The sequence below is a fragment of the Cervus elaphus genome, chromosome 18 (genome assembly GCF_910594005.1).
Source record: "Cervus elaphus chromosome 18, mCerEla1.1, whole genome shotgun sequence".
In the NCBI taxonomy this organism is placed as follows: Eukaryota; Metazoa; Chordata; class Mammalia; order Artiodactyla; family Cervidae; genus Cervus; species Cervus elaphus.
Window position 1 is genome coordinate 5607530 of NC_057832.1, and position 141964 is coordinate 5749493.

Below are 141964 nucleotides of genomic sequence, written 5' to 3' on the forward strand. Positions count from 1 at the left end.
AGCTCTTTCGTGTTGCTACAGTGACCTCAGGATCCCTCTAGCCTTGAAACAGTGTTCTTGGGGTTTCTCTGGAGTGCCATCAAGGAAATCAAGGCTCCTTTCATGTGTGATGTGCAACACGGAATTGCTCTGCACGCAGTGCAGGGTAATCGGGCCTCATCACGCGGCGAGGGGGAAGACTCATGGTTTTTCTCGAGTTGCGGCGGGAACCTGGGGTATATTCTCGAGTTACGACGCGGATGGCCCTTCCACACACGTGTTTCTTCAGCGACGTCAGGACTCCTGCCTAGTTGCGAGGGACAACTCGGGATTCTCCTAGAGGCTTTGCAGGGCAATTGGGACGCCTCTCCAGCTGAGACGGGAGACCAAGGGTCCCTTTCCACGTGCCACAGGAATCCTGGGTCTCCTATCAAGTTTCACGAGGAGTCAGGCATCGTCTCCTTTGGAGGCACTGATCTCCTCATACCTGTGGAGTTTTCAAAGGATTTGAGGCCTCCTGTCGCGATGAGGTGGGGAACTAGGTCTTTCTCTGTGGTCTCCACAGGGGATTCAGACACCCTTTCGTCTTGGGAGATGCAAGACGAGCCTGCATTCAAGTCACTGCAGGGATATCCGGCCTTATTTCGAGTCAGGGCATCGCGGTGTCCATTCCACTTGAGGCCACAAACTCAGGGTCCCTCTCACATACCTAGAGCTGAGAGAAGCCTCCTCTTGAGGTGCTTGTGGTAAGGTGGTATTCCTCAGGAGTCGAAGCCAGGGACTAACCTCTCATCTCGAGTTGATTTTTGGCCCACGGAGCTCTTTCGTGTTGCTACAGTGACCTCAGGATCCCTCTAGCCTTGAAACAGTGTTCTTGGGGTTTCTCTGGAGTGCCATCAAGGAAATCAAGGCTCCTTTCATGTGTGATGTGCAAGACAGAATTGCTCTGCACGCAGTGCAGGGGAATCGGGCCTCATCTCGCGGCGAGGGGGAAGTCTCATGGTTTTTCTCGAGTTGCGGTGGGAACCTGGGGTATATTCTCGAGTTACGACGGGGATGGCCCTTCCACCCACGTGTTTCTTCAGCGACGTCAGGACTCCTGTCTAGTTGCGAGGGACAACTCTGGATTCTCCTCGAGGCTTGCCAGGGCAATTGGGACGCCTCTCCAGCTGAGGCGGGAGACCAAGTGTCCCTTTTCAAGTGCCACAGGAATCCTGGGACTCCTATCAAGTTTCAAGAGGAGTCAGGCATCGTCTCCTTTGGAGGCACTGATCTCCGCGTACCTCTGGAGTTTTCAAAGGATGTGAGGCCTCCGGTCGCGATGAGGTGGGGAACTAGGTCTTTCTCTGTGGTCTCCACAGGGGATTCAGACATCCTTTCTTCTTGGGAGATGCAAGACGAGCCTGCATTCAAGTCACTGCAGGGATATCCGGCATTATTTCGAGTGAGGGCATCGCGGTGTCCATTCCACTTGAGGCCGCAAACTCAACCTTCCTCTCACATACCTAGAGCTGAGAGAAGCCTCCTCTTGAGGTGCTTGTGGTAAGGTGGTATTCCTCAGGAGTCGAAGCCAGGGACTAACCTCTCATCTCGTGTTGATTCTTGGTCCACGGAGCTCTTTCGTGTTGCTACAGTGACCTCAGGATCCCTCTATCCTTGAAACAGTGTTCTTGGGGTTTCTCTGGGGTGCCATCAAGGAAATCAAGGCTCCTTTCATGTGTGATGTGCAACACGGAATTGCTCTGCACGCAGTGCCGGGAAATCGGGCCTCATCTCGCATCGAGGGGGAAGTCTCATGGTTTTTCTCGAGTTGCGGCGGGAACCTGGGGTATATTCTCGAGTTACGACGGGGATGGCCCTTCCACCCACGTGTTTGTTCAGCCACGTCAGGACTCCTGCCTAGTTGCGAGGGACAACTCGGGATTCTCCTCGAGGCTTGGCAGGGCAATTGGAACGCCTCTCCAGCTGAGACGGGAGACCAAGGGTCCCTTTCCACGTGCCACAGGAATCCTGGGACTCCTATCAAGTTTCACGAGGAGTCAGGCATCGTCTCCTTTGGAGGCACTGATCTCCGCATACCTCTGGAGTTTTCAAAGGATTTGAGGCCTCCTGTCGCGATGAAGTGGGTAACTAGGTCTTTCTCTGTGGTCTCCACAGGGGATTCAGACACCCTTTCGTCTTGGGAGATGCAAGACGAGCTTGCATTCCAGTCACTGCAGGGATATCCGGCCTTATTTCGAGTCAGGGCATCGCGGTGTCCATTCCACTTGAGGCCTCAAAACTCAGGGTCCCTCTCACATACCTAGAGCTGAGAGAAGCCTCCTCTTGAGGTGCTTGTGTTAAGGTGGTATTCCTCTGGAGTCGAAGCCAGGGACTAACCTCTCATCTCGATTTGATTTTTGGTCCACGGAGCTCTTTCGTGTTGCTACAGTGACCTCAGGACCCTCTCGCCTTGAAACAGTGTTCTTGGGGTTTCTCTGGAGTGCCATGAAGGAAATCAAGGCTCCTTTCATGTGTGATGTGCAACACAGAAGTGCTCTGCACGCAGTGCAGGGGAATCGGGCCTCATCTCGCGGCGAGGGGCAAGTCTCATGGTTTTTCTCGAGTTGCGGCGGGAACCTGGGGTATATTCTCGAGTTATGACGGGGATGGCCCTTCTACACACATGTTTGTTCAGCCACGTCAGGACTCTTGCCTAGTTGTGAGACACAACTCGGGATTCTCCTCGAGGCTTGGCAAGGCAATTGGGACGCCTCTCCAGCTGATGCGGGAGACCAAGGGTCCCTTTCCACGTGCCACAGGAATCCTGGGACTCCTATCAAGTTTCACGAGGAGTCAGGCATCGTCTCCTTTGGAGGCACTGATCTCCGCGTACCTCTGGAGTTTTCAAAGGATGTGAGGCCTCCGGTCGCGATGAGGTGGGGAACTAGGTCTTTCTCTGTGGTCTCCACAGGGGATTCAGACATCCTTTCATCTTGGGAGATGCAAGACGAGCCTGCATTCAAGTCACTGCAGGGATATCCGGCCTTATTTCGAGTGAGGGCATCGCGGTGTCCATTCCACTTCAGGCCGCAAACTCAACATCCCTCTCACATACCTAGAGCTGAGAGAAGCCTCCTCTTGAGGTGCTTGTGGTAAGGTGGTATTCCTCTGGAGTCGAAGCCAGGACTAAAGTCTCATCTCGAGTTGATTTTTGGCCCACGGGGCTCTTTCGTGTTTCTACAGTGACCTCAGGATCCCTCTAGCCTTGAAACAGTGTTCTTGGGGTTTCTCTGGAGTGCCATGAGGGAAATCAAGGCTCCTTTCATGTGTGATGTGCAACACGGAATTGCTCTGCACGCAGTGCAGGGGAATCGGGCCTCATCTCGCGGCGAGGGGGAAGTCTCATGGTTTTTCTCGAGTTGCGGCGGGAACCTGGGGTATATTCTCGAGTTACGACGGGGATGGCCCTTCCACACACGTGTGTGTTCAGCCATGTCAGGACTCCTGCCTAGTTGCGAGACACAACTCGGGATTCTCCTCGAGGCTTTGCAGGGCAATTGGGACGCCTCTCCAGCTGAGACGGGAGACCAAAGGTCCCTTTCCACGTGCCACAGGAATCCTGGGTCTCCTATCAAGTTTCACGAGGAGTCAGGCATCGTCTCCTTTGGAGGCACTGATCTCCGCATACCTCTGGAGTTGTCAAAGGATTTGAGGCCTCCTGTCGCGATGAGGTGGGGAACTAGGTCTTTCTCTGTGGTCTCCACAGGGGATTCAGACACCCTTTTTTCTTGGGACATGCAAGACGAGCCTGCATTCCAGTCACTGCAGGGATATCTGGCCTTATTTCGAGTCAGGGCATCGCGGTGTCCATTCCACTTTAGGCCGCAAACTCAGGGTCCCTCTCACATACCTAGAGCTGAGAGAAGCCTCCTCTTGAGGTGCTTGTGGTAAGGTGGTATTCCTCTGGAGACGAATCCAGGGACTAACCTCTCTTTTCGAGTTGATTTTTGGTCCACAGAGTTCTTTCGTGTTGCTACAGTGACCTCAGGATCCCTCTATCCTTGAAACAGTGTTCTTGGGGTTTCTCTGGAGTGCCATCAAGGAAATCAAGGCTCCTTTCATGTGTGATGTGCAAGACGGAATTGCTCTGCACGCAGTACAGGGGAATCGGGCCTCATCTCGCGGCGAGGGGGAATTCTCATGGTTTTTCTCGAGTTGCGGTGGGAACCTGGGGTATATTCTCGAGTTACGACGGGGATGGCCCTTCCACCCACGTGTTTGTTCAGCCACGTCAGGACTCCTGCCTAGTTGCGAGGGACAACTCGGGATTCTCCTCGAGGCTTGGCAGGGCAATTGGAACGCCTCTCCAGCTGAGGCGGGAGACCAAGGGTCTCTTTCCACGTGACACAAGAATCCTGGGACTCCTATCAAGTTTCACGAGGAGTCAGGCATCGTCTCCTTTGGAAGGACTGATCTCCGCTTACCTCTGGAGTTTTCAAAGGATGTGAGGCCTCCGGTCGCGATGAGGTGGGGAACTAGATCTTTCTCTGTGGTCTCCACAGGGGATTCAGACATCCTTTCTTCTTGGGAGATGCAAGACGAGCCTGCATTCAAGTCACTGCAGGGATATCCGGCCTTATTTCGAGTCAGGGCATCGCGGTGTCCATTCCACTTGAGGCTGCAAACTCAGGATCCCTCTCACATACCTAGAGCTGAGAGAAGCCTCCTCTTGAGGTGCTTGTGGTAAGGTGGTATTCCTCAGGAGTCGAAGCCAGGGACTAACCTCTCATCTCGTGTTGATTCTTGGTCCACGGAGCTCTTTCGTGTTGCTACAGTGACCTCAGGATCCCTCTATCCTTGAAACAGTGTTCTTGGGGTTTCTCTGGGGTGCCATCAAGGAAATCAAGGCTCCTTTCATGTGTGATGTGCAACACGGAATTGCTCTGCACGCAGTGCCGGGAAATCGGGCCTCATCTCGCATCGAGGGGGAAGTCTCATGGTTTTTCTCGAGTTGCGGCGGGAACCTGGGGTATATTCTCGAGTTACGACGGGGATGGCCCTTCCACCCACGTGTTTGTTCAGCCACGTCAGGACTCCTGCCTAGTTGCGAGGGACAACTCGGGATTCTCCTCGAGGCTTGGCAGGGCAATTGGAACGCCTCTCCAGCTGAGACGGGAGACCAAGGGTCCCTTTCCACGTGCCACAGGAATCCTGGGACTCCTATCAAGTTTCACGAGGAGTCAGGCATCGTCTCCTTTGGAGGCACTGATCTCCGCATACCTCTGGAGTTTTCAAAGGATTTGAGGCCTCCTGTCGCGATGAAGTGGGTAACTAGTTCTTTCTCTGTGGTCTCCACAGGGGATTCAGACACCCTTTCGTCTTGGGAGATGCAAGACGAGCTTGCATTCCAGTCACTGCAGGGATATCCGGCCTTATTTCGAGTCAGGGCATCGCGGTGTCCATTCCACTTGAGGCCTCAAAACTCAGGGTCCCTCTCACATACCTAGAGCTGAGAGAAGCCTCCTCTTGAGGTGCTTGTGTTAAGGTGGTATTCCTCTGGAGTCGAAGCCAGGGACTAACCTCTCATCTCGATTTGATTTTTGGTCCACGGAGCTCTTTCGTGTTGCTACAGTGACCTCAGGATCCCTCTCGCCTTGAAACAGTGTTCTTGGGGTTTCTCTGGAGTGCCATGAAGGAAATCAAGGCTCCTTTCATGTGTGATGTGCAACACAGAAGTGCTCTGCACGCAGTGCAGGGGAATCGGGCCTCATCTCGCGGCGAGGGGCAAGTCTCATGGTTTTTCTCGAGTTGCGGCGGGAACCTGGGGTATATTCTCGAGTTATGACGGGGATGGCCCTTCTACACACATGTTTGTTCAGCCACGTCAGGACTCTTGCCTAGTTGTGAGACACAACTCGGGATTCTCCTCGAGGCTTGGCAAGGCAATTGGGACGCCTCTCCAGCTGATGCGGGAGACCAAGGGTCCCTTTCCACGTGCCACAGGAATCCTGGGACTCCTATCAAGTTTCACGAGGAGTCAGGCATCGTCTCCTTTGGAGGCACTGATCTCCGCGTACCTCTGGAGTTTTCAAAGGATGTGAGGCCTCCGGTCGCGATGAGGTGGGGAACTAGGTCTTTCTCTGTGGTCTCCACAGGGGATTCAGACATCCTTTCATCTTGGGAGATGCAAGACGAGCCTGCATTCAAGTCACTGCAGGGATATCCGGCCTTATTTCGAGTCAGGGCATCGCGGTGTCCATTCCACTTGAGGCCGCAAACTCAGGATCCCTCTCACATACCTAGAGCTGAGAGAAGCCTCCTCTTGAGGTGCTTGTGGTAAGGTGGTATTCCTCTGGAGTCGAAGCCAGGACTAAAGTCTCATCTCGAGTTGATTTTTGGCCCACGGAGCTCTTTCGTGTTGCTACAGTGACCTCAGGATCCCTCTAGCCTTGAAACAGTGTTCTTGGGGTTTCTCTGGAGTGCCATGAGGGAAATCAAGGCTCCTTTCATGTGTGATGTGCAACACGGAATTGCTCTGCACGCAGTGCAGGGGAATCGGGCCTCATCTCGCGGCGAGGGGGAAGTCTCATGGTTTTTCTCGAGTTGCGGCGGGAACCTGGGGTATATTCTCGAGTTACGACGGGGATGGCCCTTCCACCCACGTGTGTGTTCAGCCATGTCAGGACTCCTGCCTAGTTGCGAGACACAACTCGGGATTCTCCTCGAGGCTTTGCAGGGCAATTGGGACGCCTCTCCAGCTGAGACGGGAGACCAAAGGTCCCTTTCCACGTGCCACAGGAATCCTGGGTCTCCTATCAAGTTTCACGAGGAGTCAGGCATCGTCTCCTTTGGAGGCACTGATCTCCGCATACCTCTGGAGTTGTCAAAGGATTTGAGGCCTCCTGTCGCGATGAGGTGGGGAACTAGGTCTTTCTCTGTGGTCTCCACAGGGGATTCAGACACCCTTTTTTCTTGGGACATGCAAGACGAGCCTGCATTCCAGTCACTGCAGGGATATCTGGCCTTATTTCGAGTCAGGGCATCGCGGTGTCCATTCCACTTTAGGCCGCAAACTCAGGGTCCCTCTCACATACCTAGAGCTGAGAGAAGCCTCCTCTTGAGGTGCTTGTGGTAAGGTGGTATTCCTCTGGAGACGAATCCAGGGACTAACCTCTCTTTTCGAGTTGATTTTTGGTCCACAGAGTTCTTTCGTGTTGCTACAGTGACCTCAGGATCCCTCTATCCTTGAAACAGTGTTCTTGGGGTTTCTCTGGAGTGCCATCAAGGAAATCAAGGCTCCTTTCATGTGTGATGTGCAAGACGGAATTGCTCTGCACGCAGTACAGGGGAATCGGGCCTCATCTCGCGGCGAGGGGGAAGTCTCATGGTTTTTCTCGAGTTGCGGTGGGAACCTGGGGTATATTCTCGAGTTACGACGGGGATGGCCCTTCCACCCACGTGTTTGTTCAGCCACGTCAGGACTCCTGTCTAGTTGCGAGGGACAACTCTGGATTCTCCTCGAGGCTTGGCAGGGCAATTGGGACGCCTCTCCAGCTGAGGCGGGAGACCAAGTGTCCCTTTTCAAGTGCCACAGGAATCCTGGGACTCCTATCAAGTTTCAAGAGGAGTCAGGCATCGTCTCCTTTGGAGGCACTGATCTCCGCTTACCTCTGGAGTTTTCAAAGGATGTGAGGCCTCCGGTCGCGATGAGGTGGGGAACTAGATCTTTCTCTGTGGTCTCCACAGGGGATTCAGACATCCTTTCTTCTTGGGAGATGCAAGACGAGCCTGCATTCAAGTCACTGCAGGGATATCCGGCATTATTTCGAGTCAGGGCATCGCGGTGTCCATTCCACTTGAGGCCGCAAACTCAACATCCCTCTCACATACCTAGAGCTGAGAGAAGCCTCCTCTTGAGGTGCTTGTGGTAAGGTGGTATTCCTCAGGAGTCGAAGCCAGGGACTAACCTCTCATCTCGTGTTGATTCTTGGTCCACGGAGCTCTTTCGTGTTGCTACAGTGACCTCAGGATCCCTCTATCCTTGAAACAGTGTTCTTGGGGTTTCTCTGGGGTGCCATCAAGGAAATCAAGGCTCCTTTCATGTGTGATGTGCAACACGGAATTGCTCTGCACGCAGTGCCGGGAAATCGGGCCTCATCTCGCATCGAGGGGGAAGTCTCATGGTTTTTCTCGAGTTGCGGCGGGAACCTGGGGTATATTCTCGAGTTACGACGGGGATGGCCCTTCCACCCACGTGTTTGTTCAGCCACGTCAGGACTCCTGCCTAGTTGCGAGGGACAACTCGGGATTCTCCTCGAGGCTTGGCAGGGCAATTGGAACGCCTCTCCAGCTGAGACGGGAGACCAAGGGTCCCTTTCCACGTGCCACAGGAATCCTGGGACTCCTATCAAGTTTCACGAGGAGTCAGGCATCGTCTCCTTTGGAGGCACTGATCTCCGCATACCTCTGGAGTTTTCAAAGGATTTGAGGCCTCCTGTCGCGATGAAGTGGGTAACTAGTTCTTTCTCTGTGGTCTCCACAGGGGATTCAGACACCCTTTCGTCTTGGGAGATGCAAGACGAGCTTGCATTCCAGTCACTGCAGGGATATCCGGCCTTATTTCGAGTCAGGGCATCGCGGTGTCCATTCCACTTGAGGCCTCAAAACTCAGGGTCCCTCTCACATACCTAGAGCTGAGAGAAGCCTCCTCTTGAGGTGCTTGTGTTAAGGTGGTATTCCTCTGGAGTCGAAGCCAGGGACTAACCTCTCATCTCGATTTGATTTTTGGTCCACGGAGCTCTTTCGTGTTGCTACAGTGACCTCACGATCCCTCTCGCCTTGAAACAGTGTTCTTGGGGTTTCTCTGGAGTGCCATGAAGGAAATCAAGGCTCCTTTCATGTGTGATGTGCAACACAGAAGTGCTCTGCACGCAGTGCAGGGGAATCGGGCCTCATCTCGCGGCGAGGGGCAAGTCTCATGGTTTTTCTCGAGTTGCGGCGGGAACCTGGGGTATATTCTCGAGTTATGACGGGGATGGCCCTTCTACACACATGTTTGTTCAGCCACGTCAGGACTCTTGCCTAGTTGTGAGACACAACTCGGGATTCTCCTCGAGGCTTGGCAAGGCAATTGGGACGCCTCTCCAGCTGATGCGGGAGACCAAGGGTCCCTTTCCACGTGCCACAGGAATCCTGGGACTCCTATCAAGTTTCACGAGGAGTCAGGCATCGTCTCCTTTGGAGGCACTGATCTCCGCGTACCTCTGGAGTTTTCAAAGGATGTGAGGCCTCCGGTCGCGATGAGGTGCGGAACTAGGTCTTTCTCTGTGGTCTCCACAGGGGATTCAGACATCCTTTCATCTTGGGAGATGCAAGACGAGCCTGCATTCAAGTCACTGCAGGGATATCCGGCCTTATTTCGAGTGAGGGCATCGCGGTGTCCATTCCACTTCAGGCCGCAAACTCAACATCCCTCTCACATACCTAGAGCTGAGAGAAGCCTCCTCTTGAGGTGCTTGTGGTAAGGTGGTATTCCTCTGGAGTCGAAGCCAGGACTAAAGTCTCATCTCGAGTTGATTTTTGGCCCACGGAGCTCTTTCGTGTTGCTACAGTGACCTCAGGATCCCTCTAGCCTTGAAACAGTGTTCTTGGGGTTTCTCTGGAGTGCCATGAGGGAAATCAAGGCTCCTTTCATGTGTGATGTGCAACACGGAATTGCTCTGCACGCAGTGCAGGGGAATCGGGCCTCATCTCGCGGCGAGGGGGAAGTCTCATGGTTTTTCTCGAGTTGCGGCGGGAACCTGGGGTATATTCTCGAGTTACGACGGGGAATACCCTTCCACACACGTGTGTGTTCAGCCATGTCAGGACTCCTACCTAGTTGCGAGACACAACTCGGGATTCTCCTCGAGGCTTTGCAGGGCAATTGGGACGCCTCTCCAGCTGAGACGGGAGACCAAAGGTCCCTTTCCACGTGCCACAGGAATCCTGGGTCTCCTATCAAGTTTCACGAGGAGTCAGGCATCGTCTCCTTTGGAGGCACTGATCTCCGCATACCTCTGGAGTTGTCAAAGGATTTGAGGCCTCCTGTCGCGATGAGGTGGGGAACTAGGTCTTTCTCTGTGGTCTCCACAGGGGATTCAGACACCCTTTTTTCTTGGGACATGCAAGACGAGCCTGCATTCCAGTCACTGCAGGGATATCTGGCCTTATTTCGAGTCAGGGCATCGCGGTGTCCATTCCACTTTAGGCCGCAAACTCACGGTCCCTCTCACATACCTAGAGCTGAGAGAAGCCTCCTCTTGAGGTGCTTGTGGTAAGGTGGTATTCCTCTGGAGACGAATCCAGGGACTAACCTCTCTTTTCGAGTTGATTTTTGGTCCACAGAGTTCTTTCGTGTTGCTACAGTGACCTCAGGATCCCTCTATCCTTGAAACAGTGTTCTTGGGGTTTCTCTGGAGTGCCATCAAGGAAATCAAGGCTCCTTTCATGTGTGATGTGCAAGACGGAATTGCTCTGCACGCAGTACAGGGGAATCGGGCCTCATCTCGCGGCGAGGGGGAAGTCTCATGGTTTTCCTCGAGTTGCGGTGGGAACCTGGGGTATATTCTCGAGTTACGACGGGGATGGCCCTTCCACCCACGTGTTTGTTCAGCCACGTCAGGACTCCTGCCTAGTTGCGAGGGACAACTCGGGATTCTCCTCGAGGCTTGGCAGGGCAATTGGAACGCCTCTCCAGCTGAGGCGGGAGACCAAGGGTCTCTTTCCACGTGACACAAGAATCCTGGGACTCCTATCAAGTTTCACGAGGAGTCAGGCATCGTCTCCTTTGGAAGGACTGATCTCGGCTTACCTCTGGAGTTTTCAAAGGATGTGAGGCCTCCGGTCGCGATGAGGTGGGGAACTAGATCTTTCTCTGTGGTCTCCACAGGGGATTCAGACATCCTTTCTTCTTGGGAGATGCAAGACGAGCCTGCATTCAAGTCACTGCAGGGATATCCGGCCTTATTTCGAGTCAGGGCATCGCGGTGTCCATTCCACTTGAGGCTGCAAACTCAGGATCCCTCTCACATACCTAGAGCTGAGAGAAGCCTCCTCTTGAGGTGCTTGTGGAAAGGTGGTATTCCTCAGGAGTCGAAGCCAGGGACTAACCTCTCATCTCGTGTTGATTCTTGGTCCACGGAGCTCTTTCGTGTTGCTACAGTGACCTCAGGATCCCTCTAGCCTTGAAACAGTGTTCTTGGGGTTTCTCTGGAGTGCCATCAAGGAAATCAAGGCTCCTTTCATGTGTGATGTGCAACACGGAATTGCTCTGCACGCAGTGCAGGGTAATCGGGCCTCATCACGCGGCGAGGGGGAAGACTCATGGTTTTTCTCGAGTTGCGGCGGGAACCTGGGGTATATTCTCGAGTTACGACGCGGATGGCCCTTCCACACACGTGTTTCTTCAGCGACGTCAGGACTCCTGCCTAGTTGCGAGGGACAATTCGGGATTCTCCTAGAGGCTTTCAGGGCAATTGGGACGCCTCTCCAGCTGAGACGGGAGACCAAGGGTCCCTTTCCACGTGCCACAGGAATCCTGGGTCTCCTATCAAGTTTCACGAGGAGTCAGGCATCGTCTCCTTTGGAGGCACTGATCTCCTCATACCTGTGGAGTTTTCAAGGATTTGAGGCCTCCTGTCGCGATGAGGTGGGGAACTAGGTCTTTCTCTGTGGTCTCCACAGGGGATTCAGACACCCTTTCGTCTTGGGAGATGCAAGACGAGCCTGCATTCAAGTCACTGCAGGGATATCCGGCCTTATTTCGAGTCAGGGCATCGCGGTGTCCATTCCACTTGAGGCCACAAACTCAGGGTCCCTCTCACATACCTAGAGCTGAGAGAAGCCTCCTCTTGAGGTGCTTGTGGTAAGGTGGTATTCCTCAGGAGTCGAAGCCAGGGACTAACCTCTCATCTCGAGTTGATTTTTGGCCCACGGAGCTCTTTCGTGTTGCTACAGTGACCTCAGGATCCCTCTAGCCTTGAAACAGTGTTCTTGGGGTTTCTCTGGAGTGCCATCAAGGAAATCAAGGCTCCTTTCATGTGTGATGTGCAACACAGAATTGCTCTGCACGCAGTGCAGGGGAATCGGGCCTCATCTCGCGGCGAGGGGGAAGTCTCATGGTTTTTCTCGAGTTGCGGTGGGAACCTGGGGTATATTCTCGAGTTACGACGGGGATGGCCCTTCCACCCACGTGTTTCTTCAGCGACGTCAGGACTCCTGTCTAGTTGCGAGGGACAACTCTGGATTCTCCTCGAGGCTTCCCAGGGCAATTGGGACGCCTCTCCAGCTGAGGCGGGAGACCAAGTGTCCCTTTTCAAGTGCCACAGGAATCCTGGGACTCCTATCAAGTTTCACGAGGAGTCAGGCATCGTCTCCTTTGGAGGCACTGATCTCCGCGTACCTCTGGAGTTTTCAAAGGATGTGAGGCCTCCGGTCGCGATGAGGTGGGGAACTAGGTCTTTCTCTGTGGTCTCCACAGGGGATTCAGACATCCTTTCTTCTTGGGAGATGCAAGACGAGCCTGCATTCAAGTCACTGCAGGGATATCCGGCATTATTTCGAGTGAGGGCATCGCGGTGTCCATTCCACTTGAGGCCGCAAACTCAACATCCCTCTCACATACCTAGAGCTGAGAGAAGCCTCCTCTTGAGGTGCTTGTGGTAAGGTGGTATTCCTCAGGAGTCGAAGCCAGGGACTAACCTCTCATCTCGTGTTGATTCTTGGTCCACGGAGCTCTTTCGTGTTGCTACAGTGACCTCAAAATACCTCTAGCCTTGAAACAGTGTTCTTGGGGTTTCTCTGGGGTGCCATCAAGGAAATCAAGGCTCCTTTCATGTGTGATGTGCAACACGGAATTGCTCTGCACGCAGTGCCGGGAAATCGGGCCTCATCTCGCATCGAGGGGGAAGTCTCATGGTTTTTCTCGAGTTGCGGCGGGAACCTGGGGTATATTCTCGAGTTACGACGGGGATGGCCCTTCCACCCACGTGTTTGTTCAGCCACGTCAGGACTCCTGCCTAGTTGCGAGGGACAACTCGGGATTCTCCTCGAGGCTTGGCAGGGCAATTGGAACGCCTCTCCAGCTGAGACGGGAGACCAAGGGTCCCTTTCCACGTGCCACAGGAATCCTGGGACTCCTATCAAGTTTCACGAGGAGTCAGGCATCGTCTCCTTTGGAGGCACTGATCTCCGCATACCTCTGGAGTTTTCAAAGGATTTGAGGCCTCCTGTCGCGATGAAGTGGGTAACTAGGTCTTTCTCTGTGGTCTCCACAGGGGATTCAGACACCCTTTCGTCTTGGGAGATGCAAGACGAGCTTGCATTCCAGTCACTGCAGGGATATCCGGCCTTATTTCGAGTCAGGGCATCGCGGTGTCCATTCCACTTGAGGCCTCAAAACTCAGGGTCCCTCTCACATACCTAGAGCTGAGAGAAGCCTCCTCTTGAGGTGCTTGTGTTAAGGTGGTATTCCTCTGGAGTCGAAGCCAGGGACTAACCTCTCATCTCGATTTGATTTTTGGTCCACGGAGCTCTTTCGTGTTGCTACAGTGACCTCAGGATCCCTCTCGCCTTGAAACAGTGTTCTTGGGGTTTCTCTGGAGTGCCATGAAGGAAATCAAGGCTCCTTTCATGTGTGATGTGCAACACAGAAGTGCTCTGCACGCAGTGCAGGGGAATCGGGCCTCATCTCGCGGCGAGGGGCAAGTCTCATGGTTTTTCTCGAGTTGCGGCGGGAACCTGGGGTATATTCTCGAGTTATGACGGGGATGGCCCTTCCACACACATGTTTGTTCAGCCACGTCAGGACTCTTGCCTAGTTGTGAGACACAACTCGGGATTCTCCTCGAGGCTTGGCAAGGCAATTGGGACGCCTCTCCAGCTGATGCGGGAGACCAAGGGTCCCTTTCCACGTGCCACAGGAATCCTGGGACTCCTATCAAGTTTCACGAGGAGTCAGGCATCGTCTCCTTTGGAGGCACTGATCTCCGCGTACCTCTGGAGTTTTCAAAGGATGTGAGGCCTCCGGTCGCGATGAGGTGGGGAACTAGGTCTTTCTCTGTGGTCTCCACAGGGGATTCAGACATCCTTTCATCTTGGGAGATGCAAGACGAGCCTGCATTCAAGTCACTGCAGGGATATCCAGCCTTATTTCGCGTCAGGGCATCGCGGTGTCCATTCCACTTGAGGCCGCAAACTCAGGGTCCCTCTCACATACCTAGAGCTGAGAGAAGCCTCCTCTTGAGGTGCTTGTGGTAAGGTGGTATTCCTCTGGAGTCGAAGCCAGGGACTAACCTCTCATCTCGAGTTGATTTTTGGCCCACGGAGCTCTTTCGTGTTGCTACAGTGACCTCAGGATCCCTCTAGCCTTGAAACAGTGTTCTTGGGGTTTCTCTGGAGTGCCATCAAGGAAATCAAGGCTCCTTTCATGTGTGATGTGCAACACGGAATTGCTCTGCATGCAGTGCAGGGGAATCGGGCCTCATCTCGCGGCGAGGGGGAAGTCTCATGGTTTTTCTCGAGTTGCGGCGGGAACCTGGGGTATATTCTCGAGTTACGACGGGGATGGCCCTTCCACACACGTGTTTGTTCAGCCACGTCAGGACTCGTGCCTAGTTGCGAGGGACAATTCGGGATTCTCCTCGAGGCGTGGCAGGGCAATTGGAACGCCTCTTCAGCTGAGGCGGGAGACCGAGAGTCCCTTTCCACGTGCCACAAGAATCCTGGGACTCCTATCAAGTTTCACGAGGAGTCAGGTATCGTCTCCTTTGGAGGCACTGATCTCCGCGTACCTCTGGAGTTTTCAAAGGATGTGAGGCCTCCGGTCGCGATGAGGTGGGGAACTAGGTCTTTCTCTGTGGTCTCCACAGGGGATTCAGACATCCTTTCATCTTGGGAGATGCAAGACGAGCCTGCATTCAAGTCACTGCAGGGATATTCGGCCTTATTTCGAGTCAGGGCATCGCGGTGTCCATTCCACTTGAGGCCACAAATTCAGGGTCCCTCTCACATACCTAGAGCTGAGAGAAGCCTCCTCTTGAGGTGCTTGTGGTAAGGTGGTATTCCTCTGGAATCGAAGCCAGGGACTAACCTCTCATCTCGAGTTGATTTTTGGCCCACGGAGCTCTTTCGTGTTGCTACAGTGACCTCAGGATCCCTCTAGCCTTGAAACAGTGTTCTTGGGGTTTCTCTGGAGTGCCATCAAGGAAATCAAGGCTCCTTTCATGTGTGATGTGCAACACGGAATTGCTCTGCACGCAGTGCAGGGGAATCGGGCCTCATCTCGCAGCGAGGGGGAAGTCTCATGGTTTTTCTCGAGTTGCGGCGGGAACCTGGGGTATATTCTCGAGTTACGACGGGGATGGCCCTTCCACCCACGTGTTTCTTCAGCGACGTCAGGACTCCTACCTAGTTGCAAGGGACAACTCTGGATTCTCCTCGAGGTTTGGCAGGGCAATTGGGACGCCTCTCCAGCTGAGGCGGGAGACCAAGGGTCCCTTTCCAAGTGCCACAGGAATCCTGGGACTCCTATCAAGTTTCACGAGGAGTCAGGCATCGTCTCCTTTGGAGGCACTGATCTCCGCATACCTCTGGAATTTTCAAAGGATGTGAGGCTATCGGTCGCGATGAGGTGGGGAACTAAGTCTTTTCTGTGCTTTCCACAGGGGATTCAGACCTCCTTTCGTCCTGGGAGAGGCAAGACGAGCCTGCATTGAAGTCACTGCAGGGATATCCGGCCTTATTTCGAGTCAGGGCATCGCGGTGTCCATTCCACTTGAGGCCGCAAACTCAGGGTCCCTCTCACATACCTAGAGCTGAGAGAAGCCTCCTCTTGAGGTGCTTGTGGTAAGGTGGTATTCCTCTGGAGACGAATCCAGGGACTAACCTCTCTTTTCGAGTTGATTTTTGGTCCACAGATTTCTTTCGTGTTGCTACAGTGACCTCAGGATCCCTCTATACTTGAAACAGTGTTCTTGGGGTTTCTCTGGAGTGCCATCAAGGAAATCAAGGCTCCTTTCATGTGTGATGTGCAAGACGGAATAGCTCTGCACGCAGTACAGGGGAATCAGGCCTCATCTCGCGGCGAGGGGGAAGTCTCATGGTTTTTCTCGAGTTGCGGCGGGAACCTGGGGTATATTCTCGAGTTACGACGGGGATGGCCCTTCCACCCACGTGTTTGTTCAGCCACGTCAGGACTCCTGCCTAGTTGCGAGGGACAACTCGGGATTCTCCTCGAGGCTTGGCAGGGCAATTGGAACGCCTCTCCAGCTGAGGCGGGAGACCAAGGGTCCCTTTCCACGTGCCACAAGAATCCTGGGACTCCTATCAAGTTTCACGAGGAGTCAGGCATCGTCTCCTTTGGAGGCACTGATCTCCACGTACCTCTGGAGTTTTCAAAGGATGTGAGGCCTCCGGTCGCGATGAGGTGGGGAACTAGGTCTTTCTCTGTGGTCTCCACAGGGGATTCAGACATCCTTTCATCTTGGGAGATGCAAGACGAGCCTGCATTCAAGTCACTGCAGGGATATCCAGCCTTATTTCGCGTCAGGGCATCGCGGTGTCCATTCCACTTGAGGCCGCAAACTCAGGGTCCCTCTCACATACCTAGAGCTGAGAGAAGCCTCCTCTTGAGGTGCTTGTGGTAAGGTGGTATTCCTCTGGAGTCGAAGCCAGGACTCAAGTCTCATCTCGAGTTGATTTTTGGCCCACGGAGCTCTTTCGTGTTGCTACAGTGACCTCAGGATCCCTCTATCCTTGAAACAGTGTTCTTGGGGTTTCTCTGGAGTGCCATCAAGGAAATCAAGGCTCCTTTCATGTGTGATATGCAACACGGAATTGCTCTGCACGCAGTGCAGGGGAATCGGGCCTCATCTCGTGGCGAGGGGGAAGTCTCATGGTTTTTCTCGAGTTGCGGCGGGAACCTGGGGTATATTCTCGAGTTACGACGGGGATGGCCCTTCCACCCACGTGTTTCTTCAGCGACGTCAGGACTCCTGCCTACTTGCGAGGGACAACTCGGGATTCTCCTCGAGGCTTTGCAGGGCTATTGGGACGCCTCTCCAGCTGAGACGGGAGACCAAGGGTCCCTTTCCACGTGCCACAGGAATCCTGGGTCTCCTATCAAGTTTCACGAGGAGTCAGGCATCGTCTCCTTTGGAGGCACTGATCTCCGCATACCTCTGGAGTTTTCAAAGGATTTGAGGCCTCCTGTCGCGATGAGGTGGGGAACTAGGTCTTTCTCTGTGGTCTCCACAGGGGATTCAGATACCCTTTCGTCTTGGGAGATGCAAGACGAGCCTGCATTCCAGTCACTGCAGGGATATCCGGCCTTATTTCGAGTCAGGGCATCGCGGTGTCCATTCCACTTGAGGCCGCAAACTCAGGGTCCCTCTCACATACCTAGAGCTGAGAGAAGCCTCCTCTTTAGGTGCTTGTGGTAAGGTGGTATTCCTCTGGAGTCGAAGCCAGGGACTAACCTCTCATCTCGAGTTGATTTTTGGCCCACGGAGCTCTTTCGTGTTGCTACAGTGACCTCAGGATCCCTCTAGCCTTGAAACAGTGTTCTTGGGGTATCTCTGGAGTGCCATGAAGGAAATCAAGGCTCCTTTCATGTGTGATGTGCAACACAGAATTGCTCTGCACGCAGTGCAGGGGAATCGGGCCTCATCTCGCGGCGAGGGGCAAGTCTCATGGTTTTTCTAGAGTTGCGGCGGGAACTTGGGGGATATTCTCGAGTTACGACGGGAATGGCCCTACCACACACTTGTTAGTTCAGCCACGTCAGGACTCCTGCAAAGTTGCGAGACACAACTCGGGATTCTCCTCGAGGCTTGGCAAGGCAATTGGGACGCCTCTCCAGCTGAGGCGGGAGACCAAGGGTCCCTTTCCACGTGCCACAGGAATCCTGGGACTCCTATCAAGTTTCACGAGGAGTCAGGAATCGTCTCCTTTGGAGGCACTGATCTCCGCGTACCTCTGGAGTTTTCAAAGGATGTGAGGCCTCCGGTCGCGATGAGGTGGGGAACTAGGTCTTTCTCTGTGGTCTCCACAGGGGATTCAGACATCCTTTCATCTTGGGAGATGCAAGACGAGCCTGCATTGAAGTCACTGCAGGGATATCCAGCCTTATTTCGCGTCAGGGCATCGCGGTGTCCATTCCACTTGAGGCCGCAAACTCAGGGTCCCTCTCACATACCTAGAGCTGAGAGAAGCCTCCTCTTGAGGTGCTTGTGGTAATGTGGTATTCCTCTGGAGTCGAAGCCAGGGACTAACCTCTCATCTCGAGTTGATTTTTGGCCCAAGGAGCTCTTTCGTGTTGCTACAGTGACCTCAGGATCCCTCTAGCCTTGAAACAGTGTTCTTGGGGTTTCTCTGGAGTGCAATCAAGGAAATCAAGGCTCCTTTCATGTGTGATGTGCAACAGGGAATTGCTCTGCACGCAGTGCAGGGGAATCGGGCCTCATCTTGTGGCGAGGGGGAAGTCTCATGGTTTTTCTCGAGTTGCGGCGGGAACCTGGGGTATATTCTCGAGTTATGACGGGGATGGCCCTTCCACCCACGTGTTTGTTCAGCCACGTCAGGACTCCTGCCTAGTTGCGAGGGACAACTCGGGATTCTCCTCGAGGCTTGGCAGGGCAATTGGGAAGCCTCTCCAGCTGAGGCGGGAGACCAAGTGTCCCTTTCCAAGTGCCACAGGAAACCTGGGACTCCTATTTAGTTTCACGAGGAGTCAGGCATCATCTCCTTTGGAGGCACTGATCTCCGCGTACCTCTGGAGTTTTCAAAGGATTTGAGGCCTCCTGTCGCGATGAGGTGGGGAACTAGGTCTTTCTCTGTGGTCTCCACAGGGGATTCAGACATCCTTTCGTCCTGGGAGATGCAAGACGAGCCTGCATTGAAGTCACTGCAGGGATATCCGGCCTTATTTCGAGTCAGGGCATCGCGGTGTCCATTCCACTTGAGGCCGCAAACTCAGGGTCCCTCTCACATACCTAGAGCTGAGAGAAGCCTCCTCTTGAGGTGCTTGTGGTAAGGTGGTATTCCTCTGGAGACGAATCCAGGGACTAACCTCTCTTTTCGAGTTGATTTTTGGTCCACAGAGTTCTTTCGTGTTGCTACAGTGACCTCAGGATCCCTCTATCCTTGAAACAGTGTTCTTGGGGTTTCTCTGGAGTGCCATCAAGGAAATCAAGGCTCCTTTCATGTGTGATGTGCAACACGGAATTGCTCTGCACACAGTACAGGGGAATCGGGCCTCATCTCGCATCGAGGGGGAAGTCTCATGGTTTTTCTCGAGTTGCGGCGGGAACCTGGGGTATATTCTCGAGTTACGACGGGGATGGCCCTTCCACCCAAGTGTTTGTTCAGCCACGTCAGGACTCCTGCCTAGTTGCGAGGGACAACTCGGGATTCTCCTCGAGGCTTGGCAGGGCAATTGGAACGCCTCTCCAGCTGAGGCGGGAGACCAAGGGTCCCTTTCCACGTGCCACAAGAATCCTGGGACTCCTATCAATTTTCACGAGGAGTCAGGCATCGTCTCCTTTGGAGGCACTGATCTCCGCGTACCTCTGGAGTTTTCAAAGGATGTGAGGCCTCCGGTCGCGATGAGGTGGGGAACTAGGTGTTTCTCTGTGGTCTCCACAGGGGATTCAGACATCCTTTCTTCTTGGGAGATGCAAGACGAGCCTGCATTCAAGTCACTGCAGGGATACCCAGCCTTATTTCGGGTCAGGGCATCGCGGTGTCCATTCCACTTGAGGCCGCAAACTCAGGGTCCCTCTCACATACCTAGAGCTGAGAGAAGCCTCCTCTTGAGGTGCTTGTGGTAAGGTGGTATTCCTCTGGAGTCGAAGCCAGGGAGTAACCTCTCATCTCGAGTTGATTTTTGGCCCACGGAGCTCTTTCGTGTTGCTACAGTGACCTCAGGATCCCTCTAGCCTTGAAACAGTGTTCTTGGGGGTTCTCTGGAGTGCCATCAAGGAAATCAAGGCTCCTTTCATGTGTGATGTGCAACACGGAATTGCTCTGCACGCAGTGCAGGGGAATCGGGCCTCATCTCGCGGCCAGGGGGAAGTCTCATGGTTTTTCTCGAGTTGCGGCGGGAACCTGGGGTATATTCTCGAGTTACGACGGGGATGGCCCTTTCACACACGTGTGTGTTCAGCCATGTCAGGACTCCTGCCTAGTTGCGAGGGACAACTCGGGATTCTCCTCGAGGCTTTGCAGGGCAATTGGGACGCCTCTCCAGCTGAGACGGGAGACCAAGGGTCCCTTTCCACGTGCCACAGGAATCCTGGGTCTCCTATCAAGTTTCACGAGGAGTCAGGCATCGTCTCCTTTGGAGGCACTGATCTCCGCATACCTCTGGAGTTTTCAAAGGATTTGAGGCCTCCTGTCGCGATGAAGTGGGGAACTAGGTCTTTCTCTGTGGTCTCCACAGGGGATTCAGACACCCTTTCGTCTTGGGAGATGCAAGACGAGCCTGCATTCAAGTCACTGCAGGGATATCCGGCCTTATTTCGAGTCAGGGCATCGCGGTGTCCATTCCACTTGAGGCCGCAAACTCAGGGTCCCTCTCACATACGTAGAGCTGAGAGAAGCCTCCTCTTGAGGTGCTTATGGTAAGGTGGTATTCCTCTGGAGTCGAAGCCAGGGACTAACCTCTCATCTCGAGTTGATTTTTGGTCCACGGAGCTCTTTCGTGTTGCTACAGTGACCTCAGGATCCCTCTAGCCTTGAAACAGTGTTCTTGGGGTTTCTCTGGAGTGCCATCAAGGAAATCAAGGCTCCTTTCATGTGTGATGTGCAACACAGAATTGCTCTGCACGCAGTGCAGGGGAATCGGGCCTCATCTCGCGGCGAGGGGCAAGTCTCATGGTTTTTCTCGAGTTGCGGTGGGAACCTGGGGTATATTCTCGAGTTACGACGGGGATGGCCCTTCCACCCACGTGTTTGTTCAGCCACGTCAGGACTCCTGCCTAGTTGCGAGGGACAACTCGGGATTCTCCTCGAGGCTTGGCAGGGCAATTGGAACGCCTCTCCAGCTGAGGCGGGAGACCAAGGGTCCCTTTCCACGTGCCACAAGAATCCTGGGACTCCTATCAATTTTCACGAGGAGTCAGGCATCGTCTCCTTTGGAGGCACTGATCTCCGCATACCTCTGGCGTTTTCAAAGGATGTGTGGCCTCCGGTCGCGATGAAGTGTGGAACTAGGTCTTTCTCTGTGGTCTCCACAGGGGATTCAGACACCCTTTCGTCTTGGGAGATGCAAGACGAGCCTGCATTCCAGTCACTGCAGGGATATCCGGCCTTATTTCGAGTCAGGGCATCGCGGTGTCCATTCCACTTTAGGACGCAAACTCAGGGTCCCTCTCACATACCTAGAGCTGAGAGAAGCCTCCTCTTGAGGTGCTTGTGGTAAGGTGGTATTCCTCTGGAGTCGAAGCCAGGGACTAACCTCTCTTTTCGAGTTGATTTTTGGTCCACAGAGTTCTTTCGTGTTGCTACAGTGACCTCAGGATCCCTCTATCCTTGAAACAGTGTTCTTGGGGTTTCTCTGGAGTGCCATCAAGGAAATCAAGGCTCCTTTCATGTGTGATGTGCAAGACGGAATTGCTCTGCACGCAGTACAGGGGAATCGGGCTTCATCTCCCATCGAGGGGGAAGTCTCATGGTTTTTCTCGAGTTGCGGCGGGAACCTGGGGTATATTCTCGAGTTACGACGGGGATGGCCCTTCCACCCACGTGTTTGTTCAACCACGTCAGGACTCCTGCCTAGTTGCGAGGGACAACTCGGGATTCTCCTCGAGGCTTGGCAGGGCAATTGGAACGCCTCTCCAGCTGAGGCGGGAGACCAAGGGTCTCTTTCCACGTGACACAAGAATCCTGGGACTCCTATCAAGTTTCACGAGGAGTCAGGCATCGTCTCCTTTGGAAGGACTGATCTCCGCTTACCTCTGGAGTTTTCAAAGGATGTGAGGCCTCCGGTCGCGATGAGGTGGGGAACTAGGTCTTTCTCTGTGGTCTCCACAGGGGATTCAGACATCCTTTCTTCTTGGGAGATGCAAGACGAGCCTGCATTCAAGTCACTGCAGGGATATCCGGCCTTATTTCGAGTCAGGGCATCGCGGTGTCCATTCCACTTGAGGCTGCAAACTCAGGATCCCTCTCACATACCTAGAGCTGAGAGAAGCCTCCTCTTGAGGTGCTTGTGGAAAGGTGGTATTCCTCTGGAGTCGAAGCCAGGGACTAACCTCTCATCTCGTGTTGATTCTTGGTCCACGGAGCTCTTTCGTGTTGCTACAGTGACCTCAGGATCCCTCTAGCCTTGAAACAGTGTTCTTGGGGTTTCTCTGGAGTGCCATCAAGGAAATCAAGGCTCCTTTCATGTGTGATGTGCAACACGGAACTTCTCTGCACGCAGTGCAGGGGAATCGGGCCTCATCACGCGGCGAGGGGGAAGACTCATGGTTTTTCTCGAGTTGCGGCGGGAACCTGGGGTATATTCTCGAGTTACGACGCGGATGGCCCTTCCACACACATGTTTGTTCAGCCACGTCAGGACTCCTGCCTAGTTGCGAGGGACAACTCGGGATTCTCCTCGAGGCTTTGCAGGGCAATTGGGACGCCTCTCCAGCTGAGACGGGAGACCAAGGGTCCCTTTCCACGTGCCACAGGAATCCTGGGTCTCCTATCAAGTTTCACGAGGAGTCAGGCATCGTCTCCTTTGGAGGCACTGATCTCCTCATACCTCTGGAGTTTTCAAAGGATTTGAGGCCTCCTGTCGCGATGAGGTGGGGAACTAGGTCTTTCTCTGTGGTCTCCACAGGGGATTCAGACACCCTTTCGTCTTGGGAGATGCAAGACGAGCCTGCATTCAAGTCACTGCAGGGATATCCGGCCTTATTTCGAGTCAGGGCATCGCGGTGTCCATTCCACTTGAGGCCACAAACTCAGGGTCCCTCTCACATACCTAGAGCTGAGAGAAGCCTCCTCTTGAGGTGCTTGTGGTAAGGTGGTATTCCTCAGGAGTCGAAGCCAGGGACTAACCTCTCATCTCGAGTTGATTTTTGGCCCACGGAGCTCTTTCGTGTTGCTACAGTGACCTCAGGATCCCTCTAGCCTTGAAACAGTGTTCTTGGGGTTTCTCTGGAGTGCCATCAAGGAAATCAAGGCTCCTTTCATGTGTGATGTGCAAGACAGAATTGCTCTGCACGCAGTGCAGGGGAATCGGGCCTCATCTCGCGGCGAGGGGGAAGTCTCATGGTTTTTCTCGAGTTGCGGCGGGAACCTGGGCTATATTCTCGAGTTACGACGGGGATGGCCCTTCCACCCACGTGTTTCTTCAGCGACGTCAGGACTCCTGTCTAGTTGCGAGGGACAACTCTGGATTCTCCTCGAGGCTTGCCAGGGCAATTGGGACGCCTCTCCAGCTGAGGCGGGAGACCAAGGGTCCCTTTTCAAGTGCCACAGGAATCCTGGGACTCCTATCAATTTTCACGAGGAGTCAGGCATCGTCTCCTTTGGAGGCACTGATCTCCGCGTACCTCTGGAGTTTTCAAAGGATGTGAGGCCTCCGGTCGCGATGAGGTGGGGAACTAGGTCTTTCTCTGTGGTCTCCACAGGGGATTCAGACATCCTTTCTTCTTGGGAGATGCAAGACGAGCCTGCATTCAAGTCACTGCAGGGATATCCGGCCTTATTTCGAGTGAGGGCATCGCGGTGTCCATTCCACTTGAGGCCGCAAACTCAACATCCCTCTCACATACCTAGAGCTGAGAGAAGCCTCCTCTTGAGGTGCTTGTGGTAAGGTGGTATTCCTCTGGAGTCGAAGCCAGGACTAAAGTCTCATCTCGAGTTGATTTTTGGCCCACGGAGCTCTTTCGTGTTGCTACAGTGACCTCAGGATCCCTCTATCCTTGAAACAGTGTTCTTGGGGTTTCTCTGGAGTGCCATCAAGGAAATCAAGGCTCCTTTCATGTGTGATGTGCATCACGGAATTGCTCTGCACGCAGTGCAGGGGAATCGGGCCTCATCTCGCGGCGAGGGGGAAGTCTCATGGTTTTTCTCGAGTTGCGGCGGGAACCTGGGGTATATTCTCGAGTTACGACGGGGATGGCCCTTCCACACACGTGTGTGTTCAGCCATGTCAGGACTCCTGCCTAGTTGCGAGGGACAACTCGGGATTCTCCTCGAGGCTTTGCAGGGCAATTGGGACGCCTCTCCAGCTGAGACGGGAGACCAAGGGTCCCTTTCCACGTGCCACAGGAATCCTGGGTCTCCTATCAAGTTTCACGAGGAGTCAGGCATCGTCTCCTTTGGAGGCACTGATCTCCGCATACCTCTGGAGTTTTCAAAGGATTTGAGGCCTCCTGTCGCGATGAAGTGGGGAACTAGGTCTTTCTCTGTGGTCTCCACAGGGGATTCAGACACCCTTTCGTCTTGGGAGATGCAAGACGAGCCTGCATTCCAGTCACTGCAGGGATATCCGGCCTTATTTCGAGTCAGGGCATCGCGGTGTCCATTCCACTTGAGGCCGCAAACTCAGGGTCCCTCTCACATACGTAGAGCTGAGAGAAGCCTCCTCTTGAGGTGCTTATGGTAAGGTGGTATTCCTCTGGAGTCGAAGCCAGGGACTAACCTCTCATCTCGAGTTGATTTTTGGTCCACGGAGCTCTTTCGTGTTGCTACAGTGACCTCAGGATCCCTCTAGCCTTGAAACAGTGTTCTTGGGGTTTCTCTGGAGTGCCATCAAGGAAATCAAGGCTCCTTTCATGTGTGATGTGCAACACAGAATTGCTCTGCACGCAGTGCAGGGGAATCGGGCCTCATCTCGCGGCGAGGGGTAAGTCTCATGGTTTTTCTCGAGTTGCGGTGGGAACCTGGGGTATATTCTCGAGTTACGACGGGGATGGCCCTTCCACCCACGTGTTTGTTCAGCCACGTCAGGACTCCTGCCTAGTTGCGAGGGACAACTCGGGATTCTCCTCGAGGCTTGGCAGGGCAATTGGAACGCCTCTCCAGCTGAGGCGGGAGACCAAGGGTCCCTTTCCACGTGCCACAAGAATCCTGGGACTCCTATCAATTTTCACGAGGAGTCAGGCATCGTCTCCTTTGGAGGCACTGATCTCCGCATACCTCTGGCGTTTTCAAAGGATGTGTGGCCTCCGGTCGCGATGAAGTGTGGAACTAGGTCTTTCTCTGTGGTCTCCACAGGGGATTCAGACACCCTTTCGTCTTGGGAGATGCAAGACGAGCCTGCATTCCAGTCACTGCAGGGATATCCGGCCTTATTTCGAGTCAGGGCATCGCGGTGTCCATTCCACTTTAGGACGCAAACTCAGGGTCCCTCTCACATACCTAGAGCTGAGAGAAGCCTCCTCTTGAGGTGCTTGTGGTAAGGTGGTATTCCTCTGGAGTCGAAGCCAGGGACTAACCTCTCTTTTCGAGTTGATTTTTGGTCCACAGAGTTCTTTCGTGTTGCTACAGTGACCTCAGGATCCCTCTATCCTTGAAACAGTGTTCTTGGGGTTTCTCTGGAGTGCCATCAAGGAAATCAAGGCTCCTTTCATGTGTGATGTGCAAGACGGAATTGCTCTGCACGCAGTACAGGGGAATCGGGCTTCATCTCCCATCGAGGGGGAAGTCTCATGGTTTTTCTCGAGTTGCGGCGGGAACCTGGGGTATATTCTCGAGTTACGACGGGGATGGCCCTTCCACCCACGTGTTTGTTCAACCACGTCAGGACTCCTGCCTAGTTGCGAGGGACAACTCGGGATTCTCCTCGAGGCTTGGCAGGGCAATTGGAACGCCTCTCCAGCTGAGGCGGGAGACCAAGGGTCTCTTTCCACGTGACACAAGAATCCTGGGACTCCTATCAAGTTTCACGAGGAGTCAGGCATCGTCTCCTTTGGAAGGACTGATCTCCGCTTACCTCTGGAGTTTTCAAAGGATGTGAGGCCTCCGGTCGCGATGAGGTGGGGAACTAGGTCTTTCTCTGTGGTCTCCACAGGGGATTCAGACATCCTTTCTTCTTGGGAGATGCAAGACGAGCCTGCATTCAAGTCACTGCAGGGATATCCGGCCTTATTTCGAGTCAGGGCATCGCGGTGTCCATTCCACTTGAGGCTGCAAACTCAGGATCCCTCTCACATACCTAGAGCTGAGAGAAGCCTCCTCTTGAGGTGCTTGTGGAAAGGTGGTATTCCTCTGGAGTCGAAGCCAGGGACTAACCTCTCATCTCGTGTTGATTCTTGGTCCACGGAGCTCTTTCGTGTTGCTACAGTGACCTCAGGATCCCTCTAGCCTTGAAACAGTGTTCTTGGGGTTTCTCTGGAGTGCCATCAAGGAAATCAAGGCTCCTTTCATGTGTGATGTGCAACACGGAACTTCTCTGCACGCAGTGCAGGGGAATCGGGCCTCATCACGCGGCGAGGGGGAAGACTCATGGTTTTTCTCGAGTTGCGGCGGGAACCTGGGGTATATTCTCGAGTTACGACGCGGATGGCCCTTCCACACACATGTTTGTTCAGCCACGTCAGGACTCCTGCCTAGTTGCGAGGGACAACTCGGGATTCTCCTCGAGGCTTTGCAGGGCAATTGGGACGCCTCTCCAGCTGAGACGGGAGACCAAGGGTCCCTTTCCACGTGCCACAGGAATCCTGGGTCTCCTATCAAGTTTCACGAGGAGTCAGGCATCGTCTCCTTTGGAGGCACTGATCTCCTCATACCTCTGGAGTTTTCAAAGGATTTGAGGCCTCCTGTCGCGATGAGGTGGGGAACTAGGTCTTTCTCTGTGGTCTCCACAGGGGATTCAGACACCCTTTCTTCTTGGGAGATGCAAGACGAGCCTGCATTCAAGTCACTGCAGGGATATCCGGCCTTATTTCGAGTCAGGGCATCGCGGTGTCCATTCCACTTGAGGCCACAAACTCAGGGTCCCTCTCACATACCTAGAGCTGAGAGAAGCCTCCTCTTGAGGTGCTTGTGGTAAGGTGGTATTCCTCAGGAGTCGAAGCCAGGGACTAACCTCTCATCTCGAGTTGATTTTTGGCCCACGGAGCTCTTTCGTGTTGCTACAGTGACCTCAGGATCCCTCTAGCCTTGAAACAGTGTTCTTGGGGTTTCTCTGGAGTGCCATCAAGGAAATCAAGGCTCCTTTCATGTGTGATGTGCAAGACAGAATTGCTCTGCACGCAGTGCAGGGAAATCGGGCCTCATCTCGCGGCGAGGGGGAAGTCTCATGGTTTTTCTCGAGTTGCGGCGGGAACCTGGGCTATATTCTCGAGTTACGACGGGGATGGCCCTTCCACCCACGTGTTTCTTCAGCGACGTCAGGACTCCTGTCTAGTTGCGAGGGACAACTCTGGATTCTCCTCGAGGCTTGCCAGGGCAATTGGGACGCCTCTCCAGCTGAGGCGGGAGACCAAGGGTCCCTTTTCAAGTGCCACAGGAATCCTGGGACTCCTATCAATTTTCACGAGGAGTCAGGCATCGTCTCCTTTGGAGGCACTGATCTCCGCGTACCTCTGGAGTTTTCAAAGGATGTGAGGCCTCCGGTCGCGATGAGGTGGGGAACTAGGTCTTTCTCTGTGGTCTCCACAGGGGATTCAGACATCCTTTCTTCTTGGGAGATGCAAGACGAGCCTGCATTCAAGTCACTGCAGGGATATCCGGCCTTATTTCGAGTGAGGGCATCGCGGTGTCCATTCCACTTGAGGCCGCAAACTCAACATCCCTCTCACATACCTAGAGCTGAGAGAAGCCTCCTCTTGAGGTGCTTGTGGTAAGGTGGTATTCCTCTGGAGTCGAAGCCAGGACTAAAGTCTCATCTCGAGTTGATTTTTGGCCCACGGAGCTCTTTCGTGTTGCTACAGTGACCTCAGGATCCCTCTATCCTTGAAACAGTGTTCTTGGGGTTTCTCTGGAGTGCCATCAAGGAAATCAAGGCTCCTTTCATGTGTGATGTGCATCACGGAATTGCTCTGCACGCAGTGCAGGGGAATCTGGCCTCATCTCGCGGCGAGGGGGAAGTCTCATGGTTTTTCTCGAGTTGCGGCGGGAACCTGGGGTATATTCTCGAGTTACGACGGGGATGGCCCTTCCACACACGTGTGTGTTCAGCCATGTCAGGACTCCTGCCTAGTTGCGAGACACAACTCGGGATTCTCCTCGAGGCTTTGCAGGGCAATTGGGACGCCTCTCCAGCTGAGACGGGAGACCAAAGGTCCCTTTCCACGTGCCACAAGAATCCTGGGTCTCCTATCAAGTTTCACGAGGAGTCAGGCATCGTCTCCTTTGGAGGCACTGATCTCCGCATACCTCTGGAGTTGTCAAAGGATTTGAGGCCTCCTGTCGCGATGAGGTGGGGAACTAGGTCTTTCTCTGTGGTCTCCACAGGGGATTCAGACACCCTTTCTTCTTGGGACATGCAAGACGAGCCTGCATTGAAGTCACTGCAGGGATATCTGGCCTTATTTCGAGTCAGGGCATCGCGGTGTCCATTCCACTTTAGGCCGCAAACTCAGGGTCCCTCTCACATACCTAGAGCTGAGAGAAGCCTCCTCTTGAGGTGCTTGTGGTAAGGTGGTATTCCTCTGGAGACGAATCCAGGGACTAACCTCTCTTTTCGAGTTGATTTTTGGTCCACAGAGTTCTTTCGTGTTGCTACAGTGACCTCAGGATCCCTCTATCCTTGAAACAGTGTTCTTGGGGTTTCTCTGGAGTGCCATCAAGGAAATCAAGGCTCCTTTCATGTGTGATGTGCAAGACGGAATTGCTCTGCACGCAGTACAGGGGAATCGGGCCTCATCTCGCGGCGAGGGGGAATTCTCATGGTTTTTCTCGAGTTGCGGTGGGAACCTGGGGTATATTCTCGAGTTACGACGGGGATGGCCCTTCCACCCACGTGTTTGTTCAGCCACGTCAGGACTCCTGCCTAGTTGCGAGGGACAACTCGGGATTCTCCTCGAGGCTTGGCAGGGCAATTGGAACGCCTCTCCAGCTGAGGCGGGAGACCAAGGGTCCCTTTCCACGTGCCACAAGAATCCTGGGACTCCTATCAATTTTCACGAGGAGTCAGGCATCGTCTCCTTTGGAGGCACTGATCTCCGCATACCTCTGGCGTTTTCAAAGGATGTGTGGCCTCCGGTCGCGATGAAGTGTGGAACTAGGTCTTTCTCTGTGGTCTCCACAGGGGATTCAGACACCCTTTCGTCTTGGGAGATGCAAGACGAGCCTGCATTCCAGTCACTGCAGGGATATCCGGCCTTATTTCGCGTCAGGGCATCGCGGTGTCCATTCCACTTGAGGCCGCAAACTCAGGGTCCCTCTCACATACCTAGAGCTGAGAGAAGCCTCCTCTTGAGGTGCTTGTGGTAAGGTGGTATTCCTCTGGAGTCGAAGCCAGGGACTAACCTCTCATCTCGAGTTGATTTTTGGCCCACGGAGCTCTTTCGTGTTGCTACAGTGACCTCAGGATCCCTCTAGCCTTGAAACAGTGTTCTTGGGGTTTCTCTGGAGTGCCATCAAGGAAATCAAGGCTCCTTTCATGTGTGATGTGCAACACGGAATTGCTCTGCATGCAGTGCAGGGGAATCGGGCCTCATCTCGCGGCGAGGGGGAAGTCTCATGGTTTTTCTCGAGTTGCGGCGGGAACCTGGGGTATATTCTCGAGTTACGACGGGGATGGCCCTTCCACACACGTGTTTGTTCAGCCACGTCAGGACTCCTGCCTAGTTGCGAGGGACAATTCGGGATTCTCCTCGAGGCGTGGCAGGGCAATTGGAACGCCTCTCCAGCTGAGGCGGGAGACCGAGGGTCCCTTTCCACGTGCCACAAGAATCCTGGGACTCCTATCAAGTTTCACGAGGAGTCAGGTATCGTCTCCTTTGGAGGCACTGATCTCCGCGTACCTCTGGAGTTTTCAAAGGATGTGAGGCCTCCGGTCGCGATGAGGTGGGGAACTAGGTCTTTCTCTGTGGTCTCCACAGGGGATTCAGACATCCTTTCATCTTGGGAGATGCAAGACGAGCCTGCATTGAAGTCACTGCAGGGATATCCAGCCTTATTTCGCGTCAGGGCATCGCGGTGTCCATTCCACTTGAGGCCGCAAACTCAGGGTCCCTCTCACATACCTAGAGCTGAGAGAAGCCTCCTCCTGAGGTGCTTGTGGTAAGGTGGTATTCCTCTGGAGTCGAAGCCAGGGACTAACCTCTCATCTCGAGTTGATTTTTGGCCCAAGGAGCTCTTTCGTGTTGCTACAGTGACCTCAGGATCCCTCTAGCCTTGAAACAGTGTTCTTGGGGTTTCTCTGGAGTGCAATCAAGGAAATCAAGGCTCCTTTCATGTGTGATGTGCAACACGGAATTGCTCTGCACGCAGTGCAGGGGAATCGGGCCTCATCTTGTGGCGAGGGGGAAGTCTCATGGTTTTTCTCGAGTTGCGGCGGGAACCTGGGGTATATTCTCGAGTAACGACGGGGATGGCCCTTCCACCCACGTGTTTGTTCAGCCACGTCAGGACTCCTGCCTAGTTGCCAGGGACAACTCGGGATTCTCCTCGAGGCTTGGCAGGGCAATTGGGAAGCCTCTCCAGGTGAGGCGGGAGACCAAGTGTCCCTTTCCAAGTGCCACAGGAAACCTGGGACTCCTATCTAGTTTCACGAGGAGTCAGGCATCATCTCCTTTGGAGGCACTGATCTCCGCGTACCTCTGGAGTTTTCAAAGGATGTGAGGCTATCGGTCGCGATGAGGTGGGGAACTAGGTCTTTCTCTGTGGTCTCCACAGGGGATGCAGACATCCTTTCGTCCTGGGAGATGCAAGACGAGCCTGCATTGAAGTCACTGCAGGGATATCCGGCCTTATTTCGAGTCAGGGCATCGCGGTGTCCATTCCACTTGAGGCCGCAAACTCAGGGTCCCTCTCACATACCTAGAGCTGAGAGAAGCCTCCTCTTGAGGTGCTTGTGGTAAGGTGGTATTCCTCTGGAGACGAATCCAGGGACTAACCTCTCTTTTCGAGTTGATTTTTGGTCCACAGAGTTCTTTCGTGTTGCTACAGTGACCTCAGGATCCCTCTATCCTTGAAACAGTGTTCTTGGGGTTTCTCTGGAGTGCCATCAAGGAAATCAAGGCTCCTTTCATGTGTGATGTGCAACACGGAATTGCTCTGCACGCAGTACAGGGGAATCGGGCCTCATCTCGCATCGAGGGGGAAGTCTCATGGTTTTTCTCGAGTTGCGGCGGGAACCTGGGGTATATTCTCGAGTTACGACGGGGATGGCCCTTCCACCCACGTGTTTGTTCAGCCACGTCAGGACTCCTACCTAGTTGCGAGGGACAACTCGGGATTCTCCTCGAGGCTTGGCAGGGCAATTGGAACGCCTCTCCAGCTGAGGCGGGAGACCAAGGGTCCCTTACCACGTGCCACAAGAATCCTGGGACTCCTATCAATTTTCACGAGGAGTCAGGCATCGTCTCCTTTGGAGGCACTGATCTCCGCGTACCTCTGGAGTTTTCAAAGGATGTGAGGCCTCCGGTCACGATGAGGTGGGGAACTAGGTGTTTCTCTGTGGTCTCCACAGGGGATTCAGACATCCTTTCTTCTTGGGAGATGCAAGACGAGCCTGCATTCCAGTCACTGCAGGGATATCCAGCCTTATTTCGCGTCAGGGCATCGCGGTGTCCATTCCACTTGAGGCCGCAAACTCAGGGTCCCTCTCACATACCTAGAGCTGAGAGAAGCCTCCTCTTGAGGTGCTTGTGGTAAGGTGGTATTCCTCTGGAGTCGAAGCCAGGGAGTAACCTCTCATCTCGAGTTGATTTTTGGCCCACGGAGCTCTTTCGTGTTGCTACAGTGACCTCAGGATCCCTCTAGCCTTGAAACAGTGTTCTTGGGGTTTCTCTGGAGTGCCATCAAGGAAATCAAGGCTCCTTTCATGTGTGATGTGCAACACGGAATTGCTCTGCACGCAGTGCAGGGGAATCGGGCCTCATCTCGCGGCGAGGGGGAAGTCTCATGGTTTTTCTCGAGTTGCGGCGGGAATCTGGGGTATATTCTCGAGTTACGACGGGGATGGCCCTTCCACACACGTGTGTGTTCAGCCATGTCAGGACTCCGGCCTAGTTGCGAGGGACAACTCGGGATTCTCCTCGAGGCTTTGCAGGGCAATTGAGACGCCTCTCCAGCTGAGACGGGAGACCAAGGGTCCCTTTCCACGTGCCACAGGAATCCTGGGTCTCCTATCAAGTTTCACGAGGAGTCAGGCATCGTCTCCTTTGGAGGCACTGATCTCCGCATACCTCTGGAGTTTTCAAAGGATTTGAGGCCTCCTGTCGCGATGAAGTGGGGAACTAGGTCTTTCTCTGTGGTCTCCACAGGGGATTCAGACACCCTTTCGTCTTGGGAGATGCAAGACGAGCCTGCATTCCAGTCACTGCAGGGATATCCGGCCTTATTTCGAGTCAGGGCATCGCGGTGTCCATTCCACTTGAGGCCGCAAACTCAGGGTCCCTCTCACATATGTAGAGCTGAGAGAAGCCTCCTCTTGAGGTGCTTGTGGTAAGGTGGTATTCCTCTGGAGTCGAAGCCAGGGACTAACCTCTCATCTCGAGTTGATTTTTGGTCCACGGAGCTCTTTCGTGTTGCTACAGTGACCTCAGGATCCCTCTAGCCTTGAAACAGTGTTCTTGGGGTTTCTCTGGAGTGCCATCAAGGAAATCAAGGCTCCTTTCATGTGTGATGTGCAACACAGAATTGCTCTGCACGCAGTGCAGGGGAATCGGGCCTCATCTCGCGGCGAGGGGCAAGTCTCATGGTTTTTCTCGAGTTGCGGCGGGAACCTGGGGTATATTCGCGAGTTACGACGGGGATGGCCCTTCCACACACGTGTTTGTTCAGCCACGTGAGGACTCTTGCCTAGTTGCGAGACACAACTCGGGATTCTCCTCGAGGCTTGGCAAGGCAATTGGGACGCCTCTCCAGCTGAGGCCGGAGACCAAGGGTCCCTTTCCACGTGCCACAGGAATCCTGGGACTCCTATCAAGTTTCACGAGGAGTCAGGCATCGTCTCCTTTGGAGGCACTGATCTCCGCGTACCTCTGGAGTTTTCAAAGGATGTGAGGCCTCCAGTCGCGATGAGGTGGGGAACTAGGTCTTTCTCTGTGGTCTCCACAGGGGATTCAGACATCCTTTCATCTTGGGAGATGCAAGACGAGCCTGCATTCAAGTCACTGCAGGGATATCCAGCCTTATTTCGCGTCAGGGCATCGCGGTGTCCATTCCACTTGAGGCCGCAAACTCAGGGTCCCTCTCACATACCTAGAGCTGAGAGAAGCCTCCTCTTGAGGTGCTTGTGGTAAGGTGGTATTCCTCTGGAGTCGAAGCCAGGACTAACCTCTCATCTCGAGTTGATTTTTGGCCCACGGAGCTCTTTCGTGTTGCTACAGTGACCTCAGGATCCCTCTAGCCTTGAAACAGTGTTCTTGGGGTTTCTCTGGAGTGCCATCAAGGAAATCAAGGCTCCTTTCATGTGTGATGTGCAACACGGAATTGCTCTGCACGCAGTGCAGGGGAATCGGGCCTCATCTCGCGGCGAGGGGGAAGTCTCATGGTTTTTCTCGAGTTGCGGCGGGAACCTGGGGTATATTCTCGAGTTACGACGGGGATGGCCCTTCCACACACGTGTGTGTTCAGACATGTCAGGACTCCTGCCTAGTTGCGAGACACAACTCGGGATTCTCCTCGAGGCTTTGCAGGGCAATTGGGACGCCTCTCCAGCTGAGACGGGAGACCAAAGGTCCCTTTCCACGTGCCACAGGAATCCTGGGTCTCCTATCAAGTTTCACGAGGAGTCAGGCATCGTCTCCTTTGGAGGCACTGATCTCCGCATACCTCTGGAGTTGTCAAAGGATTTGAGGCCTCCTGTCGCGATGAGGTGGGGAACTAGGTCTTTCTCTGTGGTCTCCACAGGGGATTCAGACACCCTTTCTTCTTGGGACATGCAAGACGAGCCTGCATTCCAGTCACTGCAGGGATATCTGGCCTTATTTCGAGTCAGGGCATCGCGGTGTCCATTCCACTTGAGGCCGCAAACTCAGGGTCCCTCTCACATACCTAGAGCTGAGAGAAGCCTCCTCTTGAGGTGCTTGTGGTAAGGTGGTATTCCTCTGGAGACGAGTCCAGGGACTAACCTCTCTTTTCGAGTTGATTTTTGGTCCACAGAGTTCTTTCGTGTTGCTACAGTGACCTCAGGATCCCTCTATCCTTGAAACAGTGTTCTTGGGGTTTCTCTGGAGTGCCATCAAGGAAATCAAGGCTCCTTTCATGTGTGATGTGCAAGACGGAATTGCTCTGCACGCAGTACAGGGGAATCGGGCCTCATCTCGCGGCGAGGGGGAATTCTCATGGTTTTTCTCGAGTTGCGGTGGGAACCTGGGGTATATTCTCGAGTTACGACGGGGATGGCCCTTCCACCCACGTGTTTGTTCAGCCACGTCAGGACTCCTGCCTAGTTGCGAGGGACAACTCGGGATTCTCCTCGAGGCTTGGCAGGGCAATTGGAACGCCTCTCCAGCTGAGGCGGGAGACCAAGTGTCCCTTTCCACGTGCCACAAGAATCCTGGGACTCCTATCAATTTTCACGAAGAGTCAGGCATCGTCTCCTTTGGAGGCACTGATCTCCGCGTACCTCTGGAGTTTTCAAAGGATGTGTGGCCTCCGGTCGCGATGAGGTGGGGAACTAGGTCTTTCTCTGTGGTCTCCACAGGGGATTCAGACACCCTTTCGTCTTGGGAGATGCAAGACGAGCCTGCATTCCAGTCACTGCAGGGATATCCGGCCTTATTTCGAGTCAGGGCATCGCGGTGTCCATTCCACTTTAGGCCGCAAACTCAGGGTCCCTCTCACATACCTAGAGCTGAGAGAAGCCTCCTCTTGAGGTGCTTGTGGTAAGGTGGTATTCCTCTGGAGTCGAAGCCAGGGACTAACCTCTCTTTTCGAGTTGATTTTTGGTCCACAGAGTTCTTTCGTGTTGCTACAGTGACCTCAGGATCCCTCTATCCTTGAAACAGTGTTCTTGGGGTTTCTCTGGAGTGCCATCAAGGAAATCAAGGCTCCTTTCATGTGTGATGTGCAAGACGGAATTGCTCTGCACGCAGTACAGGGGAATCGGGCCTCATCTCGCATCGAGGGGGAAGTCTCATGGTTTTTCTCGAATTGCGGCGGGAACCTGGGGTATATTCTCGAGTTACGACGGGGATGGCCCTTCCACCCACGTGTTTGTTCAGCCACGTCAGGACTCCTGCCTAGTTGCGAGGGACAACTCGGGATTCTCCTCGAGGCTTGGCAGGGCAATTGGAACGCCTCTCCAGCTGAGGCGGGAGACCAAGGGTCTCTTTCCACGTGCCACAAGAATCCTGGGACTCCTATCAAGTTTCACGAGGAGTCAGGCATCGTCTCCTTTGGAAGGACTGATCTCCGCTTACCTCTGGAGTTTTCAAAGGATGTGAGGCCTCCGGTCGCGATGAGGTGGGGAACTAGGTGTTTCTCTGTGGTCTCCACAGGGAATTCAGACATCCTTTCTTCTTGGGAGATGCAAGACGAGCCTGCATTCAAGTCACTGCAGGGATATCCGGCCTTATTTCGAGTCAGGGCATCGCGGTGTCCATTCCACTTGAGGCTGCAAACTCAGGATCCCTCTCACATACCTAGAGCTGAGAGAAGCCTCCTCTTGAGGTGCTTGTGGAAAGGTGGTATTCCTCAGGAGTCGAAGCCAGGGACTAACCTCTCATCTCGTGTTGATTCTTGGTCCACGGAGCTCTTTCGTGTTGCTACAGTGACCTCAGGATCCCTCTAGCCTTGAAACAGTGTTCTTGGGGTTTCTCTGGAGTGCCATCAAGGAAATCAAGGCTCCTTTCATGTGTGATGTGCAACACGGAATTGCTCTGCACGCAGTGCAGGGGAATCGGGCCTCATCACGCGGCGAGGGGTAAGACTCATGGTTTTTCTTGAGTTGCGGCGGGAACCTGGGGTATATTCTCGAGTTACGACGCGGATGGCCCTTCCACACACGTGTTTCTTCAGCGACGTCAGGACTCCTGCCTAGTTGCGAGGGACAACTCGGGATTCTCCTCGAGGCTTTGCAGGGCAATTGGGACGCCTCTCCAGCTGAGACGGGAGACCAAGGGTCCCTTTCCACGTGCCACAGGAATCCTGGGTCTCCTATCAAGTTTCACGAGGAGTCAGGCATCGTCTCCTTTGGAGGCACTGATCTCCTCATACCTCTGGAGTTTTCAAAGGATTTGAGGCCTCCTGTCGCGATGAGGTGGGGAACTAGGTCTTTCTCTGTGGTCTCCACAGGGGATTCAGACACCCTTTCGTCTTGGGAGATGCAAGACGAGCCTGCATTCCAGTCACTGCAGGGATATCCGGCCTTATTTCGAGTCAGGGCATCGCGGTGTCCATTCCACTTGAGGTCGCAAACTCAGGGTCCCTCTCACATACCTAGAGCTGAGAGAAGCATCCTCTTGAGGTGCTCGTGGTAAGGTGGTATTCCTCTGGAGTCGAAGCCAGGGACTAACCTCTCATCTCGAGTTGATTTTTGGTCCACGGAGCTCTTTCGTGTTGCTACAGTGACCTCAGGATCCCTCTAGCCTTGAAACAGTGTTCTTGGGGTTTCTCTGGAGTGCCATGAAGGAAATCAAGGCTCCTTTCATGTGTGATGTGCAACACAGAATTGCTCTGCACGCAGTGCAGGGGAATCGGGTCTCATCTCGCGGCGAGGGGGAAGTCTCATGGTTTTTCTCGAGTTGCGGCGGGAACCTGGGGTATATTCGCGAGTTACGACGGGGATGGCCCTTCCACACACGTGTTTGTTCAGCCATGTCAGGACTCTTGCCTAGTTGCGAGACACAACTCGGGATTCTCCTCGAGGCTTGGCAAGGCAATTGGGACGCCTCTCCAGCTGAGGCGGGAGACCAAGGGTCCCTTTCCACGTGCCACAGGAATCCTGGGACTCCTATCAAGTTTCACGAGGAGTCAGGCATCGTCTCCTTTGGAGGCACTGATCTCCGCGTACCTCTGGAGTTTTCAAAGGATGTGAGGCCTCCAGTCGCGATGAGGTGGGGAACTAGGTCTTTCTCTGTGGTCTCCACAGGGGATTCAGACATCCTTTCATCTTGGGAGATGCAAGACGAGCCTGCATTCAAGTCACTGCAGGGATATCCAGCCTTATTTCGCGTCAGGGCATCGCGGTGTCCATTCCACTTGAGGCCGCAAACTCAGGGTCCCTCTCACATACCTAGAGCTGAGAGAAGCCTCCTCTTGAGGTGCTTGTGGTAAGGTGGTATTCCTCTGGAGTCGAAGCCAGGACTAACCTCTCATCTCGAGTTGATTTTTGGCCCACGGAGCTCTTTCGTGTTGCTACAGTGACCTCAGGATCCCTCTAGCCTTGAAACAGTGTTCTTGGGGTTTCTCTGGAGTGCCATCAAGGAAATCAAGGCACCTTTCATGTGTGATGTGCAACACGGAATTGCTCTGCACGCAGTGCAGGGGAATCGGGCCTCATCTCGCGGCAAGGGGGAAGTCTCATGGTTTTTCTCGAGTTGCGGCGGGAACCTGGGGTATATTCTCGAGTTACGACGGGGATGGCCCTTCCACCCACGTGTTTGTTCAGCCATGTCAGGACTCCTGCCTAGTTGCGAGACACAACTCGGGATTCTCCTCGAGGCTTTGCAGGGCAATTGGGACGCCTCTCCAGCTGAGGCGGGAGACCAAGTGTCCCTTTCCACGTGCCACAGGAATCCTGGGTCTCCTATCAAGTTTCACGAGGAGTCAGGCATCGTCTCCTTTGGAGGCACTGATCTCCGCATACCTCTGGAGTTTTCAAAGGATTTGAGGCCTCCTGTCGCGATGAGGTAGGGAACTAGGTCTTTCTCTGTGGTCTCCACAGGGGATTCAGACACCCTTTCGTCTTGGGAGATGCAAGACGAGCCTGCATTCCAGTCACTGCAGGGATATCTGGCCTTATTTCGAGTCAGGACATCGCGGTGTCCATTCCACTTGAGGCCGCAAACTCAGGGTCCCTCTCACATACCTAGAGCTGAGAGAAGCCTCCTCTTGAGGTGCTTGTGGTAAGGTGGTATTTCTCTGGAGTCGAAGCCAGGGACTAACCTCTCATCTCGAGTTGATTTTTGGCCCACGGAGCTCTTTCGTGTTGCTACAGTGACCTCAGGATCCCTCTAGCCTTGAAACACTGTTCTTGGGGTTTCTCTGGAGTGCCATGAAGGAAATCAAGGCTCCTTTCATGTGTGATGTGCAACACAGAATTGCTCTGCACGCAGTGCAGGGGAATCGGGCCTCATCTCGCGGCGATGGGGAAGTCTCATGGTTTTTCTCGAGTTGCGGCGGGAACCTGCGGTATATTCTCGAGTTACGACGGGGATGGCCCTTCCACACACGTGTTTGTTCAGCCACGTCAGGACTCTTGCCTAGTTGCGAGACACAACTCGGGATTCTCCTCGAGGCTTGACAAGGCAATTGGGACGCCTCCCCAGCTGAGGCGGGAGACCAAGGGTCCCTTTCCACGTGCCACAGGAATCCTGGGACTCCTATCAAGTTTCACGAGGAGTCAGGCATCGTCTCCTTTGGAGGCACTGATCTCCGCGTACCTCTGGAGTTTTCAAAGGATGTGAGGCCTCCGGTCGCGATGAGGTGGGGAACTAGGTCTTTCTCTGTGGTCTCCACAGGGGATTCAGACATCCTTTCATCTTGGGAGATGCAAGACGAGCCTGCATTCAAGTCACTGCAGGGATATCCAGCCTTATTTCACGTCAGGGCATCGCGGTGTCCATTCCACTTGAGGCCGCAAACTCAGGGTCCCTCTCACATACCTGGAGCTGAGAGAAGCCTCCTCTTGAGGTGCTTGTGGTAAGGTGGTATTCCTCTGGAGTCGAAGCCAGGGACTAACCTCTCATCTCGAGTTGATTTTTGGCCCACGGAGCTCTTTCGTGTTGCTACAGTGACCTCAGAATCCCTCTATCCTTGAAACAGTGTTCTTGGGGTTTCTCTGGAGTGCCATCAAGGAAATCAAGGCTCCTTTCATGTGTGATGTGCAACACGGAATTGCTCTGCACGCAGTACAGGGGAATCGGGCCTCATCTCGCGGCGAGGGGGAAGTCTCATGGTTTTTCTCGAGTTGCGGCGGGAACCTGGGGTATATTCTCGAGTTACGACGGGGATGGCCCTTCCACCCACGTGTTTCTTCAGCGACGTCAGGACTCCTGCCTAGTTGCGAGGGACAACTCTGGATTCTCCTCGAGGCTTGGCAGGGCAATTGGGACGCCTCTCCAGCTGAGGCGGGAGACCAAGTGTCCCTTTCCAAGTGCCACAGGAATCCTGGGACTCCTATCAAGTTTCACGAGGAGTCAGGCATCGTCTCCTTTGGAGGCACTGATCTCCGCGTACCTCTGGAGTTTTCAAAGGATGTGAGGCTATCGGTCGCGATGAGGTGGGGAACTAAGTCTTTCTCTCTGCTTTCCACAGGGGATTCAGACATCCTTTCGTCCTGGGAGATGCAAGACGAGCCTGCATTGAAGTCACTGCAGGGATATCCGGCCTTATTTCGAGTCAGGGCATCGCGGTGTCCATTCCACTTGAGGCCGCAAACTCAGGGTCCCTCTCACATACCTAGAGCTGAGAGAAGCCTCCTCTTGAGGTGCTTGTGGTAAGGTGGTATACCTCTGGAGACGAATCCAGGGACTAACCTCTCTTTTCGAGTTGATTTTTGGTCCACAGAGTTCTTTCGTGTTGCTACAGTGACCTCAGGATCCCTCTATCCTTGAAACAGTGTTCTTGGGGTTTCTCTGGAGTGCCATCAAGGAAATCAAGGCTCCTTTCATGTGTGATGTGCAACACGGAATTGCTCTGCACGCAGTACAGGGGAATCGGGCCTCATCTCGCATCGAGGGGGAAGTCTCATGGTTTTTCTCGAGTTGCGGCGGGAACCTGGGGTATATTCTCGAGTTACGACGGGGATGGCCCTTCCACCCAAGTGTTTGTTCAGCCACGTCAGGACTCCTGCCTAGTTGCGAGGGACAACTCGGGATTCTCCTCGAGGCTTGGCAGGGCAATTGGAACGCCTCTCCAGCTGAGGCGGGAGACCAAGGGTCCCTTTCCACGTGCCACAAGAATCCTGGGACTCCTATCAAGTTTCACGAGGAGTCAGGCATCGTCTCCTTTGGAGGCACTGATCTCCGCGTACCTCTGGAATTTTCAAAGGATGTGAGGCCTCCGGTCGCGATGAGGTGGGGAACTAGATGTTTCTCTGTGGTCTCCACAGGGGATTCAGACATCCTTTCTTCTTGGGAGATGCAAGACGAGCCTGCATTCAAGTCACTGCAGGGATATCCAGCCTTATTTCGAGTCAGGGCATCGCGGTGTCCATTCCACTTGAGACCGCAAACTCAGGGTCCCTCTCACATACCTAGAGCTGAGAGAAGCCTCCTCTTGAGGTGCTTGTGGTAATGTGGTATTCCTCTGGAGTCGAAGCCAGGGACTAACCTCTCATCTCGAGTTGATTTTTGGCCCACGGAGCTCTTTCGTGTTTCTACAGAGACCTCAGGATCCCTCTAGCCTTGAAACAGTGTTCTTGGGGTTTCTCTGGAGTGCCATCAAGGAAATCAAGGCTCCTTTCATGTGTGATGTGCAACACGGAATTGCTCTGCACCCAGTGCAGGGGAATCGGGCCTCATCTCGCGGCGAGGGGGAAGTCTCATGGTTTTTCTCGAGTTGCGGCGGGAACCTGGCGTATATTCTCGAGTTACGACGGGGATGGCCCTTCCACCCACGTGTTTCTTCTGCGACGTCAGGACTCCTGCCTAGTTGCGAGGGACAACTCTGGATTCTCCTCGAGGCTTGGCAGGGCAATTGGGACGCCTCTCCAGCTGAGGCGGGAGACCAAGGGTCCCTTTCCAAGTGCCACAGGAATCCTGGGACTCCTATCAAGTTTCACGAGGAGTCAGGCATCGTCTCCTTTGGAGGCACTGATCTCCGCGTACCTCTGGAGTTTTCAAAGGATGTGAGGCTATCGGTCGCGATGAGGTTGGGAACTAAGTCTTTCTCTGTGCTTTCCACAGGGGATTCAGACATCCCTTCGTCCTGGGAGATGCAAGACGAGCCTGCATTGAAGTCACTGCAGGGATATCCGGCCTTATTTCGAGTCAGGGCATCGCGGTGTCCATTCCACTTGAGGCCGCAAACTCAGGGTCCCTCTCACATACCTAGAGCTGAGAGAAGCCTCCTCTTGAGGTGCTTGTGGTAAGGTGGTATACCTCTGGAGACGAATCCAGGGACTAACCTCTCTTTTCGAGTTGATTTTTGGTCCACAGAGTTCTTTCGTGTTGCTACAGTGACCTCAGGATCCCTCTATCCTTGAAACAGTGTTCTTGGGGTTTCTCTGGAGTGCCATCAAGGAAATCAAGGCTCCTTTCATGTGTGATGTGCAACACGGAATTGCTCTGCACGCAGTACAGGGGAATCGGGCCTCATCTCGCATCGAGGGGGAAGTCTCATGGTTTTTCTCGAGTTGCGGCGGGAACCTGGGGTATATTCTCGAGTTACGACGGGGATGGCCCTTCCACCCAAGTGTTTGTTCAGCCACGTCAGGACTCCTGCCTAGTTGCGAGGGACAACTCGGGATTCTCCTCGAGGCTTGGCAGGGCAATTGGAACGCCTCTCCAGCTGAGGCGGGAGACCAAGGGTCCCTTTCCACGTGCCACAAGAATCCTGGGACTCCTATCAAGTTTCACGAGGAGTCAGGCATCGTCTCCTTTGGAGGCACTGATCTCCGCGTACCTCTGGAATTTTCAAAGGATGTGAGGCCTCCGGTCGCGATGAGGTGGGGAACTAGATGTTTCTCTGTGGTCTCCACAGGGGATTCAGACATCCTTTCTTCTTGGGAGATGCAAGACGAGCCTGCATTCAAGTCACTGCAGGGATATCCAGCCTTATTTCGAGTCAGGGCATCGCGGTGTCCATTCCACTTGAGACCGCAAACTCAGGGTCCCTCTCACATACCTAGAGCTGAGAGAAGCCTCCTCTTGAGGTGCTTGTGGTAATGTGGTATTCCTCTGGAGTCGAAGCCAGGGACTAACCTCTCATCTCGAGTTGATTTTTGGCCCACGGAGCTCTTTCGTGTTTCTACAGAGACCTCAGGATCCCTCTAGCCTTGAAACAGTGTTCTTGGGGTTTCTCTGGAGTGCCATCAAGGAAATCAAGGCTCCTTTCATGTGTGATGTGCAACACGGAATTGCTCTGCACCCAGTGCAGGGGAATCGGGCCTCATCTCGCGGCGAGGGGGAAGTCTCATGGTTTTTCTCGAGTTGCGGCGGGAACCTGGGGTATATTCTCGAGTTACGACGGGGATGGCCCTTCCACCCACGTGTTTCTTCTGCGACGTCAGGACTCCTGCCTAGTTGCGAGGGACAACTCTGGATTCTCCTCGAGGCTTGGCAGGGCAATTGGGACGCCTCTCCAGCTGAGGCGGGAGACCAAGGGTCCCTTTCCAAGTGCCACAGGAATCCTGGGACTCCTATCAAGTTTCACGAGGAGTCAGGCATCGTCTCCTTTGGAGGCACTGATCTCCGCGTACCTCTGGAGTTTTCAAAGGATGTGAGGCTATCGGTCGCGATGAGGTTGGGAACTAAGTCTTTCTCTGTGCTTTCCACAGGGGATTCAGACATCCTTTCGTCCTGGGAGATGCAAAACGAGCCTGCATTGAAGTCACTGCAGGGATATCCGGCCTTATTTCGAGTCAGGGCATCACGGTGTCCATTCCACTTGAGGCCGCAAACTCAGGGTCCCTCTCACATACCTAGAGCTGAGAGAAGCGTCCTCTTGAGGGGCTTGTGGTAAGGTGGTATTCCTCTGGAGACGAATCCAGGGACTAACCTCTCTTTTCGAGTTGATTTTTGGTCCACAGAGTTCTTTCATGTTGCTACAGTGACCTCAGGATCCCTCTATCCTTGAAACAGTGTTCTTGGGGTTTCTCTGGAGTGCCATCAAGGAAATCAAGGCTCCTTTCATGTGTGATGTGCAAGACGGAATTGCTTTGCACGCAGTACAGGGGAATCGGGCCTCATCTCGCATCGAGGGGGAAGTCTCATGGTTTTTCTCGAGTTGCGGCGGGAACCTGGGGTATATTCTCGAGTTACGACGGGGATGGCCCTTCCACCCACGTGTTTGTTCAGCCACGTCAGGACTCCTGCCTAGTTGCGAGGGACAACTCGGGATTCTCCTCGAGGCTTGGCAGGGCAATTGGAACGCCTCTCCAGCTGAGGCGGGAGACCAAGGGTCCCTTTCCACGTGCCACAAGAATCCTGGGACTCCTATCAAGTTTCACGAGGAGTCAGGCATCGTCTCCTTTGGAGGCACTGATCTCTGAGTACCTCTGGAGTTTTCAAAGGATGTGAGGCCTCCGGTCGCGATGAGGTGGGGAACTAGGTCTTTCTCTGTGGTCTCCACAGGGGATTCAGATATCCTTTCTTCATGGGAGATGCAAGACGAGCCTGCATTCAAGTCACTGCAGGGATATCCGGCCTTATTTCGAGTCAGGGCATCGTGGTGTCCATTCCACTTGAGGCCGCAAACTCAGGATCCCTCTCACATACCTAGAGCTGAGAGAAGCCTCCTCTTGAGGTGCTTGTGGTACGGTGGTATTCCTCAGGATTCGAAGCCAGGGACTAACCTCTCATCTCGAGTTGATTTTTGGTCCACGGAGCTCTTTCGTGTTGCTACAGTGACCTCAGGATCCCTCTAGCCTTGAAACAGTGTTCTTGGGGTTTCTCTGGAGTGCCATGAAGGAAATCAAGGCTCCTTTCATGTGTGATGTGCAACACGGAATTGCTCTGCACGCAGTGCAGGGGAATCGGGCCTCATCTCGCGGCGAGGGGGAAGTCTCATGGTTTTTCTCGAGTTGCGGCGGGAACCTGGGGTATATTCTCGAGTTACGACGGGGATGGCCCTTCCACCCACGTGTTTCTTCAGCGACGTCAGGACTCCTGCCTAGTTGCGAGGGACAACTCTGGATTCTCCTCGAGGCTTGGCAGGGCAATTGGGACGCCTCTCCAGCTGAGGCGGGAGACCAAGGGTCCCTTTCCAAGTGCCACAGGAATCCTGGGACTCCTATCAAGTTTCACGAGGAGTCAGGCATCGTCTCCTTTGGAGGCACTGATCTCCGCGTACCTCTGGAGTTTTCAAAGGATGTGAGGCTATCGGTCGCGATGAGGTGGGGAACTAAGTCTTTCTCTGTGCTTTCCACAGGGGATTCAGACATCCTTTCGTCCTGGGAGATGCAAGACGAGCCTGCATTGAAGTCACTGCAGGGATATCCGGCCTTATTTCGAGTCAGGGCATCGCGGTGTCCATTCCACTTGAGGCCGCAAACTCAGGGTCCCTCTCACATACCTAGAGCTGAGAGAAGCCTCCTCTTGAGGTGCTTGTGGTAAGGTGGTATACCTCTGGAGACGAATCCAGGGACTAACCTCTCTTTTCGAGTTGATTTTTGGTCCACAGAGTTCTTTCGTGTTGCTACAGTGACCTCAGGATCCCTCTATCCTTGAAACAGTGTTCTTGGGGTTTCTCTGGAGTGCCATCAAGGAAATCAAGGCTCCTTTCATGTGTGATGTGCAAGACGGAATTGCTCTGCACGCAGTACAGGGGAATCGGGCCTCATCTCGCATCGAGGGGGAAGTCTCATGGTTTTTCTCGAGTTGCGGCGGGAACCTCGGGTATATTCTCGAGTTACGACGGGGATGGCCCTTCCACCCAAGTGTTTGTTCAGCCACGTCAGGACTCCTGCCTAGTTGCGAGGGACAACTCGGGATTCTCCTCGAGGCTTGGCAGGGCAATTGGAACGCCTCTCCAGCTGAGGCAGGAGACCAAGGGTCCCTTTCCACGTGCCACAAGAATCCTGGGACTCTTATCAAGTTTCACGAGGAGTCAGGCATCGTCTCCTTTGGAGGCACTGATCTCCGCGTACCTCTGGAGTTTTCAAAGGATGTGAGGCCTCCGGTCGCGATGAGGTGGGGAACTAGATGTTTCTCTGTGGTCTCCACAGGGGATTCAGATATCCTTTCTTCATGGGAGATGCAAGACGAGCCTGCATTCAAGTCACTGCAGGGATATCCGGCCTTATTTCGAGTCAGGGCATCGTGGTGTCCATTCCACTTGAGGCCGCAAACTCAGGATCCCTCTCACATACCTAGAGCTGAGAGAAGCCTCCTCTTGAGCTGCTTGTGGTACGGTGGTATTCCTCAGGAGTCGAAGCCAGGGACTAACCTCTCATCTCGTGTTGATTCTTGGTCCACGGAGCTCTTTCGTGTTGCTACAGTGACCTCAGGATCCCTCTAGCCTTGAAACAGTGTTCTTGGGGTTTCTCTGGAGTGCCATCAAGGAAATCAAGGCTCCTTTCATGTGTGATGTGCAACACGGAATTGCTCTGCACGCAGTGCAGGGGAATCGGGCCTCATCTCGCGGCGAGGGGGAAGTCTCATGGTTTTAATCGAGTTGCGGAGGGAACCTGGGGTATATTCTCGAGTTACGACGGGGATGGCCCTTCCACCCACGTGTTTCTTCAGCGACGTCAGGACTCCTGCCTAGTTGCGAGGGACAACTCTGGATTCTCCTCGAGGCTTGGCAGGGCAATTGGGACGCCTCTCCAGCTGAGGCGGGAGACCAAGGGTCCCTTTCCAAGTGCCACAGGAATCCTGGGACTCCTATCAAGTTTCACGAGGAGTCAGGCATCGTCTCCTTTGGAGGCACTGATCTCCGCGTACCTCTGGAGTTTTCAAAGGATGTGAGGCTATCGGTCGCGATGAGGTGGGGAACTAAGTCTTTCTCTCTGCTTTCCACAGGGGATTCAGACATCCTTTCGTCCTGGGAGATGCAAGACGAGCCTGCATTGAAGTCACTGCAGGGATATCCGGCCTTATTTCGAGTCAGGGCATCGCGGTGTCCATTCCACTTGAGGCCGCAAACTCAGGGTCCCTCTCACATACCTAGAGCTGAGAGAAGCCTCCTCTTGAGGTGCTTGTGGTAAGGTGGTATACCTCTGGAGACGAATCCAGGGACTAACCTCTCTTTTCGAGTTGATTTTTGGTCCACAGAGTTCTTTCGTGTTGCTACAGTGACCTCAGGATCCCTCTATCCTTGAAACAGTGTTCTTGGGGTTTCTCTGGAGTGCCATCAAGGAAATCAAGGCTCCTTTCATGTGTGATGTGCAAGACGGAATTGCTCTGCACGCAGTACAGGGGAATCGGGCCTCATCTCGCATCGAGGGGGAAGTCTCATGGTTTTTCTCGAGTTGCGGCGGGAACCTGGGGTATATTCTCGAGTTACGACGGGGATGGCCCTTCCACCCAAGTGTTTGTTCAGCCACGTCAGGACTCCTGCCTAGTTGCGAGGGACAACTCGGGATTCTCCTCGAGGCTTGGCAGGGCAATTGGAACGCCTCTCCAGCTGAGGCGGGAGACCAAGGGTCCCTTTCCACGTGCCACAAGAATCCTGGGACTCCTATCAAGTTTCACGAGGAGTCAGGCATCGTCTCCTTTGGAGGCACTGATCTCCGCGTACCTCTGGAATTTTCAAAGGATGTGAGGCCTCCGGTCGCGATGAGGTGGGGAACTAGATGTTTCTCTGTGGTCTCCACAGGGGATTCAGACATCCTTTCTTCTTGGGAGATGCAAGACGAGCCTGCATTCAAGTCACTGCAGGGATATCCAGCCTTATTTCGAGTCAGGGCATCGCGGTGTCCATTCCACTTGAGACCGCAAACTCAGGGTCCCTCTCACATACCTAGAGCTGAGAGAAGCCTCCTCTTGAGGTGCTTGTGGTAATGTGGTATTCCTCTGGAGTCGAAGCCAGGGACTAACCTCTCATCTCGAGTTGATTTTTGGCCCACGGAGCTCTTTCGTGTTTCTACAGAGACCTCAGGATCCCTCTAGCCTTGAAACAGTGTTCTTGGGGTTTCTCTGGAGTGCCATCAAGGAAATCAAGGCTCCTTTCATGTGTGATGTGCAACACGGAATTGCTCTGCACCCAGTGCAGGGGAATCGGGCCTCATCTCGCGGCGAGGGGGAAGTCTCATGGTTTTTCTCGAGTTGCGGCGGGAACCTGGCGTATATTCTCGAGTTACGACGGGGATGGCCCTTCCACCCACGTGTTTCTTCTGCGACGTCAGGACTCCTGCCTAGTTGCGAGGGACAACTCTGGATTCTCCTCGAGGCTTGGCAGGGCAATTGGGACGCCTCTCCAGCTGAGGCGGGAGACCAAGGGTCCCTTTCCAAGTGCCACAGGAATCCTGGGACTCCTATCAAGTTTCACGAGGAGTCAGGCATCGTCTCCTTTGGAGGCACTGATCTCCGCGTACCTCTGGAGTTTTCAAAGGATGTGAGGCTATCGGTCGCGATGAGGTTGGGAACTAAGTCTTTCTCTGTGCTTTCCACAGGGGATTCAGACATCCTTTCGTCCTGGGAGATGCAAAACGAGCCTGCATTGAAGTCACTGCAGGGATATCCGGCCTTATTTCGAGTCAGGGCATCACGGTGTCCATTCCACTTGAGGCCGCAAACTCAGGGTCCCTCTCACATACCTAGAGCTGAGAGAAGCGTCCTCTTGAGGGGCTTGTGGTAAGGTGGTATTCCTCTGGAGACGAATCCAGGGACTAACCTCTCTTTTCGAGTTGATTTTTGGTCCACAGAGTTCTTTCATGTTGCTACAGTGACCTCAGGATCCCTCTATCCTTGAAACAGTGTTCTTGGGGTTTCTCTGGAGTGCCATCAAGGAAATCAAGGCTCCTTTCATGTGTGATGTGCAAGACGGAATTGCTTTGCACGCAGTACAGGGGAATCGGGCCTCATCTCGCATCGAGGGGGAAGTCTCATGGTTTTTCTCGAGTTGCGGCGGGAACCTGGGGTATATTCTCGAGTTACGACGGGGATGGCCCTTCCACCCACGTGTTTGTTCAGCCACGTCAGGACTCCTGCCTAGTTGCGAGGGACAACTCGGGATTCTCCTCGAGGCTTGGCAGGGCAATTGGAACGCCTCTCCAGCTGAGGCGGGAGACCAAGGGTCCCTTTCCACGTGCCACAAGAATCCTGGGACTCCTATCAAGTTTCACGAGGAGTCAGGCATCGTCTCCTTTGGAGGCACTGATCTCTGAGTACCTCTGGAGTTTTCAAAGGATGTGAGGCCTCCGGTCGCGATGAGGTGGGGAACTAGGTCTTTCTCTGTGGTCTCCACAGGGGATTCAGATATCCTTTCTTCATGGGAGATGCAAGACGAGCCTGCATTCAAGTCACTGCAGGGATATCCGGCCTTATTTCGAGTCAGGGCATCGTGGTGTCCATTCCACTTGAGGCCGCAAACTCAGGATCCCTCTCACATACCTAGAGCTGAGAGAAGCCTCCTCTTGAGGTGCTTGTGGTACGGTGGTATTCCTCAGGATTCGAAGCCAGGGACTAACCTCTCATCTCGAGTTGATTTTTGGTCCACGGAGCTCTTTCGTGTTGCTACAGTGACCTCAGGATCCCTCTAGCCTTGAAACAGTGTTCTTGGGGTTTCTCTGGAGTGCCATGAAGGAAATCAAGGCTCCTTTCATGTGTGATGTGCAACACGGAATTGCTCTGCACGCAGTGCAGGGGAATCGGGCCTCATCTCGCGGCGAGGGGGAAGTCTCATGGTTTTTCTCGAGTTGCGGCGGGAACCTGGGGTATATTCTCGAGTTACGACGGGGATGGCCCTTCCACCCACGTGTTTCTTCAGCGACGTCAGGACTCCTGCCTAGTTGCGAGGGACAACTCTGGATTCTCCTCGAGGCTTGGCAGGGCAATTGGGACGCCTCTCCAGCTGAGGCGGGAGACCAAGGGTCCCTTTCCAAGTGCCACAGGAATCCTGGGACTCCTATCAAGTTTCACGAGGAGTCAGGCATCGTCTCCTTTGGAGGCACTGATCTCCGCGTACCTCTGGAGTTTTCAAAGGATGTGAGGCTATCGGTCGCGATGAGGTGGGGAACTAAGTCTTTCTCTGTGCTTTCCACAGGGGATTCAGACATCCTTTCGTCCTGGGAGATGCAAGACGAGCCTGCATTGAAGTCACTGCAGGGATATCCGGCCTTATTTCGAGTCAGGGCATCGCGGTGTCCACTCCACTTGAGGCCGCAAACTCAGGGTCCCTCTCACATACCTAGAGCTGAGAGAAGCCTCCTCTTGAGGTGCTTGTGGTAAGGTGGTATACCTCTGGAGACGAATCCAGGGACTAACCTCTCTTTTCGAGTTGATTTTTGGTCCACAGAGTTCTTTCGTGTTGCTACAGTGACCTCAGGATCCCTCTATCCTTGAAACAGTGTTCTTGGGGTTTCTCTGGAGTGCCATCAAGGAAATCAAGGCTCCTTTCATGTGTGATGTGCAAGACGGAATTGCTCTGCACGCAGTACAGGGGAATCGGGCCTCATCTCGCATCGAGGGGGAAGTCTCATGGTTTTTCTCGAGTTGCGGCGGGAACCTCGGGTATATTCTCGAGTTACGACGGGGATGGCCCTTCCACCCAAGTGTTTGTTCAGCCACGTCAGGACTCCTGCCTAGTTGCGAGGGACAACTCGGGATTCTCCTCGAGGCTTGGCAGGGCAATTGGAACGCCTCTCCAGCTGAGGCAGGAGACCAAGGGTCCCTTTCCACGTGCCACAAGAATCCTGGGACTCCTATCAAGTTTCACGAGGAGTCAGGCATCGTCTCCTTTGGAGGCACTGATCTCCGCGTACCTCTGGAGTTTTCAAAGGATGTGAGGCCTCCGGTCGCGATGAGGTGGGGAACTAGATGTTTCTCTGTGGTCTCCACAGGGGATTCAGATATCCTTTCTTCATGGGAGATGCAAGACGAGCCTGCATTCAAGTCACTGCAGGGATATCCGGCCTTATTTCGAGTCAGGGCATCGTGGTGTCCATTCCACTTGAGGCCGCAAACTCAGGATCCCTCTCACATACCTAGAGCTGAGAGAAGCCTCCTCTTGAGGTGCTTGTGGTACGGTGGTATTCCTCAGGAGTCGAAGCCAGGGACTAACCTCTCATCTCGTGTTGATTCTTGGTCCACGGAGCTCTTTCGTGTTGCTACAGTGACCTCAGGATCCCTCTAGCCTTGAAACAGTGTTCTTGGGGTTTCTCTGGAGTGCCATCAAGGAAATCAAGGCTCCTTTCATGTGTGATGTGCAACACGGAATTGCTCTGCACGCAGTGCAGGGGAATCGGGCCTCATCTCGCGGCGAGGGGGAAGTCTCATGGTTTTAATCGAGTTGCGGCGGGAACCTGGGGTATATTCTCGAGTTACGACGGGGATGGCCCTTCCACCCACGTGTTTCTTCAGCGACGTCAGGACTCCTGCCTAGTTGCGAGGGACAACTCTGGATTCTCCTCGAGGCTTGGCAGGGCAATTGGGACGCCTCTCCAGCTGAGGCGGGAGACCAAGGGTCCCTTTCCAAGTGCCACAGGAATCCTCGGACTCCTATCAAGTTTCACGAGGAGTCAGGCATCGTCTCCTTTGGAGGCACTGATCTCCGCGTACCTCTGGAGTTTTCAAAGGATGTGAGGCTATCGGTCGCGATGAGGTGGGGAACTAAGTCTTTCTCTGTGCTTTCCACAGGGGATTCAGACATCCTTTCGTCCTGGGAGATGCAAGACGAGCCTGCATTGAAGTCACTGCAGGGATATCCGGCCTTATTTCGAGTCAGGGCATCACGGTGTCCATTCCACTTGAGGCCGCAAACTCAGGGTCCCTCTCACATACCTAGAGCTGAGAGAAGCCTCCTCTTGAGGGGCTTGTGGTAAGGTGGTATTCCTCTGGAGACGAATCCAGGGACTAACCTCTCTTTTCGAGTTGATTTTTGGTCCACAGAGTTCTTTCATGTTGCTACAGTGACCTCAGGATCCCTCTATCCTTGAAACAGTGTTCTTGGGGTTTCTCTGGAGTGCCATCAAGGAAATCAAGGCTCCTTTCATGTGTGATGTGCAAGACGGAATTGCTTTGCACGCAGTACAGGGGAATCGGGCCTCATCTCGCATCGAGGGGGAAGTCTCATGGTTTTTCTCGAGTTGCGGCGGGAACCTGGGGTATATTCTCGAGTTACGACGGGGATGGCCCTTCCACCCACGTGTTTGTTCAGCCACGTCAGGACTCCTGCCTAGTTGCGAGGGACAACTCGGGATTCTCCTCGAGGCTTGGCAGGGCAATTGGAACGCCTCTCCAGCTGAGGCGGGAGACCAAGGGTCCCTTTCCACGTGCCACAAGAATCCTGGGACTCCTATCAAGTTTCACGAGGAGTCAAGCATCGTCTCCTTTGGAGGCACTGATCTCTGAGTACCTCTGGAGTTTTCAAAGGATGTGAGGCCTCCGGTCGCGATGAGGTGGGGAACTAGGTCTTTCTCTGTGGTCTCCACAGGGGATTCAGATATCCTTTCTTCATGGGAGATGCAAGACGAGCCTGCATTCAAGTCACTGCAGGGATATCCGGCCTTATTTCGAGTCAGGGCATCGTGGTGTCCATTCCACTTGAGGCCACAAACTCAGGATCCCTCTCACATACCTAGAGCTGAGAGAAGCCTCCTCTTGAGGTGCTTGTGGTACGGTGGTATTCCTCAGGAGTCGAAGCCAGGGACTAACCTCTCATCTCGTGTTGATTCTTGGTCCACGGAGCTCTTTCGTGTTGCTACAGTGACCTCAGGATCCCTCTAGCCTTGAAACAGTGTTCTTGGGGTTTCTCTGGAGTGCCATCAAGGAAATCAAGGCTCCTTTCATGTGTGATGTGCAACACGGAATTGCTCTGCACGCAGTGCAGGGGAATCGGGCCTCATCTCGCGGCGAGGGGGAAGTCTCATGGTTTTAATCGAGTTGCGGCGGGAACCTGGGGTATATTCTCGAGTTACGACGGGGATGGCCCTTCCACCCACGTGTTTGTTCAGCGACGTCAGGACTCCTGCCTAGTTGCGAGGGACAACTCTGGATTCTCCTCGAGGCTTGGCAGGGCAATTGGGACGCCTCTCCAGCTGAGGCGGGAGACCAAGGGTCCCTTTCCACGTGCCACAGGAATCCTGGGTCTCCTATCAAGTTTCACGAGGAGTCAGGCATCGTCTCCTTTGGAGGCACTGATCTCCGCATACCTCTGGAGTTTTCAAAGGATTTGAGGCCTCCTGTCGCGATGATGTGGGGAACTAGGTCTTTCTCTGTGGTCTCCACATGGGATTCAGACACCCTTTCTTCTTGGGAGATGCAAGACGAGCCTGCATTCCAGTCACTGCAGGGATATCCGGCCTTATTTCGAGTCAGGGCATCGCGGTGTCCATTCCACTTGAGGCCGCAAACTCAGGGTCCCTCTCACATACCTAGAGCTGAGAGAAGCCTCCTTTTGAGGTGCTTGTGGTAAGGTGGTATTCCTCTGGAGGCGAAGCCAGGGACTAACCTCTCATCTCGAGTTGATTTTTGGCCCACGGAGCTCTTTCGTGTTGCTACAGTGACCTCAGGAGACCTCTAGCCTTGAAACAGTGTTCTTGGGGTTTCTCTGGAGTGCCATCAAGGAAATCAAGGTTCCTTTCATGTGTGATGTGCAACACGGAATTGCTCTGCACGCAGTGCAGGGGAATCGGGCCTCATCTCGCGGCGAGGGGGAAGTCTCATGGTTTTTCTCGAGTTGAGGCGGGAACCTGGGGTATATTCTCGAGTTACGACGGGGATGGCCCTTCCACACACGTGTTTCTTCAGCGACGTCAGGACTCCTGCCTAGTTGCGAGGGGCAACTCTGGATTCTCCTCGAGGCTTTGCAGGGCAATTGGGACGCCTCTCCAGCTGAGACGGGAGACCAAGGGTCCCTTTCCACGTGCCACAGGAATCCTGGGTCTCCTATCAAGTTTCACGAGGAGTCAGGCATCGTCTACTTTGGAGGCACTGATCTCCGCATACCTCTGGGGTTTTCAAAGGATTTGAGGCCTCCTGTCGCGATGAGGTGGGGAACTAGGTCTTTCTCTGTGGTCTCCACAGGGGATTCAGACACCCTTTCTTCTTGGGAGATGCAAGACGAGCCTGCATTCCAGTCACTGCAGGGATATCCGGCCTTATTTCGAGTCAGGGCATCGCGGTGTCCATTCCACTGGAGGCCGCAAACTCAGGATCCCTCTCACATACCTAGAGCTGAGAGAAGCCTCCTCTTGAGGTGCTTGTGGTAAGGTGGTATTCCTCAGGAGTCGAAGCCAGGGACTAACCTCTCATCTCGTGTTGATTCTTGGTCCACGGAGCTCTTTCGTGTTGCTACAGTGACCTCAGGATCACTCTAGCCTTGAAACAGTGTTCTTGGGGTTTCTCTGGAGTGCCATCAAGGAAATCAAGGCTCCTTTCATGTGTGATGTGCAACACGGAATTGCTCTGCATGCAGTGCAGGGGAATCGGGCCTCATCTCGCGGCGAGGGGGAAGTCTCATGGTTTTTCTCGAGTTGCGGCGGGAACCTGGGGTATATTCTCGAGTTACGACGGGGATGGCCCTTCCACACACGTGTTTGTTCAGCCACGTCAGGACTCTTGCCTAGTTGCGAGACACAACTCGGGATTCTCCTCGAGGCTTGGCAAGGCAATTGGGACGCCTCTCCAGCTGAGGCGGGAGACCAAGGGTCCCTTTCCACGTGCCACAGGAATCCTGGGACTCCTATCAAGTTTCACGAGGAGTCAGGCATCGTCTCCTTTGGAGGCACTGATCTCCGCGTACCTCTGGAGTTTTCAAAGGATGTGAGGCCTCCGGTCGTGATGAGGTGGGGAACTAGGTCTTTCTCTGTGGTCTCCACAGGGGATTCAGACATCCTTTCGTCCTGGGAGATGCAAGACGAGCCTGCATTCAAGTCACTGCAGGGATATCCAGCCTTATTTCGCGTCAGGGCATCGCGGTGTCCATTCCACTTGAGGCCGCAAACTCAGGGTCCCTCTCACATACCTAGAGCTGAGAGAAGCCTCCTCTTGAGGTGCTTGTGGTAAGGTGGTATTCCTCTGGAGGCGAAGCCAGGGACTAACCTCTCATCTCGAGTTGATTTTTGGCCCACGGAGCTCTTTCGTGTTGCTACAGTGACCTCAGGATCCCTCTAGCCTTGAAACAGTGTTCTTGGGGTTTCTCTGGAGTGCCATCAAGGAAATCAAGGCTCCTTTCATGTGTGATGTGCAACACGGAATTGCTCTGCACGCAGTGCAGGGGAATCAGGCCTCATCTCGCGGCCAGGGGGAAGTCTCATGGTTTTTCTCGAGTTGCGGCGGGAACCTGGGGTATATTCTCGAGTTACGACGGGGATGGCCCTTCCACACACGTGTTTCTTCAGCGACGTCAGGACTCCTGCCTAGTTGCGAGGGACAACTCTGGATTCTCCTCGAGGCTTTGCAGGGCAATTGGGACGCCTCTCCAGCTGAGACGGGAGACCAAGGGTCCCTTTCCACGTGCCACAGGAATCCTGGGACTCCTATCAAGTTTCACGAGGAGTCAGGCATCGTCTCCTTTGGAGGCACTGATCTCCGCATACCTCTGGGGTTTTCAAAGGATTTGAGGCCTCCTGTCGCGATGAGGTGGGGAACTAGGTCTTTCTCTGTGGTCTCCACAGGGGATTCAGACACCCTTTCTTCTTGGGAGATGCAAGACAAGCCTGCATTCCAGTCACTGCAGGGATATCCGGCCTTATTTCGAGTCAGGGCATCGCGGTGTCCATTCCACTGGAGGCCGCAAACTCAGGATCCCTCTCACATACCTAGAGCTGAGAGAAGCCTCCTCTTGAGGTGCTTGTGGTAAGGTGGTATTCCTCAGGAGTCGAAGCCAGGGACTAACCTCTCATCTCGTGTTGATTCTTGGTCCACGGAGCTCTTTCGTGTTGCTACAGTGACCTCAGGATCCCTCTATCCTTGAAACAGTGTTCTTGGGGTTTCTCTGGAGTGCCATCAAGGAAATCAAGGCTCCTTTCATGTGTGATGTGCAACACGGAATTGCTCTGCACGCAGTGCAGGGGAATCGGGCCTCATCTCGCGGCGAGGGGGAAGTCTCATGGTTTTTCTCGAGTTGCGGCGGGAACCTGGGGTATATTCTCGAGTTACGACGGGGATGGCCCTTCCACACACGTGTTTGTTCAGCCATGTCAGGACTCCTGCCTAGTTGCGAGACACAACTCGGGATTCTCCTCGAGGCTTTGCAGGGCAATTGGGACGCCTCTCCAGCTGAGACGGGAGACCAAAGGTCCCTTTCCACGTGCCACAGGAATCCTGGGTCTCCTATCAAGTTTCACGAGGAGTCAGGCATCGTCTCCTTTGGAGGCACTGATCTCCGCATACCTCTGGAGTTTTCAAAGGATTTGAGGCCTCCTGTCGCGATGAGGTGGGGAACTAGGTCTTTCTCTGTGGTCTCCACAGGGGATTCAGACACCCTTTCTTCTTGGGAGATGCAAGACGAGCCTGCATTCCAGTCACTGTAGGGATATCTGGCCTTATTTCGAGTCAGGACATCGCGGTGTCCATTCCACTTGAGGCCGCAAACTCTGGGTCCCTCTCACATACCTAGAGCTGAGAGAAGCCTCCTCTTGAGGTGCTTGTGGTAAGGTGGTATTCCTCTGGAGTCGAAGCCAGGGACTAACCTCTCATCTCGAGTTGATTTTTGGTCCACAGAGCTCTTTCGTGTTGCTACAGTGACCTCAGGATCCCTCTAGCCTTGAAACAGTGTTCTTGGGGTTTCTCTGGAGTGCCATCAAGGAAATCAAGGCTCCTTTCATGTGTGATGTGCAACACAGAATTGCTCTGCACGCAGTGCAGGGGAATCGGGCCTCATCTCGCGGCGATGGGGAAGTCTCATGGTTTTTCTCGAGTTGCGGCGGGAACCTGGGGTATATTCTCGAGTTACGACGGGGATGGCCCTTCCACCCACGTGTTTGTTCAGCCACGTCAGGACTCCTGCCTAGTTGCGAGGGACAACTCGGGATTCTCCTCGAGGCTTGGCAGGGCAATTGGAACGCCTCTCCAGCTGAGGCGGGAGACCAAGGGTCCCTTTCCACGTGCCACAAGAATCCTGGGACTCCTATCAAGTTTCACGAGGAGTCAGGCATCGTCTCCTTTGGAGGCACTGATCTCCGCGTACCTCTGGAGTTTTCAAAGGATGTGAGGCCTCCGGTCGCGATGAGGTGGGGAACTAGATGTTTCTCTGTGGTCTCCACAGGGGATTCAGACATCCTTTCTTCTTGGGAGATGCAAGACGAGCCTGCATTCAAGTCACTGCAGGGATATCCGGCCTTATTTCGAGTCAGGGCATCGTGGTGTCCATTCCACTTGAGGCCGCAAACTCAGGATCCCTCTCACATACCTAGAGCTGAGAGAAGCCTCCTCTTGAGGTGCTTGTGGTACGGTGGTATTCCTCAGGAGTCGAAGCCAGGGACTAACCTCTCATCTCGTGTTGATTCTTAGTCCACGGAGCTCTTTCGTGTTGCTACAGTGACCTCAGGATCCCTCTAGCCTTGAAACAGTGTTCTTGGGGTTTCTCTGGAGTGCCATCAAGGAAATCAAGGCTCCTTTCATGTGTGATGTGCAACACGGAATTGCTCTGCACGCAGTGCAGGGGAATCGGGCCTCATCTCGCGGCGAGGGGGAAGTCTCATGGTTTTTCTCGAGTTGCGGCGGGAACCTGGGGTATATTCTCGAGTTCCGACGGGGATGGCCCTTCCACACACGTGTGTGTTCAGCCATGTGAGGACTCCTGCCTAGTTGCGAGGGACAACTCGGGATTCTCCTCGAGGCTTTGCAGGGCAATTGGGACGCCTCTCCAGCTGAGACGGGAGACCAAGGGTCCCTTTCCACGTGCCACAGGAATCCTGGGTCTCCTATCAAGTTTCACGAGGAGTCAGGCATCGTCTCCTTTGGAGGCACTGATCTCCGCGTACCTCTGGAGTTTTCAAAGGATTTGAGGCCTCCTATCGCGATGAGGTCGGGAACTAGGTCTTTCTCTGTGGTCTCCACAGGGGATTCAGACACCCTTTCGTCTTGGGAGATGCAAGACGAGCCTGCATTCCAGTCACTGCAGCGATATCCGGCCTTATTTCGAGTCAGGGCATCGCGGTGTCCATTCCACTTGAGGCCGCAAACTCAGGGTCCCTCTCACATACCTAGAGCTGAGAGAAGCCTCCTCTTGAGGTGCTTGTGGTAAGGTGGTATTCCTCTGGAGTCGAAGCCAGGGACTAACCTCTCATCTCGAGTTGATTTTTGGTCCACGGAGCTCTTTCGTGTTGCTACAGTGACCTCAGGATCCCTCTATCCTTGAAACAGTGTTCTTGGGGTTTCTCTGGAGTGCCATCAAGGAAATCAAGGCTCCTTTCATGTGTGATGTGCAACACAGAATTGCTCTGCACACAGTGCAGGGGAATCGGGCCTCATCTCGCGGCGAGGGGGAAGTCTCATGGTTTTTCTCGAGTTGCGGCGGGAACCTGGGGTATATTCTCGAGTTACGACGGGGATGGCCCTTCCACACACGTGTTTGTTCAGCCACGTCAGGACTCTTGCCTAGTTGCGAGACACAACTCGGGATTCTCCTCGAGGCTTGGCAAGGCAATTGGGACGCCTCTCCAGCTGAGGCGGGAGACCAAGGGTCCCTTTTCACGTGCCACAGGAATCCTGGGACTCCTATCAAGTTTCACGAGGAGTCAGGCATCGTCTCCTTTGGAGGCACTGATCTCCGCATACCTCTGGAGTTTTCAAAGATGTGAGGCCTCCGGTCGCGATGAGGTGGCGAACTAGGTCTTTCTCTGTGGTCTCCCCAGGGGATTCAGACATCCTTTCATCTTGGGAGATGCAAGACGAGCCTGCATTCAAGTCACTGCAGGGATATCCAGCCTTATTTCGCGTCATGGCATCGCGGTGTCCATTCCACTTGAGGCCGCAAACTCAGGGTCCCTCTCACATACCTAGAGCTGAGAGAAGCCTCCTCTTGAGGTGCTTGTGGTAAGGTGGTATTCCTCTGGAGTCGAAGCCAGGGACTAACCTCTCATCTCGAGTTGATTTTTGGCCCACGGAGCTCTTTCGTGTTGCTACAGTGACCTCAGGATCCCTCTAGCCTTGAAACAGTGTTCTTGGGGTTTCTCTGGAGTGCCATCAAGGAAATCAAGGCTCCTTTCATGTGTGATGTGCAACACGGAATTGCTCTGCACGCAGTGCAGGGGAATCGGGCCTCATCTCGCGGCGAGGGGGAAGTCTCATGGTTTTTCTCGAGTTGCGGCGGGAACCTGGGGTATATTCTCGAGTTACGACGGGGATGGCCCTTCCACCCACGTGTTTTTTCAGCGACGTCAGGACTCCTGCCTAGTTGCGAGGGACAACTCTGGATTCTCCTCGAGGCTTGGCAGGGCAATTGGGACGCCTCTCCAGCTGAGGCGGGAGACCAACGGTCCCTTTCCAAGTGCCACAGGAATCCTGGGACTCCTATCAAGTTTCACGAGGAGTCAGGCATCGTCTCCTTTGGAGGCACTGATCTCCGCGTACCTCTGGAGTTTTCAAAGGGTGTGAGGCTATCGGTCGCGATGAGGTGGGGAACTAAGTCTTTCTCTGTGCTTTCCACAGGGGATTCAGACATCCTTTCATCCTGGGAGATGCAAGACGAGCCTGCATTGAAGTCACTGCAGGGATATCCGGCCTTATTTCGAGTCAGGGCATCGCGGTGTCCATTCCACTTGAGGCCGCAAACTCAGGGTCCCTCTCACATACCTAGAGCTGAGAGAAGCCTCCTCTTGAGGTGCTTGTGGTAAGGTGGTATTCCTCTGGAGACGAATCCAGGGACTAACCTCTCTTTTCGAGTTGATTTTTGGTCCACAGAGTTCTTTCGTGTTGCTACAGTGACCTCAGGATCCCTCTATCCTTGAAACAGTGTTCTTGGGGTTTCTCTGGAGTGCCATGAAGGAAATCAAGGCTCCTTTCATGTGTGATGTGCAAGACGGAATTGCTCTGCACGCAGTACAGGGGAATCGGGCCTCATCTCCCATCGAGGGGGAAGTCTCATGGTTTTTCTCGAGTTGCGGCGGGAACCTGGGGTATATTCTCGAGTTACGACGGGGATGGCCCTTCCACCCACGTGTTTGTTCAGCCACGTCAGGACTCCTGCCTAGTTGCGAGGGACAACTCGGGATTCTCCTCGAGGCTTGGCAGGGCAATTGGGACGCCTCTCCAGCTGAGGCGGGAGACCAAGTGTCCCTTTCCACGTGCCACAAGAATCCTGGGACTCCTATCAAGTTTCACGAGGAGTCAGGCATCGTCTCCTTTGGAGGCACTGATCTCCGCGTACCTCTGGAGTTTTCAAAGGATGTGAGGCCTCCGGTCGCGATGAGGTGGGGAACTAGGTGTTTCTCTGTGGTCTCCACAGGGGATTCAGATATCCTTTCTTCTTGGGAGATGCAAGACGAGCCTGCATTCAAGTCACTGCAGGGATATCCGGCCTTATTTCGAGTCAGGGCATCGCGGTGTCCATTCCACTTGAGGCCGCAAACTCAGGGTCCCTCTCACATACCTAGAGCTGAGAGAAGCCTCCTCTTGAGTTGCTTGTGGTAAGGTGGTATTCCTCTGGAGTCGAAGCCAGGGAATAACCTCTCATCTCGAGTTGATTTTTGGTCCACGGAGCTCTTTCGTGTTGCTACAGTGACCTCAGGATCCCTCTAGCCTTGAAACAGTGTTCTTGGGGTTTCTCTGGAGTGCCATGAAGGAAATCAAGGCTCCTTTCATGTGTGATGTGCAACACGGAATTGCTCTGCACGCAGTGCAGGGGAATCGGGCCTCATCTCGCGGCGAGGGGGAAGTCTCATGGTTTTTCTCGAGTTGCGGCGGGAACCTGGGGTATATTCTCGAGTTCCGACGGGGATGGCCCTTCCACACACGTGTGTGTTCAGCCATGTGAGGACTCCTGCCTAGTTGTGAGGGACAACTCGGGATTCTCCTCGAGGCTTTGCAGGGCAATTGGGACGCCTCTCCAGCTGAGACGGGAGACCAAGGGTCCCTTTCCACGTGCCACAGGAATCCTGGGTCTCCTATCAAGTTTCACGAGGAGTCAGGCATCGTCTCCTTTGGAGGCACTGATCTCCGCATACCTCTGGAGTTTTCAAAGGATTTGAGGCCTCCTGTCGCGATGAGGTCGGGAACTAGGTCTTTCTCTGTGGTCTCCACAGGGGATTCAGACACCCTTTCGTCTTGGGAGATGCAAGACGAGCCTGCATTCCAGTCACTGCAGGGATATCCGGCCTTATTTCGAGTCAGGGCATCGCGGTGTCCATTCCACTTGAGGCCGCAAACTCAGGGTCCCTCTCACATACCTAGAGCTGAGAGAAGCCTCCTCTTGAGGTGCTTGTGGTAAGGTGGTATTCCTCTGGAGTCGAAGCCAGGGACTAACCTCTCATCTCGAGTTGATTTTTGGTCCACGGAGCTCTTTCGTGTTGCTACAGTGACCTCAGGATCCCTCTAGCCTTGAAACAGTGTTCTTGGGGTTTCTCTGGAGTGCCATCAAGGAAATCAAGGCTCCTTTCATGTGTGATGTGCAACACAGAATTGCTCTGCACACAGTGCAGGGGAATCGGGCCTCATCTCGCGGCGAGGGGGAAGTCTCATGGTTTTTCTCGAGTTGCGGCGGGAACCTGGGGTATATTCTCGAGTTACGACGGGGATGGCCCTTCCACACACGTGTTTGTTCAGCCACGTCAGGACTCTTGCCTAGTTGCGAGACACAACTCGGGATTCTCCTCGAGGCTTGGCAAGGCAATTGGGACGCCTCTCCAGCTGAGGCGGGAGACCAAGGGTCCCTTTCCACGTGCCACAGGAATCCTGGGACTCCTATCAAGTTTCACGAGGAGTCAGGCATCGTCTCCTTTGGAGGCACTGATCTCCGCGTACCTCTGGAGTTTTCAAAGGATGTGAGGCCTCCGGTCGCGATGAGGTGGGGAACTAGGTCTTTCTCTGTGGTCTCCACAGGGGATTCAGAAATCCTTTCATCTTGGGAGATGCAAGACGAGCCTGCATTCAAGTCACTGCAGGGATATCCAGCCTTATTTCGCGTCAGGGCATCGCGGTGTCCATTCCACTTGAGGCCGCAAACTCAGGGTCCCTCTCACATACCTAGAGCTGAGAGAAGCCTCCTCTTGAGGTGCTTGTGGTAAGGTGGTATTCCTCTGGAGTCGAAGCCAGGGACTAACCTCTCATCTCGAGTTGATTTTTGGCCCACGGAGCTCTTTCGTGTTGCTACAGTGACCTCAGGATCCCTCTAGCCTTGAAACAGTGTTCTTGGGGTTTCTCTGGAGTGCCATCAAGGAAATCAAGGCTCCTTTCATGTGTGATGTGCAACACGGAATTGCTCTGCACGCAGTGCAGGGGAATCGGGCCTCATCTCGCGGCGAGGGGGAAGTCTCATGGTTTTTCTCGAGTTGCGGCGGGAACCTGGGGTATATTCTCGAGTTACGACGGGGATGGCCCTTCCACCCACGTGTTTTTTCAGCGACGTCAGGACTCGTGCCTAGTTGCGAGGGACAACTCTGGATTCTCCTCGAGGCTTGGCAGGGCAATTGGGACGCCTCTCCAGCTGAGGCGGGAGACCAAGTGTCCCTTTCCAAGTGCCACAGGAATCCTGGGACTCCTATCAAGTTTCACGAGGAGTCAGGCATCGTCTCCTTTGGAGGCACTGATCTCCGCGTACCTCTGGAGTTTTCAAAGGATGTGAGGCTATCGGTCGCGATGAGGTGGGGAACTAAGTCTTTCTCTGTGCTTTCCACAGGGGATTCAGACATCCTTTCCTCCTGGGAGATGCAAGACGAGCCTGCATTGAAGTCACTGCAGGGATATCTGGCCTTATTTCGAGTCAGGGCATCGCGGTGTCCATTCCACTTGAGGCCGCAAACTCAGGGTCCCTCTCACATACCTAGAGCTGAGAGAAGCCTCCTCTTGAGGTGCTTGTGGTAAGGTGGTATTCCTCTGGAGACGAATCCAGGGACTAACCTCTCTTTTCGAGTTGATTTTTGGTCCACAGAGTTCTTTCGTGTTGCTACAGTGACCTCAGGATCCCTCTATCCTTGAAACAGTGTTCTTGGGGTTTCTCTGGAGTGCCATCAAGGAAATCAAGGCTCCTTTCATGTGTGATGTGCAAGACGGAATTGCTCTGCACGCAGTACAGGGGAATCGGGCCTCATCTCACATCGAGGGGGAAGTCTCATGGTTTTTCTCGAGTTGCGGCGGGAACCTGGGGTATATTCTCGAGTTACGACGGGGATGGCCCTTCCACACACGTGTTTGTTCAGCCACGTCAGGACTCCTGCCTAGTTGCGAGGGACAACTCGGGATTCTCCTCGAGGCTTGGCAGGGCAATTGGGATGCCTCTCCAGCTGAGGCGGGAGACCAAGGGTCCCTTTCCACGTGCCACAAGAATCCTGGGACTCCTATCAAGTTTCACGAGGAGTCAGGCATCGTCTCCTTTGGAGGCACTGATCTCCGCGTACCTCTGGAGTTTTCAAAGGATGTGAGGCCTCCGGTCGTGATGAGGTGAGGAACTAGGTCTTTCTCTGTGGTCTCCACAGGGGATTCAGACATCCTTTCATCTTGGGAGATGCAAGACGAGCCTGCATTGAAGTCACTGCAGGGATATCCGGCCTTATTTTGAGTCAGGGCATCGCGGTGTCCATTCCACTTGAGGCCGCAAACTCAGGGTCCCTCTCACATACCTAGAGCTGAGAGAAGCCTCCTCTTGAGGTGCTTGTGGTAAGGTGGTATTCCTCTGGAGTCGAAGCCAGGGACTAACCTCTCATCTCGTGTTGATTCTTGGTCCACGGAGCTCTTTCGTGTTGCTACAGTGACCTCAGGATCCCTCTAGCCTTGAAACAGTGTTCTTGGGGTTTCTCTGGAGTGCCATGAAGGAAATCAAGGCTCCTTTCATGTGTGATGTGCAAGACGGAATTGCTCTGTACGCAGTGCAGGGGAATCAGGCCTCATCTCGCGGGGAGGGGGAAGTCTCATAGTTTTTCTCGAGTTGCGGCGGGAACCTGGGGTATATTCTTGAGTTACGACGGGGATGGCCCTTCCACACACGTGTGTGTTCAGCCATGTCAGGACTCCTGCCTAGTTGCGAGGGACAACTCTGGATTCTCCTCGAGGCTTTGCAGGGCAATTGGGACGCCTCTCCAGCTGAGACGGGAGACCAAGGGTCCCTTTCCACGTGCCACAGGAATCCTGGGTCTCCTATCAAGTTTCACGAGGAGTCAGGCATCGTCTCCTTTGGAGGCACTGATCTCCGCATACCTCTGGAGTTTTCAAAGGATTTGAGGCCTCCTGTCGCGATGATGTGGGGAACTAGGTCTTTCTCTGTGGTCTCCACATGGGATTCAGACACCCTTTCTTCTTGGGAGATGCAAGACGAGCCTGCATTCCAGTCACTGCAGGGATATCCGGCCTTATTTCGAGTCAGGGCATCGCGGTGTCCATTCCACTTGAGGCCGCAAACTCAGGGTCCCTCTCACATACCTAGAGCTGAGAGAAGCCTCCTCTTGAGGTGCTTGTGGTAAGGTGGTATTCCTCTGGAGTCGAAGCCAGGGACTAACCTCTCATCTCGAGTTGGTTTTTGGTCCACGGAGCTCTTTCGTGTTGCTACAGTGACCTCAGGATCCCTCTAGCCTTGAAACAGTGTTCTTGGGGTTTCTCTGGAGTGCCATCAAGGAAATCAAGGCTCCTTTCATGTGTGATGTGCAACACAGAATTGCTCTGCACGCAGTGCAGGGGAATCGGGCCTCATCTCGCGGCGAGGGGGAAGTCTCATGGTTTTTCTCGAGTTGCGGCGGGAACCTGGGGTATAGTCTCGAGTTACGACGGGGATGGCCCTTCCACACACGTGTTTGTTCAGCCACGTCAGGACTCTTGCCTAGTTGCGAGACACAACTCGGGATTCTCCTCGAGGCTTGGCAAGGCAATTGGGACGCCTCTCCAGCTGAGGCGGGAGACCAAGGGTCCCTTTCCACGTGCCACAGGAATCCTGGGACTCCTATCAAGTTTCACGAGGAGTCAGGCATCGTCTCCTTTGGAGGCACTGATCTCCGCGTACCTCTGGAGTTTTCAAAGGATGTGAGGCCTCCGGTCGTGATGAGGTGGGGAACTAGGTCTTTCTCTGTGGTCTCCACAGGGGATTCAGACACCCTTTCTTCTTGGGAGATGCAAGACGAGCCTGCATTCCAGTCACTGCAGGGATATCCGGCCTTATTTCGAGTCAGGGTATCGCGGTGTCCATTCCACTTGAGGCCGCAAACTCAGGGTCCCTCTCACATACCTAGAGCTGAGAGAAGCCTCCTCTTGAGGTGCTTGTGGTAAGGTGGTATTCCTCTGGAGACGAAGCCAGGGACTAACCTCTCATCTCGAGTTGATTTTTGGTCCACGGAGCTCTTTCGTGTTGCTACAGTGACCTCAGGATCCCTCTAGCCTTGAAACAGTGTTCTTGGGGTTTCTCTGGAGTGCCATGAAGGAAATCAAGGCTCCTTTCATGTGTGATGTGCTACACAGAATTGCTCTGCACGCAGTGCAGGGGAATCGGGCCTCATCTCGCGGCGAGGGGGAAGTCTCATGGTTTTTCTCGAGTTGCGGCGGGAACCTGGGGTATATTCTCGAGTTACGACGGGGATGGCCCTTCCACACACGTGTTTGTTCAGCCACGTCAGGACTCTTGCCTAGTTGCGAGACACAACTCGGGATTCTCCTCGAGGCTTGGCAAGGCAATTGGGACGCCTCTCCAGCTGAGGCGGGAGACCAAGGGTCCCTTTCCACGTGCCACAGGAATCCTGGGACTCTTATCAAGTTTCACGAGGAGTCAGGCATCGTCTCCTTTGGAGGCACTGATCTCCGCGTACCTCTGGAGTTTTCAAAGGATGTGAGGCCTCCGGTCGCGATGAGGTGGGGAACTAGGTCTTTCTCTGTGGTCTCCACAGGGGATTCAGACATCCTTTCATCTTGGGAGATGCAAGACGAGCCTGCATTCATGTCACTGCAGGGATATCCAGCCTTATTTCACTTCAGGGCATCGCGGTGTCCATTCCACTTGAGTCCCCAAACTCAGGGTCCCTCTCACATACCTAGAGCTGAGAGAAGCCTCCTCTTGAGGTGCTTGTGGTAAGGTGGTATACCTCTGGAGTCGAAGCCAGGGACTAACCTCTCATCTCGAGTTGATTTTTGGCCCACGGAGCTCTTTCGTGTTGCTACAGTGACCTCAGGATCCCTCTAGCCTTGAAACAGTGTTCTTGGGGTTTCTCTGGAGTGCCATCAAGGAAATCAAGGCTCCTTTCATGTGTGATGTGCAACACGGAATTGCTCTGCACGCAGTGCAGGGGAATCGGGCCTCATCTCGCGGCGAGGGGGAAGTCTCATGGTTTTTCTCGAGTTGCGGCGGGAACCTGGGGTATATTCTCGAGTTACGACGGGGATGGCCCTTCCACCCACGTGTTTGTTCAGCCACGTCAGGACTCCTGCCTAGTTGCGAGGGACAACTCTGGATTCTCCTCGAGGCTTGGCAAGGCAATTGGGACGCCTCTCCAGCTGAGGCGGGAGACCAAGTGTCCCTTTCCACGTGCCACAGGAATCCTGGGACTCCTGTCAAGTTTCACGAGGAGTCAGGCATCGTCTCCTTTGGAGGCACTGATCTCCGCGTACCTCTGGAGTTTTCAAAGGATGTGAGGCCTCCGGTCGCGATGAGGTGGGGAACTAAGTCTTTCTCTGTGCTTTCCACAGGGGATTCAGACATCCTTTCGTCCTGGGAGATGCAAGACGAGCCTGCATTGAAGTCACTGCAGGGATATCCGGCCTTATTTCGAGTCAGGGCATCGCGGTGTCCATTCCACTTGAGGCCGCAAACTCAGGGTCCCTCTCACATACCTAGAGCTGAGAGAAGCCTCCTCTTGAGGTGCTTGTGGTAAGGTGGTATTCCTCTGGAGACGAATCCAGGGACTAACCTCTCTTTTCGAGTTGATTTTTGGTCCACAGAGTTCTTTCGTGTTGCTACAGTGACCTCAGGATCCCTCTATCCTTGAAACAGTGTTCTTGGGGTTTCTCTGGAGTGCCATCAAGGAAATCAAGGCTCCTTTCATGTGTGATGTGCAAGACGGAATTGCTCTGCACGCAGTACAGGGGAATCGGGCCTCATCTCACATCGAGGGGGAAGTCTCATGGTTTTTCTCGAGTTGCGGCGGGAACCTGGGGTATATTCTCGAGTTACGACGGGGATGGCCCTTCCACCCACGTGTTTGTTCAGCCACGTCAGGACTCCTGCCTAGTTGCGAGGGACAACTCGGGATTCTCCTCGAGGCTTGGCAGGGCAATTGGGACGCATCTCCAGCTGAGGCGGGAGACCAAGTGTCCCTTTCCACGTGCCACAAGAATCCTGGGACTCCTATCAAGTTTCACGAGGAGTCAGGCATCGTCTCCTTTGGAGGCACTGATCTCCGCGTACCTCTGGAGTTTTCAAAGAATGTGAGGCCTCCGGTCGCGATGAGGTGGGGAACTAGGTGTTTCTCTGTGGTCTCCACAGGGGATTCAGACATCTTTTCTTCTTGGGAGATGCAAGACGAGCCTGCATTCCAGTCACTGCAGGGATATCCGGCCTTATTTCGAGTCAGGGCATCGCGGTGTCCATTCCACTTGAGGCCGCAAACTCAGGGTCCCTCTCACATACCTAGAGCTGAGAGAAGCCTCCTCTTGAGTTGCTTGTGGTAAGGTGGTATTCCTCTGGAGTCGAAGCCAGGGACTAACCTCTCATCTCGAGTTGATTTTTGGTCCACGGAGCTCTTTCGTGTTGCTACAGTGACCTCAGGATCCCTCTAGCCTTGAAACAGTGTTCTTGGGGTTTCTCTGGAGTGCCATGAAGGAAATCCAGGCTCCTTTCATGTGTGATGTGCAACACGGAATTGCTCTGCACGCAGTGCAGGGGAATCGGGCCTCATCTCGCGGCGAGGGGGAAGTCTCATGGTTTTTCTCGAGTTGCGGCGGGAACCTGGGGTATATTCTCGAGTTACGACGGGGATGGCCCTTCCACCCACGTGTTTGTTCAGCGACGTCAGGACTCCTGCCTAGTTGCGAGGGACAACTCTGGATTCTCCTCGAGGATTGGCAGGGCAATTGGGACGCCTCACCAGCTGAGGCGGGAGACCAACTGTCCCTTTCCAAGTGCCACAGGAATCCTGGGACTCCTATCAAGTTTCACGAGGAGTCAGGCATCGTCTCCTTTGGAGGCACTGATCTCCGCATACCTCTGGAGTTTTCAAAGGATGTGAGGCTATCGGTCGCGATGAGGTGGGGAACTAAGTCTTTCTCTGTGCTTTCCACAGGGGATTCAGACATCCTTTCGTCCTGGGAGATGCAAGACGAGCCTGCATTGAAGTCACTGCAGGGATATCCGGCCTTATTTCGAGTCAGGGCATCGCGGTGTCCATTCCACTTGAGGCCGCAAACTCAGGGTCCCTCTCACATACCTAGAGCTGAGAGAAGCCTCCTCTTGAGGTGCTTGTGGTAAGGTGGTATACCTCTGGAGACGAATCCAGGGACTAACCTCTCTTTTCGAGTTGATTTTTGGTCCACAGAGTTATTCGTGTTGCTACAGTGACCTCAGGATCCCTCTATCCTTGAAACAGTGTTCTTGGGGTTTCTCTGGAGTGCCATCAAGGAAATCAAGGCTCCTTTCATGTGTGATGTGCAAGACGGAATTGCTCTGCACGCAGTACAGGGGAATCGGGCCTCATCTCGCATCGAGGGGGAAGTCTCATGGTTTTTCTCGAGTTGCGGCGGGAACCTGGGGTATATTCTCGAGTTACGACGGGGATGGCCCTTCCACCCACGTGTTTGTTCAGCCACGTCAGGACTCCTGCCTAGTTGCGAGGGACAACTCGAGATTCTCCTCGAGGCTTGGCAGGGCAATTGGAACGCCTCTCCAGCTGAGGCGGGAGACCAAGGGCCCCTTTCCACGTGCCACAAGAATCCTGGGACTCCTATCAAGTTTCACGAAGAGTCAGGCATCGTCTCCTTTGGAGGCACTGATCTCCGCGTACCTCTGGAGTTTTCAAAGGATGTGAGGCCTCCGGTCGCGATGAGGTGGGGAACTAGGTCTTTCTCTGTGGTCTCCACAGGGGATTCAGACATCCTTTCTTCTTGGGAGATGCAAGACGAGCCTGCATTCAAGTCACTGCAGGGATATCCGGCCTTATTTCGAGTCAGGGCATCGCGGTGTCCATTCCACTTGAGGCCACAAACTCAGGATCCCTCTCACATACCTAGAGCTGAGAGAAGCCTACTCTTGAGGTGCTTGTGGTAAGGTGGTATTCCTCAGGAGTCGAAGCCAGGGACTAACCTCTCATCTCGTGTTGATTCTTGGTCCACGGAGCTCTTTCGTGTTGCTACAGTGACCTCAGGATCCCTCTAGCCTTGAAACAGTGTTCTTGGGGTTTCTCTGGAGTGCCATGAAGGAAATCAAGGCTCCTTTCATGTGTGATGTGCAACACGGAATTGCTCTGCACGCAGTGCAGGGGAATCGGGCCTCATCTCGCGGCGAGGGGGAAGTCTCATGGTTTTTCTCGAGTTGCGGCGGGAACCTGGGGTATATTCTCGAGTTACGACGGGGATGGCCCTTCCACCCACGTGTTTCTTCAGCAACGTCAGGACTCCTGCCTAGTTGCGAGGGACAACTCGGGATTCTCCTCGAGGCTTTGCAGGGCAATTGGGACGCCTCTCCAGCTGAGACGGGAGACCAAGGGTCCCTTTCCACGTGCCACAGGAATCCTGGGTCTCCTATCAAGTTTCACGAGGAGTCAGGCATCGTCTCCTTTTGAGTCACTGATCTCCGCATACCTCTGGAGTTTTCAAAGGATTTGAGGCCTCCTGTCGCGATGAGGTGGGGAACTAGGTCTTTCTCTGTGGTCTCCACAGGGGATTCAGACACCCTTTCGTCTTGGGAGATGCAAAACGAGCCTGCATTCCAGTCACTGCAGGGATATCCGGCCATATTTCGAGTCAGGGCATCGCGGTGTCCATTGCACTGGAGGCCGCAAACTCAGGGTTCCTCTCACATACCTAGAGCTGAGAGAAGCCTCCTCTTGAGGTGCTTGTGGTAAGGTGGTATTCCTCTGGAGTCGAAGCCAGGGACTAACCTCTCTTCTCGAGTTGATTTTTGGCCCACGGAGCTCTTTCGTGTTGCTACAGTGACCTCAGGATCCCTCTAGCCTTGAAACAGTGTTCTTGGGGTTTCTCTGGAGTGCCATGAAGGAAATCAAGGCTCCTTTCATGTGTGATGTGCAACACAGAATTGCTCTGCACGCAGTGCAGGGGAATCGGGCCTCATCTCGCGGCGAGAGGGAAGTCTCATGGTTTTTCTCGAGTTGCGGCGGGAACCTGGGGTATATTCTCGAGTTATGACGGGGATGGCCCTTCCACACACGTGTTTGTTCAGCCACGTCAGGACTCTTGCCTAGTTGCGAGACACAACTCGGGATTCTCCTCGAGGCTTGGCAAGGCAATTGGGACGCCTCTCCAGCTGAGGCGGGTGACCAAGGGTCCCTTTCCACGTGCCACAGGAATCCTGGGTCTCCTATCAAGTTTCACGAAGAGTCAGGCATCGTCTCCTTTGGAGGCACTGATCTCCGCGTACCTCTGGAGTTTTCAAAGGATGTGAGGCCTCCGGTCGCGATGAGGTGGGGAACTAGGTCTTTCTCTGTGGTCTCCACAGGGGATTCAGACATCCTTTCGTCCTGGGAGATGCAAGACGAGCCTGCATTCAAGTCACTGCAGGGAAATCCAGCCTTATTTCGCGTCAGGGCATCGCGGTGTCCATTCCACTTGAGGCCGCAAACTCAGGGTCCCTCTCACATACCTAGAGCTGAGAGAAGCCTCCTCTTGAGGTGCTTGTGGTAAGGTGGTATTCCTCTGGAGTCGAAGCCAGGGACTAACCTCTCATCTCGAGTTGATTTTTGGCCCACGGAGCTCTTTCGTGTTGCTACAGTGACCTCAGGATCCCTCTAGCCTTGAAACAGTGTTCTTGGGGTTTCTCTGGAGTGCCATCAAGGAAATCAAGGCTCCTTTCATGTGTGATGTGCAACACGGAATTGCTCTGCACGCAGTGCAGGGGAATCGGGCCTCATCTCGCGGCGAGGGGGAAGTCTCATGGTTTTTCTCGAGTTGCGGCGGGAACCTGGGGTATATTCTGGAGTTACGACGGGGATGGCCCTTCCACCCACGTGTTTCTTCAGCGACGTCAGGACTCCTGCCTAGTTGCGAGGGACAACTCGGGATTCTCCTCGAGGCTTTGCAGGGCAATTGGGACGCCTCTCCAGCTGAGACGGGAGACCAAGGGTCCCTTTCCACGTGCCACAGGAATCCTGGGTCTCCTATCAAGTTTCACGAGGAGTCAGGCATCGTCTACTTTGGAGGCACTGATCTCCGCATACCTCTGGGGTTTTCAAAGGATTTGAGGCCTCCTGTCGCGATGAGGTGGGGAACTAGGTCTTTCTCTGTGGTCTCCACAGGGGATTCAGACACCCTTTCTTCTTGGGAGATGCAAGACGAGCCTGCATTGAAGTCACTGCAGGGATATCCGGCCTTATTTCGAGTCAGGGTATCGCGGTGTCCATTCCACTTGAGGCCGCAAACTCAGGGTCCCTCTCACATACCTAGAGCTGAGAGAAGCCTCCTCTTGAGGTGCTTGTGGTAAGGTGGTATTCCTCTGGAGACGCAGCCAGGGACTAACCTCTCATCTCGAGTTGATTTTTGGTCCACGGAGCTCTTTCGTGTTGCTACAGTGACCTCAGGATCCCTCTAGCCTTGAAACAGTGTTCTTGGGGTTTCTCTGGAGTGCCATCAAGGAAATCAAGGCTCCTTTCATGTGTGATGTGCAACACGGAATTGCTCTGCACGCAGTGCAGGGGAATCGGGCCTCATCTCGCGGCGAGGGGGAAGTCTCATGGTTTTTCTCGAGTTGCGGCGGGAACCTGGGGTATATTCTCGAGTTACGACGGGGATGGCCCTTCCACCCACGTGTTTGTTCAGCCACGTCAGGACTCCTGCCTAGTTGCGAGGGACAACTCTGGATTCTCCTCGAGGCTTGGCAGGGCAACTGGGACGCCTCTCCAGCTGAGGCGGGAGACCAAGTGTCCCTTTCCAAGTGCCACAGGAATCCTGGGACTCCTATCAAGTTTCACGAGGAGTCAGGCATCGTCTCCTTTGGAGGCACTGATCTCCGCGTACCTCTGGAGTTTTCAAAGGATGTGAGGCTATCGGTCGCGATGAGGTGGGGAACTAAGTCTTTCTCTGTGCTTTCCACAGGGGATTCAGACATCCTTTCGTCCTGGGAGATGCAAGACGAGCCTGCATTGAAGTCACTGCAGGGATATCCGGCCTTATTTCGAGTCAGGGCATCGCGGTGTCCATTCCACTTGAGGCCGCAAACTCAGGGTCCCTCTCACATACCTAGAGCTGAGAGAAGCCTCCTCTTGAGGTGCTTGTGGTAAGGTGGTATTCCTCAGGAGTCGAAGCCAGGGACTAACCTCTCATCTCGTGTTGATTTTTGGCCCACGGAGCTCTTTCGTGTTGCTACAGTGACCTTAGGATCCCTCTAGCCTTGAAACAGTGTTCTTGGGGTTTCTCTGGAGTGCCATCAAGGAAATCAAGGCTCCTTTCATGTGTGATGTGCAACACGGAATTGCTCTGCACGCACTGCAGGGGAATCGGGCCTCATCTCGCGGCGAGGGGGAAGTCTCATGGTTTTTCTCGAGTTGCGGTGGGAACCTGGGGTATATTCTCGAGTTACGACGGGGATGACCCTTCCACCCACGTGTGTGTTCAGCCATGTCAGGACTCCTGCCTAGTTGCGAGGGACAACTCGGGATTCTCCTCGAGGCTTGGCAGGGCAATTGGGACGCCTCTCCAGCTGAGACGGGAGACCAAGGGTCCCTTTCCACGTGCCACAGGAATCCTGGGTCTCCTATCAAGTTTCACGAGGAGTCAGGCATCGTCTCCTTTGGAGGCACTGATCTCCGCATACCTCTGGAGTTTTCAAAGGTTTTGAGGCCTCCTGTCACGATGAGGTGGGGAACTAGGTCTTTCTCTGTGGTCTCCACAGGGGATTCAGACACCCTTTCGTCTTGGGAGATGCAAGACGAGCCTGCATTCCAGTCACTGCAGGGATATCCGGCCTTATTTCGAGTCAGGGCATCGCGGTGTCCATTCCACTTGAGGCCGCAAACTCAGGGTCCCTCTCACATACCTAGAGCTGAGAGAAGCCTCCTCTTGAGGTGCTTGTGGTAAGGTGGTATTCCTCTGGAGTCGAAGCCAGGGACTAACCTCTCATCTCGAGTTGATTTTTGGTCCTCGGAGCTCTTTCGTGTTGCTACAGTGACCTCAGGATCCCTCTAGCCTTGAAACAGTGTTCTTGGGGTTTCTCTGGAGTGCCATGAAGGAAATCAAGGCTCCTTTCATGTGTGATGTGCAAGACAGAATTGCTCTGCACGCAGTGCAGGGGAATCGGGCCTCATCTCGCGGCGAGGGGGAAGTCTCATGGTTTTTCTCGAGTTGCGACGGGAACCTGGGGTATATTCTCGAGTTACGACGGGGATGGCCCTTCCACACACGTGTTTGTTCAGCAACGTCAGGACTCTTGCCTAGTTGCGAGACACAACTCAGGATTCTCCTCGAGGCTCGGCAAGGCAATTGGAACGCCTCTCCAGCTGAGGCGGGAGACCAAGTGTCCCTTTCCACGTGCCACAGGAATCCTGGGACTCCTATCAAGTTTCACGAGGAGTCAGGCATCGTCTCCTTTGGAGGCACTGATCTCCGCGTACCTCTGGAGTTTTCAAAGGATGTGAGGCCTCCGGTCGCGATGAGGTGAGAAACTATGTCTTTCTCTGTGGTCTCCACAGGGGATTCAGACACCCTTTCGTCTTGGGAGATGCAAGACGAGCCTGCATTCAAGTCACTGCAGGGATATCCGGCCTTATTTCGAGTCAGGGCATCGCGGTGTCCATTCCACTTGAGGCCGCAAATTCAGGGTCCCTCTCACATACCTAGAGCTGAGAGAAGCCTCCTCTTGAGGTGCTTGTGGTAAGGTGGTATTCCTCAGGAGTCGAAACCAGGGACTAACCTCTCATCTCATGTTGATTCTTGGTCCACGGAGCTCTTTCGTGTTGCTACAGTGACCTCAGGGTCCCTCTAGCCTTGAAACAGTGTTCTTGGGGTTTCTCTGGAGTGCCATCAAGGAAATCAAGGCTCCTTTCATGTGTGATGTGCAAGACGGAATTGCTCTGCACGCAGTGCAGGGGAATCGGGCCTCATCTCGCGGCGAGGGGGAAGTCTCATGGTTTTTCTCGAGTGGCGGCGGGAACCTGGGGTATATTCTCGAGTTACGACGGGGATGGCCCTTCCACCCACGTGTTTCTTCAGCGACGTCAGGACTCCTGCCTAGTTGCGAGGGACAACTCTGGATTCTCCTCGAGGCTTGGCAGGGCAACTGGGACGCCTCTCCAGCTGAGGCGGGAGACCAAGTGTCCCTTTCCAAGTGCCACAGGAATCCTGGGTCTCCTATCAAGTTTCACGAGGAGTCAGGCATCGTCTCCTTTGGAGGCACTGATCTCCGCATACCTCTGGAGTTTTCAAAGGATGTGAGGCTATCGGTCGCGATGAGGTGGGGAACTAAGTCTTTCTCTGTGCTTTCCACAGGGGATTCAGACATTCTTTCGTCCTGGGAGATGCAAGACGAGCCTGCATTCAAGTCACTGCAGGGATATCCGGCCTTATTTCGAGTCAGGGCATCGCGGTGTCCATTCCACTTGAGGCCGCAAACTCAGGGTCCCTCTCACATACCTAGAGCTGAGAGAAGCCTCCTCTTGAGGTGCTTGTGGTAAGGTGGTATTCCTCTGGAGACGAATCCAGGGACTAACCTCTCTTTTCGAGTTGATTTTTGGTCCACAGAGTTCTTTCGTGTTGCTACAGTGACCTCAGGATCCCTCTATCCTTGAAACAGTGTTCTTGGGTTTTCTCTGGAGTGCCAGCAAGGAAATCAAGGCTCCTTTCATGTGTGATGTGCAAGACGGAATTGCTCTGCACGCAGTACAGGGGAATCGGGCCTCATCTCGCATCGAGGGGGAAGTCTCATGGTTTTTCTCGAGTTGCGGCGGGAACCTGGGGTATATTCTCGAGTTACGACGGGGATGGCCCTTCCACCCACGTGTTTGTTCAGCTACGTCAGGACTCCTGCCTAGTTGCGAGGGACAACTCGGGATTCTCCTCGAGGCTTGGCAGGGCAATTGGAACGCCTCTCCAGCTGAGGCGGGAGACCAAGGGTCCCTTTCCACGTGCCACAAGAATCCTGGGACTCCTATCAAGTTTCACGAGGAGTCAGGCATCGTCTCCTTTGGAGGCACTGATCTCCGCGTACCTCTGGAGTTTTCAAAGGATGTGAGGCCTCCGGTCGCGATGAGGTGGGGAACTAGGTCTTTCTCTGTGGTCTCCACAGGGGATTCAGACATCCTTTCATCTTGGGAGATGCAAGACGAGCCTGCATTCAAGTCACTGCAGGGATATCCAGCCTTATTTCGCGTCAGGGCATCGCGGTGTCCATTCCACTTGAGGCCGCAAACTCAGGGTCCCTCTCACATACCTAGAGCTGAGAGAAGCCTCCTCTTGAGGTGCTTGTGGTAAGGTGGTATTCCCCTGGAGTTGAAGCCAGGGACTAACCTCTCATCTCGAGTTGATTTTTGGCCCACGGAGCTCTTTCGTGTTGCTACAGTGAATTCAGGATCCCTCTAGCCTTGAAACAGTGTTCTTGGGGTTTCTCTGGAGTGCCATCAAGGAAATCAAGGCTCCTTTCATGTGTGATGTGCAAGACGGAATTGCTCTGCACGCAGTGCAGGGGAATCGGGCCTCATCTCGCGGCGAGGGGGAAGTCTCATGGTTTTTCTCGAGTTGCGGCGGGAACCTGGGGTATATTCTCGAGTTACGACGGGGATGGCCCTTCCACCCACGTGTTTCTTCAGCGACGTCAGGACTCCTGCCTAGTTGCGAGGGACAACTCTGGATTCTCCTCGAGGCTTGGCAGGGCAATTGGGACGCCTCTCCAGCTGAGGGGGGAGACCAAGGGTCCCTTTCCAAGTGCCACAGGAATCCTGGGACTCCTATCAAGTTTCACGAGGAGTCAGGCATCATCTCCTTTGGAGGCACTGATCTCCGCGTACCTCTGGAGTGTTCAAAGGATGTGAGGCTATCGGTCGCGATGAGGTGGGGAACTAAGTCTTTCTCTGTGCTTTCCACAGGGGATTCAGACATCCTTTCGTCCTGGGAGATGCAAGACGAGCCTGCATTGAAGTCACTGCAGGGATATCCGGCCTTATTTCGAGTCAGGGCATCGCGGTGTCCATTCCACTTGAGGCCGCAAACTCAGGGTCCCTCTCACATACCTAGAGCTGAGAGAAGCCTCCTCTTGAGGTGCTTCTGGTTAGGTGGTATTCCTCAGGAGTCGAAGCCAGGGACTAACCTCTCATCTCGTGTTGATTCTTGGTCCACGGAGCTCTTTCGTGTTGCTACAGTGACCTCAGGATCCCTCTATTCTTGAAACAGTGTTCTTGGGGTTTCTCTGGAGTGCCATCAAGGAAATCAAGTCTCCTTTCATGTGTGATGTGCAACACGGAATTGCTCTGCACGCAGTGCAGGGGAATCGGGCCTCATCTCGCGGCGAGGGGAAAGTCTCATGGTTTTTCTCGAGTTGCGGCGGGAACCTGGGGTATATTCTCGAGTTACGACGGGGATGGCCCTTCCACCCACGTGTTTCTTCAGCGACGTCAGGACTCCTGCCTAGTTGCGAGGGACAACTCTGGATTCTCCTCGAGGCTTGGCAGGGCAACTGGGACGCCTATCCAGCTGAGGCGGGAGACCAAGGGTCCCTTTCCAAGTGCCACAGGAATCCTGGGACTCCTATCAAGTTTCACGAGGAGTCAGGCATCGTCCCCTTTGGAGGCACTGATCTCCGCGTACCTCTGGAGTTTTCAAAGGATGTGACGCTCTCGGTCGCGATGAGGTGGGGAACTAAGTCTTTCTCTGTGCTTTCCACAGGGGATTCAGACATCCTTTCGTCCTGGGAGATGCAAGACGAGCCTGCATTGAAGTCACTGCAGGGATATCCGGCCTTATTTCGAGTCAGGGCATCGCGGTGTCCATTCCACTTGAGGCCGCAAACTCAGGGTCCCTCTCACATACCTAGAGCTGAGAGAAGCCTCCTCTTGAGGTGCTTGTGGTAAGGTGGTATTCCTCTGGAGTCGAAGCCAGGGACTAACCTCTCATCTCGAGTTGATTTTTGGCCCACGGAGCTCTTTCGTGTTGCTACAGTGACCTCAGGATCACTCTAGCCTTGAAACAGTGTTCTTGGGGTTTCTCTGGAGTGCCATCAATGAAATCAAGGCTCCTTTCATGTGTGATGTGCAAGACGGAATTGCTCTGCACGCAGTACAGGGGAATCGGGCCTCATCTCGCATCGAGGGGGAAGTCTCATGGTTTTTCTCGAGTTGCGGCGGGAACCTGGGGTATATTCTCGAGTTACGACGGGGATGGCCCTTCCACCCACGTGTGTGTTCAGCCATGTCAGGACTCCTGCCTAGTTGCGAGGGACAACTCGGGATTCTCCTCGAGGCTTGGCAGGGCAATTGGGACGCCTCTCCAGCTGAGGCGGGAGACCAAGGGTCCCTTTCCACGTGCCACAGGAATCCTGGGACTCCTATCAAGTTTCACGAGGAGTCAGGCATCGTCTCCTTTGGAGGCACTGATCTCCGCGTACCTCTGGAGTTTTCAAAGGATGTGAGGCCTCCGGTCGCGATGAGGTGGGGAACTAGGTCTTTCTCTGTGGTCTCCACAGGGGATTCAGACATCCTTTCGTCCTGGGAGATGCAAGACGAGCCTGCACTCAAGTCACTGCAGGGATATCCAGCCTTATTTCGCGTCAGGGCATCGCGGTGTCCATTCCACTTGAGGCCGCAAACTCAGGGTCCCTCTCACATACCTAGAGCTGAGAGAAGCCTCCTCTTGAGGTGCTTGTGGTAAGGTGGTATTCCTCTGGAGTCGAAGCCAGGGACTAACCTCTCATCTCGAGTTGATTTTTGGTCCTCGGAGCTCTTTCGTGTTGCTACAGTGACCTCAGGATCCCTCTAGCCTTGAAACAGTGTTCTTGGGGTTTCTCTGGAGTGCCATGAAGGAAATCAAGGCTCCTTTCATGTGTGATGTGCAAGACAGAATTGCTCTGCACGCAGTGCAGGGGAATCGGGCCTCATCTCGCGGCGAGGGGGAAGTCTCATGGTTTTTCTCGAGTTGCGACGGGAACCTGGGGTATATTCTCGAGTTACGACGGGGATGGCCCTTCCACACACGTGTTTGTTCAGCAACGTCAGGACTCTTGCCTAGTTGCGAGACACAACTCAGGATTCTCCTCGAGGCTCGGCAAGGCAATTGGAACGCCTCTCCAGCTGAGGCGGGAGACCAAGTGTCCCTTTCCACGTGCCACAGGAATCCTGGGACTCCTATCAAGTTTCACGAGGAGTCAGGCATCGTCTCCTTTGGAGGCACTGATCTCCGCGTACCTCTGGAGTTTTCAAAGGATGTGAGGCCTCCGGTCGCGATGAGGTGAGAAACTAGGTCTTTCTCTGTGGTCTCCACAGGGGATTCAGACACCCTTTCGTCTTGGGAGATGCAAGACGAGCCTGCATTCAAGTCACTGCAGGGATATCCGGCCTTATTTCGAGTCAGGGCATCGCGGTGTCCATTCCACTTGAGGCCGCAAACTCAGGGTCCCTCTCACATACCTAGAGCTGAGAGAAGCCTCCTCCTGAGGTGCTTGTGGTAAGGTGGTATTCCTCTGGAGTCGAAGCCAGGGACTAACCTCTCATCTCGAGTTGATTTTTGGCCCACGGAGCTCTTTCGTGTTGCTACAGTGACCTCAGGATCCCTCTAGCCTTGAAACAGTGTTCTTGGGGTTTCTCTGGAGTGTCATAAAGGAAATCAAGGCTCCTTTCATGTGTGATGTGCAAGACGGAATTGCTCTGCACGCAGTGCAGGGGAATCGGGCCTCATCTCGCGGCGAGGGGGAAGTCTCATGGTTTTTCTCGAGTTGCGGCGGGAACCTGGGGTATATTCTCGAGTTACGACGGGGATGGCCCTTCCACCCACGTGTTTCTTCAGCGACGTCAGGACTACTGCCTAGTTGCGAGGGACAACTCTGGATTCTCCTCGAGGCTAGGCAGGGCAATTGGGACGCCTCTCCAGCTGAGGTGGGAGACCAAGGGTCCCTTTCCAAGTGCCACAGGAATCCTGGGACTCCTATCAAGTTTCACGAGGAGTTAGGCATCGTCTCCTTTGGAGGCACTGATCTCCGCGTTCCTCTGGAGTTTTCAAAGAATGTGAGGCTATCGGTCGCGATGAGGTGGGGAACTAAGTCTTTCTCTGTGCTTTCCACAGGGGATTCAGACATCCTTTCGTCCTGGGAGATGCAAGACGAGCCTGCATTGAAGTCACTGCAGGGATATCCGGCCTTATTTCGAGTCAGGGCATCCCGGTGTCCATTCCACTTGAGGCCGCAAACTCAGGGTCCCTCTCACATACCTAGAGCTGAGAGAAGCCTCCTCTTGAGGTGCTTGTGGTAAGGTGGTATTCCTCAGGAGTCGAAGCCAGGGACTAACCTCTCATCTCATGTTGATTCTTGGTCCACGGAGCTCTTTCGTGTTGCTACAGTGACCTCAGGGTCCCTCTAGCCTTGAAACAGTGTTCTTGGGGTTTCTCTGGAGTGCCATCAAGGAAATCAAGGCTCCTTTCATGTGTGATGTGCAACACGGAATTGCTCTGCACGCAGTGCAGGGGAATCGGGCCTCATCTCGCGGCGAGGGGGAAGTCTCATGGTTTTTCTCGAGTGGCGGCGGGAACCTGGGGTATATTCTCGAGTTACGACGGGGATGGCCCTTCCACCCACGTGTTTCTTCAGCGACGTCAGGACTCCTGCCTAGTTGCGAGGGACAACTCTGGATTCTCCTCGAGGCTTGGCAGGGCAACTGGGACGCCTCTCCAGCTGAGGCGGGAGACCAAGTGTCCCTTTCCAAGTGCCACAGGAATCCTGGGTCTCCTATCAAGTTTCACGAGGAGTCAGGCATCGTCTCCTTTGGAGGCACTGATCTCCGCATACCTCTGGAGTTTTCAAAGGATGTGAGGCTATCGGTCGCGATGAGGTGGGGAACTAAGTCTTTCTCTGTGCTTTCCACAGGGGATTCAGACATTCTTTCGTCCTGGGAGATGCAAGACGAGCCTGCATTGAAGTCACTGCAGGGATATCCGGCCTTATTTCGAGTCAGGGCATCGCGGTGTCCATTCCACTTGAGGCCGCAAACTCAGGGTCCCTCTCACATACCTAGAGCTGAGAGAAGCCTCCTCTTGAGGTGCTTGTGGTAAGGTGGTATTCCTCTGGAGACGAATCCAGGGACTAACCTCTCTTTTCGAGTTGATTTTTGGTCCACAGAGTTCTTTCGTGTTGCTACAGTGACCTCAGGATCCCTCTATCCTTGAAACAGTGTTCTTGGGTTTTCTCTGGAGTGCCAGCAAGGAAATCAAGGCTCCTTTCATGTGTGATGTGCAAGACGGAATTGCTCTGCACGCAGTACAGGGGAATCGGGCCTCATCTCGCATCGAGGGGGAAGTCTCATGGTTTTTCTCGAGTTGCGGCGGGAACCTGGGGTATATTCTCGAGTTACGACGGGGATGGCCCTTCCACCCACGTGTTTGTTCATCTACGTCAGGACTCCTGCCTAGTTGCGAGGGACAACTCGGGATTCTCCTCGAGGCTTGGCAGGGCAATTGGAACGCCTCTCCAGCTGAGGCGGGAGACCAAGGGTCCCTTTCCACGTGCCACAAGAATCCTGGGACTCCTATCAAGTTTCACGAGGAGTCAGGCATCGTCTCCTTTGGAGGCACTGATCTCCGCGTACCTCTGGAGTTTTCAAAGGATGTGAGGCCTCCGGTCGCGATGAGGTGGGGAACTAGGTCTTTCTCTGTGGTCTCCACAGGGGATTCAGACATCCTTTCATCTTGGGAGATGCAAGACGAGCCTGCATTCAAGTCACTGCAGGGATATCCAGCCTTATTTCGCGTCAGGGCATCGCGGTGTCCATTCCACTTGAGGCCGCAAACTCAGGGTCCCTCTCACATACCTAGAGCTGAGAGAAGCCTCCTCTTGAGGTGCTTGTGGTAAGGTGGTATTCCCCTGGAGTCGAAGCCAGGGACTAACCTCTCATCTCGAGTTGATTTTTGGCCCACGGAGCTCTTTCGTGTTGCTACAGTGAATTCAGGATCCCTCTAGCCTTGAAACTGTGTTCTTGGGGTTTCTCTGGAGTGCCATCAAGGAAATCAAGGCTCCTTTCATGTGTGATGTGCAACACGGAATTGCTCTGCACGCAGTGCAGGGGAATCGGGCCTCATCTCGCGGCGAGGGGAAAGTCTCATGGTTTTTCTCGAGTTGCGGCGGGAACCTGGGGTATATTCTCGAGTTACGACGGGGATGGCCCTTCCACCCACGTGTTTCTTCAGCGACGTCAGGACTCCTGCCTAGTTGCGAGGGACAACTCTGGATTCTCCTCGAGGCTTGGCAGGGCAACTGGGACGCCTATCCAGCTGAGGCGGGAGACCAAGTGTCCCTTTCCAAGTGCCACAGGAATCCTGGGACTCCTATCAAGTTTCACGAGGAGTCAGGCATCGTCCCCTTTGGAGGCACTGATCTCCGCGTACCTCTGGAGATTTCAAAGGATGTGACGCTCTCGGTCGCGATGAGGTGGGGAACTAAGTCTTTCTCTGTGCTTTCCACAGGGGATTCAGACATCCTTTCGTCCTGGGAGATGCAAGACGAGCCTGCATTGAAGTCACTGCAGGGATATCCGGCCTTATTTCGAGTCAGGGCATCGCGGTGTCCATTCCACTTGAGGCCGCAAACTCAGGGTCCCTCTCACATACCTAGAGCTGAGAGAAGCCTCCTCTTGAGGTGCTTGTGGTAAGGTGGTATTCCTCTGGAGTTGAAGCCAGGGACTAACCTCTCATCTCGAGTTGATTTTTGGCCCACGGAGCTCTTTCGTGTTGCTACAGTGACCTCAGGATCACTCTAGCCTTGAAACAGTGTTCTTGGGGTTTCTCTGGAGTGCCATCAATGAAATCAAGGCTCCTTTCATGTGTGATGTGCAAGACGGAATTGCTCTGCACGCAGTACAGGGGAATCGGGCCTCATCTCGCATCGAGGGGGAAGTCTCAAGGTTTTTCTCGAGTTGCGGCGGGAACCTGGGGTATATTCTCGAGTTACGACGGGGATGGCCTTTCCACCCACGTGTTTCTTCAGCCACGTCAGGACTCCTGCCTAGTTGCGAGGGACAACTCGGGATTCTCCTCGAGACTTGGCAGGGCAATTGGAACGCCTCTCCAGCTGAGGTGGGAGACCAAGGGTCCCTTTCCACGTGCCACAAGAATCCTGGGACTCCTATCAAGTTTCACGAGGAGTCAGGCATCGTCTCCTTTGGAGGCACTGATCTCCGCGTACCTCTGGAGTTTTCAAAGGATGTGAGGCCTCCGGTCGCGATGAGGTGGGGAACTAGGTGTTTCTCTGTGGTCTCCACAGGGGATTCAGACATCCTTTCATCTTGGGAGATGCAAGACGAGCCTGCATTCAAGTCACTGCAGGGATATCCAGCCTTATGTCGCGTCAGGGCATCGCGGTGTCCATTCCACTTAAGGCCGCAAACTCAGGGTCCCTCTCACATACCTAGAGCTGAGAGAAGCCTCCTCTTGAGGTGCTTGTGGTAAGGTGGTATTCCTCTGGAGTCGAAGCCAGGGACTAACCTCTCATCTCTTGTTGATTCTTGGTCCACGGAGCTCTTTCGTGTTGCTACAGTGACCTCAGGGTCCCTCTAGCCTTGAAACAGTGTTCTTGGGTTTTCTCTGGAGTGCCATCAAGGAAATCAAGGCTCCTTTCATGTGTGATGTGCAACACGGAATTGCTCTGCACGCAGTGCAGGGGAATCGGGTCTCATCTCGCGGCGAGGGGGAAGTCTCATGGTTTTTCTCGAGTTGCGGCGGGAACCTGGGGTATATTCTCGAGTTACAACGGGGATGGCCCTTCCACCCACGTGTGTGTTCAGCCATGTCAGGACTCCTGCCTAGTTGCGAGGGACAACTCGGGATTCTCCTCGAGGCTTGGCAGGGCAATTGGGACGCCTCTCCAGCTGAGGCGGGAGACCAAGGGTCCCTTTCCACGTGCCACAGGAATTCTGGGACTCCTATCAAGTTTCACGAGGAGTCATTCATCGTCTCCTTTGGAGGCACTGATCTCCGCGTACCTCTGGAGTTTTCAAAGGATGTGAGGCCTCCGGTCGCGATGAGGTGGGGAACTAGGTCTTTCTCTGTGGTATCCACAGGGGATTCAGACATCCTTTCTTCTTGGGAGATACAAGACGAGCCTGCATTCATGTCACTGCAGGGATATCCGGCCTTATTTCGCGTCAGGGCATCGCGGTGTCCATTCCACTTGAGGCCACAAACTCAGGGTCCCTCTCACATACCTAGAGCTGAGAGAAGCCTCCTCTTGAGGTGCTTGTGGTAAGGTGGTATTCCTCTGGAGTCGAAGCCAGGGACTAACCTCTCATCTCTTGTTGATTCTTGGTCCACGGAGCTCTTTCGTGTTGCTACAGTGACCTCAGGGTCCCTCTAGCCTTGAAACAGTGTTCTTGGGGTTTCTCTGGAGTGCCATGAAGGAAATCAAGGCTCCTTTCATGTGTGATGTGCAACACGGAATTGCTCTGCACGCAGTGCAGGGGAATCGGGCCTCATCTCGCGGCGAGGGGGAAGTCTCATGGTTTTTCTCGAGTTGCGGCGGGAACCTGGGGTATATTCTCGAGTTATGACGGGGATGGCCCTTCCACCCACGTGTTTCTTCAGCGACGTCAGGACTCCTGCCTAGTTGCGAGGGACAACTCTGGATTATCCTCGAGGCTTGGCAGGGCAATTGGGACGCCTCTCCAGCTGAGGCGGGAGACCAAGTGTCCCTATCCAATTGCCACAGGAATCCTGGGACTCCTATCAAGTTTCACGAGGAGTCAGGCATCGTCTCCTTTGGAGGCACTGATCTCCGCGTTCCTCTGGAGTTTTCAAAGGATGTGAGGCTATCGGTCGCGATGAGGTGGGGAACTAAGTCTTTCTCTGTGCTTTCCACAGGGGATTCAGACATCCTTTCGTCCTGGGAGATGCAAGACGAGCCTGCATTGAAGTCACTGCAGGGATACCCGGCCTTATTTCGAGTCAGGGCATCGCGGTGTCCATTCCACTTGAGGCCGCAAACTCAGGGTCCCTCTCGCATACCTAGAGCTGAGAGAAGCCTCCTCTTGAGGTGCTTGTGGTAAGGTGGTATTCCTCTGGAGACGAATCCAGGGACTAACCTCTCTTTTCGAGTTGATTTTTGGTCCACAGAGTTCTTTCGTGTTGCTACAGTGACCTCAGGATCCCTCTATCCTTGAAACAGTGTTCTTGGGGTTTCTCTGGAGTGCCATCAAGGAAATCAAGGCTCCTTTCATGTGTGATGTGCAAGACGGAATTGCTCTGCACGCAGTGCAGGGGAATCGGGCCTCATCTCGCGGCGAGGGGGAAGTCTCATGGTTTTTCTCGAGTTGCGGCGGGAACCTGGGGTATATTCTCGAGTTACGACGGGGATGGCCCTTCCACACACGTGTGTGTTCAGCCATGTCAGGACTCCTGCCTAGTTGCGAGGGACAACTCGGGATTCTCCTCGAGGCTTTGCAGGGCAATTGGGACGCCTCTCCAGCTGAGACGGGAGACCAAGTGTCCCTTTCCACGTGCCACAGGAATCCTGGGTCTCCTATCAAGTTTCATGAGGAGTCAGGCATCGTCTCCTTTGGAGGCACTGATCTCCGCATACCTCTGGAGTTTTCAAAGGATTTGAGGCCTCCTGTCGCGATGAGGTGGGGAACTAGGTCTTTCTCTGTGGTCTCCACAGGGGATTCAGACACCCTTTCATCTTGGGAGATGCAAGACGAGCCTGCATTCCAGTCACTGCAGGGATATCCGGCCTTATTTCGAGTCAGGGCATCGTGGTGTCCATTCCACTGGAGGCCGCAAACTCAGGGTCCTTCTCACATACCTAGAGCTGAGAGAAGCCTCCTCTTGAGGTGCTTGTGGTAAGGTGGTATTCCTCTGGAGTCGAAGCCAGGGACTAACCTCTAATCTCGAGTTGATTTTTGGTCCACGGAGCGCTTTCATGTTGCTACAGTGACCTCAGGATCCCTCTAGCCTTGAAACAGTGTTCTTGGGGTTTCTCTGGAGTGCCATGAAGGAAATCAAGGCTTCTTTCATGTGTGATGTGCAACACAGAATTGCTCTGCACGCAGTGCAGGGGAATCGGGCCTCATCTCGCGGCGAGGGGGAAGTCTCATGGTTTTTCTCGAGTTGCGGCGGGAACCTGGGGTATATTCTCGAGTTACGACGGGGATGCCCCTTCCACACACGTGTGTGTTCAGCCATGTCAGGACTCCTGCCTAGTTGCGAGGGACAACTCGGGATTCTCCTCGAGGCTTTGCAGGGCAATTGGGACGCCTCTCCAGCTGAGGCGGGAGACCAAGAGTCCCTTTCCACGTGCCACAGGAATCCTGGGTCTCCTATCAAGTTTCACGAGGAGTCAGGCATCGTCTCCTTTGGAGGCACTGATCTCCGCATACCTCTGGAGTTTTCAAAGGATTTGAGGCCTCCTGTCGCGATGAGGTGGGGAACTAGGTCTTTCTCTGTGGTCTCCACAGGGGATTCAGACACCCTTTCGTCTTGGGAGATGCAAGACGAGCCTGCATTCCAGTCACTGCAGGGATATCCGGCCTTATTTCGAGTCAGGGCATCGCGGTGTCCATTCCACTTGAGACCGCAAACTCAGGGTCCCTCTCACATACCTAGAGCTGAGAGAAGCCTCCTCTTGAGGTGCTTGTGGTAAGGTGGTATTCCTCTGGAGTCGAAGCCAGGGACTAACCTCTCATCTCGAGTTGATTTTTGGTCCATGGAGCTCTTTCGTGTTGCTACAGTGACCTCAGGATCCCTCTAGCCTTGAAACAGTGTTCTTGGGGTTTCTCTGGAGTGCCATGAAGGAAATCAAGGCTCCTTTCATGTGTGATGTGCAACACAGAATTGCTCTGCACGCAGTGCAGGGGAATCGGGCCTCATCTCGCGGCGAGGGGGAAGTCTCATGGTTTTTCTCGAGTTGCGGCGGGAACCTGGGGTATATTCTCGAGTTACGACGGGGATGGCCCTTCCACACACGTGTTTGTTCAGCGACGTCAGGACTCTTGCCTAGTTGCGAGACACAACTCGGGATTCTCCTCAAGGCTTGGCAAGGCAATTGGGACGCCTCTCCAGCTGAGGCGGGAGACCAAGGGTCCCTTTCCACGTGCCACAGGAATCCTGGGACTCCTATCAAGTTTCACGAGGAGTCAGGCATCGTCTCCTTTGGAGGCACTGATCTCCGCGTACCTCTGGAGTTTTCAAAGGATGTGAGGCCTCCGGTCGCGATGAGGTGGGGAACTAGGTCTTTCTCTGTGGTCTCCACAGGGGATTCAGACATCCTTTCATCTTGGTAGATGCAAGACGAGCCTGCATTCAAGTCACTGCAGGGATATCCAGCCTTATTTCGCGTCAGGGCATCGCGGTGTCCATTCCACTTGAGGCCGCAAACTCAGGGTCCCTCTCACATACCTAAAGTTGAGAAAAGCCTCCTCTTGAGGTGCTTGTGGTAAGGTGGTATTCCTCTGGAGACGAATCCAGGGACTAACCTCTCTTTTCGAGTTGATTTTTGGTGCACAGAGTTCTTTCGTGTTGCTACAGTGACCTCAGGATCCCTCTATCCTTGAAACAGTGTTCTTGGGGGTTCTCTGGAGTGCCATCAAGGAAATCAAGGCTCCTTTCATGTGTGATGTGCAAGACGGAATTGCTCTGCATGCAGTACAGGGGAATCGGGCCTCATCTCGCATCGAGGGGGAAGTCTCATGGTTTTTCTCGAGTTGCGGCGGGAACCTGGGGTATATTCTCGAGTTACGACGGGGATGGCCCTTCCACCCACGTGTTTGTTCAGCCACGTCAGGACTCCTGCCTAGTTGCGAGGGACAACTCGGGATTCTCCTCGAGGCTTGGCAGGGCAATTGGGATGCCTCTCCAGCTGAGGCGGGAGACCAAGTGTCCCTTTCCAAGTGCCACAGGAATCCTGGGACTCCTATCAAGATTCACCAGGAGTCAGGCATCGTCTCCTTTGGAGGCACTGATCTCCGCGTACCTCTGGAGTTTTCAAAGGATGTGAGGCTATCGGTCGCGATGAGGTGGGGAACTAAGTCTTTCTCTGTGCTTTCCACAGGGGATTCAGACATCCTTTCGTCCTGGGAGATGCAAGACGAGCCTGCATTCCAGTCACTGCAGGGATATCCGGCCTTATTTCGAGTCAGGGCATCGCGGTGTCCATTCCACTTGAGGCCACAAACTCAGGGTCCCTCTCACATACCTAGAGCTGAGAGAAGCCTCCTCTTGAGGTGCTTGTGGTAAGGTGGTATTCCTTGGAGACGAATCCAGGGACTAACCTCTCTTTTCGAGTTGATTTTTGGTCCACAGAGTTCTTCGTGTTGCTTCAGTGACCTCAGGATCCCTCTATCCTTGAAACAGTGTTCTTGGGGTTTCTCTGGAGTGCCATCAAGGAAATCAAGGCTACTTTCATGTGTGATGTGCAAGACGGAATTGCTTTGCACGCAGTACAGGGGAATCGGGCCTCATCTCGCATCGAGGGGGAAGTCTCATGGTTTTTCTCGAGTTGCGGCGGGAACCTGGGGTATATTCTCGAGTTACGACGGGGATGGCCCTTCCACCCACGTGTTTGTTCAGCCACGTCAGGACTCCTGCCTAGTTGCGAGACACAACTCGGGATTCTCCTCGAGGCTTGGCAGGGCAATTGGAACGCCTCTCCAGCTGAGGCGGGAGACCAAGGGTCCCTTTCCACGTGCCACAGGAATCCTGGGACTCCTATCAAGTTTCACGAGGAGTCAGGCATTGTCTCCTTTGGAGGCACTGATCTCCGCGTACCTCTGGAGTTTTCAAAGGATGTGAGGCCTCCGGTCGCGATGAGGTGGGGAACTAGGTGTTTCTCTGTGGTCTCCACAGGGGATTCAGACATCCTTTCTTCTTGGGAGATGCAAGACGAGCCTGCATTCAAGTCACTGCAGGGATATCCGGCCTTATTTCGAGTCAGGGCATCGCGGTGTCCATTCCATTTGAGGCCGCAAACTCAGGATCCCTCTCACATACCTAGAGCTGAGAGAAGCCTCCTCTTGAGGTGCTTGTGGTAAGGTGGTATTCCTCAGGAGTCGAAGCCAGGGACTAACCTCTCATCTCGTCTTGATTCTTGGTCCACGGAGCTCTTTCGTGTTGCTACAGTGACCTCAGGATCCCTCTAGCCTTGAAACAGTGTTCTTGGGGTTTCTCTGGAGTGCCATCAATAAAATCAAGGCTCCTTTCATGTGTGATGTGCAACACGGAATTGCTCTGCACGCAGTGCAGGGGAATCGGGCCTCATCTCGCGGCGAGGGGGAAGTCTCATGGCTTTTCTCGAGTTGCGGCGGGAACCTGGGGTATATTCTCGAGTTACGACGGGGATGGCCCTTTCACACACGTGTGTGTTCAGCCATGTCAGGACTCCTGCCTAGTTGCGAGGGACAACTCGGGATTCTCCTCGAGGCTTTGCAGGGCAATTGGGACGCCTCTCCAGCTGAGACGGGAGACCAAGGGTCCCTTTCCACGTGCCACAGGAATCCTGGGTCTCCTATCAAGTTTCACGAGGAGTCAGGCATCGTCTCCTTTGGAGGCACTGATCTCTGCATACCTCTGGAGTTTTCAAAGGATTTGAGGCCTCCTGTCGCGATGAGGTGGGGAACTAGGTCTTTCTCTGTGGTCTCCACAGGGGATTCAGACAGCCTTTCGTCTTGGAAGATGCAAGACAAGCCTGCATTCCAGTCACTGCAGGGATATCCGGCCTTATTTCGAGTCAGGGCATCGCGGTGTCCATTCCACTTGAGGCCGCAAACTCATGGTCCCTCTCACATACCTAGATCTGAGAGAAGCCTCCTCTTGAGGTGCTTGTGGTAAGGTGGTATTCCTCTGGAGTCGAAGCCAGGGACTAACCTCTCTTTTCGAGTTGATTTTTGGTCCACGGAGCTCTTTCGTGTTGCTACAGTGACCTCAGGATCCCTCTAGCCTTGAAACAGGGTTCTTGGGGTTTCTCTGGAGTGCCATGAAGGAAATCAAGGCTCCTTTCATGTGTGATGTGCAACACGGAATTGCTCTGCACGCAGTACAGGGGAATCGGGCCTCATCTCGCGGCGAGGGGGAAGTCTCATGGTTTTTCTCGAGTTGCGGCGGGAACCTGGGGTATATTCTCGAGTTACGACGGGGATGGCCCTTCCACACACGTGTTTGTTCAGCCACGTCAGGACTCTTGCCTAGTTGCGAGATACAACTCGGGATTCTCCTCGAGGCCTGGCAAGGCAATTGGGACGCCTCTCCAGCTGAGGCGGGAGACCAAGGGTCCCTTTCCACGTGCCACAGGAATCCTGGGACTCCTATCAAGTTTCACGAGGAGTCAGGCATCGTCTCCTTTGGAGGCACTGATCTCCGCGTACCTCTGGAGTTTTCAAAGGATGTGAGGCCTCCGGTCGCGATGAGGTGGGGAACTAGGTCTTTCTCTGTGGTCTCCACAGGGGATTCAGACATCCTTTCATCTTGGGAGATGCAAGACGAGCCTGCATTCAAGTCACTACAGGGATATCCAGCCTTATTTCGCGTCAGGTCATCGCGATGTCCATTCCACTTGAGGCCGCAAACTCAGGGTCCCTCTCACATACCTAGAGCTGAGAGAAGCCTCCTCTTGGGGTGCTTGTGGTAAGGTGGTATTCCTCTGGAGTCGAAGCCAGGGACTAACCTCTCATCTCGAGTTGATTTTTGGCCCACGGAGCTCTTTCGTGTTGCTACAGTGACCTCAGGATCCCTGTAGCCTTGAAGCAGTGTTCTTGGGGTTTCTCTGGAGTGCCATCAAGGAAATCAAGGCTCCTTTCATGTGTGATGTGCAACACGGAATTGCTCTGCACGCAGTGCAGGGGAATCGGGCCTCATCTCGCGGCGAGGGGGAAGTCTCATGGTTTTTCTCGAGTTGCGGCGGGAACCTGGGGTATATTCTCGAGTTACGACGGGGATGGCCCTTCCACCCACGTGTTTCTTCAGCGACGTCAGGACTCCTGCCTAGTTGCGAGGGACAACTCTGGATTCTCCTCGAGGCTTGGCAGGGCAATTGGGACGCCTCTCCAGCTGAGGCGGGAGACCAAGTGTCCCTTTCCAAGTGCCACAGGAATCCTGGGACTCCTATCAAGTTTCACGAGGAGTCAGGCATCGTCTCCTTTGGAGGCACTGATCTCCGCGTACCTCTGGAGTTTTCAAAGGATTTGAGACTATCGGTCGCGATGAGTTGGGGAACTAAGTCTTTCTCTGTGCTTTCCACAGGGGATTCAGACATCCTTTCGTCCTGGGAGATGCAAGACGAGCCTGCATTGAAGTCACTGCAGGGATATCCGGCCTTATGTCGAGTCAGGGCATCGCGGTGTCCATTCCACTTGAGGCCGCAAACTCAGGGTCCCTCTCACATACGTAGAGCTGAGAGAAGCCTCCTCTTGAGGTGCTTGTGGTAAGGTGGTATTCCTCTGGAGACGAATCCAGGGACTAACCTCTCTTTTCGAGTTGATTTTTGGTCCACAGAGTTCTTTCGTGTTGCTACAGTGACCTCAGGATCCCTCTATCCTTGAAACAGTGTTCTTGGGGTTTCTCTGGAGTGCCATCAAGGAAATCAAGGCTCCTTTCATGTGTGATGTGCAACACAGAATTGCTCTGCACGCAGTGCAGGGGAATCGGGCCTCATCTCGCGGCGAGGGGGAAGTCTCATGGTTTTTCTCGAGTTGCGGCGGGAACCTGGGGTATATTCTCGAGTTACGACGGGGATGGCCCTTCCACACACGTGTTTGTTCAGCCACGTCAGGACTCTTGCCTAGTTGCGAGACACAACTCGGGATTCTCCTCGAGGCTTGGCAAGGCAATTGGGACGCCTCTCCAGCTGAGGCGGGAGACCAAGTGTCCCTTTCCACGTGCCACAGGAATCCTGGGACTCCTATCAAGTTTCACGAGGAGTCAGGCATCGTCTCCTTTGGAGGCACTGATCTCCGCGTACCTCTGGAGTTTTCAAAGGATGTGAGGCCTCCGGTCGCGATGAGGTGGGGAACTAGGTCTTTCTCTGTGGTCTCCACAGGGGATTCAGACATCCTTTCATCTTGGGAGATGCAAGACGAGCCTGCATTCAAGTCACTGCAGGAATATCCAGCCTTATTTCGCGTCAGGGCATCGCGGTGTCCATTCCACTTGAGGCCGCAAACTCAGGGTCCCTCTCACATACCTAGAGCTGAGAGAAGCCTCCTCTTGAGGTGCTTGTGGTAAGGTGGTATTCCTCTGGAGTCGAAGCCAGGGACTAACCTCTCATCTCGAGTTGATTTTTGGCCCACGGAGCTCTTTCTTGTTGCTACAGTGACCTCAGCATCCCTCTAGCCTTGAAACAGTGTTCTTGGGGTTTCTCTGGAGTGCCATGAAGGAAATCAAGGCTCCTTTCATGTGTGATGTGCAACACGGAATTGCTCTGCACGCAGTGCAGGGGAATCGGGCCTCATCTCGCGGCGAGGGGGAAGTCTCATGGTTTTTCTCGAGTTGCGGCGGGAACCTGGGGTATATTCTCGAGTTACGACGGGGATGGCCCTTCCACCCACGTGTTTCTTCAGCGACGTCAGGACTCCTGCCTAGTTGTGAGGGACAACTCTGGATTCTCCTCGAGGCTTGGCAGGGCAATTGGGACGCCTCTCCAGCTGAGGCGGGAGACCAAGGGTCCCTTTCCAAGTGCCACAGGAATCCTGGGACTCCTATCAAGTTTCACGAGGAGTCAGGCATCGTCTCCTTTGGAGGCACTGATCTCCGCGTACCTCTGGAGTTTTCAAAGGATGTGAGGCTATCGGTCGTGATGAGGTGGGGAACTAAGTCTTTCTCTGTGCTTTCCACAGGGGATTCAGACATCCTTTCGTCCTGGGAGAGACAAGACGAGCCTGCATTCCAGTCACTGCAGGGATATCCGGCCTTATTTCGAGTCAGGGCATCGCGGTGTCCATTCCACTTGAGGCCGCAAACTCAGGGTCCCTCTCACATACCTAGAGCTGAGAGAAGCCTCCTCTTGAGGTGCTTGTGGTAAGGTGGTATTCCTCTGGAGTCGAAGCCAGGGACTAACCTCTCATCTCGAGTTGATTTTTGGCCCACGGAGCTCTTTCGTGTAGCTACAGTGACCACAGGATCCCTCTAGCCTTGAAACAGTGTTCTTGGGGTTTCTCTGGAGTGCCATGAAGGAAATCAAGGCTCCTTTCATGTGTGATGTGCAACACAGAATTGCTCTGCACGCAGTGCAGGGGAATCGGGCCTCATCTCGCGGCGAGGGGGAAGTCTCATGGTTTTTCTCGAGTTGCGGCGGGAACCTGGGGTATATTCTCGAGTTACGACGGGGATGGCCCTTCCACACACGTGTGTGTTCAGCCATGGCAGGACTCCTGCCTAGTTGCGAGGGACAACTCGGGATTCTCCTCGAGGCTTTGCAGGGCAATTGGGACGCCCCTCCAGCTGAGACGGGAGACCAAGTGTCCCTTTCCACGTGCCACAGGAATCCTGGGTCTCCTATCAAGTTTCACGAGGAGTCAGGCATCGTCTCCTTTGGAGGCACTGATCTCCGCATACCTCTGGAGTTTTCAAAGGATTTGAGGCCTCCTGTCGCGATGAGGTGGGGAACTAGGTCTTTCCCTGTGGTCTCCACAGGGGATTCAGACACCCTTTCGTCTTGGGAGATGCAAGACGAGCCTGCATTCCAGTCACTGCAGGGATATCCGGCCTTATTTCGAGTCAGGGCATCGCGGTGTCCATTCCACTTGAGGCCGCAAACTCAGGGTCCCCCTCACATACCTAGAGCTGAGAGAAGCCTCCTCTTGAGGTGCTTGTGGTAAGGTGGTATTCCTCAGGAGTCGAAGCCAGGGACTAACCTCTCATCTCGTCTTGATTTTTGGTCCACGGAGCTCTTTCGTGTTGCTACAGTGACCTCAGGATCCCTCTAGCCTTGAAACAGTGTTCTTGGGGTTTCTCTGGAGTGCCATGAAGGAAATCAAGGCTTCTTTCATGTGTGATGTGCAACACACAATTGCTCTGCACGCAGTGCAGGGGAATCAGCCCTCATCTCGCGGCGAGGGCTAAGTCTCATGGTTTTGCTCGAGTTGCGGCGGGAACCTGGGGTATATTCTCGAGTTACGACGGGGATGGCCCTTCCACACACGTGTTTGTTCAGCCACGTCAGGACTCTTGCCTATTTGCGAGACACAACTCGGGATTCTCCTCGAGGCTTGGCAAGGCAATTGGGACGCCTCTCCAGCTGAGGCGGGAGACCAAGGGTCCCTTTCCACGTGCCACAGGAATCCTGGGACTCCTATCAAGTTTCACGAGGAGTCAGGCATCGTCTCCTTTGGAGGCACTGATCTCCGCGTACCTCTGGAGTTTTCAAAGGATGTGAGGCTATCGGTCGCGATGAGGTAGGGAACGAAGTCTTTCTCTGTGCTTTCCACAGGGGATTCAGACATCCTTTCGTCCTGGGAGAGACAAGACGAGCCTGCATTGTAGTCACTGCAGGGATATCCGGCCTTATGTCGAGTCAGGGCATCGCGGTGTCCATTCCACTTGAGGCCGCAAACTCAGGATCCCTCTCGCATACCTAGAGCTGAGAGAAGCCTCCTCTTGAGGTGCTTGTGGTAAGGTTGTATTCCTCTGGAGTCGAAGCCAGGGACTAACCTCTCATCTCGAGTTGATTTTTGGTCCACGGAGCTCTTTCGTGTTGCTACAGTGACCTCAGGATCCCTCTAGCCTTGAAACAGTGTTCTTGGGGTTTCTCTGGAGTGCCATCAAGAAAATCAAGGCTCCTTTCATGTGTGATGTGCAACACGGAATTGCTCTGCACGCAGTGCAGGGGAATCGGGCCTCATCTCGCAGCGAGGGGGAAGTCTCATGGTTTTTCTCGAGTTGCGGCGGGAACCTGGGGTATATTCTCGAGTTACGACCGGGATGGCCCTTCCACAAACGTGTTTCTTCAGCGACGTCATGACTCCTGCCTAGTTGCGAGGGACAACTCTGGATTCTCCTCGAGGCTTGCCAGGGCAATTGGGACGCCTCTCCAGCTGAGGCGGGAGACCAAGGGTCCCTTTCCACGTGCCACAGGAATCCTGGGACTCCTATCAAGTTTCACGAGGAGTCAGGCATCGTCTCCTTTGGAGGCACTGATCTCCGTGTACCTCTGGAGTTTTCAAAGGATGTGAGGCTATCGGTCGCGATGAGGTGGGGAACTAAGTCTTTCTCTGTGCTTTCCACAGGGGATTCAGACATCCTTTCGTCCTGGGAGATGCAAGACGAGCCTGCATTGAAGTCACTGCAGGGATATCCGGCCTTATTTCGAGTCAGGGCATCGCGGTGTCCATTCCACTTGAGGCCGCAAACTCAGGGTCCCTCTCACATACCTAGAGCTGAGAGAAGCCTCCTCTTGAGGTGCTTGTGGTAAGGTGGTATTCCTCAGGAGTCGAAGCCAGGGACTAACCTCTCATCTCGAGTTGATTTTTGGTCCACGGAGCTCTTTCGTGTTGCTACAGTGACCTCAGGATCCCTCTAGCCTTGAAACAGTGTTCTTGGGGTTTCTCTGGAGTGCCATCAAGGAAATCAAGGCTCCTTTCATGTGTGATGTGCAAGACGGAATTGCTCTGCACGCAGTGCAGGGGAATCGGGCCTCATCTCGCATCGAGGGGGAAGTCTCATGGTTTTTCTCGAGTTGCAGCGAGAACCTGGGGTATATTCTCGAGTTACGACGGGGATGGCCCTTCCACACGCGTGTTTGTTCAGCCATGTCAGGACTCTTGCCTAGTTGCGAGACACAACTCGGGATTCTCCTCGAGGCTTGGCAAGGCAATTGGGACGCCTCTCCAGCTGAGGCGGGAGACCAAGAGTCCCTTTCCACGTGCCACAGGAATCCTGGGACTCCTATCAAGTTTCACAAGGAGTCAGGCATCGTCTCCTTTGGAGGCACTGATCTCCGCGTACCTCTGGAGTTTTCAAAGGATGTGAGGCCTCCGGTCGCGATGAGGTGGGGAACTAGGTCTTTCTCTGTGGTCTCCACAGGGGATTCAGACATCCTTTCGTCCTGGGAGATGCAAGACGAGCCTGCACTCAAGTCACTGCAGGGATATCCAGCCTTATTTCGCGTCAGGGCATCGCGGTGTCCATTCCACTTGAGGCCGCAAACTCAGGATCCCTCTCACATACCTAGAGCTGTGAGAAGCCTCCTCTTGAGGTGCTTGTGGTAAGGTGGTATTCCTCTGGAGTCGAAGCCAGGGACTAACCTCTCATCTCGAGTTGATTTTTGGCCCACGGAGCTCTTTCGTGTTGCTACAGTGACCTCAGGATCTCTCTAACCTTGAAACAGTGTTCTTGGGGTTTCTATGGAGTGCCATCAAGGAAATCAAGGCTCCTTTCATGTGTGATGTGCAACACGGAATTGCTCTGCACGCAGTGCAGGGGAATCGGGCCTCATCTCGCGGCGAGGGGGAAGTCTCATGGTTTTTCTCGAGTTGCGGCGGGAACCTGGGGTATATTCTCGAGTTACGACGGGGATGGCCCTTCCACACACGTGTTTGTTCAGCGACGTCAGGACTCTTGCCTAGTTGCGAGACACATCTCGGGATTCTCCTCGAGGCTTGGCAAGGCAATTGGGACGCCTCTCCAGCTGAGGCGGGAGACCAAGGGTCCCTTTCCACGTGCCACAGGAATCCTGGGACTCCTATCAAGTTTCACGAGGAGTCAGGCATCGTCTCCTTTGGAGGCACTGATCTCCGCGTACCTCTGGAGTTTTCAAAGGATGTGAGGCCTCCGGTCGCGATGAGGTGGGGAACTAGGTCTTTCTCTGTGGTCTCCACAGGGGATTCAGACATCCTTTCATCTTGGTAGATGCAAGACGAGCCTGCATTCAAGTAACTGCAGGGATATCCAGCCTTATTTCGCGTCAGGGCATCGCGGTGTCCATTCCACTTGAGGCCGCAAACTCAGGGTCCCTCTCACATACCTAAAGTTGAGAAAAGCCTCCTCTTGAGGTGCTTGTGGTAAGGTGGTATTCCTCTGGAGACGAATCCAGGGACTAACCTCTCTTTTCGAGTTGATTTTTGGTGCACAGAGTTCTTTCGTGTTGCTACAGTGACCTCAGGATCCCTCTATCCTTGAAACAGTGTTCTTGGGGGTTCTCTGGAGTGCCATCAAGGAAATCAAGGCTCCTTTCATGTGTGATGTGCAAGACGGAATTGCTCTGCATGCAGTACAGGGGAATCGGGCCTCATCTCGCATCGAGGGGGAAGTCTCATGGTTTTTCTCGAGTTGCGGCGGGAACCTGGGGTATATTCTCGAGTTACGACGGGGATGGCCCTTCCACCCACGTGTTTGTTCAGCCACGTCAGGACTCCTGCCTAGTTGCGAGGGACAACTCGGGATTCTCCTCGAGGCTTGGCAGGGCAATTGGGATGCCTCTCCAGCTGAGGCGGGAGACCAAGTGTCCCTTTCCAAGTGCCACAGGAATCCTGGGACTCCTATCAAGATTCACCAGGAGTCAGGCATCGTCTCCTTTGGAGGCACTGATCTCCGCGTACCTCTGGAGTTTTCAAAGGATGTGAGGCTATCGGTCGCGATGAGGTGGGGAACTAAGTCTTTCTCTGTGCTTTCCACAGGGGATTCAGACATCCTTTCGTCCTGGGAGATGCAAGACGAGCCTGCATTCCAGTCACTGCAGGGATATCCGGCCTTATTTCGAGTCAGGGCATCGCGGTGTCCATTCCACTTGAGGCCACAAACTCAGGGTCCCTCTCACATACCTAGAGCTGAGAGAAGCCTCCTCTTGAGGTGCTTGTGGTAAGGTGGTATTCCTTGGAGACGAATCCAGGGACTAACCTCTCTTTTCGAGTTGATTTTTGGTCCACAGAGTTCTTCGTGTTGCTTCAGTGACCTCAGGATCCCTCTATCCTTGAAACAGTGTTCTTGGGGTTTCTCTGGAGTGCCATCAAGGAAATCAAGGCTCCTTTCATGTGTGATGTGCAAGACGGAATTGCTCTGCACGCAGTGCAGGGGAATCGGGCCTCATCTCGCATCGAGGGGGAAGTCTCATGGTTTTTCTCGAGTTGCAGCGAGAACCTGGGGTATATTCTCGAGTTACGACGGGGATGGCCCTTCCACACGCGTGTTTGTTCAGCCATGTCAGGACTCTTGCCTAGTTGCGAGACACAACTCGGGATTCTCCTCGAGGCTTGGCAAGGCAATTGGGACGCCTCTCCAGCTGAGGCGGGAGACCAAGAGTCCCTTTCCACGTGCCACAGGAATCCTGGGACTCCTATCAAGTTTCACAAGGAGTCAGGCATCGTCTCCTTTGGAGGCACTGATCTCCGCGTACCTCTGGAGTTTTCAAAGGATGTGAGGCCTCCGGTCGCGATGAGGTGGGGAACTAGGTCTTTCTCTGTGGTCTCCACAGGGGATTCAGACATCCTTTCGTCCTGGGAGATGCAAGACGAGCCTGCACTCAAGTCACTGCAGGGATATCCAGCCTTATTTCGCGTCAGGGCATCGCGGTGTCCATTCCACTTGAGGCCGCAAACTCAGGATCCCTCTCACATACCTAGAGCTGTGAGAAGCCTCCTCTTGAGGTGCTTGTGGTAAGGTGGTATTCCTCTGGAGTCGAAGCCAGGGACTAACCTCTCATCTCGAGTTGATTTTTGGCCCACGGAGCTCTTTCGTGTTGCTACAGTGACCTCAGGATCTCTCTAACCTTGAAACAGTGTTCTTGGGGTTTCTATGGAGTGCCATCAAGGAAATCAAGGCTCCTTTCATGTGTGATGTGCAACACGGAATTGCTCTGCACGCAGTGCAGGGGAATCGGGCCTCATCTCGCGGCGAGGGGGAAGTCTCATGGTTTTTCTCGAGTTGCGGCGGGAACCTGGGGTATATTCTCGAGTTACGACGGGGATGGCCCTTCCACACACGTGTTTGTTCAGCGACGTCAGGACTCTTGCCTAGTTGCGAGACACAACTCGGGATTCTCCTCGAGGCTTGGCAAGGCAATTGGGACGCCTCTCCAGCTGAGGCGGGAGACCAAGGGTCCCTTTCCACGTGCCACAGGAATCCTGGGACTCCTATCAAGTTTCACGAGGAGTCAGGCATCGTCTCCTTTGGAGGCACTGATCTCCGCGTACCTCTGGAGTTTTCAAAGGATGTGAGGCCTCCGGTCGCGATGAGGTGGGGAACTAGGTCTTTCTCTGTGGTCTCCACAGGGGATTCAGACATCCTTTCATCTTGGTAGATGCAAGACGAGCCTGCATTCAAGTAACTGCAGGGATATCCAGCCTTATTTCGCGTCAGGGCATCGCGGTGTCCATTCCACTTGAGGCCGCAAACTCAGGGTCCCTCTCACATACCTAAAGTTGAGAAAAGCCTCCTCTTGAGGTGCTTGTGGTAAGGTGGTATTCCTCTGGAGACGAATCCAGGGACTAACCTCTCTTTTCGAGTTGATTTTTGGTGCACAGAGTTCTTTCGTGTTGCTACAGTGACCTCAGGATCCCTCTATCCTTGAAACAGTGTTCTTGGGGGTTCTCTGGAGTGCCATCAAGGAAATCAAGGCTCCTTTCATGTGTGATGTGCAAGACGGAATTGCTCTGCATGCAGTACAGGGGAATCGGGCCTCATCTCGCATCGAGGGGGAAGTCTCATGGTTTTTCTCGAGTTGCGGCGGGAACCTGGGGTATATTCTCGAGTTACGACGGGGATGGCCCTTCCACCCACGTGTTTGTTCAGCCACGTCAGGACTCCTGCCTAGTTGCGAGGGACAACTCGGGATTCTCCTCGAGGCTTGGCAGGGCAATTGGGATGCCTCTCCAGCTGAGGCGGGAGACCAAGTGTCCCTTTCCAAGTGCCACAGGAATCCTGGGACTCCTATCAAGATTCACCAGGAGTCAGGCATCGTCTCCTTTGGAGGCACTGATCTCCGCGTACCTCTGGAGTTTTCAAAGGATGTGAGGCTATCGGTCGCGATGAGGTGGGGAACTAAGTCTTTCTCTGTGCTTTCCACAGGGGATTCAGACATCCTTTCGTCCTGGGAGATGCAAGACGAGCCTGCATTCCAGTCACTGCAGGGATATCCGGCCTTATTTCGAGTCAGGGCATCGCGGTGTCCATTCCACTTGAGGCCACAAACTCAGGGTCCCTCTCACATACCTAGAGCTGAGAGAAGCCTCCTCTTGAGGTGCTTGTGGTAAGGTGGTATTCCTTGGAGACGAATCCAGGGACTAACCTCTCTTTTCGAGTTGATTTTTGGTCCACAGAGTTCTTCGTGTTGCTTCAGTGACCTCAGGATCCCTCTATCCTTGAAACAGTGTTCTTGGGGTTTCTCTGGAGTGCCATCAAGGAAATCAAGGCTACTTTCATGTGTGATGTGCAAGACGGAATTGCTTTGCACGCAGTACAGGGGAATCGGGCCTCATCTCGCATCGAGGGGGAAGTCTCATGGTTTTTCTCGAGTTGCGGCGGGAACCTGGGGTATATTCTCGAGTTACGACGGGGATGGCCCTTCCACCCACGTGTTTGTTCAGCCACGTCAGGACTCCTGCCTAGTTGCGAGGGACAACTCGGGATTCTCCTCGAGGCTTGGCAGGGCAATTGGAACGCCTCTCCAGCTGAGGCGGGAGACCAAGGGTCCCTTTCCACGTGCCACAGGAATCCTGGGACTCCTATCAAGTTTCACGAGGAGTCAGGCATCGTCTCCTTTGGAGGCACTGATCTCCGCATACCTCTGGAGTTTTCAAAGGATGTGAGGCCTCCGGTCGCGATGAGGTGGGGAACTAGGTGTTTCTCTGTGGTCTCCACAGGGGATTCAGACATCCTTTCTTCTTGGGAGATGCAAGACGAGCCTGCATTCAAGTCACTGCAGGGATATCCGGCCTTATTTCGAGTCAGGGCATCGCGGTGTCCATTCCATTTGAGGCCGCAAACTCAGGATCCCTCTCACTTACCTAGAGCTGAGAGAAGTCTCCTCTTGAGGTGCTTGTGGTAAGGTGGTATTCCTCAGGAGTCGAAGCCAGGGACTAACCTCTCATCTCGTGTTGATTCTTGGTCCACGGAGCTCTTTCGTGTTGCTACAGTGACCTCAGGATCCCTCTAGCCTTGAAACAGTGTTCTTGGGGTTTCTCTGGAGTGCCATCAAGGAAATCAAGGCTCCTTTCATGTGTGATGTGCAACACGGAATTGCTCTGCACGCAGTGCAGGGGAATCGGGCCTCATCTCGCGGCGAGGGGGAAGTCTCATGGCTTTTCTCGAGTTGCGGCGGGAACCTGGGGTATATTCTCGAGTTACGACGGGGATGGCCCTTCCACACACGTGTTTGTTCAGCCATGTCAGGACTCCTGCCTAGTTGCGAGGGACATCTCGGGATTCTCCTCGAGGATTTGCAGGGCAATTGGGACGCCTCTCCAGCTGAGACGGGAGACCAAGGGTCCCTTTCCACGTGCCACAGGAATCCTGGGTCTCCTATCAAGTTTCACGAGGAGTCAGGCATCGTCTCCTTTGGAGGCACTGATCTCCGCATACCTCTGGAGTTTTCAAAGAATTTGAGGCCTCCTGTCGCGATGAGGTGGGGAACTAGGTCTTTCTCTGTGGTCTCCACAGGGGATTCAGACACCCTTTCGTCTTGGAAGATGCAAGACAAGCCTGCATTCCAGTCACTGCAGGGATATCCGGCCTTATTTCGAGTCAGGGCATCGCGGTGTCCATTCCACTTGAGGCCGCAAACTCATGGTCCCTCTCACATACCTAGATCTGAGAGAAGCCTCCTCTTGAGGTGCTTGTGGTAAGGTGGTATTCCTCTGGAGTCGAAGCCAGGGACTAACCTCTCTTTTCGAGTTGATTTTTGGTCCACGGAGCTCTTTCGTGTTGCTACAGTGACCTCAGGATCCCTCTAGCCTTGAAACAGGGTTCTTGGGGTTTCTCTGGAGTGCCATGAAGGAAATCAAGGCTCCTTTCATGTGTGATGTGCAACACGGAATTGCTCTGCACGCAGTGCAGGGGAATCGGGCCTCATCTCGCGGCGAGGGGGAAGTCTCATGGTTTTTCTCGAGTTGCGGCGGGAACCTGGGGTATATTCTCGAGTTACGACGAGGATGGCCCTTCCACACACTTGTTTGTTCAGCCACGTCAGGACTCTTGCCTAGTTGCGAGATACAACTCGGGATTCTCCTCGAGGCCTGGCAAGGCAATTGGGACGCCTCTCCAGCTGAGGCGGGAGACCAAGGGTCCCTTTCCACGTGCCACAGGAATCCTGGGACTCCTATCAAGTTTCACGAGGAGTCAGGCATCGTCTCCTTTGGAGGCACTGATCTCCGCGTACCTCTGGAGTTTTCAAAGGATGTGAGGCCTCCGGTCGCGATGAGGTTGGGAACTAGGTCTTTCTCTGTGGTCTCCACAGGGGATTCAGACATCCTTTCATCTTGGTAGATGCAAGACGAGCCTGCATTCAAGTCACTGCAGGGATATCCAGCCTTATTTCGCGTCAGGTCATCGCGATGTCCATTCCACTTGAGGCCGCAAACTCAGGGTCCCTCTCACATACCTAGAGCTGAGAGAAGCCTCCTCTTGAGGTGCTTGTGGTAAGGTGGTATTCCTCTGGAGTCGAAGCCAGGGACTAACCTCTCATCTCGAGTTGATTTTTGGCCCACGGAGCTCTTTCGTGTTGCTACAGTGACCTCAGGATCCCTGTAGCCTTGAAGCAGTGTTCTTGGGGTTTCTCTGGAGTGCCATCAAGGAAATCAAGGCTCCTTTCATGTGTGATGTGCAACACGGAATTGCTCTGCACGCAGTGCAGGGGAATCGGGCCTCATCTCGCGGCGAGGGGGAAGTCTCATGGTTTTTCTCGAGTTGCGGCGGGAACCTGGGGTATATTCTCGAGTTACGACGGGGATGGCCCTTCCACCCACGTGTTTCTTCAGCGACGTCAGGACTCCTGCCTAGTTGCGAGGGACAACTCTGGATTCTCCTCGAGGCTTGGCAGGGCAATTGGGACGCCTCTCCAGCTGAGGCGGGAGACCAAGTGTCCCTTTCCAAGTGCCACAGGAATCCTGGAACTCCTATCAAGTTTCACGAGGAGTCAGGCATCGTCTCCTTTGGAGGCACTGATCTCCGCGTACCTCTGGAGTTTTCAAAGGATGTGAGACTATCAGTCGCGATGAGTTGGGGAACTAAGTCTTTCTCTGTGCTTTCCACAGGGGATTCAGACATCCTTTCGTCCTGGGAGATGCAAGACGAGCCTGCATTGAAGTCACTGCAGGGATATCCGGCCTTATTTCGACTCAGGGCATCGCGGTGTCCATTCCACTTGAGGCCGCAAACTCAGGGTCCCTCTCACATACCTAGAGCTGAGAGAAGCCTCCTCTTGAGGTGCTTGTGGTAAGGTGGTATTCCTCTGGAGACGAATCCAGGGACTAACCTCTCTTTTCGAGTTGATTTTTGGTCCACAGAGTTCTTTCGTGTTGCTACAGTGACCTCAGGATCCCTCTATCCTTGAAACAGTGTTCTTGGGGTTTCTCTGGAGTGCCATCAAGGAAATCAAGGCTCCTTTCATGTGTGATGTGCAACACAGAATTGCTCTGCACGCAGTGCAGGGGAATCGGGCCTCATCTCGCGGCGAGGGGGAAGTCTCATGGTTTTTCTCGAGTTGCGGCGGGAACCTGGGGTATATTCTCGAGTTACGACGGGGATGGCCCTTCCACCCACGTGTTTGTTCAGCCACGTCAGGACTCTTGCCTAGTTGCGAGACACAACTCGGGATTCTCCTCGAGGCTTGGCAAGGCAATTGGGACGCCTCTCCAGCTGAGGCGGGAGACCAAGTGTCCCTTTCCACGTGCCACAGGAATCCTGGGACTCCTATCAAGTTTCACGAGGAGTCAGGCATCGTCTCCTTTGGAGTCACTGATCTCCGCGTACCTCTGGAGTTTTCAAAGGATGTGAGGCCTCCGGTCGCAATGAGGTGGGGAACTAGGTCTTTCTCTGTGGTCTCCACAGGGGATTCAGACATCCTTTCGTCCTGGGAGATGCAAGACGAGCCTGCACTCAAGTCACTGCAGGGATATCCAGCCTTATTTCGCGTCAGGGCATCGCGGTGTCCATTCCACTTGAGGCCGCAAACTCAGGATCCCTTTCACATACCTAGAGCTGTGAGAAGCCTCCTCTTGAGGTGCTTGTGGTAAGGTGGTATTCCTCTGGAGTCGAAGCCAGGGACTAACCTCTCATCTCGAGTTGATTTTTGGCCCACGGAGCTCTTTCGTGTTGCTACAGTGACCTCAGGATCCCTCTAGCCTTGAAACAGTGTTCTTGGGGTTTCTATGGAGTGCCATCAAGGAAATCAAGGCTCCTTTCATGTGTGATGTGCAACACGGAATTGCTCTGCACGCAGTGCAGGGGAATCGGGCCTCATCTCGCGGCGAGGGGGAAGTCTCATGGTTTTTCTCGAGTTGCGGCGGGAACCTGGGGTATATTCTCGAGTTACGACGGGGATGGCCCTTCCACCCACGTGTTTCTTCAGCGACGTCAGGACTCCTGCCTAGTTGCGAGGGACAACTCTGGATTCTCCTCGAGGCTTTGCAGGGCAATTGGGACGCCTCTCCAGCTGAGGCGGGAGACCAAGGGTCCCTTTCCAAGTGCCACAGGAATCCTGGGACTCCTATCAAGTTTCACGAGGAGTCAGGCATCGTCTCCTTTGGAGGCACTGATCTCCGTGTACCTCTGGAGTTTTCAAAGGATGTGAGGCTATCGGTCGCGATGAGGTGGGGAACTAAGTCTTTCTCTGTGCTTTCCACAGGGGATTCAGACATCCTTTCGTCCTGGGAGTTGCAAGACGAGCCTGCATTGAAGTCACTGCAGGGATATCCGGCCTTATTTCGAGTCAGGGCATCGCGGTGTCCATTCCACTTGAGGCCGCAAACTCAGGGTCCCTCTCACATACCTAGAGCTGAGAGAAGCCTCCTCTTGAGGTGCTTGTGGTAAGGTGGTATTCCTCTGGAGACGAATCCAGGGACTAACCTCTCTTTTCGAGTTGATTTTTGGTCCACAGAGTTCTTTCGTGTTGCTACAGTGACCTCAGGATCCCTCTAGCCTTGAAACTGTGTTCTTGGGGTTTCTCTGGAGTGCCATCAAGGAAATCAAGGCTCCTTTCATGTGTGATGTGCAACACGGAATTGCTCTGCACGCAGTGCAGGGGAATCGGGCCTCATCTCGCGGCGAGGGGGAAGTCTCATGGTTTTTCTCGAGTTGCGGCGGGAACCTGGGGTATATTCTCGAGTTACGACGGGGATGGCCCTTCCACACACGTGTTTGTTCAGCCACGTCAGGACTCTTGCCTAGTTGCGAGACACAACTCGGGATTCTCCTCGAGGCTTGGCAAGGCAATTGGGACGCCTCTCCAGCTGAGGCGGGAGACCAAGAGTCCCTTTCCACGTGCCACAGGAATCCTGGGACTCCTATCAAGTTTCACGAGGAGTCAGGCATCGTCTCCTTTGGAGGCACTGATCTCCGCGTACCTCTGGAGTTTTCAAAGGATGTGAGGCCTCCGGTCGCGATGAGGTGGGGAACTAGGTCTTTCTCTGTGGTCTCCACAGGGGATTCAGACATCCTTTCGTCTTGGGAGATGCAAGACGAGCCTGCATTCAAGTCACTGCAGGGATATCCAGCCTTATTTCACGTCATGGCATCGCGGTGTACATTCCACTTGAGGCCGCAAACTCAGGGTCCCTCTCACATACCTAGAGCTGAGAGAAGCCTCCTCTTGAGGTGCTTGTGGTAAGGTGGTATTCCTCTGGAGTCGAAGCCAGGGACTAACCTCTCATCTCGAGTTGATTTTTGGCCCACGGAGCTCTTTCGTGTTGCTACAGTGACCTCAGGATCCCTCTAGCCTTGAAACAGTGTTCTTGGGGTTTCTATGGAGTGCCATCAAGGAAATCAAGGCTCCTTTCATGTGTGATGTGCAACACGGAATTGCTCTGCACGCAGTGCAGGGGAATCGGGCCTCATCTCGCGGCGAGGGGGAAGTCTCATGGTTTTTCTCGAGTTGCGGCGGGAACCTGGGGTATATTCTCGAGTTACGACGGGGATGGCCCTTCCACCCACGTGTTTCTTCAGCGACGTCAGGACTCCTGCCTAGTTGCGAGGGACAACTCTGGATTCTCCTCGAGGCTTTGCAGGGCAATTGGGACGCCTCTCCAGCTGAGGCGGGAGACCAAGGGTCCCTTTCCAAGTGCCACAGGAATCCTGGGACTCCTATCAAGTTTCACGAGGAGTCAGGCATCGTCTCCTTTGGAGGCACTGATCTCCGTGTACCTCTGGAGTTTTCAAAGGATGTGAGGCTATCGGTCGCGATGAGGTGGGGAACTAAGTCTTTCTCTGTGCTTTCCACAGGGGATTCAGACATCCTTTCGTCCTGGGAGTTGCAAGACGAGCCTGCATTGAAGTCACTGCAGGGATATCCGGCCTTATTTCGAGTCAGGGCATCGCGGTGTCCATTCCACTTGAGGCCGCAAACTCAGGGTCCCTCTCACATACCTAGAGCTGAGAGAAGCCTCCTCTTGAGGTGCTTGTGGTAAGGTGGTATTCCTCTGGAGACGAATCCAGGGACTAACCTCTCTTCTCGAGTTGATTTTTGGTCCACAGAGTTCTTTCGTGTTGCTACAGTGACCTCAGGATCCCTCTAGCCTTGAAACAGTGTTCTTGGGGTTTCTCTGGAGTGCCATCAAGGAAATCAAAGCTCCTTTCATGTGTGATGTGCAACACGGAATTGCTCTGCACGCAGTGCAGGGGAATCGGGCCTCATCTCGCGGCGAGGGGGAAGTCTCATGGTTTTTCTCGAGTTGCGGCGGGAACCTGGGGTATATTCTCGAGTTACGACGGGGATGGCCCTTCCACACACGTGTTTGTTCAGCCACGTCAGGACTCTTGCCTAGTTGCGAGACACAACTCGGGATTCTCCTCGAGGCTTGGCAAGGCAATTGGGACGCCTCTCCAGCTGAGGCGGGAGACCAAGGGTCCCTTTCCACGTGCCACAGGAATCCTGGGACTCCTATCAAGTTTCACGAGGAGTCAGGCATCGTCTCCTTTGGAGGCACTGATCTCCGCGTACCTCTGGAGTTTTCAAAGGATGTGAGGCCTCCGGTCGCGATGAGGTGGGGAACTAGGTCTTTCTCTGTGGTCTCCACAGGGGATTCAGACATCCTTTCGTCTTGGGAGATGCAAGACGAGCCTGCATTCAAGTCACTGCAGGGATATCCAGCCTTATTTCGCGTCATGGCATCACGGTGTACATTCCACTTGAGGCCGCAAACTCAGGGTCCCTCTCACATACCTAGAGCTGAGAGAAGCCTCCTCTTGAGGTGCTTGTGGTAAGGTGGTATTCCTCTGGAGTCGAAGCCAGGGACTAACCTCTCATCTCGAGTTGATTTTTGGCCCACGGAGCTCTTTCGTGTTGCTACGACCTCAGGATCCCTCTAGCCTTGAAACAGTGTTCTTGGGGTTTCTCTGGAGTGCCATCAAAGAAATCAAGGCTCCTTTCATGTGTGATGTGCAACACGGAATTGCTCTGCACGCAGTGCAGGGGAATCGGGCCTCATCTCGTGGCGAGGGGGAAGTCTCATTGTTTTTCTCGAGTTGCGGCGGGAACCTGGGGTATATTCTCGAGTTACGACGGGGATGGCCCTTCCACAAACGTGTTTCTTCAGCGACGTCAGGACTCCTGCCTAGTTGCGAGGGACAACTCTGGATTCTCCTCGAGGCTTGGCAGGGCAATTGGGACGCCTCTCCAGCTGAGGCGGGAGACCAAGGGTCCCTTTCCACGTGCCACAGGAATCCTGGGACTCCTATCAAGTTTCACGAGGAGTCAGGCATCGTCTCCTTTGGAGGCACTGATCTCCGCGTACCTCTGGAGTTTTCAAAGGATGTGAGGCCTCCGGTCGCGATGAGGTGGGGAACTAGGTCTTTCTCTGTGGTCTCCACAGGGATTCAGACATCCTTTCGTCCTGGGAGATGCAAGACGAGCCTGCACTCAAGTCACTGCAGGGATATCCAGCCTTATTTCGCGTCAGGGCATCGCGGTGTCGATTCCACTTGAGGCCGCAAACTCAGGATCCCTCTCACATACCTAGAGCTGTGAGAAGCCTCCTCTTGAGGTGCTTGTGGTAAGGTGGTATTCCTCTGGAGTCGAAGCCAGGGACTAACCTCTCATCTCGAGTTGATTTTTGGCCCACGGAGCTCTTTCGTGTTGCTACAGTGACCTCAGGATCCCTCTAGCCTTGAAACAGTGTTCTTGGGGTTTCTATGGAGTGCCATCAAGGAAATCAAGGCTCCTTTCATGTGTGATGTGCAACACGGAATTGCTCTGCACGCAGTGCAGGGGAATCGGGCCTCATCTCGCGGCGAGGGGGAAGTCTCATGGTTTTTCTCGAGTTGCGGCGGGAACCTGGGGTATATTCTCGAGTTACGACGGGGATGGCCCTTCCACCCACGTGTTTCTTCAGCGACGTCAGGACTCCTGCCTAGTTGCGAGGGACAACTCTGGATTCTCCTCGAGGCTTTGCAGGGCAATTGGGACGCCTCTCCAGCTGAGGCGGGAGACCAAGGGTCCCTTTCCAAGTGCCACAGGAATCCTGGGACTCCTATCAAGTTTCACGAGGAGTCAGGCATCGTCTCCTTTGGAGGCACTGATCTCCGTGTACCTCTGGAGTTTTCAAAGGATGTGAGGCTATCGGTCGCGATGAGGTGGGGAACTAAGTCTTTCTCTGTGCTTTCCACAGGGGATTCAGACATCCTTTCGTCCTGGGAGTTGCAAGACGAGCCTGCATTGAAGTCACTGCAGGGATATCCGGCCTTATTTCGAGTCAGGGCATCGCGGTGTCCATTCCACTTGAGGCCGCAAACTCAGGGTCCCTCTCACATACCTAGAGCTGAGAGAAGCCTCCTCTTGAGGTGCTTGTGGTAAGGTGGTATTCCTCTGGAGACGAATCCAGGGACTAACCTCTCTTTTCGAGTTGATTTTTGGTCCACAGAGTTCTTTCGTGTTGCTACAGTGACCTCAGGATCCCTCTAGCCTTGAAACAGTGTTCTTGGGGTTTCTCTGGAGTGCCATCAAGGAAATCAAGGCTCCTTTCATGTGTGATGTGCAACACGGAATTGCTCTGCACGCAGTGCAGGGGAATCGGGCCTCATCTCGCGGCGAGGGGGAAGTCTCATGGTTTTTTTCGAGTTGCGGCGGGAACCTGGGGTATATTCTCGAGTTACGACGGGGATGGCCCTTCCACACACGTGTTTGTTCAGGCACGTCAGGACTCTTGCCTAGTTGCGAGACACAACTCGGGATTCTCCTCGAGGCTTGGCAAGGCAATTGGGACGCCTCTCCAGCTGAGGCGGGAGACCAAGGGTCCCTTTCCACGTGCCACAGGAATCCTGGGACTCCTATCAAGTTTCACGAGGAGTCAGGCATCGTCTCCTTTGGAGGCACTGATCTCCGCGTACCTCTGGAGTTTTCAAAGGATGTGAGGCCTCCGGTCGCGATGAGGTGGGGAACTAGGTCTTTCTCTGTGGTCTCCACAGGGGATTCAGACATCCTTTCGTCTTGGGAGATGCAAGACGAGCCTGCATTCAAGTCACTGCAGGGATATCCAGCCTTATTTCGCGTCATGGCATCGCGGTGTACATTCCACTTGAGGCCGCAAACTCAGGGTCCCTCTCACATACCTAGAGCTGAGAGAAGCCTCCTCTTGAGGTGCTTGTGGTAAGGTGGTATTCCTCTGGAGTCGAAGCCAGGGACTAACCTCTCATCTCGTGTTGATTTTTGGCCCGCGGAGCTCTTTCGTGTTGCTACGACCTCAGGATCCCTCTAGCCTTGAAACAGTGTTCTTGGGGTTTCTCTGGAGTGCCATCAAAGAAATCAAGGCTCCTTTCATGTGTGATGTGCAACACGGAATTGCTCTGCACGCAGTGCAGGGGAATCGGGCCTCATCTCGTGGCGAGGGGGAAGTCTCATGGTTTTTCTCGAGTTGCGGCGGGAACCTGGGGTATATTCTCGAGTTACGACGGGGATGGCCCTTCCACCCACGTGTTTGTTCAGCGACGTCAGGACTCCTGCCTAGTTGCGAGGGACAACTCGGGATTCTCCTCGAGGCTTGGCAGGGCAATTGGGATGCCTCTCCAGCTGAGGCGGGAGACCAAGTGTCCCTTTCCACGTGCCACAGGAATCCTGGGACTCCTATCAAGTTTCACGAGGAGTCAGGCATCGTCTCCTTTGGAGGCACTGATCTCCGCGTACCTCTGGAGTTTTCAAAGGATGTGAGGCTATCGGTCGCGATGAGGTGGGGAACTAAGTCTTTCTCTGTGCTTTCCACAGGGGATTCAGACATCCTTTCGTCCTGGGAGAGGCAAGATGAGCCTGCATTGAAGTCACTGCAGGGATATCCGGCCTTATTTCGAGTCAGGGCATCGCGGTGTCCATTCCACTTGAGGCCGCAAACTCAGGGTCCCTCTCACATACCTAGAGCTGTGAGAAGCCTCCTGTTGAGGTGCTTGTGGTAAGGTGGTATTCCTCAGGAGTCGAAGCCAGGGACTAACCTCTCATCTCGTGTTGATTCTTGGTCCACGGAGCTCTTTCTTGTTGCTACAGTGACCTCAGGATCCCTCTAGCCTTGAAACAGTGTTCTTGGGGTTTCTCTGGAGTGCCATCAAGGAAATCAAGGCTCCTTTCATGTGTGATGTGCAACACGGAATTGCTCTGCACGCAGTGCAGGGGAATCGGGCCTCATCTCGCGGCGAGGGGGAAGTCTCATGGTTTTTCTCGAGTTGCGGCGGGAACCTGGGGTATATTCTCGAGTTACGACGGGGATGGCCCTTCCACCCACGTGTGTGTTCAGCCATGTCAGGACTCCTGCCTAGTTGCGAGGGACAACTCGGGATTCTCCTCGAGGCTTTGCAGGGCAATTGGGACGCCTCTCCAGCTGAGACGGGAGACCAAGTGTCCCTTTCCCCGTGCCACAGGAATCCTGGGTCTCCTATCAAGTTTCATGAGGAGTCAGGCATCGTCTCCTTTGGAGGCACTGATCTCCGCATACCTCTGGAGTTTTCAAAGGATTTGAGGCCTCCTGTCGCGATGAGGTGGGGAACTAGGTCTTTCTCTGTGGTCTCCACAGGGGATTCAGACACCCTTTCATCTTGGGAGATGCAAGACGAGCCTGCATTCCAGTCACTGCAGGGATATCCGGCCTTATTTCGAGTCAGGGCATCGTGGTGTCCATTCCACTGGAGGCCGCAAACTCAGGGTCCTTCTCACATACCTAGAGCTGAGAGAAGCCTCCTCTTGAGGTGCTTGTGGTAAGGTGGTATTCCTCTGGAGTCGAAGCCAGGGACTAACCTCTAATCTCGAGTTGATTTTTGGTCCACGGAGCGCTTTCATGTTGCTACAGTGACCTCAGGATCCCTCTAGCCTTGAAACAGTGTTCTTGGGGTTTCTCTGGAGTGCCATGAAGGAAATCAAGTCTTCTTTCATGTGTGATGTGCAACACAGAATTGCTCTGCACGCAGTGCAGGGGAATCGGGCCTCATCTCGCGGCGAGGGGGAAGTCTCATGGTTTTTCTCGAGTTGCGGCGGGAACCTGGGGTATATTCTCGAGTTACGACGGGGATGCCCCTTCCACACACGTGTGTGTTCAGCCATGTCAGGACTCCTGCCTAGTTGCGAGGGACAACTCGGGATTCTCCTCGAGGCTTTGCAGGGCAATTGGGACGCCTCTCCAGCTGAGGCGGGAGACCAAGAGTCCCTTTCCACGTGCCACAGGAATCCTGGGTCTCCTATCAAGTTTCACGAGGAGTCAGGCATCGTCTCCTTTGGAGGCACTGATCTCCGCATACCTCTGGAGTTTTCAAAGGATTTGAGGCCTCCTGTCGCGATGAGGTGGGGAACTAGGTCTTTCTCTGTGGTCTCCACAGGGGATTCAGACACCCTTTCGTCTTGGGAGATGCAAGACGAGCCTGCATTTCAGTCACTGCAGGGATATCCGGCCTTATTTCGAGTCAGGGCATCGCGGTGTCCATTCCACTTGAGACCGCAAACTCAGGGTCCCTCTCACATACCTAGAGCTGAGAGAAGCCTCCTCTTGAGGTGCTTGTGGTAAGGTGGTATTCCTCTGGAGTCGAAGCCAGGGACTAACCTCTCATCTCGAGTTGATTTTTGGTCCATGGAGCTCTTTCGTGTTGCTACAGTGACCTCAGGATCCCTCTAGCCTTGAAACAGTGTTCTTGGGGTTTCTCTGGAGTGCCATGAAGGAAATCAAGGCTCCTTTCATGTGTGATGTGCAACACAGAATTGCTCTGCACGCAGTGCAGGGGAATCGGGCCTCATCTCGCGGCGAGGGGGAAGTCTCATGGTTTTTTTCGAGTTGCGGCGGGAACCTGGGGTATATTCTCGAGTTACGACGGGGATGGCCCTTCCACACACGTGTTTGTTCAGCGACGTCAGGACTCTTGCCTAGTTGCGAGACACAACTCGGGATTCTCCTCAAGGCTTGGCAAGGCAATTGGGACGCCTCTCCAGCTGAGGCGGGAGACCAAGGGTCCCTTTCCACGTGCCACAGGAATCCTGGGACTCCTATCAAGTTTCACGAGGAGTCAGGCATCGTCTCCTTTGGAGGCACTGATCTCCGCGTACCTCTGGAGTTTTCAAAGGATGTGAGGCCTCCGGTCGCGATGAGGTGGGGAACTAGGTCTTTCTCTGTGGTCTCCACAGGGGATTCAGACATCCTTTCATCTTGGTAGATGCAAGACGAGCCTGCATTCAAGTCACTGCAGGGATATCCAGCCTTATTTCGCGTCAGGGCATCGCGGTGTCCATTCCACTTGAGGCCGCAAACTCAGGGTCCCTCTCACATACCTAAAGTAGAGAAAAGCCTCCTCTTGAGGTGCTTGTGGTAAGGTGGTATTCCTCTGGAGACGAATCCAGGGACTAACCTCTCTTTTCGAGTTGATTTTTGGTGCACAGAGTTCTTTCGTGTTGCTACAGTGACCTCAGGATCCCTCTATCCTTGAAACAGTGTTCTTGGGGGTTCTCTGGAGTGCCATCAAGGAAATCAAGGCTCCTTTCATGTGTGATGTGCAAGACGGAATTGCTCTGCATGCAGTACAGGGGAATCGGGCCTCATCTCGCATCGAGGGGGAAGTCTCATGGTTTTTCTCGAGTTGCGGCGGGAACCTGGGGTATATTCTCGAGTTACGACGGGGATGGCCCTTCCACCCACGTGTTTGTTCAGCCACGTCAGGACTCCTGCCTAGTTGCGAGGGACAACTCGGGATTCTCCTCGAGGCTTGGCAGGGCAATTGGGATGCCTCTCCAGCTGAGGCGGGAGACCAAGTGTCCCTTTCCAAGTGCCACAGGAATCCTGGGACTCCTATCAAGATTCACCAGGAGTCAGGCATCGTCTCCTTTGGAGGCACTGATCTCCGCGTACCTCTGGAGTTTTCAAAGGATGTGAGGCTATCGGTCGCGATGAGGTGGGGAACTAAGTCTTTCTCTGTGCTTTCCACAGGGGATTCAGACATCCTTTCGTCCTGGGAGATGCAAGACGAGCCTGCATTCCAGTCACTGCAGGGATATCCGGCCTTATTTCGAGTCAGGGCATCGCGGTGTCCATTCCACTTGAGGCCACAAACTCAGGGTCCCTCTCACATACCTAGAGCTGAGAGAAGCCTCCTCTTGAGGTGCTTGTGGTAAGGTGGTATTCCTTGGAGACGAATCCAGGGACTAACCTCTCTTTTCGAGTTGATTTTTGGTCCACAGAGTTCTTCGTGTTGCTTCAGTGACCTCAGGATCCCTCTATCCTTGAAACAGTGTTCTTGGGGTTTCTCTGGAGTGCCATCAAGGAAATCAAGGCTACTTTCATGTGTGATGTGCAAGACGGAATTGCTTTGCACGCAGTACAGGGGAATCGGGCCTCATCTCGCATCGAGGGGGAAGTCTCATGGTTTTTCTCGAGTTGCGGCGGGAACCTGGGGTATATTCTCGAGTTACGACGGGGATGGCCCTTCCACCCACGTGTTTGTTCAGCCACGTCAGGACTCCTGCCTAGTTGCGAGGGACAACTCGGGATTCTCCTCGAGGCTTGGCAGGGCAATTGGAACGCCTCTCCAGCTGAGGCGGGAGACCAAGGGTCCCTTTCCACGTGCCACAGGAATCCTGGGACTCCTATCAAGTTTCACGAGGAGTCAGGCATCGTCTCCTTTGGAGGCACTGATCTCCGCGTACCTCTGGAGTTTTCAAAGGATGTGAGGCCTCCGGTCGCGATGAGGTGGGGAACTAGGTGTTTCTCTGTGGTCTCCACAGGGGATTCAGACAACCTTTCTTCTTGGGAGATGCAAGACGAGCCTGCATTCAAGTCACTGCAGGGATATCCGGCCTTATTTCGAGTCAGGGCATCGCGGTGTCCATTCCATTTGAGGCCGCAAACTCAGGATCCCTCTCACATACCTAGAGCTGAGAGAAGCCTCCTCTTGAGGTGCTTGTGGTAAGGTGGTATTCCTCAGGAGTCGAAGCCAGGGACTAACCTCTCATCTCGTCTTGATTCTTGGTCCACGGAGCTCTTTCGTGTTGCTACAGTGACCTCAGGATCCCTCTAGCCTTGAAACAGTGTTCTTGGGGTTTCTCTGGAGTGCCATCAATAAAATCAAGGCTCCTTTCATGTGTGATGTGCAACACGGAATTGCTCTGCACGCAGTGCAGGGGAATCGGGCCTCATCTCGCGGCGAGGGGGAAGTCTCATGGCTTTTCTCGAGTTGCGGCGGGAACCTGGGGTATATTCTCGAGTTACGACGGGGATGGCCCTTTCACACACGTGTGTGTTCAGCAATGTCAGGACTCCTGCCTAGTTGCGAGGGACAACTCGGGATTCTCCTCGAGGCTTTGCAGGGCAATTGGGACGCCTCTCCAGCTGAGACGGGAGACCAAGTGTCCCTTTCCCCGTGCCACAGGAATCCTGGGTCTCCTATCAAGTTTCACGAGGAGTCAGGCATCGTCTCCTTTGGAGGCACTGATCTCTGCATACCTCTGGAGTTTTCAAAGGATTTGAGGCCTCCTGTCGCGATGAGGTGGGGAACTAGGTCTTTCTCTGTGATCTCCACAGGGGATTCAGACAGCCTTTCGTCTTGGAAGATGCAAGACAAGCCTGCATTCCAGTCACTGCAGGGATATCCGGCCTTATTTCGAGTCAGGGCATCGCGGTGTCCATTCCACTTGAGGCCGCAAACTCATGGTCCCTCTCACATACCTAGATCTGAGAGAAGCCTCCTCTTGAGGTGCTTGTGGTAAGGTGGTATTCCTCTGGAGTCGAAGCCAGGGACTAACCTCTCTTTTCGAGTTGATTTTTGGTCCACGGAGCTCTTTCGTGTTGCTACAGTGACCTCAGGATCCCTCTAGCCTTGAAACAGGGTTCTTGGGGTTTCTCTGGAGTGCCATGAAGGAAATCAAGGCTCCTTTCATGTGTGATGTGCAACACGGAATTGCTCTGCACGCAGTGCAGGGGAATCGGGCCTCATCTCGCGGCGAGGGGGAAGTCTCATGGTTTTTCTCGAGTTGCGGCGGGAACCTGGGGTATATTCTCGAGTTACGACGGGGATGGCCCTTCCACACACGTGTTTGTTCAGCCACGTCAGGACTCTTGCCTAGTTGCGAGATACAACTCGGGATTCTCCTCGAGGCCTGGCAAGGCAATTGGGACGCCTCTCCAGCTGAGGCGGGAGACCAAGGGTCCCTTTCCACGTGCCACAGGAATCCTGGGACTCCTATCAAGTTTCACGAGGAGTCAGGCATCGTCTCCTTTGGAGGCACTGATCTCCGCGTACCTCTGGAGTTTTCAAAGGATGTGAGGCCTCCGGTCGCGATGAGGTGGGGAACTAGGTCTTTCTCTGTGGTCTCCACAGGGGATTCAGACATCCTTTCATCTTGGGAGATGCAAGACGAGCCTGCATTCAAGTCACTACAGGGATATCCAGCCTTATTTCGCGTCAGGTCATCGCGATGTCCATTCCACTTGAGGCCGCAAACTCAGGGTCCCTCTCACATACCTAGAGCTGAGAGAAGCCTCCTCTTGAGGTGCTTGTGGTAAGGTGGTATTCCTCTGGAGTCGAAGCCAGGGACTAACCTCTCATCTCGAGTTGATTTTTGGCCCACGGAGCTCTTTCGTGTTGCTACAGTGACCTCAGGATCCCTGTAGCCTTGAAGCAGTGTTCTTGGGGTTTCTCTGGAGTGCCATCAAGGAAATCAAGGCTCCTTTCATGTGTGATGTGCAACACGGAATTGCTCTGCACGCAGTGCAGGGGAATCGGGCCTCATCTCGCGGCGAGGGGGAAGTCTCATGGTTTTTCTCGAGTTGCGGCGGGAACCTGGGGTATATTCTCGAGTTACGACTGGGATGGCCCTTCCACCCACGTGTTTCTTCAGCGACGTCAGGACTCCTGCCTAGTTGCGAGGGACAACTCTGGATTCTCCTCGAGGCTTGGCAGGGCAATTGGGACGCCTCTCCAGCTGAGGCGGGAGACCAAGTGTCCCTTTCCAAGTGCCACAGGAATCCTGGGACTCCTATCAAGTTTCACGAGGAGTCAGGCATCGTCTCCTTTGGAGGCACTGATCTCCGCGTACCTCTGGAGTTTTCAAAGGATTTGAGACTATCGGTCGCGATGAGTTGGGGAACTAAGTCTTTCTCTGTGCTTTCCACAGGGGATTCAGACATCCTTTCGTCCTGGGAGATGCAAGACGAGCCTGCATTGAAGTCACTGCAGGGATATCCGGCCTTATTTCGAGTCAGGGCATCGCGGTGTCCATTCCACTTGAGGCCGCAAACTCAGGGTCCCTCTCACATACGTAGAGCTGAGAGAAGCCTCCTCTTGAGGTGCTTGTGGTAAGGTGGTATTCCTCTGGAGACGAATCCAGGGACTAACCTCTCTTTTCGAGTTGATTTTTGGTCCACAGAGTTCTTTCGTGTTGCTACAGTGACCTCAGGATCCCTCTATCCTTGAAACAGTGTTCTTGGGGTTTCTCTGGAGTGCCATCAAGGAAATCAAGGCTCCTTTCATGTGTGATGTGCAACACAGAATTGCTCTGCACGCAGTGCAGGGGAATCGGGCCTCATCTCGCGGCGAGGGGGAAGTCTCATGGTTTTTCTCGAGTTGCGGCGGGAACCGGGGGTATATTCTCGAGTTACGACGGGGATGGCCCTTCCACACACGTGTTTGTTCAGCCACGTCAGGACTCTTGCCTAGTTGCGAGACACAACTCGGGATTCTCCTCGAGGCTTGGCAAGGCAATTGGGACGCCTCTCCAGCTGAGGCGGGAGACCAAGTGTCCCTTTCCACGTGCCACAGGAATCCTGGGACTCCTATCAAGTTTCACGAGGAGTCAGGCATCGTCTCCTTTGGAGGCACTGATCTCCGCGTACCTCTGGAGTTTTCAAAGGATGTGAGGCCTCCGGTCGCGATGAGGTGGGGAACTAGGTCTTTCTCTGTGGTCTCCACAGGGGATTCAGACATCCTTTCATCTTGGGAGATGCAAGACGAGCCTGCATTCAAGTCACTGCAGGAATATCCAGCCTTATTTCGCGTCAGGGCATCGCGGTGTCCATTCCACTTGAGGCCGCAAACTCAGGGTCCCTCTCACATACCTAGAGCTGAGAGAAGCCTCCTCTTGAGGTGCTTGTGGTAAGGTGGTATTCCTCAGGAGTCGAAGCCAGGGACTAACCTCTCATCTCGAGTTGATTTTTGGCCCACGGAGCTCTTTCTTGTTGCTACAGTGACCTCAGCATCCCTCTAGCCTTGAAACAGTGTTCTTGGGGTTTCTCTGGAGTGCCATGAAGGAAATCAAGGCTCCTTTCATGTGTGATGTGCAACACGGAATTGCTCTGCACGCAGTGCAGGGGAATCGGGCCTCATCTCGCGGCGAGGGGGAAGTCTCATGGTTTTTCTCGAGTTGCGGCGGGAACCTGGGGTATATTCTCGAGTTACGACGGGGATGGCCCTTCCACACACGTGTTTGTTCAGCCACGTCAGGACTCTTGCCTATTTGCGAGACACAACTCGGGATTCTCCTCGAGGCTTGGCAAGGCAATTGGGACGCCTCTCCAGCTGAGGCGGGAGACCAAGGGTCCCTTTCCACGTGCCACAGGAATCCTGGGACTCCTATCAAGTTTCACGAGGAGTCAGGCATCGTCTCCTTTGGAGGCACTGATCTCCGCGTACCTCTGGAGTTTTCAAAGGATGTAAGGCTATCGGTCGCGATGAGGTAGGGAACGAAGTCTTTCTCTGTGCTTTCCACAGGGGATTCAGACATCCTTTCGTCCTGGGAGAGACAAGACGAGCCTGCATTGTAGTCACTGCAGGGATATCCGGCCTTATGTCGAGTCAGGGCATCGCGGTGTCCATTCCACTTGAGGCCGCAAACTCAGGATCCCTCTCGCATACCTAGAGCTGAGAGAAGCCTCCTCTTGAGGTGCTTGTGGTAAGGTTGTATTCCTCTGGAGTCGAAGCCAGGGACTAACCTCTCATCTCGAGTTGATTTTTGGTCCACGGAGCTCTTTCGTGTTGCTACAGTGACCTCAGGATCCCTCTAGCCTTGAAACAGTGTTCTTGGGGTTTCTCTGGAGTGCCATCAAGGAAATCAAGGCTCCTTTCATGTGTGATGTGCAACACGGAATTGCTCTGCACGCAGTGCAGGGGAATCGGGCCTCATCTCGCGGCGAGGGGGAAGTCTCATGGTTTTTCTCGAGTTGCGGCGGGAACCTGGGGTATATTCTCGAGTTACGACGGGGATGGCCCTTCCACAAACGTGTTTCTTCAGCGACGTCAGGACTCCTGCCTAGTTGCGAGGGACAACTCTGGATTCTCCTCGAGGCTTGCCAGGGCAATTGGGACGCCTCTCCAGCTGAGGCGGGAGACCAAGGGTCCCTTTCCACGTGCCACAGGAATCCTGGGACTCCTATCAAGTTTCACGAGGAGTCAGGCATCGTCTCCTTTGGAGGCACTGATCTCCGTGTACCTCTGGAGTTTTCAAAGGATGTGAGGCTATCGGTCGCGATGAGGTGGGGAACTAAGTCTTTCTCTGTGCTTTCCACAGGGGATTCAGACATCCTTTCGTCCTGGGAGATGCAAGACGAGCCTGCATTGAAGTCACTGCAGGGATATCCGGCCTTATTTCGAGTCAGGGCATCGCGGTGTCCATTCCACTTGAGGCCGCAAACTCAGGGTCCCTCTCACATACCTAGAGCTGAGAGAAGCCTCCTCTTGAGGTGCTTGTGGTAAGGTGGTATTCCTCAGGAGTCGAAGCCAGGGACTAACCTCTCATCTCGAGTTGATTTTTGGTCCACGGAGCTCTTTCGTGTTGCTACAGTGACCTCAGGATCCCTCTAGCCTTGAAACAGTGTTCTTGGGGTTTCTCTGGAGTGCCATCAAGGAAATCAAGGCTCCTTTCATGTGTGATGTGCAAGACGGAATTGCTCTGCACGCAGTGCAGGGGAATCGGGCCTCATCTCGCATCGAGGGGGAAGTCTCATGGTTTTTCTCGAGTTGCAGCGAGAACCTGGGGTATATTCTCGAGTTACGACGGGCATGGCCCTTCCACACGCGTGTTTGTTCAGCCATGTCAGGACTCTTGCCTAGTTGCGAGACACAACTCGGGATTCTCCTCGAGGCTTGGCAAGGCAATTGGGACGCCTCTCCAGCTGAGGCGGGAGACCAAGAGTCCCTTTCCACGTGCCACAGGAATCCTGGGACTCCTATCAAGTTTCACAAGGAGTCAGGCATCGTCTCCTTTGGAGGCACTGATCTCCGCGTACCTCTGGAGTTTTCAAAGGATGTGAGGCCTCCGGTCGCGATGAGGTGGGGAACTAGGTCTTTCTCTGTGGTCTCCACAGGGGATTCAGACATCCTTTCGTCCTGGGAAATGCAAGACGAGCCTGCACTCAAGTCACTGCAGGGATATCCAGCCTTATTTCGCGTCAGGGCATCGCGGTGTCCATTCCACTTGAGGCCGCAAACTCAGGATCCCTCTCACATACCTAGAGCTGTGAGAAGCCTCCTCTTGAGGTGCTTGTGGTAAGGTGGTATTCCTCTGGAGTCGAAGCCAGGGACTAACCTCTCATCTCGAGTTGATTTTTGGCCCACGGAGCTCTTTCGTGTTGCTACAGTGACCTCAGGATCTCTCTAACCTTGAAACAGTGTTCTTGGGGTTTCTATGGAGTGCCATCAAGGAAATCAAGGCTCCTTTCATGTGTGATGTGCAACACGGAATTGCTCTGCACGCAGTGCAGGGGAATCGGGCCTCATCTCGCGGCGAGGGGGAAGTCTCATGGTTTTTCTCGAGTTGCGGCGGGAACCTGGTTTATATTCTCGAGTTACGACGGGGATGGCCCTTCCACCCACGTGTTTGTTCAGCGACGTCAGGACTCTTGCCTAGTTGCGAGACACAACTCGGGATTCTCCTCGAGGCTTGGCAAGGCAATTGGGACGCCTCTCCAGCTGAGGCGGGAGACCAAGGGTCCCTTTCCACGTGCCACAGGAATCCTGGGACTCCTATCAAGTTTCACGAGGAGTCAGGCATCGTCTCCTTTGGAGGCACTGATCTCCGCGTACCTCTGGAGTTTTCAAAGGATGTGAGGCCTCCGGTCGCGATGAGGTGGGGAACTAGGTCTTTCTCTGTGGTCTCCACAGGGGATTCAGACATCCTTTCATCTTGGTAGATGCAAGACGAGCCTGCATTCAAGTAACTGCAGGGATATCCAGCCTTATTTCGCGTCAGGGCATCGCGGTGTCCATTCCACTTGAGGCCGCAAACTCAGGGTCCCTCTCACATACCTAAACTTGAGAAAAGCCTCCTCTTGAGGTGCTTGTGGTAAGGTGGTATTCCTCTGGAGACGAATCCAGGGACTAACCTCTCTTTTCGAGTTGATTTTTGGTGCACAGAGTTCTTTCGTGTTGCTACAGTGACCTCAGGATCCCTCTATCCTTGAAACAGTGTTCTTGGGGGTTCTCTGGAGTGCCATCAAGGAAATCAAGGCTCCTTTCATGTGTGATGTGCAAGACGGAATTGCTCTGCATGCAGTACAGGGGAATCGGGCCTCATCTCGCATCGAGGGGGAAGTCTCATGGTTTTTCTCGAGTTGCGGCGGGAACCTGGGGTATATTCTCGAGTTACGACGGGGATGGCCCTTCCACCCACGTGTTTGTTCAGCCACGTCAGGACTCCTGCCTAGTTGCGAGGGACAACTCGGGATTCTCCTCGAGGCTTGGCAGGGCAATTGGGATGCCTCTCCAGCTGAGGCGGGAGACCAAGTGTCCCTTTCCAAGTGCCACAGGAATCCTGGGACTCCTATCAAGATTCACCAGGAGTCAGGCATCGTCTCCTTTGGAGGCACTGATCTCCGCGTACCTCTGGAGTTTTCAAAGGATGTGAGGCTATCGGTCGCGATGAGGTGGGGAACTAAGTCTTTCTCTGTGCTTTCCACAGGGGATTCAGACATCCTTTCGTCCTGGGAGATGCAAGACGAGCCTGCATTCCAGTCACTGCAGGGATATCCGGCCTTATTTCGAGTCAGGGCATCGCGGTGTCCATTCCACTTGAGGCCACAAACTCAGGGTCCCTCTCACATACCTAGAGCTGAGAGAAGCCTCCTCTTGAGGTGCTTGTGGTAAGGTGGTATTCCTTGGAGACGAATCCAGGGACTAACCTCTCTTTTCGAGTTGATTTTTGGTCCACAGAGTTCTTCGTGTTGCTTCAGTGACCTCAGGATCCCTCTATCCTTGAAACAGTGTTCTTGGGGTTTCTCTGGAGTGCCATCAAGGAAATCAAGGCTACTTTCATGTGTGATGTGCAAGACGGAATTGCTTTGCACGCAGTACAGGGGAATCGGGCCTCATCTCGCATCGAGGGGGAAGTCTCATGGTTTTTCTCGAGTTGCGGCGGGAACCTGGGGTATATTCTCGAGTTACGACGGGGATGGCCCTTCCACCCACGTGTTTGTTCAGCCACGTCAGGACTCCTGCCTAGTTGCGAGGGACAACTCGGGATTCTCCTCGAGGCTTGGCAGGGCAATTGGAACGCCTCTCCAGCTGAGGCGGGAGACCAAGGGTCCCTTTCCACGTGCCACAGGAATCCTGGGACTCCTATCAAGTTTCACGAGGAGTCAGGCATCGTCTCCTTTGGAGGCACTGATCTCCGCATACCTCTGGAGTTTTCAAAGGATGTGAGGCCTCCGGTCGCGATGAGGTGGGGAACTAGGTGTTTCTCTGTGGTCTCCACAGGGGATTCAGACATCCTTTCTTCTTGGGAGATGCAAGACGAGCCTGCATTCAAGTCACTGCAGGGATATCCGGCCTTATTTCGAGTCAGGGCATCGCGGTGTCCATTCCATTTGAGGCCGCAAACTCAGGATCCCTCTCACATACCTAGAGCTGAGAGAAGTCTCCTCTTGAGGTGCTTGTGGTAAGGTGGTATTCCTCAGGAGTCGAAGCCAGGGACTAACCTCTCATCTCGTGTTGATTCTTGGTCCACGGAGCTCTTTCGTGTTGCTACAGTGACCTCAGGATCCCTCTAGCCTTGAAACAGTGTTCTTGGGGTTTCTCTGGAGTGCCATCAAGGAAATCAAGGCTCCTTTCATGTGTGATGTGCAACACGGAATTGCTCTGCACGCAGTGCAGGGGAATCGGGCCTCATCTCGCGGCGAGGGGGAAGTCTCATGGCTTTTCTCGAGTTGCGGCGGGAACCTGGGGTATATTCTCGAGTTACGACGGGGATGCCCCTTCCACACACGTGTTTGTTCAGCCATGTCAGGACTCCTGCCTAGTTGCGAGGGACATCTCGGGATTCTCCTCGAGGATTTGCAGGGCAATTGGGACGCCTCTCCAGCTGAGACGGGAGACCAAGGGTCCCTTTCCACGTGCCACAGGAATCCTGGGTCTCCTATCAAGTTTCACGAGGAGTCAGGCATCGTCTCCTTTGGAGGCACTGATCTCCGCATACCTCTGGAGTTTTCAAAGGATTTGAGGCCTCCTGTCGCGATGAGGTGGGGAACTAGGTCTTTCTCTGTGGTCTCCACAGGGGATTCAGACACCCTTTCGTCTTGGAAGATGCAAGACAAGCCTGCATTCCAGTCACTGCAGGGATATCCGGCCTTATTTCGAGTCAGGGCATCGCGGTGTCCATTCCACTTGAGGCCGCAAACTCATGGTCCCTCTCACATACCTAGATCTGAGAGAAGCCTCCTCTTGAGGTGCTTGTGGTAAGGTGGTATTCCTCTGGAGTCGAAGCCAGGGACTAACCTCTCTTTTCGAGTTGATTTTTGGTCCACGGAGCTCTTTCGTGTTGCTACAGTGACCTCAGGATCCCTCTAGCCTTGAAACAGGGTTCTTGGGGTTTCTCTGGAGTGCCATGAAGGAAATCAAGGCTCCTTTCATGTGTGATGTGCAACACGGAATTGCTCTGCACGCAGTGCAGGGGAATCGGGCCTCATCTCGCGGCGAGGGGGAAGTCTCATGGTTTTTCTCGAGTTGCGGCGGGAACCTGGGGTATATTCTCGAGTTACGACGAGGATGGCCCTTCCACACACGTGTTTGTTCAGCCACGTCAGGACTCTTGCCTAGTTGCGAGATACAACTCGGGATTCTCCTCGAGGCCTGGCAAGGAAATTGGGACGCCTCTCCAGCTGAGGCGGGAGACCAAGGGTCCCTTTCCACGTGCCACAGGAATCCTGGGACTCCTATCAAGTTTCACGAGGAGTCAGGCATCGTCTCCTTTGGAGGCACTGATCTCCGCGTACCTCTGGAGTTTTCAAAGGATGTGAGGCCTCCGGTCGCGATGAGGTGGGGAACTAGGTCTTTCTCTGTGGTCTCCACAGGGGATTCAGACATCCTTTCATCTTGGTAGATGCAAGACGAGCCTGCATTCAAGTCACTGCAGGGATATCCAGCCTTATTTCGCGTCAGGTCATCGCGATGTCCATTCCACTTGAGGCCGCAAACTCAGGGTCCCTCTCACATACCTAGAGCTGAGAGAAGCCTCCTCTTGAGGTGCTTGTGGTAAGGTGGTATTCCTCTGGAGTCGAAGCCAGGGACTAACCTCTCATCTCGAGTTGATTTTTGGCCCACGGAGCTCTTTCGTGTTGCTACAGTGACCTCAGGATCCCTGTAGCCTTGAAGCAGTGTTCTTGGGGTTTCTCTGGAGTGCCATCAAGGAAATCAAGGCTCCTTTCATGTGTGATGTGCAACACGGAATTGCTCTGCACGCAGTGCAGGGGAATCGGGCCTCATCTCGCGGCGAGGGGGAAGTCTCATGGTTTTTCTCGAGTTGCGGCGGGAACCTGGGGTATATTCTCGAGTTACGACGGGGATGGCCCTTCCACCCACGTGTTTCTTCAGCGACGTCAGGACTCCTGCCTAGTTGCGAGGGACAACTCTGGATTCTCCTCGAGGCTTGGCAGGGCAATTGGGACGCCTCTCCAGCTGAGGCGGGAGACCAAGTGTCCCTTTCCAAGTGCCACAGGAATCCTGGGACTCCTATCAAGTTTCACGAGGAGTCAGGCATCGTCTCCTTTGGAGGCACTGATCTCCGCGTACCTCTGGAGTTTTCAAAGGATGTGAGACTATCAGTCGCGATGAGTTGGGGAACTAAGTCTTTCTCTGTGCTTTCCACAGGGGATTCAGACATCCTTTCGTCCTGGGAGATGCAAGACGAGCCTGCATTGAAGTCACTGCAGGGATATCCGGCCTTATTTCGACTCAGGGCATCGCGGTGTCCATTCCACTTGAGGCCGCAAACTCAGGGTCCCTCTCACATACCTAGAGCTGAGAGAAGCCTCCTCTTGAGGTGCTTGTGGTAAGGTGGTATTCCTCTGGAGACGAATCCAGGGACTAACCTCTCTTTTCGAGTTGATTTTTGGTCCACAGAGTTCTTTCGTGTTGCTACAGTGACCTCAGGATCCCTCTATCCTTGAAACAGTGTTCTTGGGGTTTCTCTGGAGTGCCATCAAGGAAATCAAGGCTCCTTTCATGTGTGATGTGCAACACAGAATTGCTCTGCACGCAGTGCAGGGGAATCGGGCCTCATCTCGCGGCGAGGGGGAAGTCTCATGGTTTTTCTCGAGTTGCGGCGGGAACCTGGGGTATATTCTCGAGTTACGACGGGGATGGCCCTTCCACACACGTGTTTGTTCAGCCACGTCAGGACTCTTGCCTAGTTGCGAGACACAACTCGGGATTCTCCTCGAGGCTTGGCAAGGCAATTGGGACGCCTCTCCAGCTGAGGCGGGAGACCAAGTGTCCCTTTCCACGTGCCACAGGAATCCTGGGACTCCTATCAAGTTTCACGAGGAGTCAGGCATCGTCTCCTTTGGAGTCACTGATCTCCGCGTACCTCTGGAGTTTTCAAAGGATGTGAGGCCTCCGGTCGCAATGAGGTGGGGAACTAGGTCTTTCTCTGTGGTCTCCACAGGGGATTCAGACATCCTTTCGTCCTGGGAGATGCAAGACGAGCCTGCACTCAAGTCACTGCAGGGATATCCAGCCTTATTTCGCGTCAGGGCATCGCGGTGTCCATTCCACTTGAGGCCGCAAACTCAGGATCCCTTTCACATACCTAGAGCTGTGAGAAGCCTCCTCTTGAGGTGCTTGTGGTAAGGTGGTATTCCTCTGGAGTCGAAGCCATGGACTAACCTCTCATCTCGAGTTGATTTTTGGCCCACGGAGCTCTTTCGTGTTGCTACAGTGACCTCAGGATCCCTCTAGCCTTGAAACAGTGTTCTTGGGGTTTCTATGGAGTGCCATCAAGGAAATCAAGGCTCCTTTCATGTGTGATGTGCAACACGGAATTGCTCTGCACGCAGTGCAGGGGAATCGGGCCTCATCTCGCGGCGAGGGGGAAGTTACATGGTTTTTCTCGAGTTGCGGCGGGAACCTGGGGTATATTCTCGAGTTACGACGGGGATGGCCCTTCCACACACGTGTTTGTTCAGCCACGTCAGGACTCTTGCCTAGTTGCGAGACACAACACGGGATTCTCCTCGAGGCTTGGCAAGGCAATTGGGACGCCTCTCCAGCTGAGGCGGGAGACCAAGGGTCCCTTTCCACGTGCCACAGGAATCCTGGGACTCCTATCAAGTTTCACGAGGAGTCAGGCATCGTCTCCTTTGGAGGCACTGATCTCCGCGTACCTCTGGAGTTTTCAAAGGATGTGAGGCCTCCGGTCGCGATGAGGTGGGGAACTAGGTCTTTCTCTGTGGTCTCCACAGGGGATTCAGACATCCTTTCGTCTTGGGAGATGCAAGACGAGCCTGCATTCAAGTCACTGCAGGGATATCCAGCCTTATTTCGCGTCATGGCATCGCGGTGTACATTCCACTTGAGGCCGCAACCTCAGGGTCCCTCTCACATACCTAGAGCTGAGAGAAGCCTCCTCTTGAGGTGCTTGTGGTAAGGTGGTATTCCTCTGGAGTCGAAGCCAGGGACTAACCTCTCATCTCGAGTTGATTTTTGGCCCACGGAGCTCTTTCGTGTTGCTACGACCTCAGGATCCCTCTAGCCTTGAAACAGTGTTCTTGGGGTTTCTCTGGAGTGCCATCAAAGAAATCAAGGCTCCTTTCATGTGTGATGTGCAACACGGAATTGCTCTGCACGCAGTGCAGGGGAATCGGGCCTCATCTCGTGGCGAGGGGGAAGTCTCATTGTTTTTCTCGAGTTGCGGCGGGAACCTGGGGTATATTCTCGAGTTACGACGGGGATGGCCCTTCCACAAACGTGTTTCTTCAGCGACGTCAGAACTCCTGCCTAGTTGCGAGGGACAACTCGGGATTCTCCTCGAGGCTTGGCAGGGCAATTGGGACGCCTCTCCAGCTGAGGCGGGAGACCAAGGGTCCCTTTCCACGTGCCACAGGAATCCTGGGACTCCTATCAAGTTTCACGAGGAGTCAGGCATCGTCTCCTTTGGAGGCACTGATCTCCGCGTACCTCTGGAGTTTTCAAAGGATGTGAGGCCTCCGGTCGCGATGAGGTGGGGAACTAGGTCTTTCTCTGTGGTCTCCACAGGGATTCAGACATCCTTTCGTCCTGGGAGATGCAAGACGAGCCTGCACTCAAGTCACTGCAATGATATCCAGCCTTATTTCGCGTCAGGGCATCGCGGTGTCCATTCCACTTGAGGCCGCAAACTCAGGATCCCTCTCACATACCTAGAGCTGTGAGAAGCCTCCTCTTGAGGTGCTTGTGGTAAGGTGGTATTCCTCTGGAGTCGAAGCCAGGGACTAACCTCTCATCTCGAGTTGATTTTTGGCCCACGGAGCTCTTTCGTGTTGCTACAGTGACCTCAGGATCCCTCTAGCCTTGAAACAGTGTTCTTGGGGTTTCTATGGAGTGCCATCAAGGAAATCAAGGCTCCTTTCATGTGTGATGTGCAACACGGAATTGCTCTGCACGCAGTGCAGGGGAATCGGGCCTCATCTCGCGGCGAGGGGGAAGTCTCATGGTTTTTCTCGAGTTGCGGCGGGAACCTGGGGTATATTCTCGAGTTACGACGGGGATGGCCCTTCCACCCACGTGTTTCTTCAGCGACGTCAGGACTCCTGCCTAGTTGCGAGGGACAACTCTGGATTCTCCTCGAGGCTTTGCAGGGCAATTGGGACGCCTCTCCAGCTGAGGCGGGAGACCAAGGGTCCCTTTCCAAGTGCCACAGGAATCCTGGGACTCCTATCAAGTTTCACGAGGAGTCAGGCATCGTCTCCTTTGGAGGCACTGATCTCCGTGTACCTCTGGAGTTTTCAAAGGATGTGAGGCTATCGGTCGCGATGAGGTGGGGAACTAAGTCTTTCTCTGTGCTTTCCACAGGGGATTCAGACATCCTTTCGTCCTGGGAGTTGCAAGACGAGCCTGCATTGAAGTCACTGCAGGGATATCCGGCCTTATTTCGAGTCAGGGCATCGCGGTGTCCATTCCACTTGAGGCCGCAAACTCAGGGTCCCTCTCACATACCTAGAGCTGAGAGAAGCCTCCTCTTGAGGTGCTTGTGGTAAGGTGGTATTCCTCTGGAGACGAATCCAGGGACTAACCTCTCTTTTCGAGTTGATTTTTGGTCCACAGAGTTCTTTCGTGTTGCTACAGTGACCTCAGGATCCCTCTAGCCTTGAAACAGTGTTCTTGGGGTTTCTCTGGAGTGCCATCAAGGAAATCAAGGCTCCTTTCATGTGTGATGTGCAACACGGAATTGCTCTGCACGCAGTGCAGGGGAATCGGGCCTCATCTCGCGGCGAGGGGGAAGTCTCATGGTTTTTTTCGAGTTGCGGCGGGAACCTGGGGTATATTCTCGAGTTACGACGGGGATGGCCCTTCCACACACGTGTTTGTTCAGGCACGTCAGGACTCTTGCCTAGTTGCGAGACACAACTCGGGATTCTCCTCGAGGCTTGGCAAGGCAATTGGGACGCCTCTCCAGCTGAGGCGGGAGACCAAGGGTCCCTTTCCACGTGCCACAGGAATCCTGGGACTCCTATCAAGTTTCACGAGGAGTCAGGCATCGTCTCCTTTGGAGGCACTGATCTCCGCGTACCTCTGGAGTTTTCAAAGGATGTGAGGCCTCCGGTCGCGATGAGGTGGGGAACTAGGTCTTTCTCTGTGGTCTCCACAGGGGATTCAGACATCCTTTCGTCTTGGGAGATGCAAGACGAGCCTGCATTCAAGTCACTGCAGGGATATCCAGCCTTATTTCGCGTCATGGCATCGCGGTGTACATTCCACTTGAGGCCGCAAACTCAGGGTCCCTCTCACATACCTAGAGCTGAGAGAAGCCTCCTCTTGAGGTGCTTGTGGTAAGGTGGTATTCCTCTGGAGTCGAAGCCAGGGACTAACCTCTCATCTCGTGTTGATTTTTGGCCCGCGGAGCTCTTTCGTGTTGCTACGACCTCAGGATCCCTCTAGCCTTGAAACAGTGTTCTTGGGGTTTCTCTGGAGTGCCATCAAAGAAATCAAGGCTCCTTTCATGTGTGATGTGCAACACGGAATTGCTCTGCACGCAGTGCAGGGGAATCGGGCCTCATCTCGTGGCGAGGGGGAAGTCTCATGGTTTTTCTCGAGTTGCGGCGGGAACCTGGGGTATATTCTCGAGTTACGACGGGGATGGCCCTTCCACCCACGTGTTTGTTCAGCGACGTCAGGACTCCTGCCTAGTTGCGAGGGACAACTCGGGATTCTCCTCGAGGCTTGGCAGGGCAATTGGGATGCCTCTCCAGCTGAGGCGGGAGACCAAGTGTCCCTTTCCACGTGCCACAGGAATCCTGGGACTCCTATCAAGTTTCACGAGGAGTCAGGCATCGTCTCCTTTGGAGGCACTGATCTCCGCGTACCTCTGGAGTTTTCAAAGGATGTGAGGCTATAGGTCGCGATGAGGTGGGGAACTAAGTCTTTCTCTGTGCTTTCCACAGGGGATTCAGACATCCTTTCGTCCTGGGAGAGGCAAGATGAGCCTGCATTGAAGTCACTGCAGGGATATCCGGCCTTATTTCGAGTCAGGGCATCGCGGTGTCCATTCCACTTGAGGCCGCAAACTCAGGGTCCCTGTCACATACCTAGAGCTGAGAGAAGCCTCCTGTTGAGGTGCTTGTGGTAAGGTGGTATTCCTCAGGAGTCGAAGCCAGGGACTAACCTCTCATCTCGTGTTGATTCTTGGTCCACGGAGCTCTTTCTTGTTGCTACAGTGACCTCAGGATCCCTCTAGCCTTGAAACAGTGTTCTTGGGGTTTCTCTGGAGTGCCATCAAGGAAATCAAGGCTCCTTTCATGTGTGATGTGCAACACGGAATTGCTCTGCACGCAGTGCAGGGGAATCGGGCCTCATCTCGCGGCGAGGGGGAAGTCTCATGGTTTTTCTCGAGTTGCGGCGGGAACCTGGGGTATATTCTCGAGTTACGACGGGGATGGCCCTTCCACACACGTGTGTGTTCAGCCATGTCAGGACTCCTGCCTAGTTGCGAGGGACTACTCGGGATTCTCCTCGAGGCTTTGCAGGGCAATTGGGACGCCTCTCCAGCTGAGACGGGAGACCAAGTGTCCCTTTCCACGTGCCACAGGAATCCTGGGTCTCCTATCAAGTTTCACGAGGAGTCAGGCATCGTCTCCTTTGGAGGCACTGATCTCCGCATACCTCTGGAGTTTTCAAAGGATTTGAGGCCTCCTGTCGCGATTAGGTGGGGAACTAGGTCTTTCTCTGTGGTCTCCACAGGGGATTCAGACACCCTTTCGTCTTGGGAGATGCAAGACGAGCCTGCATTCCAGTCACTGCAGGGATATCCGGCCTTATTTCGAGTCAGGGCATCGCGGTGTCCATTCCAATTGAGGCCGCAAACTCAGGGTCCCTCTCACATACCTAGAGCTGAGAGAAGCCTCCTCTTGAGGTGCTTGTGGTAAGGTGGTATTCCTCAGGAGTCGAAGCCAGGGACTAACCTCTCATCTCGAGTTGATTTTTGGTCCTCGGAGCTCTTTCGTGTTGCTACAGTGACCTCAGGATCCCTCTAGCCTTGAAACAGTGTTCTTGGGGTTTTTCTGGAGTGCCATGAAGGAAATCAAGGCTCCTTTCATGTGTGATGTGCAACACAGAATTGCTCTGCACGCAGTGCAGGGGAATCAGGCCTCATCTCGCAGCGAGGGGGAAGTCTCATGGTTTTTCTCGAGTTGCGGCGGGAACCTGGGGTATATTCTCGAGTTACGACGGGGATGGCCCTTCCACACACGTGTTTGTTCAGCCACGTCAGGACTCTTGCCTAGTTGCGAGACACAACTCGGGATTCTCCTCGAGGCTTGGCAAGGCAATTGGGACGCCTCTCCAGCTGAGGCGGGAGACCAAGGGTCCCTTTCCAAGTGCCACAGGAATCCTGGGACTCCTATCAAGTTTCACGAGGAGTCAGGCATCGTCTCCTTTGGAGGCACTGATCTCCGTGTACCTCTGGAGTTTTCAAAGGATGTGAGGCTATCGGTCGCGATGAGGTGGGGAACTAAGTCTTTCTCTGTGCTTTCCACAGGGGATTCAGACATCCTTTCGTCCTGGGAGTTGCAAGACGAGCCTGCATTGAAGTCACTGCAGGGATATCCGGCCTTATTTCGAGTCAGGGCATCGCGGTGTCCATTCCACTTGAGGCCGCAAACTCAGGGTCCCTCTCACATACCTAGAGCTGAGAGAAGCCTCCTCTTGAGGTGCTTGTGGTAAGGTGGTATTCCTCTGGAGACGAATCCAGGGACTAACCTCTCTTTTCGAGTTGATTTTTGGTCCACAGAGTTCTTTCGTGTTGCTACAGTGACCTCAGGATCCCTCTAGCCTTGAAACAGTGTTCTTGGGGTTTCTCTGGAGTGCCATCAAGGAAATCAAGGCTCCTTTCATGTGTGATGTGCAACACGGAATTGCTCTGCACGCAGTGCAGGGGAATCGGGCCTCATCTCGCGGCGAGGGGGAAGTCTCATGGTTTTTTTCGAGTTGCGGCGGGAACCTGGGGTATATTCTCGAGTTACGACGGGGATGGCCCTTCCACACACGTGTTTGTTCAGGCACGTCAGGACTCTTGCCTAGTTGCGAGACACAACTCGGGATTCTCCTCGAGGCTTGGCAAGGCAATTGGGACGCCTCTCCAGCTGAGGCGGGAGACCAAGGGTCCCTTTCCACGTGCCACAGGAATCCTGGGACTCCTATCAAGTTTCACGAGGAGTCAGGCATCGTCTCCTTTGGAGGCACTGATCTCCGCGTACCTCTGGAGTTTTCAAAGGATGTGAGGCCTCCGGTCGCGATGAGGTGGGGAACTAGGTCTTTCTCTGTGGTCTCCACAGGGGATTCAGACATCCTTTCGTCTTGGGAGATGCAAGACGAGCCTGCATTCAAGTCACTGCAGGGATATCCAGCCTTATTTCGCGTCATGGCATCGCGGTGTACATTCCACTTGAGGCCGCAAACTCAGGGTCCCTCTCACATACCTAGAGCTGAGAGAAGCCTCCTCTTGAGGTGCTTGTGGTAAGGTGGTATTCCTCTGGAGTCGAAGCCAGGGACTAACCTCTCATCTCGAGTTGATTTTTGGCCCGCGGAGCTCTTTCGTGTTGCTACGACCTCAGGATCCCTCTAGCCTTGAAACAGTGTTCTTGGGGTTTCTCTGGAGTGCCATCAAAGAAATCAAGGCTCCTTTCATGTGTGATGTGCAACACGGAATTGCTCTGCACGCAGTGCAGGGGAATCGGGCCTCATCTCGTGGCGAGGGGGAAGTCTCATGGTTTTTCTCGAGTTGCGGCGGGAACCTGGGGTATATTCTCGAGTTACGACGGGGATGGCCCTTCCACCCACGTGTTTGTTCAGCGACGTCAGGACTCCTGCCTAGTTGCGAGGGACAACTCGGGATTCTCCTCGAGGCTTTGCAGGGCAATTGGGACGCCTCTCCAGCTGAGACGGGAGACCAAGTGTCCCTTTCCACGTGCCACAGGAATCCTGGGTCTCCTATCAAGTTTCACGAGGAGTCAGGCATCGTCTCCTTTGGAGGCACTGATCTCCGCATACCTCTGGAGTTTTCAAAGGATTTGAGGCCTCCTGTCGCGATTAGGTGGGGAACTAGGTCTTTCTCTGTGGTCTCCACAGGGGATTCAGACACCCTTTCGTCTTGGGAGATGCAAGACGAGCCTGCATTCCAGTCACTGCAGGGATATCCGGCCTTATTTCGAGTCAGGGCATCGCGGTGTCCATTCCAATTGAGGCCGCAAACTCAGGGTCCCTCTCACATACCTAGAGCTGAGAGAAGCCTCCTCTTGAGGTGCTTGTGGTAAGGTGGTATTCCTCAGGAGTCGAAGCCAGGGACTAACCTCTCATCTCGAGTTGATTTTTGGTCCTCGGAGCTCTTTCGTGTTGCTACAGTGACCTCAGGATCCCTCTAGCCTTGAAACAGTGTTCTTGGGGTTTTTCTGGAGTGCCATGAAGGAAATCAAGGCTCCTTTCATGTGTGATGTGCAACACAGAATTGCTCTGCACGCAGTGCAGGGGAATCAGGCCTCATCTCGCAGCGAGGGGGAAGTCTCATGGTTTTTCTCGAGTTGCGGCGGGAACCTGGGGTATATTCTCGAGTTACGACGGGGATGGCCCTTCCACACACGTGTTTGTTCAGCCACGTCAGGACTCTTGCCTAGTTGCGAGACACAACTCGGGATTCTCCTCGAGGCTTGGCAAGGCAATTGGGACGCCTCTCCAGCTGAGGCGGGAGACCAAGGGTCCCTTTCCACGTGTCACAGGAATCCTGGGACTCCTATCAAGTTTCACGAGGAGTCAGGCATCGTCTCCTTTGGAGGCACTGATCTCCGCGTACCTCTGGAGTTTTCAAAGGATGTGAGGCCTCCGGACGCGATGAGGTGGGGAACTAAGTCTTTCTCTGAGGTCTCCACAGGGGATTCAGACCTCCTTTCGTTTTGGGAGATGCAAGACGAGCCTGCATTCAAGTCACTGCAGGGATATCCAGCCTTATTTCGCGTCAGGGCATCGCGGTGTCCATTCCACTTGAGGCCGCAAACTCAGGGTCCCTCTCACATACCTAGAGCTGAGAGAAGCCTCCTCTTGAGGTGCTTGTGGTAAGGTGGTATTCCTCTGGAGTCGAAGCCAGGGACTAACCTCTCATCTCGAGTTGATTTTTGGCCCACGGAGCTCTTTCGTGTTGCTACAGTGACCTCAGGATCCCTCTAGCCTTGAAACAGTGTTCTTGGGGTTTCTCTGGAGTGCCATCAAGGAAATCAAGGCTCCTTTCATGTGTGATGTGCAACACGGAATTGCTCTGCACGCAGTGCAGGGGAATCGGGCCTCATCTCGCGGCGAGGGGGAAGTCTCATGGTTTTTCTCGAGTTGCGGCGGGAACCTGGGGTATATTCTCGAGTTACGACGGGGATGGCCCTTCCACCCACGTGTTTCTTCAGCCACGTCAGGACTCCTGCCTAGTTGCGAGGGACAACTCTGGATTCTCCTCGAGGCTTGGCAGGGCAATTGGGACGCCTCTCCAGCTGAGGCGGGAGACCAAGGGTCCCTTTCCACGTGCCACAGGAATCCTGGGACTCCTATCAAGTTTCACGAGGAGTCAGGCATCGTCTCCTTTGGAGGCACTGATCTCCGTGTACCTCTGGAGTTTTCAAAGGATGTGAGGCTATCGGTCGCGATGAGGTGGGGAACTAAGTCTTTCTCTGTGCTTTCCACAGGGGATTCAGACATCCTTTCGTCCTGGGAGAGGCAAGACGAGCCTGCATTGAAGTCACTGCAGGGATATCCGGCCTTATTTCGAGTCAGGGCATCGCGGTGTCCATTCCACTTGAGGCCGCAAACTCAGGGTCCCTCTCACATACCTAGAGCTGAGAGAAGCCTCCTCTTGAGGTGCTTGTGGTAAGGTGGTATTCCTCTGGAGACGAATCCAGGGACTAACCTCTCTTTTCGAGTTGATTTTTGGTCCACAGAGTTCTTTCGTGTTGCTACAGTGACCTCAGGATCCCTTTATCCTTGAAACAGTGTTCTTGGGGTTTCTCTGGAGTGCCATCAAGGAAATCAAGGCTCCTTTCATGTGTGATGTGCAAGACGGAATTGCTCTGCACGCAGTACAGGGGAATCGGGCCTCATCTCGCATCGAGGGGGAAGTCTCATGGTTTTTCTCGAGTTGCGGCGGGAACCTGGGGTATATTCTCGAGTTACGACGGGGATGGCCCTTCCACCCACGTGTTTGTTCAGCCACCTCAGGACTCCTGCCTAGTTGCCAGGGACAACTCGGGATTGTCCTCGAGGCTTGGCAGGGCAATTGGAACGCCTCTCCAGCTGAGGCGGGAGACCAAGGGTCCCTTTCCACGTGCCACAGGAATCCTGGGACTCTTATCAAGTTTCACGAGGAGTCAGGCATCGTCTCCTTTGGAGGCACTGATCTCCGCGTACCTCTGGAGTTTTCAAAGAATGTGAGGCTATCGGTCGCGATGAGGTGGGGAACTAAGTCTTTCTCTGTGGTCTCCACAGGGGATTCAGACATCCTTTCGTCCTGGGAGAGGCAAGACGAGCCTGCATTCCAGTCACTGCAGGGATATCCGGCCTTATTTCGAGTCAGGGCATCGCGGTGTCCATTCCACTTGAGGCCGCAAACTCAGGGTCCCTCTCACATACCTAGAGCTGAGAGAAGCCTCCTCTTGAGGTGCTTGTGGTAAGGTGGTATTCCTCAGGAGTCGAAGCCAGGGACTAACCTCTCATCTCGTGTTGATTCTTGGTCCACGGAGCTCTTTCCTGTTGCTACAGTGACCTCAGGATACCTCTAGCCTTGAAACAGTGTTCTTGGGGTTTCTATGGAGTGCCATCAAGGAAATCAAGGCTCCTTTCATGTGTGATGTGCAACACGGAATTGCTCTGCACGCAGTGCAGGGGAATCGGGCCTCATCTCGCGGCGAGGGGGAAGTCTCATGGTTTTTCTCGAGTTGCGGCGGGAACCTGGGGTATATTCTCGAGTTACGACGGGGATAGCCCTTCCACACACGTGTGTGTTCAGCCATGGCAGGACTCCTGCCTAGTTGCGAGGGACAACTCGGGATTCTCCTCGAGGATTTGCAGGGCAATTGGGACGCCGCTCCAGCTGAGACGGGAACCCAAGGGTCCCTTTCCACGTGCCACAGGAATCCTGGGTCTCCTATCAAGTTTCACGAGGAGTCAGGCATCGTCTCCTTTGGAGGCACTGATCTCCGCATACCTCTGGAGTTTTCAAAGGATTTGAGGCCTCCTGTCGCGATGAGGTGGGGAACTAGGTCTTTCTCTGTGGTCTCCACAGGGGATTCAGATACCCTTTCCTCTTGGGAGATGCAAGACGAGCCTGCATTCCAGTCACTGCAGGGATATCCGGCCTTATTTCGAGTCAGGGCATCGCGGTGTCCATTCCACTTGAGGCCGCAAACTCAGGATCCCTCTCACATACCTAGAGCTGAGAGAAGCCTCCTCTTGAGGTGCTTGTGGTAAGGTGGTATTCCTCAGGAGTCGAAGCCAGGGACTAACCTCTCATCTCGAGTTGATTTTTGGTCCACGGAGCTCTTTCGTGTTGCTACAGTGACCTCAGGATCCCTCTAGCCTTGAAAGAGTGTTCTTGGGGTTTCTCTGGAGTGCCATCAAGGAAATCAAGGCTCCTTTCATGTGTGATGTGCAACACGGAATTGCTCTGCACGCAGTGCAGGGGAATCGGGCCTCATCTCGCATCGAGGGGGAAGTCTCATGGTTTTTCTCGAGTTGCGGCGGGAACCTGGGGTATATTCTCGAGTTACGACGGGGATGGCCCTTCCACACACGTGTTTGTTCAGCCACGTCAGGACTCTTGCCTAGTTGCGAGACACAACTCGGGATTCTCCTCGAGGCTTGGCAAGGCAATTGGGACGCCTCTCCAGCTGAGGCGGGAGACCAAGGGTCCCTTTCCACGTGCCACAGGAATCCTGGGACTCCTATCAAGTTTCACGAGGAGTCAGGCATCGTCTCCTTTGGAGGCACTGATCTCTGCGTACCTCTGGAGTTTTCAAAGGATGTGAGGCCTCCGGTCGCGATGAGGTGGGGAACTAGGTCTTTCTCTGTGGTCTCCACAGGGGATTCAGACATCCTTTCGTCTTGGGAGATGCAAGACGAGCCTGCATTCAAGTCACTGCAGGGATATCCAGCCTTATTTCGCGTCAGGGCATCGCGGTGTCCATTCCACTTGAGGCCGCAAACTCAGGGTCCCTCTCATATACCTAGAGCTGAGAGAAGCCTCCTCTTGAGGTGCTTGTGGTAAGGTGGTATTCCTCTGGAGTCGAAGCCAGGGACTAACCTCTCATCTCGAGTTGATTTTTGGCCCACGGAGCTCTTTCGTGTTGCTACAGTGACCTCAGGATCCCTCTAGCCTTGAAACAGTGTTCTTGGGGTTTCTCTGGAGTGCCATCAAGGAAATCAAGGCTCCTTTCATGTGTGATGTGCAACACGGAATTGCTCTGCACGCAGTGCAGGGGAATCGGGCCTCATCTCGCGGCGAGGGGGAAGTCTCATGGTTTTTCTCGAGTTGCGGCGGGAACCTGGGGTATATTCTCGAGTTACGACGGGGATGGCCCTTCCACCCACGTGTTTCTTCAGCGACGTCAGGACTCCTGCCTAGTTGCGAGGGACAACTCTGGATTCTCCTCGAGGCTTGGCAGGGCAATTGGGACGCCTCTCCAGCTGAGGCGGGAGACCAAGGGTCCCTTTCCACGTGCCACAGGAATCCTGGGACTCCTATCAAGTTTCACGAGGAGTCAGGCATCGTCTCCTTTGGAGGCACTGATCTCCGTGTACCTCTGGAGTTTTCAAAGGATGTGAGGCTATCGGTCGCGATGAGGTGGGTAACTAAGTCTTTCTCTGTGCTTTCCACAGGGGATTCAGACATCCCTTCGTCCTGGGAGAGGCAAGACGAGCCTGCATTGAAGTCACTGCAGGGATATCCGGCCTTATTTCGAGTCAGGGCATCGCGATGTCCATTCCACTTGAGGCCGCAAACTCAGGGTCCCTCTCACATACCTAGAGCTGAGAGAAGCCTCCTCTTGAGGTGCTTGTGGTAAGGTGGTATTCCTCTGGAGACGAATCCAGGGACTAACCTCTCTTTTTGAGTTGATTTTTGGTCCACAGAGTTCTTTCGTGTTGCTACAGTGACCTCAGGATCCCTTTATCCTTGAAACAGTGTTCTTGGGGTTTCTCTGGAGTGCCATCAAGGAAATCAAGGCTCCTTTCATGTGTGATGTGCAAGACGGAATTGCTCTGCACGCAGTACAGGGGAATCGGGCCTCATCTCGCATCGAGGGGGAAGTCTCATGGTTTTTCTCGAGTTGCGGCGGGAACCTGGGGTATATTCTCGAGTTACGACGGGGATGGCCCTTCCACCCACGTGTTTGTTCAGCCACGTCAGGACTCCTGCCTAGCTGCCAGGGACAACTCGGGATTGTCCTCGAGGCTTGGCAGGGCAATTGGAACGCCTCTCCAGCTGAGGCGGGAGACCAAGGGTCCCTTTCCACGTGCCACAGGAATCCTGGGACTCTTATCAAGTTTCACGAGGAGTCAGGCATCGTCTCCTTTGGAGGCACTGATCTCCGCGTACCTCTGGAGTTTTCAAAGAATGTGAGGCTATCGGTCGCGATGAGGTGGGGAACTAAGTCTTTCTCTGTGGTCTCCACAGGGGATTCAGACATCCTTTCGTCCTGGGAGAGGCAAGACGAGCCTGCATTCCAGTCACTGCAGGGATATCCGGCCTTATTTCGAGTCAGGGCATCGCGGTGTCCATTTCACTTGAGGCCGCAAACTCAGGGTCCCTCTCACATACATAGAGCTGAGAGAAGCCTCCTCTTGAGGTGCTTGTGGTAAGGTGGTATTCCTCAGGAGTCGAAGCCAGGGACTAACCTCTCATCTCGTGTTGATTCTTGGTCCACGGAGCTCTTTCCTGTTGCTACAGTGACCTCAGGATCCCTCTAGCCTTGAAACAGTGTTCTTGGGGTTTCTATGGAGTGCCATCAAGGAAATCAAGGCTCCTTTCATGTGTGATGTGCAACACGGAATTGCTCTGCACGCAGTGCAGGGGAATCGGGCCTCATCTCGCGGCGAGGGGGAAGTCTCATGGTTTTTCTCGAGTTGCGGCGGGAACCTGGGGTATATTCTCGAGTTACGACGGGGATAGCCCTTCCACACACGTGTGTGTTCAGCCATGGCAGGACTCCTGCCTAGTTGCGAGGGACAACTCGGGATTCTCCTCGAGGATTTGCAGGGCAATTGGGACGCCGCTCCAGCTGAGACGGGAACCCAAGGGTCCCTTTCCACGTGACACAGGAATCCTGGGTCTCCAATCACGTTTCACGAGGAGTTAGGCATCGTCTCCTTTGGAGGCACTGATCTCCGCATACCTCTGGAGTTTTCAAAGGATTTGAGGCCTCCTGTCGCGATGAGGTGGGGAACTAGGTCTTTCTCTGTGGTCTCCACAGGGGATTCAGATACCCTTTCGTCCTGGGAGATGCAAGACGAGCCTGCATTCCAGTCACTGCAGGGATATCCGGCCTTATTTCGAGTCAGGGCATCGCGGTGTCCATTCCACTTGAGGCCGCAAACTCAGGATCCCTCTCACATACCTAGAGCTGAGAGAAGCCTCCTCTTGAGGTGCTTGTGGTAAGGTGGTATTCCTCAGGAGTCGAAGCCAGGGACTAACCTCTCATCTCGAGTTGATTTTTGGTCCACGGAGCCCTTTCGTGTTGCTACAGTGACCTCAGGATCCCTCTAGCCTTGAAACAGTGTTCTTGGGGTTTCTCTGGAGTGCCATCAAGGAAATCAAGGCTCCTTTCATGTGTGATGTGCAACACGGAATTGCTCTGCACGCAGTGCAGGGGAATCGGGCCTCATCTCGTGGCGAGGGGGAAGTCTCATGGTTTTTCTCGAGTTGCGGCGGGAACCTGGGGTATATTCTCGAGTTACGACGGGGATGGCCCTTCCACACACGTGTTTGTTCAGCCACGTCAGGACTCCTGCCTAGTTGCGAGACACAACTCGGGATTCTCCTCGAGGCTTGGCAGGGCAATTGGGACGCCTCTCCAGCTGAGGCGGGAGACCAAGGGTCCCTTTCCACGTGCCACAGGAATCCTGGGACTCCTATCAAGTTTCACGAGGAGTCAGGCATCGTCTCCTTTGGAGGCACTGATCTCCGCGTACCTCTGGAGTTTTCAAAGGATGTGAGGCCTCCGGTCGCGATGAGGTGAGGAACTAGGTCTTTCTCTGTGGTCTCCACAGGGGATTCAGACATCCTTTCGTCTTGGGAGATGCAAGACGAGCCTGCATTCAAGTCACTGCAGGGATATCCAGCCTTATTTCGCGTCAGGGCATCGCGGTGTCCATTCCACTTGAGGCCGCAAACTCAGGGTCCCTCTCACATACCTAGAGCTGAGAGAAGCCTCCTCTTGAGGTGCTTGTGGTAAGGTGGTATTCCTCTGGAGACGAATCCAGGGACTAACCTCTCTTTTCGAGTTGATTTTTGGTCCACAGAGTTCTTTCGTGTTACTACAGTGACCTCAGGAACCCTCTAGCCTTGAAACAGTGTTCTTGGGGTTTCTCTGGAGTGCCATCAAGGAAATCAAGGCTCCTTTCATGTGTGATGTGCAAGACGGAATTGCTCTGCACGCAGTGCAGGGGAATCGGGCCTCATCTCGCGGCGAGGGGGAAGTCTCATGGTTTTTCTCGAGTTGCGGCGGGAACCTGGGGTATATTCTCGAGTTACGACGGGGATGGCCCTTCCACCCACGTGTTTCTTCAGCGACGTCAGGACTCCTGCCTAGTTGCGAGGGGCAACTCTGGATTCTCCTCGAGGCTTGGCAGGGCAATTGGGACGCCTCTCCAGCTGAGGCGGGAGACCAAGGGTCCCTTTCCACGTGCCACAGGAATCCTGGGACTCCTATCAAGTTTCACGAGGAGTCAGGCATCGTCTCCTTTGGAGGCACTGATCTCCGTGTACCTCTGGAGTTTTCAAAGGATGTGAGGCTATCGGTCGCGATGAGGTGGGGAACTAAGTCTTTCTCTGTGCTTTCCACAGGGGATTCAGACATCCTTTCGTCCTGGGAGAGGCAAGACGAGCCTGCATTGAAGTCACTGCAGGGATATCCGGCCTTATTTCGAGTCAGGGCATCGCGGTGTCCATTCCACTTGAGGCCGCAAACTCAGGGTCCCTCTCACATACCTAGAGCTGAGAGAAGCCTCCTCTTGAGGTGCTTGTGGTAAGGTGGTATTCCTCTGGAGACGAATCCAGGGACTAACCTCTCTTTTCGAGTTGATTTTTGGTCCACAGAGTTCTTTCGTGTTGCTACAGTGACCTCAGGATCCCTTTATCCTTGAAACAGTGTTCTTGGGGTTTCTCTGGAGTGCCATCAAGGAAATCAAGGCTCCTTTCATGTGTGATGTGCAAGACGGAATTGCACTGCACGCAGTACAGGGGAATCGGGCCTCATCTCGCATCGAGGGGGAAGTCTCATGGTTTTTCTCGAGTTGCGGCGGGAACCTGGGGTATATTCTCGAGTTACGACGGGGATGGCCCTTCCACCCACGTGTTTGTTCAGCCACGTCAGGACTCCTGCCTAGTTGCCAGGGACAACTCGGGATTGTCCTCGAGGCTTGGCAGGGCAATTGGAACGCCTCTCCAGCTGAGGCGGGAGACCAAGGGTCCCTTTCCACGTGCCACAGGAATCCTGGGACTCCTATCAAGTTTCACGAGGAGTCAGGCATCGTCTCCTTTGGAGGCACTGATCTCCGCGTACCTCTGGAGTTTTCAAAGAATGTGAGGCTATCGGTCGCGATGAGGTGGGGAACTAAGTCTTTCTCTGTGGTCTCCACAGGGGATTCAGACATCCTTTCGTCCTGGGAGAGGCAAGACGAGCCTGCATTCCAGTCACTGCAGGGATATCCGGCCTTATTTCGAGTCAGGGCATCGCGGTGTCCATTCCACTTGAGGCCGCAAACTCAGGATCCCTCTCACATACCTAGAGCTGAGAGAAGCCTCCTCTTGAGGTGCTTGTGGTAAGGTGGTATTCCTCAGGAGTCGAAGCCAGGGACTAACCTCTCATCTCGAGTTGATTTTTGGTCCACGGAGCTCTTTCGTGTTGCTACAGTGACCTCAGGATCCCTCTAGCCTTGAAAGAGTGTTCTTGGGGTTTCTCTGGAGTGCCATCAAGGAAATCAAGGCTCCTTTCATGTGTGATGTGCAACACGGAATTGCTCTGCACGCAGTGCAGGGGAATCGGGCCTCATCTCGCGGCGAGGGGGAAGTCTCATGGTTTTTCTCGAGTTGCGGCGGGAACCTGGGGTATATTCTCGAGTTACGACGGGGATGGCCCTTCCACACACGTGTTTGTTCAGCCACGTCAGGACTCTTGCCTAGTTGCGAGACACAACTCGGGATTCTCCTCGAGGCTTGGCAAGGCAATTGGGACGCCTCTCCAGCTGAGGCGGGAGACCAAGGGTCCCTTTCCACGTGCCACAGGAATCCTGGGACTCCTATCAAGTTTCACGAGGAGTCAGGCATCGTCTCCTTTGGAGGCACTGATCTCCGCGTACCTCTGGAGTTTTCAAAGGATGTGAGGCCTCCGGTCGCGATGAGGTGGGGAACTAGGTCTTTCTCTGTGGTCTCCACAGGGGATTCAGACATCCTTTCGTCTTGGGAGATGCAAGACGAGCCTGCATTCAAGTCACTGCAGGGATATCCAGCCTTATTTCGAGTCAGGGCATCGCGGTGTCCATTCCACTTGAGGCCGCAAACTCAGGGTCCCTCTCACATACCTAGAGCTGAGAGAAGCCTCCTCTTGAGGTGCTTGTGGTAAGGTGGTATTCCTCTGGAGTCGAAGCCAGGGACTAACCTCTCATCTCGAGTTGATTTTTGGCCCACGGAGCTCTTTCGTGTTGCTACAGTGACCTCAGGATCCCTCTAGCCTTGAAACAGTGTTCTTGGGGTTTCTCTGGAGTGCCATGAAGGAAATCAAGGCTCCTTTCATGTGTGATATGCAACACGGAATTGCTCTGCACGCAGTGCAGGGGAATCGGGCCTCATCTCGCGGCGAGGGGGAAGTCTCATGGTTTTTCTCGAGTTGCGGCGGGAACCTGGGGTATATTCTCGAGTTACGACGGGGATGGCCCTTCCACACACGTATTTCTTCAGCGACGTCAGGACTCCTGCCTAGTTGCGAGGGACAACTCTGGATTCTCCTCGAGGCTTGGCAGGGCAATTGGGACGCCTCTCCAGCTGAGGCGGGAGACCAAGGGTCCCTTTCCACGTGCCACAGGAATCCTGGGACTCCTATCAAGTTTCACGAGGAGTCAGGCATCGTCTCCTTTGGAGGCACTGATCTCCGTGTACCTCTGGAGTTTTCAAAGGATGTGAGGCTATCGGTCGCGATGAGGTGGGGAACTAAGTCTTTCTCTGTGCTTTCCACAGGGGATTCAGACATCCCTTCGTCCTGGGAGAGGCAAGACGAGCCTGCATTGAAGTCACTGCAGGGATATCCGGCCTTATTTCGAGTCAGGGCATCGCGATGTCCATTCCACTTGAGGCCGCAAACTCAGGGTCCCTCTCACATACCTAGAGCTGAGAGAAGCCTCCTCTTGAGGTGCTTGTGGTAAGGTGGTATTCCTCTGGAGACGAATCCAGGGACTAACCTCTCTTTTTGAGTTGATTTTTGGTCCACAGAGTTCTTTCGTGTTGCTACAGTGACCTCAGGATCCCTTTATCCTTGAAACAGTGTTCTTGGGGTTTCTCTGGAGTGCCATCAAGGAAATCAAGGCTCCTTTCATGTGTGATGTGCAAGACGGAATTGCTCTGCACGCAGTACAGGGGAATCGGGCCTCATCTCGCATCGAGGGGGAAGTCTCATGGTTTTTCTCGAGTTGCGGCGGGAACCTGGGGTATATTCTCGAGTTACGACGGGGATGGCCCTTCCACCCACGTGTTTGTTCAGCCACGTCAGGACTCCTGCCTAGCTGCCAGGGACAACTCGGGATTG